At 34.3% G+C, this 120,651-nt stretch overlaps 5 protein-coding genes and 1 non-coding gene across 8 annotated transcripts; 4 read left to right on the top strand and 2 right to left on the bottom strand.

Annotated features, from left to right (window-relative positions):
* Window positions 1–275: 275 nt before the first annotated feature.
* LOC106713405 lies at window positions 276–9,737 on the top strand. Its single transcript, XM_045684852.1, has 11 exons — window positions 276–1,274; window positions 1,813–2,029; window positions 3,058–3,235; window positions 3,646–4,554; window positions 5,185–5,350; window positions 5,637–5,786; window positions 6,462–6,930; window positions 7,130–7,262; window positions 7,711–7,825; window positions 8,422–8,616; window positions 9,615–9,737. The coding sequence occupies exons 1-11, from the start codon at window positions 588–590 to the stop codon at window positions 9,735–9,737; spliced, it is 3,342 nt and encodes a 1,113-aa protein (XP_045540808.1). The 5' UTR covers window positions 276–587.
* Window positions 9,738–10,811: 1,074 nt separating this feature from the next.
* Window positions 10,812–23,131, bottom strand: LOC106709239 (UDP-glucosyltransferase 2). The gene is made up of 10 exons (XM_045684991.1): window positions 23,082–23,131; window positions 18,312–18,465; window positions 16,420–16,507; window positions 16,114–16,279; window positions 15,360–15,554; window positions 13,941–14,160; window positions 13,200–13,419; window positions 12,810–13,029; window positions 11,904–12,007; window positions 10,812–11,144 (listed from the first exon to the last, which is right to left on the bottom strand). The coding sequence occupies exons 2-10, from the start codon at window positions 18,456–18,458 to the stop codon at window positions 10,966–10,968; spliced, it is 1,539 nt and encodes a 512-aa protein (XP_045540947.1). The 5' UTR covers window positions 18,459–18,465; window positions 23,082–23,131; the 3' UTR covers window positions 10,812–10,965.
* Window positions 23,132–28,819: 5,688 nt separating this feature from the next.
* LOC106713408 lies at window positions 28,820–46,930 on the top strand. 2 transcript variants are annotated; one of them, XM_045684951.1, is made up of 26 exons: window positions 28,820–28,916; window positions 30,053–30,104; window positions 31,389–31,597; window positions 32,080–32,292; window positions 32,553–32,714; window positions 33,076–33,203; window positions 33,587–33,763; window positions 34,165–34,321; window positions 34,404–34,584; window positions 35,202–35,327; window positions 35,569–35,774; window positions 36,121–36,339; window positions 36,743–36,904; window positions 37,812–37,930; window positions 38,477–38,653; window positions 39,343–39,505; window positions 40,167–40,371; window positions 40,534–40,669; window positions 40,912–41,093; window positions 41,432–41,616; window positions 42,173–42,379; window positions 42,576–42,743; window positions 43,411–43,538; window positions 44,359–44,535; window positions 44,924–45,086; window positions 45,923–46,930. In XM_045684951.1, exons 1-26 carry the CDS (start codon window positions 28,886–28,888, stop codon window positions 46,123–46,125), a joined length of 4,236 nt encoding a protein of 1,411 aa, XP_045540907.1. In that variant the 5' UTR covers window positions 28,820–28,885; the 3' UTR covers window positions 46,126–46,930. The 2 variants fall into 2 exon arrangements, with proteins under 2 accessions (XP_045540907.1, XP_045540906.1); XM_045684950.1 differs by having other exon boundaries at window positions 34,404–34,593.
* Window positions 46,931–60,301: 13,371 nt separating this feature from the next.
* Window positions 60,302–107,837, top strand: LOC106709712. 2 transcript variants are annotated; one of them, XM_045685008.1, is made up of 6 exons: window positions 60,302–60,343; window positions 68,858–69,244; window positions 93,979–94,365; window positions 96,442–96,663; window positions 98,412–98,636; window positions 107,368–107,837. In XM_045685008.1, exons 2-6 carry the CDS (start codon window positions 68,865–68,867, stop codon window positions 107,558–107,560), a joined length of 1,407 nt encoding a protein of 468 aa, XP_045540964.1. In that variant the 5' UTR covers window positions 60,302–60,343; window positions 68,858–68,864; the 3' UTR covers window positions 107,561–107,837. The 2 variants fall into 2 exon arrangements, with proteins under 2 accessions (XP_045540964.1, XP_045540965.1); XM_045685009.1 differs by lacking the exon at window positions 96,442–96,663.
* Trnaa-cgc lies at window positions 69,438–69,509 on the top strand. The gene has a single exon. It is a non-coding gene; the product is annotated as a tRNA-Ala (tRNA).
* Window positions 107,838–110,831: 2,994 nt separating the features above from the next.
* On the bottom strand, window positions 110,832–115,598 carry LOC106709800 (serine hydrolase-like protein). The gene is made up of 6 exons (XM_014501688.2): window positions 115,465–115,598; window positions 114,748–114,909; window positions 113,348–113,455; window positions 113,062–113,206; window positions 111,503–111,637; window positions 110,832–111,205 (listed from the first exon to the last, which is right to left on the bottom strand). The coding sequence occupies exons 1-6, from the start codon at window positions 115,517–115,519 to the stop codon at window positions 110,899–110,901; spliced, it is 912 nt and encodes a 303-aa protein (XP_014357174.2). The 5' UTR covers window positions 115,520–115,598; the 3' UTR covers window positions 110,832–110,898.
* Window positions 115,599–120,651: the final 5,053 nt, after the last annotated feature.

The raw sequence follows: 120,651 nt of genomic DNA, 5'->3' as shown, positions 1-120,651 counted from the left end.
TTGCATTTGTGAAACACTGTTTATTGTGTAAATTAATAATTTTCTTTAATGTTTAATGTGTTACAATTATTGTGGTTCGTTTTATATTTTGGTAAGTAGGCGAGTTACTATTGAAGATTGGACTTAAAGTTTCACTTTTGTAATTGATGTATCTGTCGAAGGTGTTTTCCGTAAAGAAGTTCTTACTTAATTCCTAATTGTAGCAGTTGGTACCAACTTTAAGTGTATATAAACATGGTACCTTTCTTAATGAAATAATTTCTGATGATAGTTACACAATATTTTACGCACACTTCACAATCTATTACGCTACTTATAAGAGTGAGAGAGGGAAATACGATGTCGTCGTAAAATCACGGGAAAAATAAGGCTTAACTATATCGATATAACAATGTAGGTATAATGTTTTTTCCACTGGTCGTTTTACTCCAAAGCTACATCTAAAAGTGATAGTTGTAATCTGTACCTTTATCGGATCTTCACTTCCTTCTACAATAAACTTATTACAACGGACGGAGGGAATTGCAGAAACGATTACTTAATTTGAAATTAATGATTTCCAGATAAATAATAAAAAATAATTCGAAATGCAGACCCCTTCGAGGAGAAATATAGAGAAAATAAGGAGCAATGATAGGGTCAAAACGGATGGATCAGTAACAACACGTAAAACAGACGACGATAAACCTAAAAAGGTATCAACAACGCCCAGAAATTATTTACAGAATACATCCACATCTGATATTTATGGCAAAAAGAAAGCTGATGTTTCACAAGCCCCGAAAAAAGCTTTTTCATCAACGTTAAATACCGCTAGAAACATATCGCCTATGAAGGATTATTTGAAATCAACTTCAACGGTTAGCGTACGAAAAACTTCAACAAAGATGGCGGTCGAAAAAAAAGTTGAGACAAAAGTAAATTTACATTCAGCCAGAACGCCGCGTGTAGTAAAAGCTCAAGCACCAGCTAATGTTACTGTCAATTCACCAATATTAAGGAGGTCCGTGGAATTAAAAAAAGAAAAATCGAATTTAAGCACCGGTAGACCTAAGAATATAACTAATCAACCCAATAAAGTTGCTGATGGAAAATCCAATATGGCGGATATATTTCTCAGACAGCGTTCGAAAACTAGGACGTTAGATGAAAATGAGGTCAAGGTTTTAAAGGCTGATGTAGTTGACAACAACGTGGAAATGCAAAATTTGTCAAAAAAGCTTAGCGCGAAGCCGAAAGCTTTTTTCGTGGATTTGAACGGGGACGAGGCAAAGGTCAAAATCTTTTTTTTTACGTTTTACTTTTTTTAATTTAGTCAAACTAGCAATGAAAAAATATGCAAAACGATACAACTAGCTAGATTATGTCTATATTTGTCAATAAATGAGTTTGAAGGGAAATTTTAAGACTTTTTCCCCTATTTGACTAATAGTTTTTTGTAATAATTGGAACGGTCGCGACTGTCATAATAGGGCGCGTGACTAGTCGATTTGTGGGATAAGGGTCTAAATCACATGACCGGCAATATAAACAACCAACTGTCGCCCGCGTCTCTGTCCGCGCGTAATTAAAAAAAGACGTATTAAGTAACCTATGTGTTCTTCCAGACTATGTTCTACATTTGTGACAATTTTCATCAAGATCTGTTGAGTCGTTCTGGAGATACTTTCAAACAAACATCCATCTAAACATTCGCATTTATAATATTAGTAAGATTAATAGTAATTCAATTGAACTTGTAGCAGTAATGTGAACAGTCTTAGTCTTCTAGTAAATAAAAAAAATCTAAACTAATCAATAGCGGTAATGTAGGTAGAAAAAGAAAAATCAAGTGAAGAGGACATCAGTTATGAAGATGACTTCGAAAGTTACGAATCTGATTTTGATTCGTATCACAGCGAATCTAATAATGATGGAAATTCTACAACTGACAATGATCAAAATTCAGACAAAGAAGAGAGTGATGTTCATTTAATGGCAAAAGACGAAATCAACTGTAAAGAGAACGAAGAAAAGATGCTAGATTCAGGTGAGCAATATTTCGGTTTATATTTTTACCAAAAAGTATATATTTTTTTATTAAAAAACTATCGATTGAATTCTACATGATATAAGGTGGGGATGTGGTCGTATGTTATCTACAGTCGAGGACGTATATTTCCTACCCATTTTATTGAAGTGTTATTTGTCGTTCACAATTAGGTCAAAAATTGTTCGTACCAACACGTTGCTTAGACACAATACATTAATACAGATTGTCACCCTTTTCACTTCTTTTGACAAATCAGAGAGTACAATATATATTTTTGGAACGAAGTTCCTTATCGCGCGTTGTGAAAGGGGGCTAGACGGAAAAAATTCTTACGAAAAGTTGTCACGACACTTTTTGCTATTGTTATAGTTATATGTTAACGACGAATGAGCGCTACTTCACCATGGCAACGACGTGACAATATATAACGATAATTCATAGAAATAAAATGTACTTCTTGTGAAGACTTAAGTTTTTTATTCATAGAATAAACATTGATTCCTTCACTAATTAATCGAAAGGAACTTCGTTTCATCCGGGTGTCCCTTGACACCTCTCAAGTTTTTTTTTAATAAAAATAACTTTATTATTTTTTACCTATGGTCAGGGGACTGGTGTCCAAACTACTGTAACCTGTTTACGTTAATCACCAGGCCAAAAAATGACAACAAAACTATCAAAATAACATATTAAAATTATGTAAGTTGTGCCCATGGGTGACTCAAATAAAATTGATGACCTGCAGATCAACTTACGGTTCACATGAGTGAAGCAGTGAATCGGCTCGCAGCTCCACTCAATTAGTACCTGCATACGGATGAGTTGCGTTTTGACCTAGAACTGCGAGTCATCAGTCAACTTATCGCTTCACAGAGTTGTAGTAAATTGCGATGAGCTGAGCTGTATGTTTAGTTATTGATCCGCAGCTCAACGGTTCAAGTCTGTGTAATCTTGTGATCTGTTCAGATCTGATTCACAGACGTTTATTCGACACTAGCTGTGAACCAAATTTAATTCTTATATAGGTAATTTTGATCTACGGGACCCTCAGAGATCAGCACAGAAGAAAACTCCACTTGATTTCATAGACGAAGTTACAGAAGATTGTGACAAAAGAATATCGTTGACTGATGAAGGTTTCCAGGATATGTCAACTTCCAGCGTCTCCAGTATGAAGACTGTTCACGTTGATGTCTTAGACAGGTGAATGACTCGTATTTATTATTCACTAGCTTTTACCCGCGACTCCGTCCGCGCGGAATAAAAAAAATGCACACAAGATAAAAAAAAAGTTGCTATGTCCGTCTCCTAGTTCTAAGCTACATCCCCATCAATTTTCAGCTAAATCAGTTCGACCTTGAGTTATAAATAGTGTAACTAACACGACTTTCTTTTATATATATAGATTTATACAAGGTGACAAACGAGTAAGTGGTAACTAGATTTCGCTAAAATAGCAAATTGACTGCAGCAAATTTAGTAGATGCCTTGCCTACCTTTATAAGACAGAAGAGGGGACGTACAGCCCCTTTCCTTTAATATTGAAAATCATATTCTTACGTTAATCCATAATTTGTAGAACTTGCCTAAAAAAAATTCATGGTACCTTTCAGACCTCTATTTATAGACTTTGCAGTATCGAAAAGAAATAGAAAAAAACGGCGCGTATTTCAGCAACTTGAACAAAGAGCGAAAGATATTTTGAGTATGGTAACACTACACGAAATGACGTACACTTTGTTTGAAATGCAACCGATACCGTACGATTTGTATATGGCAACATTTGGTGGTAGAAACTCTACGCAGGTTGCTGTGCAGACATTTGAAGATGGTGTTACAGAAGAAGTGCAGACTGAAGAAATTTTATTTGAAAATAAATGGACTCAACATCCGATAGAGTTTTCAAAGCACATTCATGTAAAAGAGAAAGTTGTACAACGAAGTACAAGTAATGATTTTCTCAGTAAATTGTCATTACTTAAGCAAAATGATAAAACAGAGAAATACGATAATGAAGCTTATAATAATAATCAATTACGAATATTCTTAGAGCAAAAAGATGGAGTCGGTACTGATGAAATTCTGCCACACGAAATATATAAAAGTAAATTAAAAAAATGTGATTTCAATGTAAATAGATTGAAGAAGTTTTTAAAAAAGACGGAAAGTCGAATTAGTTATATTTTAAGTTTAAATGCTGGCAACACTGATATATTTAATTTGACAAAGAGCTCGAAATTTCCTTTCAGCACAGGTTATATTACAATTAATATTCAAAACAATGCAATATTTTATAAAGATTTGAAAGTTATAAATGTAATTATATCGGAAAATAAAGACAATTTACTTGTGACGGTACATGAAAAGTCTAGTAAAGATTTCCAGAAATGTATTCTTTGTTTGTGGGATTTATCTGGTGTTTTAAAGGAGCCTATAAAATTATTAATAGCTCCAGATAACGTTAGTATCGGTCAGTTCCGAGGAGGTGCTGATGGAATAATCGTCGCTGCATTGGAAGATGGGTAAGATTTTATACCTTCTTCCAATCCATAGACAAACTACATATTACGCTAAAACTCGTTAATGTCGGTTTTCGACGATGATTTTCCATCATCATAAGAACATCCGTTCAATGTCGATCCCACCGAGGAGCGAGGAGCTTAACCAAGTAAGGCGCGACTAGGCCATAGTCCAATCTGGTAATAATATTAAACTAACAGCCGGAGCCGAGGCTCCTAAGGTAGCCCTCGAGCCTAGTTACTCTTAAATGAGGTTTAGGCTAAGCGCCTCCTGCGCCCGGCCACCTCAAGCCCGATGAAACTGTAATTGTCTCTTCAAGGCAAACAGTGACTACTCAGTCACAAAAAAGTTTACTATAGTCAACCACACTGGCCCAGTGCGAGTTGGCTTCACACATATTTTTGAATTTCTTCGCCGATATGTGTAGGTTCATGATGTTTTCCTTCACCGTAAGTACGTCAGATAAATGTACCTATGAAATTCAAAAATCGAGAAACACATTTCACGGCGGGGTTCGAACCTGGACATTTAGATTTTGGTCCGGTCTGGTGAAAGATCAATATGCACCACCGACGCCTTTTTATCGAATAAATGTACCATAGAAAACAGAATTTATTATTAAATTCCTACAGATCTATACATTTATGGGATCTATCCGAAAAAGCTACTTGGATAAATGATACCAGCGACGAAAAAACTACCAATTCGGTAGAAATTGATACGACTCGAATGACACAAACTGAAATTGACAGAGAATGGAATTTAAAGAATATTACAATGAATAGTAAAAGTGAAAAGGTTAGTCTACAGATTATTATATAACTTTTTTTTTGGAAAATGTACAGTGAGCTTTGACTGTTAAGAGACAGGACCAAGCGTGCGTATTACTCTATCATATAATAATGTTTTTAAAGTGTGCTCGATTAGTGCTTTTAATTTTATAAATCAGTATGCGATGATGAAGACATTTGAATTTTACATAAGGCATCTTTACCTAATCCGAAGCAAAAAATGGCGGACATTAAGTAAAACGCCGGGTTTTCGTCTAGTCCGTTTTAGAATCAAGAAGGTGTATTTTTTTTAGATAATGTCACGTCCAATGCAAATTAGTGCTTATACTAGTAGTGGAATCAATATAATTGAGAAAGGTGTGAACGATTTCATTGTTGGTTTGGAGTTTATTGGGGAAACTTCGGTGACCAGACAAGATGAAGGCCGAAAAATTATAGCCCAGGTAAAAAAATATTCTAACTTTATATTGTACTAGCTGTCGCCCGCGACTCTGTCAGCGCGGAATTAAAAAAAAAAACGTAATAAGTAGCCTATGTGTTCTTCCAGACTATGTTTTTCAGCTGTGCGAAATTTGATCAAGATCCGTTGCGCCGTTCCTGAGATACCTTCAAACATCCATCCATCTAAACATTCGCATTTATAATATTAGTAAGATATTTTAATAGTGGTAAAGTCCGCAGTGTGGGAAGGGAACATGGAGCAAAATAAAGCCTCCGCAAACTAATGGGACGAAATGTGGTATTGCTTCCACTTGACTTCTGTATTCTTTGTGGTGGTGGTATCACCGGGTGAGACAGCACATTAGTGCACCCAACAATTGTTGTAACGGAATCTACCGATGTTAAAAATTCACATATCGATGGGTTCTATGTATAAGGCACTAAGCAAAATATTATATTTTATATATAAATGTTATTTTTTGCTGAAGTAAAAGGGCTTATGCGGTCTATTTTCCTATGTGGTTGAAACTGTGAGAGCCTCTCCTGTAAAGTTGTTAATTTGCACATTGGCCCTTATTCGTAGGAGCCATCGATATGAAGGCTGATAGAGATCTATGGAAGACATAACGTGTCAATAGTGGAAAAGGGCAGGATGATGACGATTTTTTTTGTTGTAGATATGTTCATTACAACGTGTTGGTATATTAACAATATACTCGTTAGTCCAAGAAAGATCTAGAAAGAAATATAATGACATAGGGAAAGCATTTTGGTCAAAAATGGCGTTAGAAAAAATACAAACCATACATTTAACAGAACATTTAGATGATATAAATATCGAATTAGAGAATATTAATAAAAGATTTAATTTAAACGCCGCTAAAAGAAGAATGTCAAATAAGAGGTTAGAAACAAAAGTGACATTGAGTTCCCGCCAATCAGTTGACAGGCGGAGTGTTGCCAGTGCTGGTAAAAAAGTTGTAAAAAATACGTCAAATATATGGGAAACAGGAATTGTGTGTTATGATATGAAAATAATAAAAATAGATAATACGGATAACTTTTTAATAGGTAAAAATTGTGGAGAAGTTTTACGTTGTATAAGATATATGGGTACTTTTAAAGTTTTAAGGTTATGTGTTGCCAGTAAGTATTTTGAAACGATTTTATTTTAATAGTGATGTTTATTTGGTTTAAATATAATAATTGAAATTTAACCTACTCCTTATAATTAGATAGATCGGAAATTTCGTACACATTTATGGTACTGCTCACAAAAAAAAATTTTTTTCGAAGAATTTGTTTTAAAGAACGTCTGAAACTAAAATAAATTCTGTTTCCACAGATGACACATGTTCTATAACACGTTTAGAGATATCCCAGAATGGGTTACTACTAATGCTAGCGGCGACTGACTCTGGGACGGTTAATTTGTGTTCTGTGATAGATTTTAGAGTTCTATTAATATTGGATTGCGGGTATTTATATTTTATTTAATATATTATTATCTTAAGAGCTATTATTTTATCAAATAAACTATCACACTAACAAGAAGTTAATGTTTATCGCGCGTTATTTTGTTTTAATATATGTGAACTTTGTAACCTTCTGTAGACTAAAAAACTGAACTGATTTTGACAGTTGAAGTGTTATTCGATCACTTTTCTTCCCCTGAGTGTCATACGGTATGGCCAGTCTGGTTAATTTGCTTTTTAATTACTTAATAGCACATAGACAATATATGCTATCATACTTAATAGACTTATATGTGGACAGGCTATAAAGCTTAGTATTTTGTGCTTATTTGATTTTCACCATTTTCGTCAGTAACAACTTCGTTAAGTCGGAATGAAACGAAAGTTATCATTCCCAAGAAATCGCCTATCCTTTTATAGAGATCAGTGCCTAAAAATGTTTCTTTTACAGTAATGTCAATTCGACAGCATCGGAAAAATACAAAACGGATTCCAAAGGTCGATATATCAGCAGTGTACAAACGGAAAATATAGCAAATTTGAATCCTATTGGCAAGGAAAGAAAGGTAAATGTCGATTGATGTCGAATTGTCAGTGTATGAGAGAAAGATAGTTACTTCTTTGGCCAAAAGTAACTATCTTTCTTTTTATCTTTTAAAAGTGTTTTAACAGTGGTAGATCCCGCAAAAACAATATTTTATGGGTGCAAGAATTGGCCGGGTCGACCGGTGCAATACCACGACCACACAGAAGACAGGCGTCAAGTGGAAGTAATTCCAAGTACAGTCTGATAAGTGTGGTTCCGGAGGACTAATTTTAGTCCTCTTTCCCTTCCCACCCTTTTCTCATTAGGAAGGGATGGGAAGGGGAAGTGGATTTGGCGGAAGAGGGGATGCACAGGAAGGAGAAATATCCTCTTTCTGTGCGTTCCCTTCTCCGTTGATTAAAGGTAGGCAACGCATCAGCATTTGCGGATGTCTATGGGCAACGGTCGCCTCGCTATTGTGGCAAATCCAGGTGGCCGTTTGCTCGTTTGCCACCTTATGATATAAAAAAAAAGTTAAAATGAAAATGCTCATTAACTGTAAATATTAAAGTAACAAGATCCTTGTCGTATCATATAAATTTTTCTGGAAACTATAGTCTGACTTTTTTGTTCCAGATGGCCATAAAATCTTTACTATGGCCACCTAGTAACCCATTCGATATGGTGGCTCTATTAGTTGACGGCACGGTGACCGCTTGGCGACTCACCAACAGTGATATAGCTGCAACAAGAGTCACTGATAGCAATCTTCTTGTTGCTAACGGACATACCATGGTAAGAAGAACGCGTACACAGACAATCAGGGAAAGGATACGGATCAAATGACTCACTTGATTACTATTCTAGGTCAAAATAGGTTCAGTAGTTTAGGTTCTAGGTCGTCACAATATCATTTACATACATACAAACGCACATACATAAAAAGAAACTTACATACGTTCCATACATTCTTGTCAGTCGAGTAAAAAGTGGCCACATGGCAACACAGAAGACTCTCCCATTCCCAAACATTTGTAATAAGGAAAGGATGGAAGAGGAAAGTGGATTTGTCAAGGGAACAGACGGCTAGGAAGGGAAAATATCTTCATCCTCACAATTCAGGTGGCTTAGTCGTTTAAAATACTATACAAAAAAAATGTGAGCCGTTATGGGACGCCTGGCAGATGTGAAACATCATGTGTGTACAATATGCATAAAATATTAAATATTATATAATATTATTATGTAATATATATATATGTATACCTCAGTATAGCATGGCGACCCGTCGCCACACCGTACACTCTACTACACATAAAATATATATATGTATACTTTAATATAATGTGGCGACCCGTCGCCACGGCAAGCGTCGCCACGCCAACAATTCGGTTTACAAGTGAGCCTATAGATGTTTCACAACAAAAAATATATTCGGATGATTGGGAATATTAAAAAGTATATTGGCCGCCATGTTTGAAATTTGACGTTTATATATTTATTAGACCGACGTTTATATATTTATATTTTATATCTGACTCGGTGTAAGTCAAACTAAATTGTGACAGTAGAACATCCTGTCTATATACAAATAGTCTCAAAATATCCTTTTCGTACTGCAGATGTCCATATTATTTCTTTTGTGAAATTTTCTATGGCCTTTTAGTACCAGTAACGGTTTTTACACGTAATTAGCCGACCTGTGGTCCTTTGGTCCAGCGCCCTGGGCGGTGGCTTTACACATCCCTATTCTAAATCCGGCCCTGGGTTTTACATATCTTCACTAGGGCCAGATATCTTTGCAATACAAGAACTCGGCATACATTTAGTTATTTTATATTATTTTTTCACAGGCTTTGGTAAGAAAAAATGAAGTTCAAACCTACAGGATATCTAATGAGAAACAAGAAGACAATTTGCAACTTTTCAAACGATATCTCGCACTTTTATAAAACTTTATTTTAAGAAAACTTCAATTATGTATAAATAAATTATTATAAAAGTGAAAAAATGTTTTCATTTCTAACATTGACGGCTGAAAATAACCATTTGGACTGACGTGACGTAATGACACATATCTTTAGGTCACTGTCAAAGAGACTGTTAAAGAGACGAGTGCTGTAAAAACCTCTGAAATGACTAAAATCGCCGAGTTTCAAAGATTTAAGCAGCCTTGTGTACGAAGGGCCTAAGAGATAAATATATATATATATATACTAGCTGCCGGCCGCGACTCCGTCCGCGCGCAGTTAAAAAAAAAACTAAATGGGGGGGGGGGTTATGAAAAATAGATGTTGGCCGATTCTTAGACCTACTGAATATGCTCACAAAATTTCATGAGAATCGGTGAAGCCGTTTCGGAGGAGTTCAAGTGACACGAGAATTTTATATATAAGATATATATTAGGGTGGCCCAAAAAAATAAAATTTTTGTTTTTTTCGATTCTCGTGTGAAAATATGTGAGTTTACTATGTTTTAAGAACCTCCACCAAAGGACAGGTTAAAAAAATTTCTTAAAAGGTGGCTCAGAATTTTTGAAAAATTCCAAAATTGCCGAAAATCAGATTTTTTTTGTTTTAATTTTTTTTTCTCGTCATGCCATCTTTTTAAGTGTAAAATAATATAAAGATTCTGAAAATTTGACGTCAAAATATTATTTTCTAAAGGTAGCTCCGAATTTTTATAATTTCTCTTTTAAAAAGATATAAAGTATTTACCTTGGAAATTTATAAAAATTCGGAGCGACCTTTAGAAAATAAAATTTTGACGTCAAATTTTCAGAATCCTATATATATATATATATATATATATATATATATATATATATATATATATATATTTATAATTTCTCTTTTAAAAAGATATAAAGTATTTACCTTGGAAATTTATAAAAATTCGGAGCGACCTTTAGAAAATAAAATTTTGACGTCAAATTTTCAGAATCCTATATATATATATATATATATATATATATATATATATCACTACTACTCAATAGAGTGTGGAGGTACACCGGTAGACATAGGAAGAGATGGATGGATTGCGTGAAAGATGACATGATCAAGGAATGGAGATGAAGGCAGACAGATTCATTTGGAGGAGGGAAACCTGGTGCACCGACCCTAGGTAGGTGAGACAAGGAGATGATGATGAATACAAATGTCACAAAACTTTTAAAATTATTTATTCTTCTTGCTCTTCTTTACTTCTTTAACATTCTTCTTGGTGAATACGCTAACAATCTTCTTTAGAAGTAAATATATAAAGAGTAAAGCGGTTACGACTACCGCTAGTTGGTCTAACATCCAGAGTTCGTACCATTTGTACAATTGACTCTTTGAACGAAGATGATATGCTCCTGAAAAAAATATTATATAAATAGATTATTTTCTTTTTATTATAATGAAAGACGAACAGAAGAAAAGTCACCACTGTACACTCAAATAATATAAGGACTAGCGGTCGCCCTTGGCTTTATTAGCGCGGAAGAAAAAAGTAGACTATAATAGGCCAGCGTCCATCAACTACTGTCCCGTCAATTTAGCCCAGCCGTTTCGGAGATTACTCTAAGCGCGGACTTGTGGGCACACAGACAAAAATTATTTTCGTTATAATGAAATAAAATATAGAATCAAAATAAAACTGTTAGTTTCTGTTAATCTCTGAAACGGCTGAACCGTCTTACACTTTAATATTACAGTGAAGATTTGTGTGTGAGAACAGAACTACGAGTATGAATGTGGAGAGAAAGAGTACATAGGTAAGAATAGGCCTAGGAAGAGATTGCGTGAAAGAGATATGATTATAAAGGGATTAACGACTGAAAGATAGATAAATCGAGAAGATTAAAACTTGTGCGCCTCATCCAATAATAGCTATGTTTTTTTTTTCATTTCAACGGGACATTTCTACGACGTCATCTTTTTTACCAGGCCTTTGAGGGGTTTAGGTAAATAGGGTTATTTCAGATTGTGTGATTCACATTCCTATGGCACCTTTCTTTCTAATGCCCTGGGCGGTCGCCTAACCACGCCCTAACCTAAAGCCGGCCCTGGACTTCACATAAAGTAGGATAAGAACATGAAAGAGATAATATTATTTATGACAAAATACTTACCTTTAGTATCTATAGCAAGCTCTATGTAGTGTTGGATGAGCTTTCTCTGTGTGACAGGCCGATTGTTGAACAACTTTGACAGCTCCTTAGCTTTTTTGTAATACCTGTAATTAACGAACATAAGAATTTTTATTATAAACTAGATTTTACCCGCGACTCCGTCCGCGCGTAATAAAAATTGAAAACGGGGTAAAAATTATCCTATGTCCTTTTCCTGGTTCTAAGCTACCTGCTCACCAATTTTCAGTCAAATCGATTCAGACGTTCTTGAGTTATAAATAGTGTAACTAACACGACTTTCTTTTATATATATAGATATATATATATAAGATTGATTCTTTTGCATTATACAATTGTTAAAAGCATAAACAAAATGTTGAGAAAGTAGAAAATAGAGTACTTCTTACGTATATCCTTTCTACAATCCTATAATTTCACGTTTGCGCTGACTAAAAATTAAAGTCGATCCTGACTTTCCCGACTAAAGTGTTAAAAGGGAAATATTTTGTCCGCTCTATAATTGGTTTAATTAAATCTGTATCAAGAGGTGTTTAGAAGAGTCTACTATCGCTGACTTTGTATGATACAAGCTGACAGACCGTCATTTCTCACCATATTGATAGTTGGCATTCCAAAACATCCGTATCGTCCTCAACTGTATTCCGAAACAGTTATAATTTGGATGCTTTAAGAAAAGATACCTAGATAAACCTAAAAGGCGATACATCTGCAGCTCCTCTAGTGTTTTGGATATCCATTTGCCCATATTACCAAACAGTTATGACTTGGGTCCTTTAAGAAAAGATCATGCTTTACCTAAAGGCAATGCATCTGCAGCTCCTGTAGTGTTGCGGATGTCCATATGCCCATTTTTCCTACGAATTAAAAAAAAACTGCAATACTTACGTATCATCAGCTAGCATATGTTTCAACTCCCTCTCCAATTCTGGTGCCATGTCTGGTGAGAAGGTGACCTTGCGCGCGTATCCTGACCGCATCGCTCGGATTGCGTTCCCGGGCTGGTCTCCGAATACCGGTATGGCAAGTAGCGGTACACCGTACCTCAATGCTTCTAATGTGCTCAGAAGACCTCCGTGTGTTATGAACACTTTTACATTTGGATGCGCTGCAGATAATGATAAAACTCTGTACATTTTTGCCTTCAAGAATATGGTGAATCTATTAAGCTAGTGCGCACATTCTTGTGGCCATATCACCACATAACGTCATAAGTGGCGCCATTAGATACTAGTCTTTTACTGCTTGTCTTACAACTATTTCAAAATCAATACTAACCTAAAATACTAGCTTGTGGCATCCAAGATCTGATGTGGACATTCTTAGGAAGCCCTTCTAATTGCTCTTCGAATTTCCAAAGCACCGTATAAGGAAGTGATCCCAGGACTCTTAACAGCTCCCGTTTAGTACTTTCTGGGAGTGCAGCGGACTTAAGAACAGATCCCATACTGAAGTAGACCACACCATTGCGAGAAGAATCTAGAAGATCTTGTAAATCCTAGAAAAAGGACATAAAACTCTAATTCTTGACGTTGACGTTTTCATTTATGACCTTATGACTATTTCTACTCCTAAGTCAGAATAGAAAAACAAAAGAAAAACGAAAGAAAATGAAAAATAATTTATTGCAATTCAAAAAATTAAGTTTAAGTTCACATTGAACAGTTAAGCTAAGAAACTTTATGGATACAAAAGGGTTGCTTTTATAAGTATCGATCAGTACCCTCGCACTAGGCGTAGCCTGTATCGCGAAGATCCTGCTCTTATGTTTTATCAAAGATTTATTAGACGACAACAAATTAACTAAAGAAAACCAAAAGTGCCATTTGTCTCAAAAGTAAAGTTAAAACATTAATTCAAAATAAATAGTAATAAACTCAATACACTATTTTAAGAATATCTTCGGTGTTCTCGTACGTTATTTTCAACAACCACGATTCTAACTTTATTTACTTACATATTTATTTACATTTACTCCTACATCGCTTACGTCTGCGCCTTAAACAGTTTCCTAAATACCTTTGGCAATGGCGGCGTTGTCTCCTCTATGTGATATCCGGCGATCTCAATCACATTGGGCGGCAGAGGCTGCGCGGGAGCAAAGGACGTGTGTGAGTTGACCAACATGATCGAGATGTTGTGACGTGAGATTGACAACGGTGGTAGGGACACACCGCGTGCCTTCGCGATTGACGAGAATTGCTTATCATAGTGCGCTTCTACGGCTGTACTGTCTTGCCTGGGAATTAAAATTATGGAATTATGGTACCACAATATCTCTGCAATCGATTCATCATCATCATTTCGTTGTCAGCTCCCCACCGAGGGGCTCCGAGCCTACCCCAAGTTAGGGGTGACTAGGCCATAGTCAACCACGCTGACCAAGTGCGGGTTGACTTCACACATATCATTGAATTTCTTCTCAGATATGTGCAGCATCACGATGTTTTCCTTCACTGTAATAACGTCGGATAAATGTACATATGTAAATCGAAAATCGAAAAACACATTGGTACATGGCGGGATTCGAACCCAGGACCTGCAGATTGCAAGTCAAGTGCTTAACTCCTGAACCACCGACGCTCTTGATTCGATCGATTATAAACCTTAATACGATCAATTAATTTCGGGCGAACTTTGAATATGCGTTAGCTAACATTGTAACCTTCTGTTGCGTAAACGACTGAACAGATTTCAACGAATGAGTTCTCATTTGATTCCTATTTTTCATCTGAGTGTCAGTCAGTTATTTTTTTTTTAGTTTTTATAAGAATTTTTGTGATGCAAATTACAATCCACTAGCAGGTTACTGTTTGAGCTGAAATTTTGCATACATGTGTAAATCGTGTGATCATAGTATATAATGATGACATTGTGCTAATCTAATGATGGAGATAGACGATGGCAACAGGAACTTGCAATGAAACGACACTCAACGTGTTTTGGCTCGTTTGAATCGTCTTGATTTTTTTTTATATTACAAGGTGGCAAACGAGCAAGCAACAAAATGAATTCGCCGAAATGGCGAAGCGACCGCTGCCCATAGACATTCGCAATTGATGTGTTGTCTACCCTCAATCGACGAAGGAGGAGACGCACAAAAAGAGAATATTTAACCTTCCTATGCATCTCCTCCTCCATCAAATCCACATCCCCTTCCCATCCTTTCCTTATAAGAAGAGGGTGGGAAGGGAAAGAGGACTAAAATTAGTCCTCCGGAACTGTACTTGGAATTACTTCCACTTGACGCCTGTCTTCTGTGTGGTCGTGGTATTTCACCGGACGAGCAGACCAATTCGTGCAACTGATGTTGTTGCTGGCGTAAAATTATATATGTGATTAGTGTTTTGACTTTACACAATAATAGCTTGTTTCTAAAAAAAAGTTTTTGCTTTTAATTTTTAAGAAGTAACAAACAGAAGATATAATAATACTAACCAAATGCCAAACATGAACATCCCAAAGCTGAAGGTATTGGAGAGTCGGTCCCAGAGGTTCATGGGCACGGGAAAATCGTTCATCATGAAGGGAGTGACAGGCAGCGTGCGGACCGAGTCCACTAAATATTCCATGTAAGGATGCATTACTACGCCACTCAACAAGATCCAAGGTATTTGCTGGACAGCCGCATATCTATTAAAAAAAAACATTAATGTCAGATATGTCTAGATATATATACCCTACGTTAGAGGTGACGATGCCGTAGTGAACCACGCTGGCAAGCCTTTGCTGACTTCACATATCTTTGAATTTGTTCGCAGATATATGCAATTAAATATATAGTGTAATGGTTTAAGTTATGGTGCAATCTTTTTTGTCTATCCTACTATCCTAGTCCAGACTAGCCTAGACTATCCTAGTTAAGTTCTTTTCAAATATCTTGGCGGCATAATAACGTCCGCGCTGCGCACACCTAAGTTTGTGTTCTGTGCAGTGACTCGCGCGAAGTTAAGAGCTGCCAAGATATTTGAATATTTTTACACAAATCTAGAAGACCTCAGTGGTGGTTTGAAGTAATATTCTTCTTCTTCTTCGTAGACTTCATTACTGAAGGTCGTGCTCGTCTTCATATGCCTTTACAGATGCATCGACCAGCTGCCTCTACAACGTTCTGTTTTCGGCTTGTCCGGAAGTAATCTGCTTCATATTTTATAGGTATTTATCTAATAAAAAAAATGCTAATATCCCTTACCCTGCTTCCAAGTCAGAGAAAAACCATTCAGTGACAACAGCGTCAAATTTTTCGTTGATCAGAACATTCCTTAGTTCGGGCGTCTCCAACGCAGCAATGGATATGTTTCTTGCGAACTCTCGCAACATAGACATACTCATACGTCCTTGATTCGTGGCGTCAATGTCTAGAAGAAATCCATTATATTAATACACGAAACGAAAACTTTGTACCCCATTTTAAGACGACCATATTCTAGTTAAAGTAATAAGAAATATTGATAGATGTCAAATTATCAGATAATGTTTTTAAAAAAAACTTACATACCTTTTATTATTTCCCTAGATTTAGGCAAATCAATCTGCCTTAAATTTTTATTAATAGATTTATCTGGGAACGCCGTCACCCATGTTACCTAAAATAATCAAATTGAATTAACAATCAATTATAAATGCGATTAAAGTTAACTTAAAGTTTTACTATTTATAATGTATTCTTACTTATTTTAATTTTTAGTGTATTTTTAGAAGTAATTTTAATGAAATTCCTTCCAAAGTAAGTTTGGCGACAGGCAGGCGGCCGGCCTTAAAAACTTAAGCCAAAACTTTAAGTTTTATAAAACCTTGTGTGAAAGGTCAGGTAAAAAGTGGGAATAGGTCAAGGAGATGATGATGATGATGATGAAACCTTGTTTTTGAGTTTGGATGGATGGATGGATATTTGTTTGAAAATATCTCACAATAGCACAACGGATTTTGATGAAATTTGGCACAGATATAGAAGACTCTGGAAGAACACACAGAGACGCTGTCCGCTATCCGTAAAATACATTGCTATTCACTTAACCGACTGCCATAAGAGTCATGTGGAACTATAATTGAGTTTGACATATGACCGTCGTGTTAGACAACTTTTTCGGTGTATAAAAAAAAAACAAAAAAAAAAACTTGAGAGGTGTCAAGGGACACCCGGATGGAACGAAGTTCCTTTCGATTAATTAGTGAAGGAACCAATGTTTATTCTATGAATAAAAAACTTAAGTCTACACAAGAAGTACATTTTATTTCTATAAATTTTCGTTATATATTGTCACGTCGTTGCCTTGGTGAAGTAGCGCTCATTCGTCGTTAACATACTTACTATAGCGAAAAGTGTCGTGACAACTTTTCGTAAGAATTTTTTCCGTCTAGCCCCCTTTCACAACGCGCGATAAAGAACTTCGTTCCAAAAGTGTCAACATGATAAGCACTGTGTAATGTTTACGTCACTCCTCCGCAAAAAGTGACAGATTTTTTTTATTACTACGACGGCTTTTTGCCTCGTCCGTTTCTTTCTAGTCAAATCACGTCCGTGAAAACTCACGGAAACATGTATTTAGTTATAGGTAGGCTATTTTATTAGTACACATTTGACACTACAACGTATAAGCATAAAATATAAATTATTTTTCCAAATTATAACTGCCCTATTGCTTACTTTTTTTACAAATTTCGATTACATATTTATTGTAATTTTTTTTTTAATTTATTGTACAAAAACAATTTAGAAACAATACAATTTATAACAGACAGCAGTACAAAAACCCACAGCTAATAACTAGCTGTAACGCGCGACTCCGTTCGCGCAGAATTAAAAAAAAAAAGTAACCTATGTGCCCTTCTAGACTATGTTCTACACCAGTTATCCCCAAACTATTTTGGACAAGTGATCCCCTTTTCCAAAATGAACCGTTTCCACAGACCCCCCATGGTCAAATTACCTACTTTTAAGATCAATTATTGTTATTATTATTATTATTAATTCTGACTTAGGTCAATAGAAGACAGAGTGAAAATTAGCAATGCTTTAAGTTCGATATCTACCCCTTTGAGAATCTCTGTTCCACACCTATGCAAAATTTCAGCGAGATCCATGCAAAAGATACCTTACATCTAAATTTTCGCATCTACATATATAAAAGAAAGTCGTGTTAGTTACACTATTTATAACTCAAGAACGGTTGAATCGATTTGACTGAAAATTGGTGGGCAGGTAGCTTAGAACCAGGAAACGGACATAGGATAATTTTTACCCCGTTTTCTATTTTTTATTCCGCGCGGACGGAGTCGCGGGTAAAAGCTAGTTTATAATATTAATAAAATATGTTACAAAAAAGACGAACGAAAAACATGGATATTTCATAAAAAACTGAATTCGATTTTAGATGTTTGAAGTAATACCTGATGTCCAGCTTCTAGTAAAGTATTAACAATGCCTCTACCAAGTGTGGCATGGCTGCGAGTTGGCGCTGGAGTTATGCAAAGAATCTTGTGAGCGGAGGTCGAATTTATAACTAGGACCATCACTAGAAGAACTGAAGTCCTCATCTTGATACTGAAATAAACAAAGATTAATAAATCTATTTGTTAATTAAATAAAAAACAAAAAAAAAAACAGACACTATTTTTTTACTCTCATTGTCATCTTGCTCGTAGAAATCGAGTCAGTCTTCTTTTATACTAAAGGTCATAACAGAATTACTGTCGAATTTTAATTTTATTTTATAAAAAAAATTATTAACAAATACAAATACAAATACAAATAGCGTTGCCAGGCGTCCGGATAAAGCCGGACATAGGTAGGCTTTTTGATTGCGTGTCCGGCCAAAATAAATGGCTTTTGTTAGGCTTTTTACATTTCCCAAACTTTTGACATTCCCTATTAATACTGAGACAAAATCTTAAATAATATAGGGTGTCCGACCTTTCTACCCAAATGTCCGGCCAAACTGGCTGGTCTGTCCGGCTAGTAGGTTTGGCGAACTGGTAACCCTAAATACAAATATACTTTATTGGGCACTATCATAGAGTTACAAAAAAAAAAGAAATTACATACAGCGATCTCTGACAGACAACCTTTGGGTAGAAATTAAGCTAAGTAAACCAAATCGTTAGGGTGCACACGAACAGTGAAAATAAATAAAAACCTTATAACCTTAGATCTAATTAAATATTGAATGAATAATTATTAATTATAATATACTAGCTTTTACCTGCGACTCCGTCCGCGCGGAATAGAAAAAATAAAAAACGGGGTAAAAATAATCCTATGTCCGTTTCCTGGTTCTAAGCTACCTGCCCACCAATTTTCAGTCAAATCGATTCAGCCGTTCTTGAGTTATAAATAGTGTAACTAACACAACTTTCTTTTATATGTGTAGATTTGTAAATCAATCGGATTGGTGTTATATTTTTAAATAATATTAATAAAAATAATTTAATGATAAGTGATATTTATCATCTCATAGTGATAAATTAAAATACGGTTAAAAGATGAATTGCAAAAAAAAAAAATGTGAAATCGCAGACATTCAAAAGGACCGTGAAAAGATAAAAAAATCATTTCGAAAATATATATTTGATAATGCATCGAAAAAAGAATTTCCAAAAAAAAAAAATTTTTTTTTTACACAATACCAGAAAATATCGACAAGGCTATATATTAGTGACAGTCGCCTTCTTATCATCATCGTCGATTATGTCAAAAATTAGTACGAGATATTTGGTGTCCCGATAGGAGGCGCTCTACAAATTTTATACAAATTTTGTCGATGACGACACAATGACGATTGTCAAAAATGTCGGTCCACTGTTCTCAAGCGAGTTGTTAAACAGCCTAAAATCTTAAAAAAAAAACTAATTACGCATTTACACCGTGACAAGCATCCGGCGCGGATTTTTGACAAATCATGGTTATTGTAACATTATTATGCGCAGACTAGCGAAATACGATTTAGATCAAGAAATAATGAAGTACGTATACCGAAAGCATTGTGGTGATATATATTTATGGTGAAATATATAACCACGTTGACGTCAATAATATTAATCAACGGCGGACAAAGGGTTAAAGCACGTGTTTAACTAAACTACATTACTCGTATTTATTTTTAATGACAATCTCGTGGCGTTGTGTGTCAGTTTTGATTTCGTATTTTTAGCCGACTTCAAAAAGAAGGAGGTTATCAATTCGACTGTATTTTTTTATTTTTTTTATGTGTGTTACCGCGAAACTCCGCCCCCGGTGGTCCGAATTTTAAAAAAATATTTTAATCGAAAGGAAGTGCTTGCAGATGGGTCCCATTTTTTTTGTTTTTTAAATAACTAGAAGACTAGTAGATTTTGAATTTAGCTTCAAAAGTAGCGAAAATCAGGAACATTTTTCTAGTCTCTTAAGTACTATTAAATAGTAGAATACCAAGAACAGTGATCGAGTGCTTAGTATATGTAATTGTTTTGTCAGTTTTTCCTTATTCAGAGATACAGTTTAATTATATCCTTATTGTTATTTAAAATGCAAATATTGCAAATTTTACTAATATTATAAATGTGAATGTTTAGATGGATGTTTGTTTGAAGGTATCTTTGGAACGGATCAACGGATCTTGACGAAATTTGGCACAGATGTAGAACATAGTCAGGAAGAACACATAGGCTACTTATTATATTTTTGTTAAATTCCGCGCGGAAGGAATCGAGGGCTACAACTATATATAATAATACAATACTAGCTGTCGCCCGCAACTCCGTCAGCGCGAAATTAAAAAAAAGTAACCTACTCGTATGTGTTCTTCCAGAGTATGTTCTACATCATCTATGTGCCAAATTTGATCAAGATCCGTTCGCATTTATAATATTAGCAAGATGTCATTAGGAAAATACCAATAACTTAAAAAAAAGATGGAAATCCGATTGTACTACTGTTATTAAATATATTAGATTTCTAATTCAATTGTCAAGTGGTAGAGTCCGTATCAGCACGTCAATGGGCTGATGAACGGATGCTTTAATACTGATACGTGATAGACGCTAACAACAACAACATCAGTTGCACGAATTGGCCGGCTCGCTCGAAATACCACGACCACACAGAAGACAGGCGTGAAGAGGAAGTAATTCCGCATTTCGTCTGATGGGTGTGGTGCCGGAGGCCCAATTATATCCTTCTTTCCCTTCCCGCCGAATTGATGGAGGAGGAGATGCATAGGAAGGGGAAACATTCCTTTTAGTGCGTCTCATTGTCAATTAAAGGTAGGCAACTTCTGCATTTGCGGATGTCTACGGACAGCGGTCGACCATTTCGGCGAAATCAAGTGGCCGATTTCTCGTTTGCAAACTTGTAATATATAAAAAAATACTGCGCTGAGTAAGTCGCGGACGACCGTTAGTTTTAATATAAGGCCCTTCGTACAGAAGGTATCGTAAATCTGCGATTTTAGTTGCTACGTGAGATACCGCATCTACCACGGGGAGTGCTCAGAAGAATTGTTTGGAACAATTCCTGCCGCCGAGTTCCGTCATAGGACGACATACGCCAAGTTCCATCCACACCATCTTGATGGCTTCTATCTCAATGCCTTTAGACGCAACCATACAATATTAGTTTCCATGATTTACATCGCCTTGTTTACGAAGGCCCTAAGAAAAGACACAAAATTCACCAATAAGTTATTTCGCGAACTACTGCTTGTAAATTACAATAAACATTGCGAGCCGGCATAAAGTTTTGATGGAATCATACACAACCAGTGGACTTTGGTTTTTAATATGGTTGTATAAAAAAACTGGGCACAAACCGGTTTTATCGGATGATGTATTCAAGTCGACGTACTATAATAACCTGTGATACAACTAACCAAATCTTATCTTCTATATATATAAAAGGAAGTCGTGTTAGTTACACTATTTATAACTCAAGATCGGTCGAACTGATTTAGCTGAAAATTGATGGGGAGGTAGCTTAGAACTAGGAGACGGACATAGGAACTTTTTTTATTTTGTGTGCATTTTTTTTTATTCCGCGTGGACGGAGTCGCAGGTAAAAGCTAGTCCTTTATAATTTTATACTTTGTTTGAATAGTATACCCACAATACTAATTGAACTTCTTATATTTACATATTTCGTTTATAACTCTTGTTAAAACACACACAAAAAACTATTATCATCTCGACTTATTACTTCTGAAAAATGGTTTTTGTATTTTAAAGAACACTCGTGGGTTTAACTGTCACTATTTGTATGCACCGTCAGTTTATAATTTGACTAAACTGTCAGCAACTTGTGAAACGAGGCAGTAGACGAAACGTGTCTAACTTCGTAAATTAAGTTCCCAATATGGTGTCATGAATTGAATAAATAAATATTTATCAAATGACAAACGTGGGTTAATAAATATAGATGATAGCAAATTTATTTTACGTCTATAGAACACAATGATTTGGCATATACTACTATACTAGTGGTCACCCTAGACTTCTTCAGTGCAGGATTAAAAAAAATAACCTATAATATGCTAGCGTGCATCAGCTACCTTCCCGTCAAAGTACCATAAAAATCAGTCCAGTCGTTCCGGAGACTATAATTTTACTAATATAATTTATAAACAAGTGACGCGAAAACTTCGTTACCCTTTTTGAAGAAATTACGCAAACGGATGAACGTGTAACTTAAAACAAGTTAATAGTGAAGTGCATTAAACTATTTTATACGAAACTATATAACAAAAATCTCTGATTGTACTATGACCGAATTTAGAACAATGCTCGACCACAAGTTTAACTATAGTTAAGATGTTGACCGTTTATAAGTAACAAGAGTATCTATGAATGTAAATATGAATTTAATTGTCAGTTGATCGTCAAGAATACCTAATTCAAACAATGACCTCGAACAGGAATAAATGTATACAATTACATCTAACAAGACGAACAAATAAATCTGATTCAATAGAAACGTCTAACAACGCTTTAAAAACTCGCATTTTGAATATCGAATAATTATTTAAAGAAATTATATTTTACGGCCAGTTATTTAAAAGTGACAGATTAAAAAAAACATTGTAAAAAAACCTAATATATTGCAGTTTCCGACCACACGATGAACAATAAAATACACATCAAAAAGATAAATTAATTAAAACATTAGAGAATATAATTTATAAAAATACTCACAGACTTATATTAACTCCTTAAAGTATAATCAATGTGTTTTTAATTTTTTTAAACTTTGTTTCCGAACGCACCTCGTTCTGTTACACGAGGGGGCCACACACTAAATGGTATTCTGAGATAAACTCAGTAGTAATGATGCAAGATGAAGTGATGCCAGTAAAAAAAAAATTGCCCACCTCATCGTTAAATTCAAGTGCCATTGCATTTGTATTGACACATGGTGTCTCTGTTTTCTTTTAAACAATATGAATTTCTAACTCTACGGTTAAAATTTGACATTGGACTATTTTTTTTATTTAATTTTTATTTTTAATCTATAAATGCTTAAAAAGAAAAACTTGTACAATAAAACTTCTTAATACGGCAATGGATAAAAGGACGAATAATAGCTAATACCATACAATATTTGGTAGTCGACAGCAACAATCACATCTGTTGTACTAATTGGCCGGCTCGCCCGGTGAAACACCACGACCGCACAGAAGACAGGCGTGAAATGAAAGCAACTCGTCGTTTCGTCTGACGAGTCTGCCAGAGGCCTAATTTTAGTCCTCTACACTCTTTTCTTATAAAGGAAAGATAGGAGGGGGAAGTGGATTTGATGGAGCAGCAGTAGCTTCACTACTTCGGCGATCTCAGGTGGTTCGCCCTTTTGCCACCTTATCATATAAAAAAAAATCAGTTACACAAACCAATCGATTTTGCGGTATAGACACTTTTATTTGCGGTCCCTTTGATATTTTTGTAAACAGTTTTGAAACAGCTTTGAATACAACGTTGTTTTAATTTTGCCTAAAATATCGGGAAAATCATCCGCTACTGGAAACACAGTAATGATCGGAATCAAACGCTGCTACTATGTGGGACAATTACACACAACTAATGTGACATAACACGAGTAATATATTTTAGTAGGTATATTTCTCTATACATTAATAGGTGATTCATTGAAAAGGAAAATTATTGTTGCATTTTTACAAATATGTATTAACATTTTAAGTTTTAAAAATTATGCCATATTTGAAAAAAAAAAATTGTTTGTGTAATATAGCTTTTGCCCGTGACTTCGTCAGTGTGTAACTAAAAAAAACTTAGTAACTTGTATGTTCTACCAGACTATGTTCTACATCTGTGCCAAATTTAATGATCCGTTCCAGAGATACGAGTATGTAGTAACGAACAGCTATACACCTTATCATTCTCATTTATAATATTAGTATGTATAAATATGATTATCAATGGCAGATAACGCAGTGTTATGTAAACGACAGACATAATGTTTTATCTATATATATTAATATCATAAATGTAAACGTATAAAAAAGTTATTTTTATTTAAGTGCACGAGATTAAATTAATAGAAATTTTGTATTTGGAGATTTTTAATATGTGCAAGGGTTCAATATGAACTTAGAATTTGAAGACAGCGCAACAACCACAACTTATAATACAGGCTGTTATTCAGGCAAACTTACAAACATAATATAAAGCTGACGAAGAAGCCGCAATCTAGAGGAAGACTACTATTCTAGGGAACGGCAAATCGGAAGACATTTGTAAATAATAAAAATTGGACAACATGAATTAAACTTTCCACTGGAAGACAATATAGAGAGAAATAACCGCAGACAGTACCAGTTACAGTGATGATCATGAATCTATTTTGACTTTAAGTTTGTGTCTACTGTTTGTTTTCTTATGATTTATGTTTTATAATTTATTTTAATAAGTAGGGTGCAAACCAAAACCAAACATGGCGGCCATTACGATATTTTACATTTTAATTTTTTTAAAGGTAAAAGTGAATTGATATTAATAAATAATTATATAAAATAACCCACTATATTATATAGTCAAATGGAAAAAAAATTGTTACACCGGTAATATTTGGGAATTTACGACCTAAAGTGCTTCAGTGTGTCTATGGTTAAGAATTATGATTGGTATAACGTGTATTTAGATAAATGTTGTATGCAGCATTTTCTGCCATATTAAACAGATACCAGCAACAACACGAATGGACTGCTTCCAACGTTCCAATACCACGACCTCATAGAGGGGTGTGAAGTTGAAGCAATTCCGCGTTTCGATCGATAAGTGTGCGTGCCGGAGGTGTACTTTTAGTCCTCTTTCCCACCCTTTTCTTTAATGACGGAGGAGGGTACACATAGAAAGGGGAAATATTATCTTTATCTGCGTACTTCCCTCGATTAAAGACAATGCATTTGCAATTGCGAATGTTAACAAGCAGCGATCGCTGCGTAATTTCGACGAATTCATGATGATCGCTTGCTCGATTATTAACAATATATATTATTATAATATTAAAAAAATATATATATATTATTATAATATTAAAAAAAAATATTGCGAGCCGTTATCAAGTTTGAATAACACTATACTTATGTGCTGGGAATTCCACAAATACGTTTCCCCACCACGTATAAATAGTGTTGTGCCATTTATATGCTTTATTATTATTAAATACTTTTAAGTTACTAACTTTAAATAAAATTCACTTTATTTCCGCTTTGACATTTGACACATCTTACTAATAAAGTGAAAGTTTGGATGAATGGATGGTTGTTTGTTTGAACGTATCTCCTGAATTTTTCAACGGATTTCGATGAAGTTTGGCACATATGTAGAGCATAGTCTGGAAGAATAAATAGGTTACTTATTAAGTATTTTCTTTAACACGTTAACTGCGGGTTGAGGCAGAACAGGCCCAAAGCGTGACTTCTCGCTGGTGCGGCAGTCAAAATCGGGTTGTTTCGCTCTGTGCGGGAGGCTACTAGATCAGTATTTCTATGAGTACGACAGAGTCAAATATATAGAAATGTTTCTCTTGCGATATCTAGCCCAATGGCGTAATTAGATAAAAATGAGGTCCTACAGGCCCCAAACGCACTGAAAAGAAATTAATTACGCCTAGTGCGGATTGAGGTCAAATCTATCTCAAAATTTGTAGGCCTCATGGCCGCACTGCACGAAGCGCGGGCGGCGCGGGCGCTGCGCATCCTAGCTTAGTGTTGTGGAAAGTTTCGATAACGTTTCGAGTTTCGAGGACGTTTTGGCAGGATTTATTAAAGATTGAGCGTAGAACTTTATTTTAAAATCCTTAACGTTTTAAACCAATAATACCAAATAAGTCAGATGAAGTACTCATCTGACTTATTTGAAAATGTTTATTGGAGTTATGAGAAACTATGTTGACCTCGGTAAAAATTTTACTTATACCATACAAAACCTAAATTACTGCAACTTTGAATTTTAAGGGGGTGGCCTGTGTCTATGATGAACCAAAAGTGCATAAATCGGACACAGAATGTATTTACGAGCCAGAAACACAACACTAATAGCCAAGCTACTATTAACTAATTCTACTTAAATAGCACGATTAATACGTCTTATACTTAATATAATATTCGCACGCACGCACGCACGTACATTCACCACTAACAATACTCAATTATCATCATTATTTTGTTTTGCACATGGGTGTTGCCTTAAAATGTGTGCTCAGTTGTGGATTATTCTTCACTGTTATTTTAAGCAAGTCACAGTTCCATTCGAAGTTTAGTTCATAGTGGCAATTTTTACCATTGTGTGCTGATCATCGTTTTTGTACAGAGAACGTTGAATGTTTTTGCTGATTATTCGCTGAGACGAGAGCAAAAGCTTGCTCTCGTCACACCATGACTAAAATCCAATATTTCAATAACAAAAATCCCCTTTGCAATTTTGCCCTTTTTTAAGTGTGGATTGTTTTGCTAATGCTGCAGCATGGGACTTGATGTACCTATTACTCATATATTTTAATGTTATATTTATATTTCTGGTTTACAATTCCAGATTCCTTAATAGTAGGAAGTCTTATCTTCTTTTGGAAAGTTCGAGTTGTTTCTTCGGTGGCCACGGCTGCTATACTGAAATTAGTAAGACTAGGTACATACATACATACACACAGATCCACACTCTCACATATGTACTACGCGGTAACGTAAACGCAAACAAGACATATATTAGTATGTTATGCTACTAGGTAGCAAAGTTGATTATTGCGTGCGAGGTGGCATTGTTCAAAGGCGACCTCTACAAGAAAACCGAGCGACCAACAATCATCATGCTCCCTCATACGATGTTTTTCAACACACTTGTGAGTAAAAAAAAAAAGAAGTAAACGCAAAAACACTTACGAAATCCAAAATAAACAACAAAACTCAAATTCAAAAAAAAAGGAAATTTCCTTTCCTTTCAGGTATAGTAAAATAACTAGGCGCTAGGGCATAATTTGTACCATATATGCCTAAAATCGATGAACGGATAAGTACACGCACAGACAAAGCCACGCACACACACACACAAACACACACGCAGACACACGCGCACGCACAAACACACACACACACACACACACACGCACGCACACACACACATAAGAGATCTAAAATATATATTTTATTTCAAGATTTCCTATCGGCAGATGTGCTGATAATTTGTTCCAAAGAGGTGGTCAAAGAAAGCGCTGCGTAGGTTGCTACGAAAAATTAAGATTGACATTGAATGGCACGCAAGCTGCTAAGAAAACTAAAAAAATTGTGACTTTTTGTGTCCAGTGTGACAAATCTTTTTGTTTACCATGTTTTAATGAAAAACATTTTCAGTGATTAATACTCAATAAACATTTATCGTAACTACAACTCTCTTTTAATCCCATCACTAGTCGAGGCATTAATTGACCTTCCTTTCAGTGCGATTTGAGGCAGAACCGATGACAAATTTTTAATTTTACTTTATTCATTAACGAAACGTCCTAACTCCAGGCGAAGCTAGATTCATATTATGCACATATTTAAGTTCATAAGAGTGAAGTTTCAAGCAAATATCGTCTAATTTGGACTTTTTAAAAATGTTTTTCGAAAACATAATTTTGTGAGGCAGGTGAGGCCTCAATAGCACTGGAAAAAAGTTCAACTTTGCCACGAACAGACCTCAAACGCACTGGCTGAAAGTTCCGCCAAAATGGCCTCGCAGCTAACGTGTTAAAAACCGCGCCGACGGAGTCACGGGCGAGAAATAATTTTTAAATATAAGGCGATAGACAAATCTGGTGTATATAACTACTATTATTAAAGCTAATTCTATCACAAAAATATACATAAAACGTATATCCGACAAGTATTTGTGGCACTTTTTGTCTGACTGAATGTCAGACAAAAAGTCTAATTAATTTGTCTAACGCATCGACGTTTCAGACTTTTTATATTGTTTTAATTTTGGCATTGCAACGCAAGTTTCATTTAATCTATATATATAAAAGAAATTCGTGTTAGTTACACTATTTATAACTCAAGAACGGCCGAATCGATTTGACTGAAAATTGGTGGGCAGATAGCTTAGAACCAGGAAACGGACATAGGATAATTTTTACCCCGTTTTCTATTTTTTATTCCGCGCGGACGGAGTCGGGGGGAAAAGCTAGTCTATATATATAAAAGAAAGTCGTGTTAGTTACACTATTTATAACTCAAGAACGGCTGAATCGATTTGACTGAAAATTGGTGGGCAGGTAGCTTAGAACCAGGAAACGGACATAGGATAATTTTTACCCCGTTTTCATTTTTATTCCGCGCGGACGGAGTCGTGGGTAATAGCTAGTTTATAATATTAGTAAGATGGATACATCACTAAAATGCGATTTATTTTTCATGCATCGAGCTTAGTCGCGAAATAATATCACCAATGACAGTCGCGTTTAAAGGTTAAAAGGTTAAAAACACTTTTTAAAGTGTTAAGTTAATATGTTTTATAAAATATTAGTGTTTATATTATGTGAGTATTAGATTGTTATCGTTCATTGTTCGAAATTTAAACATCATTATAACCAAAGATTTTATTTTTTATTTTTCACTACCCGTGACTCCGTCCGCGCGGAATTTAAAAAAAACTTAACAAATAGCCTATGTGTTCTATAGTCTGCTATGTTCTACATCTGTGACAAATTTCATCAAGATCCGTTTACCAGAGATACCTTCAAACAAACATCCATCTAAATATTCGCATTTATAATATTAGTAAGACTAGTAAGAAGTAAAGATTTTCTGGATTTAAATGACTTTTTCACAATATTACCTTTAACAGTTTCGTAATTCTACATACATCCGAACTTACAATCTTTATTTAGGATCGATTTATTGAAATAAAAAAAAATCTTTTAAAATCAGGATAACAGAAATAAGAATCCGAAAATATGGTTTTGTTCTTGTCTAATGTGGTTGTTTTTGTTTTTTTTTTAATCTAACTATAATTACAATGAACGAATATCTGGTTTGAACTTAGTTGTTGACCTCTGAGATACTGAGAACTTGTTTTAAGATACGATTTTTATATGTGTACGAGCCGTCGGGCGCGACTCCGTCTGCGCGGAATTAAATAAAACTTTATTACTAGCATATGTGTTCTTCCAGGCTATTTAAATGTATGACAAATTTAAAAAAAACATCCATCCATCTAAACTTTCGCATCATACTTACTAATATTACAAATGCGAATGTTTAGATGGATGGATGGATCGATGTTTATTTGAAGGTATGTCCAGAACGGCTCAATGATGACATTTGGCATAGATGTAGAACATAGTATAGAAGAACACATAGGCTACTTACTAAGTTTTTTTTATCCCGCGCGGACGGTGTCGTAGGCGACAGGTAGTTTATATTAGTAAGATAGTTGACGATTTCTTGGCACGTCAATATCATGGGTAGACTTGCGGGTGATGTGCCAACTCAAACGGTATAGTTAGTCTTCCTTTGTTTTTTGTATTAACTAGCTGTCGCCCGCGAAAACGTCCGCGCGGAATTAAAAAAAAACTTAATTAGTAGCACATGTGTTCTTCAAGTTTCTGTTCTACTCGAACTTTCGTTTTTTTTTTGGTTTTTATTTTCAATTTTTTTTTTGTTTTATTTCAGTTGCAAATCAAACTGCATGGTGTCAAATATCAACTAAAGAAAATGGATTAAGGTATTTTAAATAAATATTTATATATCACTAGCGGTCGCCCGTGACATCATACACCGAAGAAACAGAAGTTTAATATTTTTAAATATCTTGGTCGCTTAAGGATCCCTGCACACAGCGCATTGCCGACACCCCGCATCCCGCTATTCTGTTCTGCGCAGTATAAACTATTTTTTTTAAGAACGAATGGATTGTTGAGGGTAGTCTTACAAAAGGTATTATAAGGAAGCATACGCTGCTGCTCGAGGCAGTCTTTTTCCATCCGTCATTGCGGAACGTCTGACATTTTTGTTTACGTTCAATTTGAGTTTATATTATTGCGAGGATTATTTAGATGTAGAGTTAAATTCATTACTTCGCTGTTAGTTTATTTCTTTTAAAATACTTTTGGATCAAATGTCAAATACTGTTATAAACAGAAAACAGGAAGGAAAATAGATTTATATTGGACTGGAATGTTAACCGCAATACATTTTATAGTACTTTATAAGTATATAGTATATATTAATTAAATAACAACTAAATATAAGGCTATTATTATGATTTTTTACATAAAAGTAATACTACGTAAGCAAAGAATTAATAAAAGTAGTCAATAACATGCCCGAATGCATCAGCTACCTTCCCGTTAAGGTCCGATCAAAATCGGTAGAACCGTTCCGGAGATTACCCGGAACAAATGCGGACAGAAAAACAGAGAGACAAAAGTTTAAAAAGGAGCTTTCCGTTATCGTATATTCGATTACACATACAGACATTCCAATTTCATTAAATAAACCGAATTAAAAATATTCGACAAAGTGCCAAATATTTGGCAAATCTAAGTAATAAACTTCCGCGGACAACAAGCTTAACACTGCTGCTGCCTTTCTTAGGGGAAGACAGATAAATATCAGATGCATTGAAACAGGATATACGTGAGAAGTAAATTCAGATATCGACGCTGGAAAGCGTAAACGCTGTAACCCCGAAAGTATGAACTTTACAGGAGAGCCAAAAAATCATAACTCGTGAGCTGATACGCCTACAAGCATGCGGTATTTAGCAATGTTGTGTAGTTTGTGCTAACCTAAAATAAAATCATTATCGTTTGATAATGGTTAAAATTATTAACGTGTGAAAAACATATTCACGATTTCAAGGGTTACAGCGTTTATGCTTTCCAGCGTCGATATGATAGCTGATAGAGATGTACGGAAGAGTAGTATTCCAACACTACCCATGGAAAAGGGTATGACAGACAAGGGTTGCCCAAAAATTGCCTAATTGTTTTCTTTTTTTTTTCAGTAATAGAGAGGATCAGTTGAATTGTATACTCCCTGCCTACCCAAAAAACGGCGGGTATGTAGCACAGGGCAGGCCTGATGGTAAACCAGGCTCCGTCTATGATAGCATTTTTCTGAACGTCACTTGTGACCGAGGCCATGTCGCTAAAGGACCAACCTCTTTATTCTGCTTCCAAGGACATTGGTCCAGCTCTATGCCAGAATGCATTCGTAAGTATCATTATTTTTGGGTCAGATAACAAAAGAATCTCGGTTTGTTTCTTTCAAAATCGCGGGTCTCTCTTCGTCGCTATAGAGGGGGAAGTGGGTTAAATTCTCACTACTCTCTCATTCACTCTTTTTTTAATAGTATAAAGTGGTAGAGCAAGTGGCCACCTGAATTCATCAAGATGCGATGTGACCGCTTCCCATAGACATTTGCAGATGCGTTGCCTACCTTTAATGGATAGATGGCGCACAAAAAGTAGATATTTACCTTGCTAAGCTTCCCCTCCTCTGCAAATTTTGCCTCTCAATCCTTCTCTTACAAGAAAAGAGTTGGTATGGGAAGAGCACTATAATTAGGCCTCCAGTACAGACACTGTTCAGACTAAACGCGGAATTACTTCAATTTCACTCGTGTCTTGAAGGCCGCCGTTATTCTGACGAGAGAACTGACGCTGCCTTGTTTTAATCCTTTGTTCCAATTTTAGGTTACTGCAATCTTAATCCACATCCAAGTGTGACGTACTACTGTAAACAAGACGGTAAAGACGGTTTCGAGGGCACTGAATGCGACTCCCTAGTCCCGTCTGGAACTGTGGTGAGGGCGGAGTGTAGGAAACCAAACTACTACCATGCGGGCATTCATCCTTTCATGCGTTGCATTGACGGTGTTTTTGATTACATCGCGATATGTGAGATAGGTGAGTTTTCACAAGGAGTTAAAGATTGCCAGATTGTTGAGAAATTAAAATTTTATTGCGACTCTTGCTTAGTTTAAAGCATCTGGGTCAGCCCACTGCTGATGGAGGAAAGCATCCGAAGTCTCTTTATATCACGCCGATAACTATAATTATGTTGTACGTGCTAATGTGTGCAAATGAGACTCTACATTAATAACTACATAAATAAACAGCCATCCGTGTCTTAGTTCTTCTGACAATTTATCAATAATTTGAAACAGAATGTGGAATAATAACGCCGCAAGGTAACGAGCTGATATCGTACGCTCGTGATGCATTAAGAGCCGAGGTGCCGTGGCACGTCGGGGTCTACCGCAAGTTGAACAAAACCCCAAGTTATCAGTGCGGTGGTAGTCTAATAAGCACATCAGCAATAATATCAGGTATAGTTAAAGAATTCAGCTTCCCGCTTCCAACATCGTACAGTAAAATGTCACCATAAGAACTATTTACTTGCAGGGATTTTAAGGAAGTTTTTTGACTTTGACAGCCTATAAGTTTTTAGGGTTGCCAGTGATAAAAAATTTCCTTAACTCCTCCATGTTGCAACTCCAAGCAATTGTTTTCCTAGTAATTATTTACTACACAAAAACAAGCACATGAACAAATAAACCTACATAATGCATGATATTTTTGAGGAATTTCTAAAATATAAAAATGGCAACATTAAACCGTGTAGCTGCCGCTACTTAAAAACTTTACAAATTTCCAACAACACAATTACAACTGTTTATTTATTTTCAGTGGCTCACTGCTACTGGGATCCTATTGAAAAGAAAAAAAAGCCGGCTTCTAATTTCGTTGTCGCAGCGGGGAAGTTGTATTTTCCTTGGGACGACACCAGAGATGAATATAACGTCCAAAAACGCTCCGTAAGATCCCCCTTGATTGGGACAATTTTTTTTATATCATAAGGTGTCAACGCGCAAGCGGCTTCCGAAATACGCCGAAATAGTGAAGGGACTACTCTCCATAGACATCCGCAATTGCAGATGCGTTGCCGACATTGCGTTTGACTCCTGACCGTTAATTCTACAATATTATTATTTTGTTTGTTCCTTACCACCGCTACCTTCAGCGCCAAAATGGCGAAAATCAAATAGACACAAGATACCACGGCGTATAGCCTGTCCATGTAGGTCTGTGTAGCAAACGGATCGCACGACGCGTATCTTGATTCAATTTTGTTTCTTCTCCTGAATGCCGTACAAACAAGTTACTGGGGTTTATTTTTTTTTATCAACTATTTTTACAGGTAAAAAGTATAGACATACCATCAAGATTCCACGGACAAAACGCGAATTTTCAAGGGGACATAGCAATTTTAATTGTTGATAAGTTATTCGAACTTAAACCTTACTTGCGACCAGTCTGCTTGAATTTTGATTTCAATTTCAATAAAAGACAACTCAGGAATGGAAACTTGGGCAAGGTGAGTGTAAATAAAAAGCTTTGCCAAATCCAAAAAATCTTACAAATATTATAAATGCGAATGTTTGGATGCATGGATGTATGTTTGCTATGTATCTCCAGAACGGCAGCATGGATTTCAATGAAATGTGGTATAGATGTAGAATGTAATCTGGAAGAATACTTAGGCTATCTATGATCCCAGAAATGTCGAAGGTTCCTGTAGGATACGTTTCATTTACATATTTACTCAATAACTCCGAAATGGTACAAAACATCTTATTGACATTTGGCACAGATATAGTACATAGTCTCAAATAACACTTTTTTTAATTTCGCGCGGACAAAGTCGAGTCACTCCTGACTTAGGGTAGGCTCCAAGCCCCTCATTGGGGACTACTACTTACTTTATTTCGCTTTCAGTTCAGCGGTTGGGGTTACACGGAAGAAATGAAGCAGTCATTAGCTCTTCAGACTGTGGACTTGCCATACGTCGGAGTCAACGAATGCCTATCTCTCCTCCCGAAAAACTTTGAGGTTTTTGTCACTAGTGACAAGATCTGCGCGGGATACACAAATGGTAAGGATAACATTAGTTAAACTCATCTCACCTGGACTCTGCCACTAAAATATTATTATTTACAAGTTTCATCCATCCACAGGCACCGCAGTATGCAAAGGAGACTCTGGAGGTGGGATTTCATTCCCAGAGACAGAACGTGGCGTTGTGAGATATTATTTACGCGGTGTACTATCAGTTTCGCCGGCCAAGGAGAATGATTGCGACCTTAATAGTCTAGCAGTATACACTGAAGTCTTCAAACACCGAGACTTCATAGAAGAGAGCTTAGAGTAATGTACATCATATATTAATACCATCTAATATGACATATGGGATAGATCGATTTGGAGAATGAAATGAGCATCGGACCTCAGAAAGATTAGGGATATGGATATTTACTATTTACAGCACTCATTCAGAGGTCAAATGGGTCAATACACCTCGCTCGGTAAATGGGTCCGGCGTGGTTATGATCGAAAGAATTTATATTTTTACTAGTTGTCATCCGTGACTCCGTACGCGAGGAATTAAAAAAAAACATATTAAGTAGCATATGTATTCTTTCAGACTATGATCTACATCTATGGCAAATTTCATCGTGATCCGTTGAGCCGTTCTGGAGATACCTTCAAACAAACATCCATCCATCCATCTAAACATTCGCATTTATAATATTATTATTATTATTATATAATATTAAAGCACAGAGCACAGGGTGTAAGAAAGAAGGATATAACCCTTTCGTATAGTACATCTCCCCCCTTGCACCTTCATTTTAGAAAAGGGAACAGAAAGTTACAGAACGCCAATTACTACAATTGGTGTTCGGTAACTTCACATTGTCAAGTACTTTTCACAAAATAACAAAACTCTTTACTTAAATTTTGACGTCTTTTAGTAATTCCAAATGGTTATGTAATGACAACACATCGATTCAAATTGCATTGAGATGCAACGGTCAAGTTGACTGCCCCGACGGCAGTGACGAGGCTGCCGACATGTGTGTCTCAACACAGATTAACATGTAAGTCACGAATATTGCGGTAACACAACGTATACAGTCGAACCTGGATAAATGAAGAAAATATCGCGATTCTTTTGACTCTCGTTTATCCAGGTTCGGCTACATGTGTAACTTTAAAGTTCCGAACAACAGTTAATCCTAGGATTTACCAGTAAACTCATGTAATCTTTGATTCTTACGAGTATTTGAAAATGTCTTCATCGTACAAACTAATAAAAATTTACTCGATTTCTATCAACAGGACTCAAAATACGTTTCTTTGCGTTTTGCCCGAATATCCCGAGCACGGGACATATACGGTGGAAGGTATGCCGGACGCTAAAGCGAACATGAATGTGCTGTCTTTGCGGATGAAAGTCGAATGTGAACCGGGATTTTTGCTGCAGGGTTCAGAGACGGTTACATGCAACGCTGGCGAATGGTCATCGAAGATCCCACAATGCTCACGTAACTATCAAAAAATCTAATCTTGAACGGCTAGATTTGTGAATATACGTTTACCATTTGGTAAGCCAAAATGCATCCAATCATCTGATGTTCTTACGGTGAAGGAGGACATCGTTATGTGCACACACCTGCGTAGTGTGAAGTGAGCTAACGTGATTGACTATGGCCTATTTATAATTAACCTAGGATAGGCTCAAGCTTCTCAGTGGGGATGTACATCAAGGAACGATACACTTATTACGATGGCTCAGTGGCCCAAAGTGGGTCTTGGTCTTCGCCGTCTTCTCGTGAAAGCTCCAATATTTTTTTATGTATGATGACCTTTTATTGCTTGATATTTCAACAGGTGAGTGTACATTAAAACCATTGTTACAATCGCCGAGTGTGGAGTATTGGTGTGAAGCTCCAGACAGTGGGGAAAGGTCCGCCCCGTGTGAGGAGCGGCAACCGACTGGCTCGGTGGTGCGGCCGGCGTGTAAGGCGCCCTTTTACTACAGCCCTGTGTCGCTGCCTCTCATGCACTGTATCGATGGCAACTGGGACTACGTACCAAATTGTGTACAACGTAAGTCGATAAACTCACACACGTAATCCTAACACACCGCCGCTTTATATACGACTGATTCCGAAAAGGTTTGCATATACATTTTTTTGTGACCCTCTGTAGCCTTTACAACTGACCCGATTCGAACCGAGCTGAACCGAGTAAACGTCTGACTCGCTAAAATAGCAAAGTGACAGCACTAGATATTCCCAACATGGTATAAATATCAGATTGGTGGCCTACCCTACCTTAGTTTTATGGACAGAGGAGGTGACGTACAAGAAGAAGATATTTACCTAAACGAAATGTAACCGAATAACGAAGTACATTTACGCCACTCACTGTCCACACGCTGTCATATCCTACGATTTGACAATTCTCTATATTTGTACCCTTGTTCTAAAGTGTATTTATTATTTTCCAGAGTGTGGAATACTGGCACCGGAGAAAGAAAGAATATCATCGGTCCCATACAATGTCACTAAAGGCGATTTGCCATGGCATGCCACAATATATATAAAATGGAACAAATCCTATTCAGCTTTATGCGGTGGCACAATCGTAAGCCCTACTACAATTATATCAGGTAAATGGAAACAAAACAATATCTATTAAATACTATAATTCTCTAAAAGTGCTGACATCTCGTGAGCGATGTCTAAGTTTTGAAGTTAGCATTTCGTTATCTATTTAACTAGATGGCGTTACTATTGTTTTAGAACATGATAAAGACATTTTACGAAATTTAACAGAAATACTCAGATTAGATTTGCACGCGTATGTGTTTGGACGCGAATATATGATTCTTCTTGAACATTATTGATGTAACTTCTATTTTATAAAAATAATCGAAAACATGGTACATGTTATTTAATATTACCATCATTTTTAACCTCTGTTAGTGGTGATAAGGTTGCCAATAAATGGTACGCGATGGCTCGCTGTCTGGAAACATTCACCCTAATCTTGAAGATACTCAAATCATAATCCACTCTGGATCCGCTAAAGCAGATATCCAAATGTCAATCTTTATAAGCCCACTACAATCACTACAAGTTTTTTTTATATCATAAGGTGGCAAACGAGCAAACAGCCACCTGGATTCGCCGTAATAACGATGCGACCATTGCCCATAGACATCCGCAAATGCAGATGCGTTGCCTACCTTTAATTAACGGAGAAGGGGACGCACAGAAAGGGGATATTTCTCCTTCCTATGCGTCCCCTCTTCCGCCAAATCCACTTCCCCTTCCCATCCTTTCCTAATAAGAAAAGGGTGGGAAGGGAAAGAGGACTAAAATTAGGCCTCCAGTACCATACTCATCAGACGAAACACGGAATTGCTTCCACTTCACGCTTGTCTTCTGTGTGGTCGTGGTATTTCACTGAGCGAGGCCAATTCTTGCACCCAACAAATATTGTTGTTGCGGGATCTACCACTGGAATATAAACTTATCAATGTAAAGTTGATGTTACGCTTTCATTATTCACAGCTGCCCATTGCTTCTGGAGTGATATACAGACTTTGCCTAGTTCGGATTACGTGGTAGCGGTCGGGAAGCTGTACAGACCTTGGAATAATAAGAGGGACACAGACGCACAAAAGATACCTGTAAGTAGCCTTACTTCTTTCACTTCCCTTGTGTGCGAGAGAGAAATTAAATGACTTAAGATGACAGCAATGTATGTACATACTAGTTCCAAGCAGCTCATCGTACAAGGAAAGATCACAGGAAAGCAAAGTGTAGGTCGAAGACGAATTTCCTGGCTTAAGAACCTACGCCAGTAGTTTGGAAAGAGTACCCGTTCGCTTTTCAGAGCCGCGGTGTCAAGGGTACAAATTGCCTTAATGATCGCCGACCTTCGAAAGAAGATGGCACTATAAGAAGAAGAAGAAGAAGAACTAGTTCCAATTCAAACTGCACATTGACCGAAACTCGTAATTTCCTAAATATTTCTATTATAACACTTTTTCCATACAACACAAGCTACCTTTATTTTACAACTAGCTGTGCCCGCGACTTCGTCCATAGAGTAATGTCTTTGGATAGCATTTTGTATTGACTCTGTTAATGTTCTTTGGTTCTTCTGTTTACTTCAGTTCGGAGTTTGATCAAAATGATATGTATAAAATAATAATTTATATTATATTTTGCAGGTTAAAACCATAAAAATTCCTATAAGGTTTCGTGGTGCGGTAACCAACTACCAGGATGACATAGCTGTGGTAATACTTTCAGAACCTATCGTCTACACACGCAATGTCCTCCCCGTGTGCCTCGACTTTGATCTTAATTTTAACAGGCGTCAGTTGGAACCAGGATCATTGGGAAAGGTTTGAAATTAGATTTTATACATAAGTCCATAGCATCTCGATACACGAATTTAGATCGTTATAATATTTCAAATTTTACTCTTCTTCCCCTTCCTTAGTATGGATAAGAAAGGATAATAAGGAAAGGAGAAAGTAAGGATGGGAAAACAGAAATATCCTATATGCTAATTCTATACATTCTCTCCCCTGTTCACAATACTTAGTAGTACTTTTCAAATATCTTAGCGGCTCAAGGTCCTCAATGTCTTCTAAAATTGTGTTTTGCACATTGACTCGCGCCAAGTTTTGTTTTATAGCAAAACTTGATACATGACCAAACAGCCACCCAATCTGTAGACAGACATCCGCGCTTGCAGATACGTTGATCAACAGAAGAGGGACATAGCAAAATTATATTTCCGCTGCCTATATCACTTTCTACACAGACGAACCTACTTCCCCTTTCCATCGTTTCCATGTACGAAAAAGGTGGAAAGGGAAAAGGGAAGAGGACTTAAAATAGTCCTCCGGTACGCACACTGATCAGAATAAACGCGGAATTAATTTCACTTCATGCCTATCTTTTGCACAGGTGGAGTAGGCACATTCGTGCAAATAATGTTTTTACTAGCACTACTACTACTGGTAAATAAGTTTGGTTGGTTGAGTCATTGAAAAGGGGTATAGTAGCGTATTTCTTTATTTTTAAGGTTGGAGGTTTTGGTCTGGTAGACACGGGTGCCACTCGACCTCCACCTACCCTCAAATCAATCGATCTACCCTACATGGATATAACCCAGTGCATTAGTAATGCACCTACCCAATTTCGAGAGTATATTACATCGGATAAAATATGCGCTGGATATAGCAATGGTAGGTATTCATTATAAAAATTTATCATCAACGTCGCCTCGTCCCTACCAGTGGTCGGTATATACTACTCTTCCATACATATCTCAGACGTCATATCTGATTTCACTACCTTCTTACGCATATCCTCTATCAGAAAATGCATCCACACTTTTTTCGGTCTTCCTCTACCTATACCATCCACATTTAATCTCAATACTTTTTTTTATAAGTCGTTGATAACCTTTCAAACTTCCCCTAATATACACATTCCTAATTTTATCCCTTCTATTCACATTTCTAGTCAAACTTTGGACAACATTCAGATCACGACAGGTCTCACGATCGACTTACCGTTAGTTTCTAAGATCAAAATCTCTGTATATATAACATAGATAACAATATGTTTTTAAACGAGGATTTTGGTCTCGAAAGCCCACAGTTAGTCAGACGATGATGGCTTTAAGTATAAAAATTATACCACCAACAAATTGTTGTAAGCATTACTGAATAACTCAATCGATACATACTTTTACCCCGAGAATTATAAGGTTACAGTTAGACAGGTATTTTTTGATTTTCAATTAAATTGAGTTGGAAATCTTTCTTATCTTGTTACTGGTACTGTCCCAACAGATCGTAAGAGACCCGTTATTGAACCATGTTCTTACGTCTTCTATTCTAGGTACAGATGTATGCAAAGGCGATGGTGGCGGAGGACTGGTCTTCCCAGAGACAGAAAAACAAGTAACACGTTACTACCTACGTGGAGTACTTTCTACCTCGCCTGTGCCCGATCAATCGACTGGAGATAGATTTTGTCATAACATCGCAATCATTACTTTTACGGAGTTGATCAGACATGAACGCTTCATTAGAGAGAATATGGAGTAAGTCTAACTTTATTTCGATCTTCGTAGCTAGTTAGGACCTCTAGAGGTCCATTCTATTTTAATCGTATCTTGCCTTTTTTTCATTCATAGCGTCTTTTACATACATCTCTATCAGCCGTCATATTTATTTAGAAGTTATATTTATTATACAATTTTCAGGATCGCCATGCCTCAGTACAAAGATGATGACAATATTAAGAAACCAGATGGAGGAGATAGTACAGTTCTTTGCAAGGTCAATGAGTTCGGTTGTAAGTCAGGCGAGTGTATCAATGCCGCATCCATTTGCGATGGAGTAAGTTATTTATATAAGCTCTGATGTCTATAGACTTATGAGGATGTCTGACCCGGTGGGTATAAGTCAAGCTGACAGCTCACTAGATCCCTTAACTTAGGGTAGGCTCCGAGCCCCGCAGTATAGCTAAGTTAATATATTTTCTGTCAGAATTACAGCGCATCAACGGGTCAGATAAGATTTTTGCAGTATATTTGTTTCTGAACATATGTAAATGTTGACGAGTTAATAATTTATTTAAGAAAAGAGACTGCAACGACGGTTCTGATGAATCTGACGATGCTTGTTCTGGTGACAATCGAGCGCAGAAACCAACAACAACAACTAAAAGACCAACAACAACTAAAAGACCAACAACAACAACTGAAAGACCATCAACAACAATTGTAACACCTATCAGTAATGAAGTAGCAACGGTTGACAAGTTAGTAACTACTTAAATCAATTTTTTTTTAATATCTATATAAATTCACAAAATTAGATTGTCTGTATGTAATATTAAAAAAATCACATTTCGGACACACGGTGTACTTGTGTTGTTGATAAAGAAAAAAATTTAAAATTCTTCGTATGTCTGTCTGAACGGCTGGGCCGATTACGACATGGCTTTAACGAGGAGGTAGCAGATGAATACTGGAATATCGAATACCGAAGTCGCGTTTGCCTGCTACTAAAAAAAAATCTGCATTGTTAATATCCAGTGTCGCTTACTAGGCAAACTTTCTTCCTATCGGTGTCATTAGTATGTCGGTCCAATTTCAGATGCATTCTGCCTTCCCAACCTGAAAACGGCGTGTACCACGTCGTGGGGGGTAAGGTGGTAGATGGGGAGGCGACCTTCGTCCTACTCCAATACTCCTGCTATAAGAGATTCGCAATGCTGGAGGATCCTAAGGTCTTCTGCTCGGACGGCATTTGGTCAGGAAAGCGGCTCCCACAATGCTTGCGTAAGCACATTGCTTGCTATAAGAATGAACAAGTCTTTTATTTCCAGAGGGGAAATGTTTCAATGCATACTCCGCGCCCCGGGGGGGACGATAGGGAGTATATCCATTAAACCCCTCTGGTCCTCCTACGCATGGTGGTTACGAAGCCACGGGCACGCTTGCAATTTCGTCAGCGACTCCGCCTGTGTTAGCTGCTGAGGCAGCTCTCAACTACAGGGGAGGTCCAATCTTAACCTTAGGTGACGGATCTCCCCGTAAGCATGAACTAGTCTACCTGATGAGTGCACAGAGTGGAGAAATGTTTTACGGCAGATGGTCAAGAAAGGTGGCGAGCCACAGGAATGTAGATGTAGATGAACTATATACATAGAGAGTGGACCGATCACATTTCTTTAGAAAAAGTTTTAATTACCACTAAAGCTAATGTAACATGAAACAGTAATAACAAAAGCCTTGGATAAATTTAAAACGAATTGCTCTAGACCACTAGCTACATCAGGTAATTGTGAAACACACACGATACTTAATAAAGAGAAAAGTGATATTTTTTTTCTAGAGACCTGTTATTTGGATCGACATGAAAGTATGAACTATAACTGTATAATAGACGGGACGGAATCGACTAGACCATGCAAAGACTTCGAAGTAGAAGGAACCGTCATCCAGCCAACGTGCAAGGAGCCTAATTATTACACTCCGCTAGAGCTACCTTATATGGTCTGCAGACGAGGACAATGGAGCACCTTGCCTACGTGTGTCCCTGGTATATATATATTTAGATTTTTTTCTCTTAGTATCAACGAGGAAGCTGATTTTTCTAAAATTTTGAAGTGACTCTCACAAGATCAAAGTCAATCTGCTATTTATTAAGGTGGCCGCTTGCTCGCTTGTCTCCTTATAATATAAAAAAAAACATTAGTGTAGGATTGCTCCCTCTATCAATGTTAAAATATTGACAGAATGCGGTACACTGACTCCTAAGGGCGCGCCATTGGTGCTCGGCGGCGAGACGGCAAAGTTCGGTGACGTGCCGTGGCATGCTGGTATTTATCACAAGAACTTCGAGAATGGAACACATGATCAGATCTGCGGCGGCTCGCTCATCAGCAACTCCGTAATACTGTCAGGTATTAACATCTATTACATAGACAGGCAACAAAGCATGGTATTTTGTGCCTATATGATTTTCGCCATTTTGTCGCTGACAGTGGCGGTTGAAAGTGGATTCGAATTAAATGTTAACATCAACAAGCGCGCTTTCCAAGCAATAACCTATTCTGCGAGTTCTAAAAAGTATCAGTGGGTATTATTATAACTTTGTTATAGTACGATGAGCTTGAAATTTGATTTTGTAAAAATAAGCTTATATTTAAGTGTTTTGAAAATAGATGGCGCTAATTCTGATATCGTTCATTACAAAAAAGATACCTAGATGACGCTAGTAGTCTAATTTGTTCTTCAAAATACGTTATATTTGCTTTGTGCATTCACAACATCTGCTACAATAAATAACTCAATCTTATTGCGAATTCGAATGTTTGGGTCGGTAGTTACTAGAACATAGTCTGGAAGAATACATAGGTTATCTATGATTCCGGAAATGTTTAAAGTACCCGTAGGATAAATTTGATTTACATATTTACTCGATAACTCCGCAACGGTTCAACACATCTTATTGAAAAGCATATTTAGAACGTAGACTGGATATGTTTTAGCTTTTTTTTAATTCTGCGTAGACGAAATCGCCAGCAAAAGCTAGTTTTATAATAATAATAATAAATATATTTATTTTAGCTGCTCATTGCTTTTGGGACGAAAGAGAAAAACAGTTACACAGCGTTAAATGGTACGCAGTGGCGGTTGGGAAATTACACCGAGATTGGGACAACCCTGACGACGAGCCATTCGCACAGAAATCTGACGTGAGTACACTAACTGTTAAACGTGTGTAGATCAGCTCTGAATCAGTTCAAAAGTTCAGTTCATAGACTTGAACCGTTGAGCTGTGGCTCAACTACTAAATTGGTAGCTCACACCTGAACGCTATGTACTTTGCGAGACGAACGCAATTATAACTCTATGCAAGTACAAGGTGAGTTGATCTGCAGGTCATCGCTTTTAGTTGAATTACCAATAACAACTTACTGGCACAAACAAAAATATATGACCCGTTGAGAGAGGCGCTGCTGTCGCGGTTAATTCTGTAAGAAAATATATAAAACCTACATGGGCACAGACAATGGCATAAAAGTAAAAACAGGACACGACAGCTACAGTATACGAGGGCGCTAGTGAACTATCATAATTTAGTTTGACTTATGCCCACCGGATCACATATCCTGGTCGGTGTATAACGTGTATCAACTCTTATTGAATGAATGATTGAACGAATGAATGATTTATTGAATGTATGAATCATCATGAGCTCACTATACGTCCTCACCGCCCCTCGGTGCCTACCCCAAGTTAAGGGTGACTAGGCCATAGTCAACCACGCTGGCCAAGTGCGGGTTGGTTGACTTCACACATATCATTGTATTTCTTCTCAGATATGTGCAGGTTGCATCACGATGTTTTCCTTCACCGTAAGAACGTCGGATAAATGTACATATGTAAATCGATAATCAAAAAACACATGGCGGGATTTGAACCCAGGACCTGCAGATTGCAAGTCAAGTGCTTAACCCCTGAGCCATCGACGTCGACGAATGTATGAATGATTTATTTATATTTACTTTGCAGGTTAAAAAGATAGTTATATCGAATAACTACTTGGGTATCGACCTGAATTACCGGGACGACATCGCGATCGTAATAGTCTCGGGGCCTTTCCAATACCAGACGTATGTGCGCCCCGTCTGCCTCGACTTCAGACACGACTTCGCAGAGAGCCAGCTGCAGCCTGGCGTCGTTGGGAAGGTATTGCGGTTTTCTACTTACTTACTTACTAACATAATGCTCTGGGTTTCGATTCTACAGGATTCGACAGAATTCTAAACGTCACCGTATAAGGTCACATTCGAGTAAGCGACCACTGGCCATATTCATCTGTAAGATTTAATCAACAGAGGAAGGGATGGCTATCAAGTTTATTTGCCGATCCCCGTCTAATCCACATCTTTGTCATCACCTTTTCATATAGAAATCTCATCATCTTCAGTGTACCTAAACGAACACATTTTAATTGATCAATCCAACTGATCAGGTAAACTAAAAGGTGGCTACTAAAAGCAGCAGGCTTTAATTACAGCATACCTAGCTTCAACCAATATTTAGTAATTAGATACATGTATATTTCTTATATCAGGCGGCGGGTTGGGGCCTCACGACAGGTCTCAAAGGTTCTGAGTCTCGCGAACTGAAGGTAGTGGACATGCCTTACGTGTCGTATGGTGACTGCGTTCGTCAGACATCACCTGCGTTCAAACAGTACATCACACACGACAAGATCTGCGCTGGAGATAAAGATGGTATACTTCTTACTATTATTTTAAATGCGAAAGTTTAGACGGATGGATGATATTTTTTAGAAAAATATCTATAAATACAGTGAAACCTGGTTAAGTGAGACATCAAGGGACCTGCAATGTCGTTTCACTTATAGAGGTATTCCACTTACCCAGTGTCTCAGATATACAGGTATAAATAAATATCTGTCTCATTTACAGAGGGTTCCATTAACAGAGGTGAGAATACAGGTTATTTCAGTTATACAAGTGTGATCATTAAATAAAATAACGTGTTATGTATGTAAATGAGTTTTAATAAAAAAAAATAGTATGAACTTAAAGGTATGATAGTAAAGCGAAACTAAAACTGAAGGTAATTGAAGCTCAAAATTTGTACTTACGTACTTGGAATTACGTGTGGAATTTGTGGGTAGAATAAGAATGAGTAAACAAACAATGTTATCTCAGTTACAGAGGTTTATGCATATAAAATTTACTCGCTATCTCAGTTATAGAGGTAACTATGATGATAAATCGAAAGAACAAATCCCAGATATAGAGGTTTACTTCGTCCCACTAACAGAGGTAATTCAGTGCCAAAGTGTCGTGACCTCAGCATGAGTTCCAGTTATGGAGGTTTCTCACATATCCATGTCCCACTTAACCAAGTTTCACTGTATAACATTTCAATCCAACGCCTAAACATATGAAGATCAAATTACACACGCTAAAGCATACATTTGTCACTAATTTTGTGTGACATCTGAAAAAAATATAACAGAAAAATTTTAGAATATACAACTTTTAGCATACGTAGCCTTTTGTCTTCTTGATAACTTGAATATGTTATTTTCCAGGCATTGTGCTGTGCCGCGGTGACAGCGGCGGTGGTCTCGCGTTCCCTGAGACCGTGTTCAACACAGTACGATTTTACATCCGCGGCATCGCCTCAACAAGTCCACCGTCAACTGACAACAAATTGTGCAATATACATTCATTTACCGCGTTCACGGCCATTTCTACTTACCAGAACTTGATAAAGACGCATTGGCTCACATAGCCTACGTTGTGGTGAATAGGCTAATTTTAATAAATAGGTTGATTTTAAATGACTGAATAAGTGAATGCTAAATGAATTTGATAAAATGGGCTTAGCCATGTGTAAATTAGCTCTGAACCAGTTTTTAAGTTCAGATCTAAATAAACTTGAACCGTTGTGAAGCTCGCAGCTTATCGCGATGTTACTATAACATGTGAGTCGACTCGCAAGTCACAGCTCGAAACGCAAATCATAACACTATGCAGATACAAATTGAGCTAAGCTGTGAACCGGTTCAATGATCTGTTTCACACATGTGAGCCGATCTGATCTGTAGGTCATCAATATTTGTTGAGTTATCCATTTCTGTAGGCTATTATTGAATTAGTGTTTGGAAGTTCATTGCATTATGAGCGTTATAACGCCATCTATCGGATATAATAGTTAAAAACAAAATGTAAGCACTGAACTAGTGTATTGCTCAAATTGTTTAAATCTGTTCTGTGTTAAAATAATATGAGGAGGAAAATTAAAGTAAGAAAATACTTGCCATTGCCAGCGACTCCATTTTCGAGGAATTAAAAAAATAACTTAACTAGTAGCCTATGATCTACCTCTTTGCTGAATTTCATCGAAATACATGCAACTGTTCTGGAGATACCTTCAAACAAACATCCGTCCTTCATCCATCCATCTAAACATGCACATTTATAATATTAGTAAGATGGTTTTTACTTTTTATGGCGAAACTCAAATAACCCAAATCGTGCCATCTAGCGATGAAAAGTAAACAATTAAATATGTTTTTTTATCAAAAGTAATAAAAAAACACACGATTAAGTGACGTGATTTTTTTACGAAATAAATATTATCAATTAAAAATTCGTTTTCTTTACTTTTATTAATTTAAGTACATTTGAGGACTACTTAGATAACAAAAATTAAGTTTGCACTATTTTAAAACTCAGAGTTAGCAATAGATGGCGACACTAATTTCATTTTGAAATGTTTTAGCATTTAAACACGGGAGTATTATGTTTTTGCGCGTAATTTTTTAATATACGTAAGGACTTAAAATTCCCATTGTGACTGCTTGGAACTTAAACAACTTCAAGAAGCGAGCGTATCACCTTCTCAAGGCTGTCAACGCATTTGCGATTCCTCTGGTATTGCAAATGTCCATGGGCGTCGATGAACACCTTGGTGTTCCCGCTGCTCGTTTGCCCCTTTCTCTTATAAAAAAAAAAACTGAACTGATTTTGACGAGGGAGATGTAATTGTATTCCTTCCGTTACTCGGTATTTTTGTTTTTTTAATCATTTGTCCATATAACGGCCGAAGTCAATATACGATCCTTGACATTTTGTAATACTTCTGAGTATTCCCTTCCCCCCTCCTTCAGTCTCCCTTGTGCGGTGTCGCGCGCACGCCGATGCAATTGATTACGTCACGATGCATTCATCCAGGGCTGTCTCAGATTACTTTTTAAATAAAAACCAAAAAAATGAAATTTATCGCATAGTGTCGTTGGCTCACTGGATATATGTTCTGAACTTGTAATCTAATAATTTGGTTCGATCTTCGCTTTGTAATATGTTCTTACGTTGAAGAAAAACATCGTGATGTAGCCTACACATATTTGCAAAGATATTCAAAGAAATGTGTTAAGTCAATTCGCAATGGGCAAGCGTTCTGGTCTATGACCTAGTCACACCTAACCTAAAGTAGACTCCGAGCCCGTCAGTGAGGACGTATAGTGAGCTGATGATGTCATTGAATAGTCTTTCATTAGTAGGTATTCCATAAATATATGTATATAGTTTAAAAAAATATTTGTCATCCCTAGTGCGTGGATACAAGATTTTTTGGACGATTTGGCAGTTCTGCCATTGAGTACACATTACTGAGCAGTGCAAGGCATAAGCGAGAAGCGATTTAACACATTTATGAGGAGGGAGTCGCGGGCGACAGCTAGCATAGTATAAGGTGACAAACGAGCAAGCGGCCACCGTTATTCACCAAAATAACGAAGTGACTACCTTTAATCAACAGAGGAAGGGACGCACAGAAACAGCATATTTCCCCTAGAAAAATTAATATCCCTTGCCATCCTTCCGGTACACATACTTATCGGACAAAACGCGGAATTGCTTCTACTTCAAGCCTGTCTTCTGTGTGGTTGTGGCGTACCGGGCGTCCGTGCAAAGGATTATTGCGGGCACTAGCACTTTTAAAAATTCTATTTCTTAATGTGAGTGTTGGCTGCCGTAATATTTGTATTGATATATGTTGGTCTCTGTCTTATCAAATAGAATAAAAAGGGAGAACAAAAGAAGTTCTGTTTTAAGACCGTCTTTTATGACTTGGACCATAGTTAAACTATCGCTTGCAGTACTGTATGACATATCGTCTGCCACTTAAATACTCGAGAGTCACACCTATCGGATATTTACTGGCCCTCCCGACACATAAGTGTCTTAAAGATTTCTCTTTAAAGAAACTTTGGTTATTTTCAAGTGTTCTCGAACTCATGGTCTTTTAGGTGTTTACTCGGTTATTAAAATTGATGTAAAAGTAATATTATAAGTAAGATATCGCGATGCATTTTTTTCGACTTGCGGCGCCTCACTTTTAGCGAATGGCGGCGCCTCAAATATCCAATCAGTAGCGAGTATAAAATGTAATATCATCTAATTTTGTCTAATCTTGTTAGGCAAAGTAATATAAGACTGGACCCTACGGACCTTAGCCTGGATAACTGAGGCGCACGTCAGAAAAAATGAGGCGCACCAAGTCGCAAAATATGCATCGCCATGCCTTTTTAAAACGTTCACCAATGTCGTCAAAAACAAATGTTCAAAAACGCCAATCAATGTTTATTTAATAAATAAAAGTATTGGATGTTTAAAAATGTTAGTTGAGACACGATAAGGTCATAGTTACTACTAACAATATGTAATTTCGTACTATACGAATAAATTTCGTTGAATGTCCACTTGCGTCGACAATGCCAAGGTGCGGTAAATACGAAATTTTATTATGCAAAAAATCGGTAATGTTTAGTGATGCGAATGTATCAAGATATCGATATCGATAAATGAAGTGTCGAATGGATACGTTTGTTCTAATATTGAATTTTAAATGGCGTGACACTTACATACGTGGAGATTCGTAGTGGACACTCGACCATGTCCTATTTATTGCTTATAAAATTAAGTTAATATTTAATTATTTCAAAGTTAAATGTAATAACTTTAAAGCTAACTCTAAATAATCTGAAATTTACTTTTAAGCAATTTTTAAATACTAGTCTTGGGGTATTGTGAATCGTTCTTTGTCTGTTTGTTTTTAAAAATTCCAGCTGAAAATCGGAGCTCTCGCTGAGCATCGTTTGCCATATTAAATTTGCGCCACCATTGTACTTTATGCTTTTTTTAATGTATGATGTGAATGACAATAAATGTTTTTTCTTTATTTTTAATGTGAGTTACTAATCAACATTCAAGAATTAAATTGTATATTTTAAGTTAAATCGTTCTTTAGTGTGATGTAACAAAATTATCGATATTTCCAAAAATCCGACTGTAAGCATCACTAGCGGTGACGTCATATGGTCCGATATTTCGCGAGGCAATGAATATGCGCAAGCGCAATTCCGTACAGTCGAATACAATGTTGTTAAAAGTAAAAATTAATGTTTCCGTCTTCGCAACCCCACGGTTCGGCGCAGTGATTCAATCAGATATTTTATAACTGGCTGTGACTTTTAAGAGGCAAGATTTGTCAAGCACAAAATTCTGTCAAATAAAAATGACCAATAAGTCCTAAATTTGCTTGCTTGTATGCTTATTTTGTCTAAGCCGAGTGGAGTCTGTATGCGTTCATAAAGACGTTTCAATTTTACATGTCAGCATGACATGAAAATACCGCAAAGTGGCAGAATTTACTTGTACAAGTGATTCTTTGCCTAGTCCTTTTTTCTATAGTCAAAGATAACTTAAGAAGGCAATAAATTAATTTAATAGCATGTTATTCTTTATGGTATTCACTATACCTTTGATTTATCTTTTGAAGTCTAATTTGTGAGCTTGTTGTTAAGATTATAGAAAAAGACAATGTAAATGTTCCATATTAAAAATTTGCAATTATATGTTGATTTATTGGTTATGTTTTGTACCTTGTTTTGAAATGTACAAATGAAAAAGAAGCACAGGCCCTTCGTACACAAGATAACGTCTTCGGAACCCGCTGATTATAGTCGGTATGCAATACATTGTCGGAGGTTCGTACACAGCGCGCGTCGCCGATGTTGTCAACATCGTTGTGAGAAAAGTCGCTACCATTTCAAAGATGGCGGAGCAAATCTATGCAGTTGACGTGAGAAGATTCACGTCCACGATTCAACGCAAGCATACAATATTAGTTTCTATAGTAATAATGTGATTGTTTTCTTTTTAAAAGTCAATTGTTTTTTTAATCGTATGAAATGAATAAAAAAATTTTTGAACCGCTAACACTTGAGTTGCTGATTGTACTATTCATTGGTAATCAGTGCCACGTATTTTGCATTGGTTCTCGCCTTTCGAATAACTCGAAGTATCAAATTCTTAAACGTTTTTAAAGAGAATTAAGGGATTTTTTTAAATATCATAAGGTGGCAAACGAGCCAGCAGTCACTTGAATAAGCCTAAATAGTGAAGGGACCGCTAGAGCCGCCTATAGACATACGCAACTGCGTTCCCTACCTTTAATCTACAGAGAATATATCCTCTTCCTATGCGTCCCCTCCTCCGTCAAATACACTTTCCCTTCCCATCATTTTTTATAAGAAAAGGATGAGAAGGAAATGTGGACTAAAATTAGGCCTCCGGCACCACACTCATCAGTTTGTACGCGGAATTGCTTCCACTTGACGCCTGTCTTCTGTGTGGTCGTGGTATTTCACCGGTCGACCTGGTCCATTCGTGCACCCAACAAAAACTGTTATTGCGGGATCTATCACTGTATAATGTCTTGTCCATGTTTTTCCCGGTGATCATTGTAAAAGCAATTTAACATTTTACAACTAGATATTGTTCGATACTTCGTCAGCGTGGAATTAAAAGTTTTGTGAAACAAATTCGATTGGAGTAACTCTTGTAATTCATATAGTTGTCTCTGTTTTGTTAAAGAAAATATAAGGGATAACAATATACAAGTGGCCAATGGAACTCTACGGGTAGAGTAAATTCATTTATTACTAACTAGCTTTTACCCGCGACTCCGTCCGCGCGGAATAAAAAATAGAAAACGGGGTAAAAATTATCCTATGTCCTTTTCCTGGTTCTAAGCTACCTACCCACCAATTTTCAGTCAAATCGATTCAGCCGTTCTTGAGTTATAAATAGTGTAACTAACACGACTTTCTTTTATATATAGACTAGCTTTTACCCGCGACTCCGTCCGCGCGGAATAAAAAATAGAAAACGGGGTAAAAATTATTCTATGTCCGTTTCCTGGTTCTAAGCTACCTGCCCACCAATTTTCAGTCAAATCGATTCAGCCGTTCTTGAGTTATAAAATAGTGTAACTAACACGACTTTCTTTTATATATATAGATTCCTTGAACATTATATAGGTCACATGTTTACGTGTTATTTCTTTATTTTTGGCGCGTAACGTCACTGACGAATGACAGATTGTTAAAAATAACTTTTTTTTTCAATGATATTTTACACCGGCCAGTCAAGACAGCTTTTCGTTTTGAAGTGTAACCTTTTTTATATATTTCTCTTTAATTGTTAATCGTTTTATTCGTATATTTTTGTTACGATAAAAGGAACAATTTTCAAACCGAATTCTATTTTACGACATAACTTTTTTAATCGTTAATTTCTGTTATCAGATATCAAAGATTTTTTATATTTTTTTATTGACATCTGCAATATGGCGAATAAATAAGTAAGTTTATAACATACAATATAATGTTATCCGTTGTAGATAATGTAAGGACAAAGATACATTGTATAAAACAGTGTTTATTCAGTGGCTTTAATATTTTTTTTATACGAATGTATGAACCATTGTATGTTAACATAATTCTTTGTATAAGATATGATAACATACTAAGTAATAATTGCCTATTCGCCAAATCAGCCAATTCCATTAAAACCTTTTAGTGATGAAAGCGTAGGAAGTTGACTTTTTCTTACATCATCATCAGCTCACTATACGTCCCCACCGAGGTGTTCGGAGCCTACCAAAAAGTTAGGTGTGACTAGGTCATAGTCAACCATAGCCTAGTGCGGGTTGACTTCACACATATAATTGAATTTTTTCTCAGATATGTGCAGCATCACGATGTTTTCCTTCACCGTAAGAACGTTGAATAAATGTACATATGTAAATCTAAAATCGAAAAACACACTGATACATGGCGGGTTTCGAGTCCAGGACTTGCAGATTGCAAGTCAAGTGCTTAACCCACTGAGCCACCGACTCTCTTTCTTACATCATTGACCATTAAATAAAATCTATTATATATAGCCTATGTTACTCAGTGATAATGTAGCTTTGTAATAGCAAAAGAATTTTTGCAATCAGTCAAGTAGTTTTTGAGTTTATTTGTTACATACAAAAATACAAATCATTCCTTTTTATAATTAGTTTAGGTTAGTATTGACTAGTTGTCGCTCTCGACTTCATCCTCGTCGAAATAAACTGAATTTGATTGTATTATGTTCTAGATTTACGTGATAACAAATATTCCTAACAATATAATTTATTCATCCAAACTATGTCTATGGACAACTTAGTTATTTTAAGTTTTATCAGTTGCCCGTTTGTTTGTTAGTAATATTGAAAATGCTATAGTTTTGTAACTCCACAACGACTGAAAGATTCCGGATGAAAGTTATATAAATCGATTATTTGATATAGGTATTTAATTCCGCAGACAAAGTCGCAGACAGCTAGTTCTGCTATAAAAATTGAGTTACATACGATCGCTATATGATCATCAATTTTAATAAAACTACTCATTTATTATCTGTCTGGACAATCAACACCAATTGGAATGATTTTCTCAGTCTCGATTACGTTCGTCAATGTCTCGATTAAGGACAAAGACCATTGACAAAAATCTTTATTTATTTTAATAAAAAAACGACTGACTCTACCCCTCACTGATCTCTATAAAGGAATAGGTTGAAAATGATATTTCTGTTTCGTTCCAGTTAATTTTATCTTTTATCTACCAACAGCAACTGTCACTGTCAAAATCAAATCGGCACAGAGTATTACGGTTCTTAGCCTACCCATATATAGAAGTTGAATAAAAACTCAAACGAAAAAATCAATTCACCTTTGGTTTCTGATACCAAAAAAAGCTACAGGTGGACACAGTGAATTTAAATACACAAACGCACATACCTACCTATAGACATATTTTCCAGCCAAAATGTTTAGTCAGTGTCGTTAGGAAGTGTTTCAGACTCCGCCCGTTAGTTCTTTATTTCGGCGTTTTTTTTTATTTACTCGTTTATCCTTTATAAGCGAAACTGTTCCAGGTGGCTAGTATTTTATTGTTAGGTAAATATAAAATAGTATTTGAAATGTGTGGTTATGAATTTGAGGTATTTATTTAGGTCAGTATGTAGGAGGCAAACAGTGCGACCAAATTATAGAGCTACCTGGGCGGGCCCTTTGTTAATATACAGGATGTTGTAAAATACGATTTTTTTTTGTGTTATATGTCAACAATAATACATAGTGATATATAAATAAAAACAATAACTTGAATAATAGGTGTAGCGTACAGGGGAGCGGGGGTTAAATAAGTTAGGGTATTGCGCAGTGCGCAGTGACCTTGAGCCGTTTAAAATATTTAAACGGTCTGTACCATTTCCACTAGCGCGGCTTTTGGATATAAATGAAAGTGGTTATATGGCATATAGTGGAAATGGGGCCTTACAATGCACAAAAGCGCCGCAAAGGCATTACGTTCAAATTATAGACATTACGAATGAGATACGTACCTGAAGGTATTGTTATCGATTCTCGCTGGTAAATCACTGTTGTTACCAACCTCTGATTATAGAGAAATGGACTACGCAAAACGCCGGATGTGCTGAATAAATTCTGCCACTTTTACTGAAGTGATGGAATCATTTTGGTCTATTATATTATGCTGTCAAATACAAAATGAGCAAACACGAAAATATAGAGCTTATTGTTTATTTTAATTGGCCAGAATGCACGTTTAACAGGTCCTTTCTCTTAAAAGTCAAAATGGCAGCTCTAGTCACTATTTAGATGCGGCTTGCAGATGTAACTTACACCTAACTGTACTAAGTTAGGGTTGCCAACTATTTGAAATAAAAAATCGATATAAAGCTGTATTTTTCGTGTATGATGCGGGAAGAGGTACTGTGCAGCGCGCTGATGACCTTAAGCCACTAAAATATTTGAAAGGATTGATACCACATTTTTATTTATGCGGTAAGTGACTAAACGAGTAAGCTGTCATTCGATTTCGCAATTTCCGTCCACAAAAAATATTTTAAACAACGTTGCCTACCTTTTTTCGACGGAGGATGAGGACGGAGGACGCACAGAAAGAGGATATTTCTCCTACCTTTGCGTCCTCTTCTCTGTCAAATCAACTTCCCTTTCCCATCCTTTAGATAGAGAACTAACATTAGGCCTCCAGTAACTGTCCTGATTGACATTCAAATTAAAAAACTAATCATCTGTTTTTTTTTTCTTAGAATTGAAGAATGTCCTCAAGACAAGTTTTGTGGTCACCCTACAATAAGAGACAGTATGGTAAACTATGCTCTGTCTAGATCGTTTGCAACTCTCACCGCCAGAGGGCGGAATATTGCTAAGGGTCCGTTAAAATTGTCGATTTGACAATTTACAAATAATAAATATGCTATTCTAAATCTGAAAATAAACTTGACGGAGTCGCGGGTAAAAGCTAGTCTAATAATAAAATAATATTATAAATGCGAATGTTTGGATGGATGGATGTTTATTTGAAGGTATCTCCGGAACGGCTTTATCGGATCTTGATAAAATTAAAGCTTAGATGTAGAACATTGTCTGTAAGAACACATAGATCCCTTATTAAGTTCTTTTTAATTCTGCGCTGAATCGGTGGACGACAGCTAGTCATCATCATCAACCTGCTGGAGCAATCCTGAATCTCCGGAACGACTGGACCGATTTTGTTCGGACATTGACGGGAAAGAAGCTGATGCACGCGGGCATATTATAGCCTACTTTTTAAAACTCTGCGCTGATGAAGTCACGGGCGACAGCTAGTATGAATAATATATATAATATTAATTAATTTATTATTATAATACACATCCTGTATAACAAGTTAATAATTTGACCCAGTCATTTCGCCACCCTGTACAAAGCACTCATCGTGAGAAAAAGGTGTCAATTCTATAACATTACACCGCTTTTGAACTGGACGTCAAAAAAAAACTTATCGCTCACTGCGGGTATCGATTGATGAAGCACTTGTATCAAATATAATGTCATCCCTTACATTGTCTTTGAAAAGAGAGAGACGACATTATGTCTCAATACAAATGTTCCGTCCAAAAAAAGGTTCCGTACTTTAAATATTTTAATAATTTTAACAGTCGAAATGCGGAATTGCTTCCAATTCACGCTAGTCTTCTATGTGATTGTATTTCAGCGGTCGAGCTCTCATTCGTGCAACGGATATCGTTGATGTTAAAAGACGGAACCCTAATAATATCGTAGTTGAACACCAAGTTAAAAGACGCCGATCGAATTGAAAGCAAAAAAAAAAACATGGACGCAGTCGAGTGCGACACCATTGACTGCACCGAATGCCGATATTGTATCTCATCGCATGAACAACCTCTTTTATAACTGACAGATACAAATTTACTTTTTATTGTTATTATTTTTTTTCTTAATTTAATTCACAACCGATTTATGGCCAGTATGACTACTGGTTCAATTAAAAACAAATAGCCAAAGTTACTCCCCCATATGAAAGCTACCTTTACCCTTAACCTAGGCTATTCTAGCAGAAATTTACACAAGAAGAGTTACCAGAAATTATTTTAAACTAGCTTTTACCCGCGACTCCGTTCGCGCGGAATAAAAAATAGAAAACGGGGTAAAAATTATCCTATGTCCTTTTCCTGGTTCTAAACTACCTGCCCACCAATTTTCAGTCAAAACGATTCAGCCGTTCTTGAGTTATACATAGTGTAACTAACACGACTTTCTTTTATATATATAGAAGATATAAATTGCACATAATCTGCTAATCGTAATATTATAAATGTGTATATTTGTACGAATGGATATTTGTTAGAAAGTGACTCTACAACGGCTGCATGGATCTGGATGAAAGGTCTAGACTAGTAGTGTACTATGTAGGAACTATTTAATACTTTTTTTTAGTTCGGCGCGGACGCAGTTAGTATTTTAGACAATACTAGAGATCGCCCGTGACCTTGTCAGCGGGGAATTTAAATAAAATAGCCCGTGTGAATAAGCTTGCTTCCCGTTAAAGTCCCGTCCAAATCAATCCAGCCGTTCTGTACATTATTCTGAACAAATGCGGCATTGCGGTCAGACAGACAAAGTTTTATTTATATGTATAAGTGTATAGATAAAAAATATTGTAATAGATCTAGTAAAATATTGCAATTGGTCTAGTTCGTTTGAAATTGTAATGTTTACTTACCCTCTTAACGTAGTTATTCATAAAATTCTAAATTCAAATCTTCAAACTGCATTCTTAGAAAACGGTTATAACAACATTGCTGAAAGCGCGCGAAGAATATTTATTATCTGTGGCCAGTAACGCTTTTTTCTTTTTAATCTATTTTTAAAAACAAAAATATACAGTTTCATAGGTTTGAGTGCCAGTAATATTTCAATAGTAGTAAACCACTCTAGATACGCGTATTGACCAGTTTATAATCTCACTAGTTATATTATAAACGTACTAAAAAGTAAACTATTGTCATTCACAATACAAAATAGACTCAAGAAAGACTTTAAAAGACTCAATTAGTCAAACTTGTATGAACCATTACATCTCTAGATCTTTATGTCTATGTGGTTAGCATTTACTGGCTGTAATTAAAGTGCCCTGGTTAAGAAGAAACTTCAAATTGTTATCGCGAAAACAGCATTAATGTATTCCAAAGTAGAACTTAATAATGAGCCGTTAAAACAAATACATTCTCATATGTTGGATATAAAATTATCTATCGAAATAAATTGCTTCATCGATAACCTATAACATCACTAGCGGAAATACAATCGATACAGTGTTTTCGTGAGAGCACAGCACTAAAATTAATTGACACATATTATAGTGTGACCAATTTAACTGGCCCAGTGAGAGATGCTATCTCGGTTGGTTCTGACAGAAAACATGTAAACCCTAGATAGAAGAAAGTAGTAGTTATGTCATGTTTTTCTTTTGTACCATTTTCAACCGTTTCTTCTGTTTTTTTTTTAATATATCATAGGATGGCAAACAAGCGAGCGGTCACCTTAATTCACCAAAATAGCGAAGCGACCGCTGCCCATAGACATCCGCAATTTCAGATGCGTTGCCTTTAATCGACGGAGGACGAGGACGGAGGCACATAAATAGAATGTTTCTCCTTCCTATGTATTCTCTCCTCGGTTAAATCCACTTCCCCTTCCCATCCTCTCATTATAAGAAAAGGATGGGAAGGGAAAGATAACTAAAATTAAGCCCCCGGCACAATACTCATCAGTCGAAACGCGGAATTACTTCCACTTCACGCCAGTCTTCTGTATGGTCGTGGTATTTCAACGGTCAAGACAATTCCTTTAACAGATGTTGTTGCTGGCGTCTACCACTGTTAAAACATTGACTATATTGCAATTTCATGTTACCCATACCCACCGGGTCATATAAGTTCGTTACACTATAGTTTTATCAGAAATCGATGTTATCGGTAGGAATGAAATATTTATAATAATTAAAAAGTTATCACAGATTATCTATGGATCTTAATAACAAATAGAGAAAGCGGAAAATATATAGTAATATAGTAATAGTATAATTAAGATATTACGTTAATCTTTAAAAATAAATTATGAATTAAAACTTTCCTAAACCAAATTAACTAGTAATGAAAAAACTCAATAACTACATCACGAAATTTCATAATGTTTTCTAAGCAAACACATTATTATAAAAATCAAATTTCCTCACAAGAAGTCTCCTCATTTAAAAATAGAATTCATTAAAATGTTTTATTTCATTAAAAAAATGAAAAAATAGATTCTTGGAAAATTATCAGCCGTCATATAATCTAAAAAGACTCCCATCTTACATATATTCCCTTTAACAAAATATTTATTTTATGGTCTACCTCTACCTTGGTATTATGCAATCTTAATTCTAAGAAAATTTTCATTAACCTTAATCCAACGCCATCTTTCTTTGCCGTATAAACGAAAAGTGCACAATTGATTTTATTTATTTCACAAAATATAAAATTATTAACTATCTTATAGTTACCTAAACATTATTTTAAATTGATTTATTCACCGATTTTAAATGAAATCCAAATATTATTTTCATATTTAGTTTTTGAGAACTTTATAAAACTTATGATTAAAGACGGAACTGTTTGGAACTGTTTGATATTATCGTTTGTGACTGACAAAATTACTAGATAAGTACCGTTCTTTTTTTAAATATTTTCTGTGTTCCGTTTTATGCAAAAAATCACAGTACTAAAATTAAGTTTTTTTTATTATTACGCGCGGATTTAAAATCTATGATTAATAGTTTTGAATTGGAACTAGATATAAATATTTTCTTTTTATCTTTCTTATTTTATTTTCTTTTAAATCTTTTATACTTTCTCGTATTATCTTTTTCTCTTAATGTAAGATGAGAAAGCAGATTATGTGCACAAAACGTTCGTATACTTTGACATCCAAATTTCTATTAATTATTATTAATTATTAAATTATTATTAATTGCTATTTCATCTTTCTGAAAGAGAATGAAAGGGATAAATATTTTATTTGACAAAAGAAACCTAAAAAAAAAATCAATCTGCGGGCGCAAACTTCAAATTTGTTTAATGATTTAAGTTTTTTTTTAAATAAACTTTAACACGCGAGTCATATACCGATGTGTGCCAGAGGCCTAAATGTAGTCCTCTTTCCCTTCCATCCTTTACTTATAAGGAAAGGATGGGTAGGGGATGTGGATTTGATAAAGGAGTAGCAGCATAAGTATTCTAAAATATTATATATCTGCGTGTCTGTCTTTCAAAGACTAGCTGTCGCCCGCGACTCCGTCTGCGCAGAATTAAAAAACCTAATAAGTAACCTATGTGTTCTTCCAGACAACGTTACAACGTGATGTAGACATCAGTGCCAAATTTCATCAAGATCCGTTCAGACTTTCCGGAGATATCTTCAAACAAACATCCATCCATCTAAACATTCGCATTTATAATATTAGTAAGATATAGAAAGATTAGTAAAAAGTAAGATTTAAATACGACTTCAGTCGCTATAACCGATATCTTTTTAACCAATGGATTTCTACAGTAAATATAATCGAAAATATTTTAAAGATTGCATCACAACTTTTGTGAGAAATAATTTTTTTTAACACCAAAATACCTGGTGCGGGATATCTGTGCTGGAATTATTAACCTATGCAACGCGTGGTCTGATCTTTGTAAACTAATTTAAATTTAACAAAACACAAGCGAAATTAAACCTTACTACAACGAAATAAGTATTAAGTAGGTGTATATTTAAATTTGTCGTTACATATACCATTGACAATGTTTAATACGTATTTGTAAAGCAAAAATGATCTTTATTTCTTAAGAAATAAGGTTTGTTTTAAGCGCAAATAATTATTGGCAGTAACTCACCGGTCATTTCAATGCAAGTACAACTTCAGTATCGGGCAAAAGCCCATCTCGGACGGTTGTGTTTTTGAGTTGCCTCACTTTACGCTCCCGCCAAAAACTTACGAACAAGTTTGAACAGTTTTTTAAGATTAATTATGTTTTTTTTTAATTATTAAAAGTGAAAAAATTTTCAATTGATTGAATGTGAAGTTTTTTTTTGTGAAGTTTTTCGTTTTGCGACTATAATTTATAGATTTTTGAGTGATTTAAGAATTATAATATGCCCAGAAATTTTGCACCAAATTCAATTTAATTTGGACTCTGGAGAGGTAAGGTATTGTGTTTTATAATATTTTAATTTATTAATTATACCTTTCATAACATTTGAAATTTATTTTATCATTAAATAAGTAAAAAGTTAAGATTATTAAAATTTATTTTTGGGTTAGTAAAAATTTTAGAAATGCAAAAGTATAGTCGAATTCAATCGAAATGAGAAATTACAACAAACTTATCTAAACAATTTTACCTTTTTTCGGCATAGATGTAGAACATGGAATGGAAGAACAAATAAGCTACTTAATAAGTTTTTTTTTAATCACGCACAAATGGAGTCTGGCGACAGCTAGTTTTCGAAAAACTCGACTATTGAACTATGTACATGTATATATATATTATATATATATTATTCTTACAATTGTACAACCTTTATTGTATTTATACAGAACTTGACTAAAGAAACATGTTTTTTTTATTACATAACTAAACAAAATTATAACTACAAAATAATAATTTATAAAGATTTCATTTCATGTCATAGAAAACGTAAAAAAACATTACAGTAAAATTTAATTGAGGATTTTAGTTAGTTTTCCGCATTATATGAACGGAATAAGTAACTAAAGAAATAATCTTACTAATATTATAAATGCGAATGTTAAGATGGATGTTTGTTTGAAGGTATCTCCAGAACATCTCAATGTCTGGAAGAACACATAGGCTACTTATTATGTTTTTTTTAAAATCCCGACAGAGTCGCGGGCGACAGCTATTTAACAAATGTAACGTAAAAAGAGAGTCGGTGGCTCAGGGGTTAAGCACTTGAGTTGCAATCTGCAGGTCCTGGGTTCGAATCCCGCCATGTAACAATGTGTTTTTCGATTTACATATATACATTTATCCGACGTTCTTACAGTAAAGGAAAACATCGTGATGCAACCTGCACATATCTGAAAAGAAATTCAAAGATATGTGTGAAGTCAACCAACCCGCATTTAGCCAGCGTGGTTGACTATGGCCTAGTCACCCCTAACTTGGGGTAGGCTCCGAGCCCCTCAGTGGGGACGTATAGTGAGCTGATGATGATATTAATCAAATTCGAGTGTCTGTAGGTAATATGTACAACACTTATTTCATACACAAGATGATTTGTGTAACTGATAACGAAAAATCTTTTTTTTAAATTAATTTTGTATGCAAAGCCGCATTTTTCGTGGTAATCTCCGAAACGACTGGACCGATTTTGAAGAGACTGATGCACGCGGGCATGTTATAGACTACTTTTTTTTTAATTCTGCGCTAATAAAGTCGCTTGTGACAGCCAGTTTAAAAACATAACTTGTCATGTGTTATTTTGTTAATTTAACCTTCAAATTATGGTTTCAAGCAAATATTTTATTGTTATCATCCTTAATTAGCTTTATGATTTATTTATCCCTTTGGGTTTTCCACGTTACATGTTACAGGATAACTTGACAATATTTAACAATATAAAGGTTAGCCAGTAAGAGAGGCGTTGCTATAGCAACCAAAAATGATATGACAGATATAGTACGAAAAAACCTTGTGACTCTTTTTTGACAGTGACATGATGGACTTATGTCCACCTTGTTAAGATAACTATTATATAAGTTAGTTCTAAAGGTATATCTAAGTCGGTAAGAGAGGCGTTGTTATCGCTTTGACAACAAGGATATTTTTTTTCTATGACATTGGCAGTTAATAAGCACTGAGTCAGATAACTTTGTCCGTCTGTAATGTATTCGGAGAAAACTCTCCTTAATTTCATTGTGAAAACAAATAAATCATTTGTTAGTCTATGGTCTTACTAATTACTATATAAATAATCTGTGGGAATGCTATTACTGGCCACTTATAAAAAAAACAAACGTCAACCATTAGCGGGAGTTATAGGTTATGTAATTTTTTGTGATGCAATATTTTTGTTTTTATTGTAATTTAAAACTTTAGTTAGTGTTATTTTATAATTACTTTATTATGTATTACTAGTTTAATAAAAGTAACGATATTTATTTTAATAAATTCTAACGAAAGTTTTCAAACATGCAGGTAAAGCCTATTTTTAAAAACTTCCGCAAAATTAAAAAGTAAGAATAAATATTTCAACGCAGTACTCCGAGAATTAAAATGTTTATATAACGTAATCCTTAAATAGGTCTTGTTGAAAAGTTGCCTGCAGTGTGTAATCATAGAATTAAATTCCCTTCCCACTTAAGTTGAAATATTAGAACCGTCATTAGATGTATTCAACACGGTTATTATGTTATGACAAGTTTAAAATATGTTATAGGGCCGATTTAATAGATCACAGTTGACATTACATCAAAATTAAACAACGTAACCTTGTAACGGCGGACATATTTTTTTAAAGTTAAAACTACACAATCTCTTAACTTTTTTTCAAATTTCGAATACATATTTATTGTATGTTACGTAAGTGAACAACTTTTTCTTTTTAAATATTATCGATGTTACAAAATATCGTACTAAATAAATAAATATATGTTTTTTTGTAAATGAATTCAATTTGCATATGTTTTGAGTCCGTATCGATTCATTTACTTTAATCGATGTTTTTAAGCATGTCACCTCACTATTATTAAATTGACTCTACCATACATTTCCATACATCTGTACCAGTTGTCATATCTTAATACACTTCCTTACGCATTTCCTCTTTTGTAAAAACCTTTTTCACTACCGCATGCAATTAAAAACATAATATTAATTATCTGTATTGTTGCATCACGCTGTCAATGGCGCGAAATGTCAGATGCCGGTCGGATATGTCAAGTATTCACTTGACATTGAAATTAAAATAATTGGCGCCAATTTCGTTCCGTAAAAGCTGTCAGTGATTTGTATAGATAATAAATGAAGAGATTTATCGATGGTTTTATATTTAGCTGTGCCATAAAATTGTTTAAATAATTTGTAATATAGACCGTGAAAGTTATTTGACCCAGTGGGCATGAGTAACTTAAAAACATCGATTAAAGTTATAGAATCGATTCGGAATTCAAACATATGTGAATCGAATTCAGTTGTTATGAAATATTCATATTTTTCGTTCCATTTTTAAACATCCTTAATGTTCAAAAAGAAAGAGTTCACTGAGGTAACATTGTAACGAAGTTCGATTGACACGAGCACTATAAATATGTAATCGAAATTTAAAAAAAAATTATGCCCAATAACGTAGGTTACGTCATTGGGCATAATTTTTTTTAAACGGATCAGGTGTCAAATGCGATCTATTAAATTGGCCCATCTATGATTACCAAATTACTCGCAATTCGATTAAACACTAGTCTGGTACGAAAAAGCCTTAACCGCGATAGCAGCGCCTCTCACCAGACCAGATAAAGTTTGTCACACTATATAAATGTACCAAAAAATCTTAAATCTACTGGTGTTTAAATTATGATAAAATCACCCATAATTAGCAGAGTAAAGAGCTTGATTTAGTTTCCACGTGTTGAATGAAAATAAATTAACCTTAACCTATTTTATATAGATTGGGAAACTTGAATAAGAATGAACATATACAATAATGAAGTTTTGAAACAAATAGATAAATTATACGTATTTCTATTGACCCAGTTTTTGGCGTAGTACTTGTGGTTCTTATACTAACTGTCGCCTGCGACTTCTCAGCTCGGAATTTAAAAAAAAAGCTTAATCAGTAACCTATGTATTCTTCCAGTCTATGTTCCTGTATCCTATTGTATCCTTATTACCCGACTGTGGGTCTAGCAGGAATATTTGTCACAATCGTCTTCGTATTGTAATCGTTAATTAAGTCGAAATTGTACGAGATTTTTGTGAACTTTACGCCTCATAGGGAGTTCCTCATAGGAGATTGTCACATTATACGTGCTAGGCCCACGGTTTAACCACTTAAAAGTTTCTTTAATAATACTAATATTATAAATGTGAATGTTTAGATGGATGAATGTTTGTTTGAAGGTATCTCTGGAACGGCTCAACGGATCTTGATGTAATTTTACATAGTCTGGAAGGACACATAGGCTACTATTTAGGTTTATTTTATTCGGCGTGAACGGAGTCGCGGGCGATAGCTAGTAGGGTACATAATGGACATGAGAGAAATATTGCAAAAAAATTATAAAAAGAACGAGTTCAAATCTCACTCGCCATAACTTTTTTTTGGTTGCTAAATTTTTTTCCCAGTGTTTACATAGATGGCGCTATTTCATCTATTAAGAGCGAATTCAGTTGGATATTTATATTTTTTTAAATTAACGTTAATTTATGTTTCAAGATTACTTCAATTTATCACACAATTTTCACAAAATAGCTGAAGCGTAAAACGTTATGACCAAAATTTAAGTACGTTTGTATGTTTATAAAATTAACAATTGGTTCCTGAGACCGAAATCTCTTTATAACACACTAGCTTTTACCCGCGACTCCGTCCGCGCGGAATAAAAAATAGAAAACGGGGTAAAAATTATCCTATGTCCGTTTCCTGGTTCTAAGCTACCTGCCCAACAATTTTCAGTCAAATCGATTCAGCCGTTCTTGAGTTATAAATAGTGTAACTAACACAACTTTCTTTTATATATATATATATATATATAGATAAAGATGTAACAATATGTTTTAAATTGGATTTTTGTCTTAGAAACCAACAGTTAGGCGTACATATGATAGTTGGAGTTTTATTATTATGCCCTGTCAGTCGGGCAATACTTGCCCGGTTTCTTCTGATTCTGACTGCATCTTTAGGCGCCTAGAATCGGGGGCTCGATTTGTGGTACGATAACTTCACCTCTAAGTATACGATCACGCGGCGTGACGTCACAGAATAACGGTACATGTACAGTCAAGTACAAACGCAGTACACGTACACTTCTATACAAAAGTGTTTACGGATACGATTTGTTATAAAAATCATTGAGAATAAAGAAGTGTAAACTTGAAAAATTTTGTAAAATTTCGTAATTATTTAGTTTTGACGTCGAGTTACATTTCATTCTAATCTAATCTCGAAATGTTTCGACCATAAACTAAATGCTTATTTAACGTCAAGCATATAAATGTCAAAATAATTCTAATAAAAAACTTCACTATATCTCAAAAAAAAAATCACAATTAAAAAAAAATAACAATAACGTGTAAGTCAACGTACTTCTTCAATACTAATCTTTAATGCGAATGTTTGTATGTATGTATGGATATTTGTTAGATGGTATGTTCAGAACCGCTACATGGATTTCGCAGAAATTTGGCATAAATGGAGAAGATAGGCTACTAATTAAGATTTTTTTTTAATTCTTCACAGACGTGGGTGACAGTATTATTATAAATGCTAAAATTTTCATGGATGGATAGAAGTTTGGATGGATGGAAAACGGCTAAAGGGATCTGAATAAAATTTGACATTTAGATTACTGTCTGTAATATAAATAACGCATATATACTTATTATTTACCAAGTTTTTTTTTATAATTCCGTGTTGACAAAACCTCGGGCGAAAGCTAGTCCGGTCCAAAGCGCTTGTTCTCTGGCAGTGTACACACACCTTTAATATCAATTTCTTGTGTAGTGTGAAAACTATTTTATATTTGTAATTTAAATAGTAATAATTTAAAAGTCACGATAAAGGGCCTTATGTAGGTTTGAATACGGACTATATAGTGCAACCAATTTAAATGGCCCGTTGAGAAGAGCTATAACTTCATGGTAACTGTCATGTATAACTTAGGCACTGAAAATAAGCCAAGATGTGATAAGGGCTAGAGTTCTTTGGCGCTAACGGGTTATTACGTTCAAAGCCGATGACCTAGGCTAGATTTAAGGGGCTAGTAGTAGAAGTCCCGGTGCGTTCCTTTGGAGATCCCGGTACTCTTACCAGTTGCACTTGAGGATGGCCACCGAGGAGGTTTTACTGAGTTAAATCTCATACAACCCTGCCTTTCCCCCAGAAGACCGGGTATCTTTTGATGTTTCCCCCTCCTCCCAAAAAAGGGGACTACTTTTCAACTGGTGATCCAAGTTTATAATGAAACTGACAAGTAGTTTTTGAGTTATTTTATGTATATGGATTGTAAGCATTTAGTATTTCGAAGTACTTTATGTATTTGACATTTCTTTCATTTACCTAAGTGGGGCTTCGTTATTTCGGCGTATTCAGGTGGCCGCTCGCACGTTTCCCACCTCATGATATAATAAAGAAAGAAGTTAAAGTTTAAACCTTAATACATTCCAGAGTAGAATAAGTCTAATTTAAATTACTGTCTTGTTCTAGGTAATTTGTCATACAAGGCAATTAATTCTTAGAGTTTCTTGTACGCAATCGATTACATCAGCTTCCAAAACGGTACTGTTCGTAGAAATGCCTCATCTAATATAGTTGCACGCGATTCGCCGCTTCATTGGTGTGTTTGGGAAGCGTTGTTTATTGTCATATTGAGTCATGCGTTCCTGGTACTTTTTCGAATATAGTTGGTATTAAAATAGGATTTTTTTACCCTACTAACTAACAAAAAGGGTAATTTTATTGAGGTAAAATACCCTTAGCATTCGGGGTCTCAATCAGACGTCAAACTTTTATGAAACACTCCACCTATTTATATGTAACATTATATATGCAAATGCTTAGATGGATGGATATATGTTAGAAATTTGGAACAGATGTAGAACATAGTTTGGAAGAACACACAGGCTAATTTAAAAAAAAAATTAATCCCTCGCGGACGAAGTCGCTGGCGAAAGCTAATAAATTATATATTTGAGGTCAAATTAGTCATGCCTTAATTATCACAACAGGAAAATTGTTTTGAGAGAATAATGTTTTTCAATAAAACGTTTTGACATTGAACTATTGAACGATAAGGTGCATTGAAATTGCGCATCATAAACAAAATAATCAATTAAATATTAAACTTGTTATTAAATCTTACTAATATTATAAACTAGCTTTTACCCGCGACTTCGTCCGCGCGGAATAAAAAAAAGCACACGAGATAAAAAAGTTCCTATGTCCGTCTCCTAATTCTAAGCTACCTCCCCATCAATTTTCAGCCAAATCAGTTCGACCAATCTTGAGTTATAAATAGTGTAACTAACACGACTTTCTTTTATATATATATATATATATTAGATGTGAATGTTTGGATGGATGTTTGTTTGATATCTCCGTAACGGCTCAACGGACCTTGATGAAGTTTGACACAGATGTAGAACATATTCTGGAAAACATAAGCTACTTATTAAGTTATTTTTTTAATCCCGTGCAAAAGAATTCGCGGGTAAAAGCTAGTTTAATAAATTCACTAATTAACAAAAACAGAAGAAGATAAAATTCAATAGACGATTATGATGGTTAGTTGTTTTTCACATATTGCGTAAAAATTTTAAGATCAAGTGATATAAAAAACCTCTACAAGCGAGAGTCATTGTCCGGTCCCGATAGACAACCTCCATAAGCGACAAACTCTGGTAAGATATCTGTAAGCGAGAGAAAACGCGGTCTCTTGGATTCAAGCTTATCCAGGTTCAACTTTGTACCTAATGTTATAAAGTTACTAGCTATCGCCGGCGACTCCGTCCGTTCGGAATTTAAAAAAAAACTTAATATGTAGCTTATGTATTCTTCCAGACTTCTAAACATTCACATTTATAATGTTGGTATGATATCAGTAATAGTATTTTAACGAAATAATTATTTAAATAATTAAAAATGATTCACGTTCTATTATTAGGTTAAATCGTGAGGTACTTTCGTTGTTTTTTTAAATTAACTTTCTAACTTTTTTCATAAGGCAACTAATAGGCAAAGGTGTTCTAGATTGTTCCATGAAAAAAATATATAGAATTCTCTTACGTATATATATAAATTAGGTCCTAAAATTCACCTTGAAGCATCCATCATATTAGTTTACATAGATAACAGATTCACGCTTTGTTGAATTAGGGCAATATGTGCAATGTACGCCAATTCACACCTAAACAATATAGGAATAAGTGATATAATTGCTTGCAAAATTATATTATCATTTAATTTCTATATTTTAATTTCTTTAGTTAGTTTCATATTTTCCGTAGGTTTCTGAGACAAAAATGACAGGGATGTCGATATGTTTTACACAGATATTATGGTCTCGGAAACCCGACGGTTAATTGTATGTAGAGTTTTAGTTCATGGAATTTTTTATACAAGTGATGAAATCCGACTTCGCATGTCATTTTGTCTTATTTTTAATTACGATTTGTATAAAAATTATCATGTTTCAAGTCAATTTACGCTCAACTTTTTGACTGATGTAAACTTTTCTTAACGTCAGTTTCTGAGACCAAAATGTCCGTTTAAAACATATTCTTATCTCTATTTTGTCAAAGATAATGACAAGGATGACGATGTTTTATACAGAGTTTTGAACTCAGAAATCATCCTTAAATGAATTCGTTTATTTTTCTCTCCAAATAAGATTACTCAATCTATAAGTTTATTTTCATTCAATGTGTTAATTTTTTTTATCTATTATAAGTAATTGACATAATCTTTCTTTCCACAGATTAAAAATGGAGTTGAAATCACCCAAAGCGAAGAAAAAGACGTCTAAAATATCATGGAAGAAATTATTTCGATCTCCGATCCTCTTGCTTCTCCTACTCGGCACCTCAAGCTGTGACAATGACGTAGTGACAAGTGACATTGACGGAGATGTCAAATTTGACAGCTCGAATAGTACGAACGGTTTGAGGATAAGGCATATGCACATTCAGCCAGCTAATGTAACTTTTAATAAACAAGTTTTAAGTGATATTAAATATTTAAGACGGCATTTGAACCGAGAAACTATTAATTTTATTATGAAAGACTATTTAGTGGATGGTGAAGTGGAGGTACGGGTACATTATAATGGAATAACTGCGAAGGAGACATCGGTTGGTGTTAATGGGTGAGTATTTTTATTTTTCAGCGCCATCTCTTGCTGAAAATTGGAAATTTATATCTTTATCTAAAATTTTTACGTCATATTTCTTGTGAAACGGACATTAATATCTAAAAAAAGTTAACCAAATACATGGAAATAAAATATTTTTGTATGATTGATTTAAAATGCGGTCACTTAATTCGCAATATTAAACACCGGGGGTGTAACTCAGCGGTAGAGTGTCTGCTTCGCATGCTGAAAGTCCTGGGTTCAAATCCCAGCACCTCCATATTTACTTTTTTATCTAAAACATTTTTAGCCAGTGTGAAATAATATTTTTATAAATAAATTTATGATAATTTTATTATTTTTTATTACTTTAGGTTATCCTATTATGAAATAATTGTTGGCATTCAATTAAAAACATTCAAATGCAATTAAGGTAGTCACATGTAATACGAATGTATCTAAAAAACAAAACCCACCCCCCTAACCCAGTGGTATAGGCAGAGACCACAGAATTCTATTTGGCGTGATCGCGTAGCATACATGCAAGTCGGTTTCGGATGCTCTTAATACTGCCCTTATTGAGTATTCCACCATAAGATAGATAATCTTAAATCTTACTAGCTGTCTAGCCTATGTGTTCTCCCAGACTATGTTCTATATCTATGCCAAATTTCATCAAGTTCCGTTGATCCGTTCTGGAGATACCTTCAAACAAACGTCCACCCATACATCCAACTAAACTTTCGGATTTATATACTGTTCGTAAGAAACGGGATTCTTACCACGATTAGGCTGTTTGAGGCAATATATGTATTAGTAAAAACCACGAAAGTTTGAAGTTATATTTCGGATTTATAATATTAGTAAGATAAGATATAAATAAGATTAATATTATAAATGCCAATGTTTAGATGGATGGATGTTTGAAGTTATCTACGGAACGGCTCAGCGGATCTTGATGAAATTTGGCACCAATTTAGAACATAGTCTGATAAATCTGCCCTTGATATGTAAATTAGTTTTAGTAATACCTTTATACACTTTTTTACAGTAATAAGAGTTAATAAACAAAATAAATAGTATGGAAGAACACATAGGCTACTTATTTAGTTTATTTTTAATTCCGCGCGTACGGAGTCGCGGGCTTCAGTAAAATAAACATTAAATTAATTAATTTCTACAAATTCTAATTTAGTAAAAAATAAAAATCAATTATAAATGTCACCTGTACCACTTATTTCTTTTAAGTGAATTGCCTCACGTTCCTAAATTAAATCTATTCCCGCGTGAACCCGTTATCTGTCAATTAACATCGAGGGACGCCATCTTGTAAACAAAGAGTCAAGTCCCTGAGGTAAATTGATGTTAGATCACTCAAACTGGTTGACTAAAGACAGAACACAACACAACTCACCTAGCCTGTAAACCTAGAGGGGTAGGCAGAGATCATGAACCTCCATTTGAAAGATCATTAGAATATAGGTACTATATATTGCCAGTGACATTATCCGTATTCAATAAAAAAACAAGGACTATTTAGGATTCAGAATCTTTACGTATCAATATGCCATTTTTATAAAGAAACTTGATTTTCGTAATCAGCAACTCAAATACATTACGAAAACAAGTTTTTTTTTTAACTCTAGTTTTATTTATGTTTCTATTGTCAAAAAACTTCTGATTATGATTGTCATCTCTTTATATTCTCTTAAAAAACAGAGATAGCAATATGTAACAATACACATTATACATAAAAGATAAATTTGAATCTAGTTAACCAAAGATGGCCGACTTTGAAATGTCAACGCGCATTTTGTACCGATTCGCTTCTTGAATATAGACAATCAATTCGCAATTTAAAATTAACTATCCCAAAAACAACATAACACGATCTTGGCAGAGCGGCGGCGAATGTATGCTTCTTTTATAGTCTGTGCATTTCAAAATATTCATTTAAATAGAACCTTATTGTTATACAAATAAGTGCTAAACTCAATGCAAATCTTGTCAAATGACAGCGCTTGTCTTTTGGTTTTTTAATTCGAAAATAATACGTGTTTATTAGAATTTATGGTTATCGACGAATATAGATCAAAGTCAAATTGTGTTCGCGCCAAAATGTTAATTGTATTAAATATTTTGACAGCTGAGATAGGTTTTTGTTTACGTTTATTTTATCACTTTAACTCCAAAACCGCTGTTGATTTATATAAAACTAGCTTTTACCCGCGACTTCGTCCGCGCGGAATTAAAAAAAAATGCACACAAGATAAAAAAGTTTCGTATGTCCGTCTCCTAGTTCTAAGCTACCTCCCCATCAATTTTCAGCTAAATCAGTTCCACCGATCTTGAGTTATAAATAGTGTAACTAACACGACTTTTTTTTATATAGATGTTAAATATAGATTACAGCCTGGAATAATACATAGGCTACATTTTATCCCGAAAGTGTAAAGTCCCGCGCGAAATTAATTTTTTTTTTATTCGAAAACGAAGTCGTTTGATACAGCAATTTACATATTTTGAACACTCAGGCCTAAAATAAGTGTCTTTATTAACACTAGCTTCTGCACGCAATTTCGTTTGCGCGGAATTAAAAATAATTCTAGTAATAAATAAAGCCTATGTTACTCAGTGATAATGTAGCTTTCTAATGGCAAAAGAATTTTTGAAATCGTTCCAGTAGGAATCTATCCTTTTTTATAATATTAGGATAATAGGTTAAATAGTCATATTTTCCGTCAAAGAATCCCACTTATTAAAAAAGACAGTTTTCAACATTATTACTTCTAAGCCTTATTTGTATTAAGTTATCCATAAAAATTTAGTTAAAAACGATAACAATAAACGGTATTAAAACGTAATTTTACATGTCAGTGTTACCAGATTTATTTGTTGTACCGAAATAAATTTTAAAGATGCGTTACGTTGATATAACTTTTGATCTAGTTATAAATAACGGTTATTACTCGTTTTACGCATAGTTTATGACTCACAGACGCTTTCTTATACGTAATTATAATGAAAGTATATTCACTATGATAGTTACGTGTAACGGAAACAATTATCTGTAGAAATGCCTTCATGTTAGTTGAAGAATTAAATTTGCTACCTGCATAAGATCAAAAATTGACACATAGGCTACTAATTATTTTTTTTTGTCATTCCGCGTGGACGGAGTTGTAGGCGACAGCTAATCTATATATATATATCTATATATATAAAAGAAAGTCGTGTTAGTTACACTATTTATAACTCAAGAACGGCTGAATCGATTTGACTGAAAATTGGTGGGCAGGTAGCTTAGAACCAGGAAACGGACATAGGATAATTTTTACCCCGTTTTCTTTTTTTTTTATTCCGCGCGGACGGAGTCGCGGGTAAAAGCTAGTTGTATATATTTACGAGTTTGCATTATATTATATTACAATGTATTTGATATATTGTATAGAACATAACGAGTGTACGCGAATAACTCTTTTTTCCACGTAATGCGTGAGGGTAGTTGTCACCCTTGTTAGACACATGCAAAGAATTTCGTCTCCCCCTGTATCTTTTCCGGTGTCTGCCCTTCGAACCTCTGATTTTGGATCTACATTCATACCTACGTAGGAATAGATTATGCATACTTTTAGATATGTCACCGAACAATCGTGGACTCGGACAGTTTGTAAAAAGACTAAGTACGCAATTTTTAGGCGGAGAACCGCGTACTGGAAGGCATTGGGAAAGGGGACCCAACAGTGGGCAGATAAAGTCTGTTGATGATGATGTTGACAATTTTTGACAAGTTGACAAGTTTGACAGTTTTGGAAAGTTTTAAGGTGTTTTATAAGGTTTTTTTTTTTTTTATTAAACTGTAGGATAGCTTGCAAATAAGTACAAAAATAAGTACTATACGATTTAGAATAATGTGGACTTTTGGTCAAAGTGAAACTTTAAAATTAAAAAAATATATATTCTAAGCCATAGTCAAATTCGTGAATTGTCATCTTCAACAATGCTTTGAAGTTTTGCGAAATTACTCGTTTGAAATTTTAATGAGACCATGTCACTATTTACATTCAATACAGCTACTGCTACTAGATTTAGGTGTTGTGATTTTTTAAATGGACTACTTGTAGTGTAGAATAGTAATTACTAAATTTAAATCCATACAATTTATCACAGAGATTCTCAACCTTTTAAAAATATTACTAATTTCCGGAATTGAACTGATGCTAAATTTTTTCACAACTTTTGTGTCGAAACCACAATTTTATTTCCCCGTCATCGTACAGCTTGGTCTAGCGTGGATAGAGTCCATGTGGACCAATTTAGGAATCACAAGCTTCTGGTTTATTTGGAGGCGACAAGAAATATCAATGAATTTTAAAAGTAACTGGTTTTAAAAAAAAAAAAACTTGAAACAAAAGAAATGTCTCAAATATTTCGATTTTTTTTTGTTTTTTTTTTTGTTAATAAAAAAAAAGATTCTGGTTTATTTGGAAGCGACAAGAAATATAAATGAATTAAAAAAATAACTGGTTTTTTTAAAAATCTTGAAACAAAAAAAAGTCTCCAATATTTCGATTATTTTTTTTTTGTTAATTAAAAAAAAAGATAATATCAAATTGAAGGGAATTATTTTCCCACTTTGTGAGTTTGAATGAATATAAAATGTCTGCATAATCTATGCTCTATAAATACTCTTCCGTGAAAACGTACGTGCAATACATTCGACTGTTCAAAGTGCAACGTTTATGCTTTCGTGTTTATATTTATTTAATTTGATTAACCGCCGTTCGGAATTGTTCATAACAAGTCTGTCAGTTGTATGCGAATGGTTTACTTTGTATATATTTTATTTTCTAAGTAAGGTTAATAAATAACTTTTTTTATGTTTAATTACTTCCGGTAGCATTTAGATTTATGAGAACGTTGGTGATCAATCTTTTCCGTTTTTTTTTGTCTATAAAGAAAATAAGTAATAAAAGAAATACCTATATTATTACAAAGCGTGAACAACAATATGAGATGAATATATTCTTCCAGCTACAAAACTATACATATATTGGTTATGAAACAGTTCACGTTCTCAAATATAGTAGCTAGTAGTACTATTTCGTCAAGTTTCCATTTTTTTTATATATATACCATAAGGTGGAAAACGGGCGAGCGGCTACCTGAATTCGCCGTAATAGCGAAATGACCGCCGCCCCCATACGCAATTGCTGAAGCGTTGCCTACCTTTAATCAACGGAGGAAGGGACGCACAAAATGAAAATATTTCCCATTCCTATGCATCGCCTATTCCGACAAATCCGCTTCCCTTCCCATCCTTTCCTTATAAGAAAAGGGTGGGGAGGGAAAGAGGACTAAAATTAGGTATCCGGCACTACACTCATCAGGCGAAACGCGAAATTTCTTCCACTTCACGCCTGTCTTCTGTGTGGTCGTGGTATTGCACTGAGCGAGGCCAGTTTTATATATACATCGTGCGAGATCTATTCCCGCTATATTCCCTTTATTGTTCAGAAATATAACAAATGCATCATCACTGTGCACATTTTTTCATCGAATGTATTTTAATTATTAGTAATGTGACCTTGTGGCAGTGGCGAGAATTCGTCCCGTACAATTTTAGATCAGCAACAGCTGATATTTTTAATACATTGAAAAGAACTTCGAAAATAGTTGAAGAGTGTTTTGTTATTTTTTACGTAACATCATATTTAAAAGAAAGAAAACATTTTTTTCCACGTAAAAAATTATTAGGTCATACTTTTTCTAAAACAAAACTAAAAAAATGCAAATAGCAAAATCTTCAAAAATCTATTAACTTTGTAACTAGGTACAAGTATAATTTATTATTAAAAAAAAACTTTATTTCCTTAATAATAATTTCTCATTCACTAGATTTTACCCGCGACTCCGTGCGCTCGGAATAAAAATAAATGCACACAGGATAAAAAAGTTCCTATGTCCGTCTCCTAGTTCTAAGCTTAGTTTAAGTTATAAATAGTGTAACTAACACGACTTTCTTTTATATATATAGACTAGCTTTTACCCGCGACTCCGTCCACGCGGAATAAAAAATAGAAAAAGGAGTAAAAATTTCCGTTTCCTGGTTCTAAGCTACCTGCCCACCAATTTTCAGTCAAATCGATTCAGCCGTTCTTGAGTTATAAATAGTGTAACTAACACGACTTTCTTTTATAATATAAAGATAAGATGCGATTGTGAAGATGGATGGATGTTTGTTTGAAGGTATCTCCTAAACGGCTCAACGGATCTTGATGAAATTTGACACAGATGTAGAAGATAGTCTTTAAGAACACATAGACTACTAATTAAGTATTTTTTAATTAGTCCCGTACACAATTAACAGAATAAAAAAATTAGAATTGTCACGCTCAAATAATATATCAAGATGGATTAAAAACTGACTAATTTCACTATGTACATGTGACGTATACTGTTTTCATGTACTAAACCAATTCTAGTCATAACATCCTCAGACAAATCACTGTTTAGGTCATTAGGTTATAAACGGCGAGTAAACAACTTCCAATTTTAGACGAATGAATTTCCAAAGTAAACAGAGCATAAATAAAACAGAAATAATCTTACTAATATTATAAATGCGAATGTTTGGATGGATGGATGTTTGTTTGAAGATATCTCCTAAACGGCTCAACAGATCTCGATGACGATGAATACTTATTTTGTTTTTTTTTTAATTCCACGCGAACGGAGTCGCGGGCGACAGTCAGTATTAAATAAATTAATATTCAAATTGTATTATGTTTTATTTCTGTAAAGTTATCATCGTCATTCTGCACTTTTCCCTACTTAGCATCGGGACAAAAATTCTTTCACACATCTCTATCAGCCGTCATATTTAAATTCACTCTCTTCTTACATATATCCTCAACACAATCCATACAAACTTTCTTCGCTCATCCTCCACTTTTATAAACATTACTAGCTTTTATCCGCGACTCCGTCCGCGCGGAATAAAAAAAATGCACACAAGATAAAAAAAGTTCCTATGTCCGTCTCCTAGTTCTAAGCTACCTCCCCATCAATTTTCAGTTAAATCAGTTCGACCGATCTTGAGTTATAAATAGTGTAACTAACACGACTTTCTTTTATATATATAGATAGATAAGATTTTAAATTAAATAAAAAAAACAACAAATAACTATGATTTTAGAACAGTAAATCCGAATGCTTCGGGCTCCAATGAATTAGCGATATCTATTGGCTGCATTTTAAAACAAAGATTTTAAAAATTTTAATTCAATTAACTTTCTTTAGTGCAGAATTAAAAAAGCTACCTTCCCGTCTAAATTCCTTGAAAATCGGTTTACCGGAGTTTACCCGGGACAGACAAAAATAAAAAAATGGATTTATTTATTTTTCGCTATTACAAACAGACACTCTAATTTGATTAACATGTATAGATATACTCGAAAACATCTAATCTTAAGATGATAATTCCTTCGAATGTCTCACGCGACGCTTGAAGTTTGCGCTTTACATCGCTTTGCGCTTTTTGGGTCGCTGCAGTCAAAAGGTTGAGCAACGCAAACTTACTGCATCGCGACATTAAACGATATGCAAGAACATTTGAATACCTGAAGGGTACATATAGTTAGAATTATATGGATATTCCAAAAGTTCTTATGAAAAACTTGATACCCTAGAATTTCTCTGGGATACATTGACAATATGTCTCTTTCATCATCTTTAAAAAAACAGAGACAGCAATATAAATACAAGTCTTGCTGAAGTGGGACATATTATTATGTCCTATAATTTTAATTAAATATCTACGAGTATTTTTGTATATTTTTATATCATTTAAAGAACATTAGAGATATTTATTATTTTAAAACTAAATATATATTATCATTTTGTTTTTTTTTATAGTTTGCATATAATCCAGCTTAGATTATGTATTATTAAGTTTTGGAACGAAGTTCCTTATCGCGCGTTGTGAAAGGGGGCTAGACGGAAAAAATTCTTACGAAAAGTTGTCACGACACTTTTTGCTATAGTGAGTATGTTAACGACGAATGAGCGCTACTTCACCATGGCAACGACGTGACAATATATAACGAAAATTCATAGAAATAAAATGTACTTCTTGTGAAGACTTAAGTTTTTTATTCATAGAATAAACATTGGTTCCTTCACTAATTATTCGAAAGGAACTTCGTTCCATCCGGGTGTCGCTTGACACCTCTCAAGTTTTTTTTTTATAATTTGCATATAATCCAGTTTCAGATAATGTATTATTAAGTTTTTATTAAATAAAAATATTAAACTAAAAAAGGTATGTCCATATGTTTCTTCATGTAACAATACACTCTCGCAAGCCGGTCAGAGATTCGCACAGAGAAATGAATTAACAGAGACTTCCTAGTAGATATAATAAAATAATAGTTATTTAAAAAATTAATTACTAATGTAACTGAATCGTATAAGCAAAAGCAAAAATGTTGATACTTTAAAAGTGCAATTAGTTCCGTGCACTTTTCGATTTAAAAAAACTGTTAATTTTGTATTTATCAAGTGACAGGTCCTCGTCATATCTTCTTTTATGTCAGCATTTGACGTCTATTATCACAAAATTTAAATAAAGAATATAAAAAACAAAAGACATTCCACTTGAATCAGTCTTTAAATTATGCGAAAATAATCAAAACAAAAACATAATATTGTAAAATAAACAGGCGACTGTTCCTTCACCTGTCGTGTTCCTAATCTGCCGCCATTGTTTTTGTCCAGCGGCGCGTCTCACTGGCGGGAACAAAACGCGCGCAAAACGACAGCTCAGCGAGTTTTAAAACGCCCGCGTAATAAATTATCAGAGAAAGTGACAGACGAAGGGAGCGGTGGAGACGAAGTGGGAGGGGTGTTTACGCGAGAATTTGCGATACATTTTTTTTTAGTAAAAAAGGCAAAGGTAGGTTACATTCTGCCATTTTTAAATAATTGACTATAAACAGGAAACTTGACGTAAGAAACTGCGCAAAAGACCTTTGTCATTTTGATTATAAATTTTGTTTTAAAAGGCAAAGGATATTGATTTTCTGCTAACCTTAAGTACAATTACGAGAAAAATGTCATTATACTATTTTTTTTTGTAAGGCTAAAGTAAACACAAACTTTTTTAAACTTTCAATGGAATCAATTACAAAGGAAAAGGTTGAAAAATATTAGCTCGTTACTTAAATACGATTGGAAGAATAAAAAAAAATCTCTACCACACTAAGGTTTTATAGAGTCTTGTTCTCGAATATAACCAATGCCTTATAATGTATTTGATGTAAAAAACATATCGTCTAAGAATTTATGATTGTTATTAATACAAATAATTAGCAGTAATATACGATATAGATCTAAGACCTGGTTTCATTGCCATAAATCTCTTGAACATTTATAGATCATTGATAGTAGATCTTACCATATAAGGATTACGTTACCATATTTATTGACACATTTCATCTGAGATATATCAAAAGAATTCATTAAAAAACTTTGCAACGTATCTTCAAGGTATTTTATACAATCATATAATGCAACCAAAAAAAAGAAATGATAGTTCTAAGAAATTTGTTTTTTTTTCTTAAAATCTTATTATAAAAAAAATAATAATGTAGGCTAACATTAATTAAATATCGTCATAATATATTTAAAAAGTAAGTAAAAGTAAAGGCGTATTTAATCTTCAACAAAGCATCACTAACAAAAGGTAACAACTAAATTAAAAAGTTAAAATTAATTCGTGGCTCTATTGCATTAAACGCGTTGCTTCTATTCATTAAAAAAGTAAAAAAAAACAACCAACGCCATTAGAGGTGCGTGTCGATCCGGAAGATCGGCGTCGAGAGCGGGCTCAATTGATTCTCTATTTATTAGGGATCTATGAAATCGTTACAACACTAATCTTTACTGCGTAGTTTCTACGTAAATTATATTCTATAAAAGAGTCAATTTATTTTGATCCAACACTGTTTGGTAGCGGATAATTTTTAAATATTAAGATAAAAAAATATATATGTTTAGTTAAACCCGTGTTTGAACTCTTTGATTTGATTAAAAAAAACTAAATAAGTAGCCTCTGTGTTATTCCAGACTATGTTCTACATCTGTGCCAAATTTCATCAAGATCCGTTGAGCCGTTTCGGAAATATCTTCAAACATCTATTCATCCATCTAAACATTCGCATTTATAATATTAGTAAGATTGATAACCTAAAATGTGACATTTCGATGACATTTCATTAACGCGCCAAAACTTACGGAACCCTAGACGAGTTTGACGTTTTACTTTGAACATTTAACTGAGTTCTCTCTAGAAAGTCGTCAGTAAATAGCACCGTGACTCAGCTCAGTCCTATTACGATGTTTTGCTTTACAATTTTAATGTTGCCATTAATTAAGATACTGCAGCAATAATTTTGAGATCTGTGGCACTGTCTTTGCTTTTTGATTTCTCAATACGTAAAACTACTTTCTGTCTTAAAAACAATCGAAAAGACAAAGACACTTTACAAGATCTGTAAATCGCAAATATTTAGTAAAGTCAATTAAAATTGTGTTTTTTTTTTCTAAAAGTCAAAGAGGATTTTGGTATGAATTGATGGAAAAAATATAATAAAAAAAAATACTTAATAGAGAAAACCACATGACATGAGTAAGAAAACACCTATTATCATCCTACTAATATTACTAATTACTATTATTATAAATGCGAATGTTTAGATGGATGGATGGATGGATGGATTTATGTGTGAAGGTATCTCTGGAACGGCTCAACGGATCTTGATGAAATTTGGCACAGATGTAGAACATAGTCTGGAAGAACAAATAGGCTACTTATTAAGTTTTTTTTTGATAACGCGCGGACGGAGTCGTGGGCAACAGAATAGAATTGAATATATTCCACATTACAATAAATAGCCACGACCAGTTTTGTCACTGATCTCCATAAACGGATAGGCGTTTGCTTGGTAATGACAACTTTTGCTTCGTTCCGATTTAAAAGCGCCTGTTTGATGTTACCGTGATAGTTATTTCTATCTACCTATATAATATTATTTGTTCGAATTCACACCACCGCTACAAATCGTTATCATCAGCGCCAAAATCACCAAAATCAAATAGGCACAAAATACTACGTCTTTTAGCCTGTCCATTTATAGACGTCAGTGATTTCTCAGTTCAAAGTGAATGCATGACTAATTATTTACTACTCAATAGATGGCGGCACATTGCGTTGTATTTTGAACATGGAATTGTATTGAAAACCGTTACACGACCTAAAATAACTGACGCCCAATTACGCCATATCTTAAATTAAAACATGTCAAGAACAGCACGTAACTTAATAAAGTGGTTCCGTATGTTTTAAAGAAAACAATAAAAGAAATTGCTTGTAAGAGGAGGTAATGAATGAACAAAAATTATGTTCATAATTTGTTCTAACCTCAGAAATTATAAAAAAAATCACGCATTCAAATAAAACCGTTAAAAAATTGATGGTTGACAATTTCGTAAGTAGCGGTGATAAATAATTAAAATTAAATATTTCTTATGATATATTATCAGACAGAGACATAAATAATTATTTTAATTATCCAATTAACATTAACGTCAAAAATTTAACAATATTCGTTCTAGTGCTTGAATAAAAAAAAACTTAACAAGGATCTCTGAACCAATCGGAAACGACGAATGATACATTGGTTCCAAATTCGAAATTGAAAAAGAATGACAGGTCCAATAATTGTTCCATTGAGAAAGGGTGACCTTTTCAAAAGTAGCGGTTTTAAAGTGTTTATTTTTAATGTACAGAATTTAATATTTTATGCCATTTAAATAAGAAATTTCAATTCGTAGCTGCAATATCGCTTTTTTATCTAGACAGTCTTTAAAAAAATTAAAACTTGTCTATGATACGATTAAAATTCCTCACAAACTTATTCCTTCCGAGTAAATTAATTAAATTAATTCTGCAAAATAATCATTGAATATTATAATTTCAACAAACAAACCTTAATTATCATAATAAACAAAAACAAATGAATTGCAGATTTCGTAAAAAGATAACAAAAAAAAAAATCAAAACATACAGGCCGTAAAGAAAGCATAATGAAAAACACCGCTATAAAGTTAGCATATAAAATTACACACAGATAAAAAAGTCGACGAGTTTCGTAATCGAATGGTACAAAAAAGAATAAGTAAAAGTATTTTTTTTAAAACCTGCTTACAACCTATTGGTGGTCATTTAAAAATAAAAACTTTACAATCTACAAATCTAGAGCATTCAAGCAAAAATTGTGGTAATTTATTGTAATCTATATATATAAAAGAAAGTCGTGTTAGTTACACCATTTATAACTCAAGAACGGCTGAATCGATTTGACTGAAAATTGGTGGGCAGTTAGCTTAGAACCAGGAAAAGGACATAGAATAAGTTTTACCCCGTTTTCTATTTTTTTTTATTCCGCGCGGACGGAGTCGCGGGTAAAAGCTAGTTAAAAATAAAACTCTGTTACACTATTTATAACTCAAGAACGGCTGAATCGATTTGACTGAAAATTGGTGGGCAGGTAGCTTAGAACCAGGAAACGGACATAGGATATATTTTACCCCGTTTTCTATTTTTTATTCTGCGCGGACGGAGTCTCGGGTAAAAGCTAGTATTTATATATAAAAGAAAGTTGTGTTAGTTACACTATTTATAAATCAAGATCGGTCGAACTGATTTAGCTGAAAATTGATGGGGAGGTAGCTTAGAACTAGGAGACGGACATAGGAATTTTTTTATCTTGGGTGCATTTTTTTTATTCCGCACGGACAGAGTCGCGGATAAAAGCTAGTTTTTAATAAAAAATAAAAGAAGTTCAACTGAGTCAAATGAGGCGTCATGTTTTGGCACGAGACATTCAATTGATGTCAATCAAGACAGCCATATGCTTGGCAATGAAAATCTGTTGCTAACCAATTCAGATAATTTTTTCAATGATACTAGCTATCGCCGGAAACTACGTCCGCGTGGAATTAAAAATCTAAATGCTCATTTCATTGCCACATATTACGTGAAAAAGAGAAACAAAGCTACATCACACGGGATTTGCTTATGCGTTAGTATAGATTGTAACTTAATTCTTACTGTGGTAGATCCCGCAACAACAATTTTTTTGGGTGCACGAATGGGCCTCGTTCAGTGAAATACCACGACCTCACAGAAAATAGTCGTAAAATGGAAGCAATTCCGCGTTTCGTCTGATGAGTGTAGTGCCTGAGTCCTAAATTTAGTCCTCTTTCTCTTCCCACCCTTTTCTTATTAGGAAAGGATAGGAAGGGAAAGTGGATTTGGCAGAAGAGGGGACGCATAGGAAGGACAAATATTCTCTTTTTGTGCGTCGCCTTCTTCATTGATTAAAGGTAGGCAACACATCTGCATTTGCGGATGTCTATGGGCAACGGTCGCCACGCTATTTCGGCGAATTCAGGTGGCCGTTTGCTTGTTTGCCACCTTTTGATATAAAAAAAAACTATTTCGGTTCCAAATTTCAAACGACGCCGCATATTGGAAAGAATAAGAACAAACAAAAAATTCCAAATAACACGATCAAGAAATAAGAATACGAACATAATGACATCTCACTATTAAAAATTTAATACTCTTTTTAGACTACAGGCTAAAAAGACTAGTATCCAATGCCTCATACATTATCAAACAAGGTAAACACGGTAATTGATATTGCTTCAACTTGCGTCATTATACTCAAACAAGGATACCTTGAAGAAGTACCCTGTAAGTTTTGACCCCCTTGCTAGTGTCAAAAATTTGCAAAAATATGCGGCATAGACGGTTGTAAATCAGCGCAGGGACAGTTTAGTCTGTCCCTGCTTCGCTGAGCTGGCTCCCTTTTGCCACACTATTGTAGCAAGTTTGTACCTTTGTGTGTGTGTGTTTTTTTGTTTTATATTCTTTGTGTGGCAATATTTTTTTTCTTTCTGTATCTTTTGATTACGTTGGCGTTCTTGTGGAAAAGTGTCTTGATAGACTGACAGACGGACGGACAATAAACTGATCTTATAAGGATTCCGTTTTATCCTTTCGAAGTACGGAGCTATAAATACGCTAGTAAGCTGTCATAACTTATGCCCACCGGGTCAGATGTCCTTATCGGTCTAAAATCATAGTTAGTTAAGCCAGACTTATAAGACAAGCTACGGTACGACAAAGATATTGTTACACTTCTTTGACATTATACTTTTATATCAACATAACAAAGGAATAGACAACAAAGTACAAACCACCTGACAAAAGGCACGACTGCAACTCGTAGAAACTCTTCAACAAGATTAGCGGCGGACTCCATTTGCGGCCTCCATTTTGGCTTAAATGTCAAACTTGCAAAATGGATTCGCGCGCCGCCGTTGGGAATTTAGAATTGTCCACTATTGTTTAAGTTTATTACTACACAATTTATTGTATTATATTATTTACTTTATTAAAAACCAAAAAGGTGTTTATTACTAGGCCTTAATCACCAAGCTTGTCCAGCTTTGAATTTACTTGAATATATGTGCAGGTTGCCTTTTAGACTCTAAAACGTGGTATCAATTTTGAAAAAAAAAAATGAACGAAAGTTGTAATTTCTTTAATAAAAAATAGTGCGATTGGTCACATTCGAGTTTAAAATCAAATTCCAGAACCGCTGGACCGTTACACAAAAAAGCGCAACAAAAAAGTCTGGGAGCGATCGAACTCCAAGAAAATGAGAGTTTAAAATGACGCTTCGTAAATTATTTTATTTATTAAAAACTCTGAGGTGCATGACGTACTAAAAGTGAACACCGTCCAGCAGGAGCTCAAGGTGATTGCTGAGCGCTATAAAGCAAGAATTGCAAACCACTATAATCCCCTGGTTGCAACCTTACCTAAATGTGACCACAGAAGGAGGCTTAAAAGGGCCACTATTATGTAACAAACAAGACTCACTAAGGTTAAAAGAAGAAGTTTCTTGATGGAGAAATAATTCTGAAAAATTACTCGTTCCTCATATCTGCTTAAAGTTTTAAATACTGACTGCAAATGCAGCTTAGAAAAAAAATTATTTATTAATTTTTTTTGCTAAGCAGAGATTTGTTACAATATAAGCAATTTTACTATTTTGGTTAAAATAATAGCAGAATTACTAACCATTTAACTGCATAGCACTTTTTATTTATTCTTATAACAGTGTTCCTTATTACTATACTAGATGTCGCCCGCGAGTCCGTCCGCGCGGAATTAAATAAAAACTTTATTAGTAGCCTATGTGTTCTTCCAGACTAGGCTCTACAACTGTGCCAAAAATACCTTCAAACAAACATCCATCCATCGAAACATTCGTATTTATAATACTAGTAAGATGTTAACTGTATATGTGTACTTAATTTAAAATAACAGTTCTATAGCAACATTTTAGGGCTCACTAAAGTATATTGTATAAGTATTGTTTTTTTACAATAAGCAATGAGTCAACTGACTTCAGTTATAAAATGGCGATGACATAACTGTTCAGAAATACATTTAAAAAGATTAAAAAAAAATCACAGACATATTTGAGAATCAAGTATGATTTTTAACTAATATAGCAGTTCCAAAACGCCTAATTGTTTACTTCTAGAATTCGTAACGATATCTTTTCTATAACGATAATACAGGTAGAAACGAAATTTTTGCCAACTAATTTTATACAATTATACGCATCTAAGGTCCTTCGTAGATAGGGTTGCCAGGCCTACTAGCCGGACAGACCAGCCAGTTTGGCCGGACATTTGGGTAGAAAGGTCGGACATCATATATTATTTAGAATTTTGTCTCAGTATTAATAGGTACACTCTCGTTTGGGAAATGTAAAAAGCCTAACAAAAGCCGGAAAACCGTTTATTTTCGCCGCACACGCAATCAAAAAGTCTACCTATGTCCGGCTTTATCCGGACGCCTGGCAACGCTATTCGTAGACAATGTTGTCTTGTGTTCGAAAAGCTTCAAAACCCGACGATTTAATCGCTAAGTGACTTACGTAATACAATGTCCTATTTTAAGCTGTAACACTGAAATTTGTCACAGATGTAGAACATAGTCTGAAAGAACACATAGGCTACTAATGGAGATGTCCATGGGCGTCGATGAACACCTTGGTGTTCCCGCTGCTCGTTTGCCCCCTTCTCTTATAAAAAAAAAAATAATTAAGTATTTTTGAACTCCGTAAGGACGGAGCCGCGGGCAATACCTAGTTTTTTATAAGGACTACACCATCGTCGACTGTTTTAACACAGTTTCATACAGTTGGTAATTTGATATGGTGTTAAATTAGACTCAAGGTTTCTTAACAAAACCTTCACTTACAATCATTAGCAAATTGACAATCACTATGTAACTTAAGCCGTAACTAATATAGTGTTAAGTGATCAAGTTTAATTCATCTAGTTGAACTTATAATAGATTAAGGTGACATATTAACATTGTAGAGGCTGAAATAACATCTGTTGCATGAATGGGCCGAATCGACTCGTGCAATATCACAACCACACAGAAGACAGACGTCAAGTGGAAGTAATTCCGCGTACAATCTGATGAGTGTGGGTGTAGTAGGAACAGATTTTCGGCTTAAATGTGACATACTATTTGCTTTTATAGCAAAAATAAAGTATTTTCGCCATAGACAAACTGCGAATTTATCTCTGAACCGTTGTAATTACTAAAAACCAGTCGGATAAAAACAAATGAAAATTTGCCTATAATTTAAAGGCCTATCGTTAACGATGCAAAGTCAAAGATATTTTCTCCGGCTATAGATAATAGAGCTGTTAACAAGTTTCCGAACGCTCCCATCACGTAGGAACTAGTCAAATCATCGCGCCCACTTAGCACTTGCAGCCACTTATTGCGCGCTCGAGGCAACACGGATTAAGTAGGAACAATGAATTATAAATCTAGATGTGACATAAAAATTATTATTTACTTTTTTTTTTATTTTTTTTTTTATAAGAGAAGGTGGCAAACGAGCAGCGGGAACACCAAAGTGTTCATCGACGCCCATGGACATCTGCAATACCAGAGGAATCGCAGATGCGTTGCCGGCCTTTGAGAAGGTGATACGCTCGCTTCTTGAAGGAACCTAAGTCGTAGCGGTTTGGAAATACCGCCGAGGACAGACCATTCCACAACGCGGCGGTACGCGGTAGAAAGCTACGCGAAAACCGCACGGTTGTGGATTGCCAGCCATCGAGGTGGTGTGGATGGAACTTGGCGGTCTGTCGGGTCGTCCGATGACGGAACTCGGCGGCAGGAATTGTTCCAAACAACTCTTCTTATAGTTAGAATTATAAAAGGTTAACGGAAATCTTAGGATAATACATTTTCCTACAAAACTGTATGCAAACAGTTTGATTGTGGAATGTTGGAAGCAGATTGTTTAATTAAATCTTTTGTAATCGGAAATGTATTTAAAGGTTATAATTTTGTATCGCCAGTTTTAATTATAAATATTTTTTTTTTTAATTTAGTGTACAGTTGCATCAAAAATAGACTATCTTCAAATACTAATTATTTACAATAAAAAAACAAATATTAAAAAGATTTCTAAGGAGCGTGTGCACAGTTTTAAATATAAAAAATTGCTCTGTCTACAAGTTCCAAATAATAGTTACTATAATGTCAAATGTCTTTAAAAAGTGACAGATCGGTCGCATAGATTAAAAAAATCTCGCGCAACCATAGATAATAGTGCGAGGGATAACTAGACGCCATCTCACGAACTTATAGCGCGTTCAATCATTTATACTAAGCATTTTCCAACGTAACTCAATAGCGTCTCGCATCCATTACAAGTTAAAAGATTTATTACCAACTTCATTTATTGTAGACAAATTTTATTCGAATCGTTTCTAAACGCAAAAGTCAAAGCGAAACAGATCTATATGCCATAGAGAATAAAAAACAAATTTTTATTTTCCGAACGCATCCGAACGCGTCGATGTATCATATCATTTTATTTCAAAATTCGAACGCTTTTTTTTTCTTTTTTATATCGTTGCGTCGATATGTTTATGGCATTTTGAATTTAGGCTCTAAGGACGACTACACTATGAAGTTAAAATCCTTTTTAGCATATTTTATTGAAATAATTATTTTCGCCTATTAAATACTATTCACAATTCCAACTTAATTAAAAATTAAAAATTCTATACACATTTCTTCTTATCTGACTTAGATAAAAAAATCGAATTGAAATTTTAAAAGATTATAACACATTTTCATTTATAATTTTTATTAACAGTTCGTTGTCCGTCTGTATGAAGCCTTATAGCTTGAAACGCGTTGCATCTCGATAACGGGTCTAATGATGGGCACAGATGATAAATCACCGCAGCATCAAACAATATTCAGGAATAATTAATCGGGTGAAGAAAACTAATTGATATAAAGAAATGGTGTAGATTATAATGAATAAAAAACATACAGACGAATGACCTTCTCCGTTTAGAAGTCATTTAATAAAAAAAACACAATTACACTCATAGTTAGTGTCTATGATGTTTGGGAATTTCTTACTAATATTATAAATGCGAATGTTGACATAAATGGCTGAATGGATGTTTGAAGTTATCTCCAGAACGCTTCAACGGATCTGAATGAAATTTGGCATGGATATAAAACATAGTATTTCGCGGTAAGAGAAGTTATTACAATAAAGTAAAACTACTAGCGCCATCTATTGTCACAAAAAAAATCACAATGAAATTCAACCTTATTTATTAAGAGTACACTTTAAAATGAAGCATTAAAAGTTTCGTTTTAAAAGATCCGAAAAATCCTTTCGAACATAGCAATGCACTTTGTTAATTTGCGCTTCTGACCAGATGTTACTCTTTCGACCACAATCAGCCAACGGACTTGTGGAGACAAATACAGATTAACTCGAATGCGAAATAAGTGCTTTCGAATCCGGACAGATACGCTATTACAAATCAAACGCCTAAACTTTGGACTACTTTACACTTTTAGAACTTTGTTAACACCAAAATGGTGGGGGAGGGGATGTAGTAAATATTTAATTCCCTTCCTTATTCCATTATAATACAGGCAACGGATTGGCAAACTTTTCAAAAAAACGGATTAAAAAAAAAACGGATAAATAATGTTACGAATAAAACAAATTTTTAGCCGACTACAAAAAGAAAGAGGTTATCAATTCGACTGTTTTTTTTAATGTGTGTTACCGTGAAACTCCGTCCCTGGTGGTCCGATTTTGATAAAAATTATTTTAATCGAAACGAAGTAGTGCTTTCAGAACGAATAAGTGCTTGCAGATGGGTCCCATTCTTTTTTTGAAATAACTAGAAGACAAGTAGATTTTGAATTTAGCTGCAAAATGTGTTGCGAAAATTATGGACATTTTTGCTTTCAGCGCTTACGTAGGCTAAACTATATGTTCAATATTTTTATGTTCTTCCAGAATATGTTCTACATCTATGCCAAATTTCATCAAGATCTGTTGAGCCGTTCCGGAGTTACCTTTAAACAAACATCCATACATTCGCATTTATAATATTAGTAAGAAGTAAAATAACACTCGCACTCGTTACAATTTCAAAGCAACATGTACGCCTCAATGTGTTACTGACCTATCTACTTTTAGTTCGATTTAGGCCGTCCCTATTTTGTAAAGAGCACTTCTCCCTTTAATTACAATACATTAAACAATTTGTTAGAACACTTGAATAACACTCTGGGGGATTTGTTAATGTTTTTAAATCGAATGTACTGTCAAAGCAAAAAGTGTTATTGATGCATTTACATTTGAAATAGAACGTACAGTCAAGTGAATAAATCGGTTAGATACATTGATGTATTTGTTTTGTTTTTTTAATTTTTACGTAATGACATAAAGATAAATTGCATCTAAAAGTAATTTTAGATTTAGAAATAACTAGAAAGAGATTGCTTAATTTATATTTGTATTTCAAAGTAGTTGTTGCCTCCATCTTCGTCAGAGCAAATAAAAATCTTAGTTACTCTGGCACACATAAGCTACCTTTTAGTTAAAGTCCCTTCAAAATAGGTTCAGCTGTTTCTGAGGAGCCGTTTTTTGTGTCATTTCCTAAACAAAAGAAAAACCATTACAAGACAGTACGATAATGATTTAAAATTTTGATATGCGCTAGTGAGCACCTACAACAATATTCCCATCCATTTTACTATTAAAAAAATAATACTGTTCTATAGATGTGCTATAACATTTATCAACGCTAAGATCTCTCAAATAGTTGAATCAAATAATATCTTAATATATATAAATCTCGTGTCACAATGTTTGTCCTCAATGGACTCCTAAACCACTTAACCGATTATAATAAAATTCGCACACCATGTGCAGTTCGATCCAACTTGAGAGATAGGATAGTTTAAATCTCAAATTATAGTCGCAATTTTAATTTATTGCTAATTATTTGTCTGTTATTATTTGACAGTCACAATTATCTGTTAACTCCAAATGATTCTAACAGATGTCGATACCTTTCGACTGGGTTGAGTAAGTAATCAATAGATGGCCCTGCTATGGTAAATCTACGAACGTGTCATATAAGCTTATTAACTGCGCGCGGACGGAGTCGCGGGCGACAGCTAGTAATATAATAATATTTTTTGTAACACTTTCGTGTATGACTGTACTTATCCAAACACTTGTCGATACGGGAACTGCTCAGCGACCAATTCGCGTCTGTTTAACGAGCCGTGATTGAGCCGGAGTGACTTGTGGTCGTGGTGAGTCGAGGGGTTGAGGTAAATTTATGAACATCTACTTGATGGTACACGCGTGCGAGCATTACTGTCTACTGTTATTAGAATAAATTGGCTATTTGTACATTTTATATCTATTTATATGTTGTATTAACTAACTTATCGTATATTTAGGAATACTCACTGTTGTACAACCTCAATAATATATCTTGTACTTTATTTAACACTAGATGTCGCGACTCTGTCTGCGCGGTATTAAAAAAAACTTAATAAGTACCCTATATCGACGCTGGAAAGCATAAACGCTGTAACCCTTGAAATCGCGAATATGTTTTTCACACGTTAATAATTTCAACTATCAAAGGATAATGATTTTATTATAGGTTAGCACAAACTACACAACATTGCTAAATACCGCACGCTTGTAGGCGTATCAGCTCACGAGTTATCATTTTTTGGCTCTCCTGTAAAGTTCATACTTTCGGGGTTACAGCGTTTACGCTTTCTAGCGTCGATATGTTCTTCCAGATTATGTTCTACATCAGTGCCTAATTTCATTAAGATCCGTTAAGACGTTCCGGAGATACATTCAAACAAACATCCATCCATCTAAACATTCGCATTAGTAAGACTAGGCGTTCTCCGCTGTTTAATTATTCGGAATTAAAAAAAAATAAGTAGCCTACATGTTCTTCCAGGCTATGTTCAATATCTATGCTAAAACATCGAGATCCTTTGAACCGTTTTCGAGATACTTTGTTTTTATATCATATGGCAAACGAGCAAACGACCACCTGGATTCGCCGCAATAGCAAGACGAACGTTGCCCATAGACATCCGCAAATGCAGATGCGTTGCCTACCTTTAATCAACGGAAAACGGGACGCACAGAAAGAGGATAATTTTCCTTCCTATGCGTCCCCTCTTCCGCCGAATCCACTTACCCTTCCTATCCTTTCCTAATAAGAAAAGGGTGGGAAGGGAAAGACGACTAAAATTAGTCCTCCGTCACCACACTCATCAGACTGTACTTGGAATTACTTCCACCTGACGCCTGTCTTCTGTGAGGTCGTGGTATTTCACTGAGGGAGGCCAATTCGTGCACCCAACAAATATTGTTGTTGCGGGATCTACCACTGTTTAACATACTTTCGCATTTATAATAGTAAGATCTCTTAAATTTGTTTTCCTCTCTTCGGTACCGCTTTCCTTGAATACGAGTAGCAATACATAGTTAAATATTACAGTCCATTACAAACAATACAAATTGGATTAGAGGTCAGTAGGGATAGAGAAGTATCTATTAGTTTGTGCCCTGAGAATTGCAGTTAGTGAGGGGAAGTTTGGATGATATTATACAAGAGGTGATCATTTTTAAAATTAATTATTTTCTATAAAAATTTTGTATGGAAGCTTTACGAAAAAAAAATACTATAACTTAAATATGTTTTCTCAAAAATTAAACACAATTAAAAGAAAAAAAAACGAAATTTATCTATTTTATTACAGTAGAAAGTATTTTTTTTTACTTTTTAAAAACCCAAGCAGTGTAATAATTTCTCAATATTAAAACTAATGACATTATCACTTTCCCTACATACATCTCTATGAGCTGATCCATACATACTTCAGTCTTCCTATATCTTTGTTTTATATATCACTAGCTGTCGCCTGCGACTCCGTCCGCATGGAATTAAAAAAGAACTTAATTTGTAGCCCATTTGTTCTTCCATACTATGTTCTACATCCATGCCAAATTCGATCCAGATCCGTTGAGATGTTCTGGAGATACCTTCAAACAAACATCCATCTAAACATTCGCATTTATAATATTAGTTAAATTATTGCGATTAAAAAAATTGCACCATAACAATATTATCATCATCATCAGCTCACTATACGTCCCCACTAATGGGCTCAAAGCCTACCCTAAGTTAGGAGTGACTGGCCATAGTCAACCATGCTGGCTAAGTGCAGGTTGACTTCACACATTTGAATTTCTTTCCTTCAACGTAAGAACGTCGGATAAATGTACATATGTAAAACGAGAATTGAAACACATTGGTACATCGCGGGATTCGAACCGAGGATCTGAAAATTACAAGTCAAGTGAGCCAGCGACGCTCTTACGAAAAATTGTCGCAATTTAATACTGCTTCTTTTTACATAACAACGACCAATGTTAACTAAATCAAAAGTGCCATCATGGGGTGGATTTGTAACCGATATGTTTATTGCTTGTCACATTGACACCCAATTGAATGTGTCAGTTTGACAGTTGGGGACTCAATGAAGGGAAGCGCTGTCAAATTTGACATTTTAATGGCGTTTTTCATTAAATAATAACTAATAAATTTTATGTTATAGACCTACTTAACTGACCCGGTGCCACAAGTCTCTTGTATTGTAGATGCATTTTCTATGCTAAAGTAGGGTTTTATAATTTTCTGACAGACCTAACCACGATACGCCTCTTTCATCGGCTCACGGATAAACCACAGTCAACTTGTTTCTTGATGTATCGCTTGATGACAGCAACCGCTGCCCATAGATATCCGCATTTGCAGATGCGTTGCCTACCTATAATCGAAAGAGGAGACGCACAGAAAGATAATATTTCCCCTTCTTATACGTCCCCTACTCCGTCAAATCCACTTCTTCTTTCCATCATTTTCTTTTAAGAAAAGGGTGGGAAGTGAAAGAAGAATAAAATTAGTCGTCTGTAAAGCAAACTCACCAGAATAAATGCGAAATGATTTCTACTTGACGCCTGTCTTCTGTGTGGTCGTGGTATTTCACCGAGCGATCAGCCTATTCGTGCAACAGGTGTTGTTGTTGGCGACTACCATTTTATGTATGTAACTGACCTCTATTAATTAAATGCAAAATATAGTTTTTGTGCCTATTTGATGTCCGCCATTTTGGCGCTGATAATATACTCGTAGATAGAATTAATTGTCACGTAACTTCAACAGGCCTGTTTAAATCGGAAAGAAGCAAAAGATGTCGTTTCCAAGCAATCGCATAACCATTTATAGAGATCAGTTATTTACGTTGATATAAATAAAAAATTATAAGACATCAGTTATTACGATCAAGCTTACGTAATCAACACAGCGCCCTTTCCCGCGAAGAAAGTTAACTGACTAAATTACTTTTACCATTGACAAATACGAAGATAATATATTTGTATGCAAAATTTAAAAAGCAATGTATGATTAATTCAATAATATTTTTAAGAAAAATAAAATAAAAATGTGAATTTTGTGATTTCATAAATCGATTCTAAAATCTCGCAAAAATACGATGACCTGTCATGGCGTCTTCAGTGACGTCACGCCATGTTGTACTATGGAATGGTATCTGTGTAGGGTTGCCAGGTCGCCAAACCTACTAGACGGACAGATCAGTCAGTTTGGCCGGACATTTTGGTACAAAGGTCGGACACCCTATATTATTTAGGATTTTGTGTCAGTATTAATAGGTACACTCTCGTTTGAGAAATGTAAAAAGCCTAACAAAAGCCGGAAAACCGTTTATTTTGGCCGGCTACCTATGTCTGCTTTATCCGGACGCCTGGCGACACTATATCTGTGCATGTTGTTGTGATACTGAATTCGCAATTTTTGTACAGAACTGAAATTAATCAAAATGCCAAAGGCGTCGTCCACGTGACGTCATGCTTTCTTATAGTGTTTCCTGTCACGTTACAGAATGTCTAATTTGTACGATTTAGATTTCTAAAAATTGTAATAATCTTGATTTATTGTAATAAAAGTTATTGCTTTTTGTTATCTCTGTAGCATAGAGAATCATCAGAAAATCAATTTCATCCAAATTACTAGGTGAATGTACACAAGCTAGTTCTTATTATAACTAGTATTCAAATAAACTGGTGATATTTTTTATTCATTTTATAGCGTTCTTTCTATTGTTACAGAAGAGGGATAAAACTACGTCAGCTGACCGACGGTCGCCATCTTGTTCAAGTAATTTACACACCAGATGGCGTAATACAAGATTGCGAATATCTTGCCGATAGCAAAACTACTAGAAACTTCCTAAAAACATTAAGAAAAGAATTAAAATTAGCACTAGAGGAGCAAACTTATAAAATTTTAGAGAAAAACGACAATGAAGACGAAAGATTTTACCGCCATTTTGGAAATGTCACTTTGAGGTTATTAAAGGACAATGAAAAATTACCGCCAGATATCGCCAACTGGTTAAATTATGACAGATTAAAAATGGAATGTTTGGAAAGACATGAAGAATTGACTTATATGATGTCAAATAAAAATAAAATTGGAGAAGAAGTATTAACAAGGTAACTATTTATTTAGAAAAAAAACATTAAGAAGTTATACGCTTTTTATTAGTTTTTTAATTACAAGAAAAAGGTTGTTCAAAAATCGGAGTAATTGTGTTGCCCAATGTTAAAATAAAATAAAATGAAATAGGTAGTTTTAGAATTGGCTTTGCCATATGACTTTATTTTGTTATTAAAGCGTGTAACTTTGAAAATGTATTGTGCGACAAACTTATCTGGCCATTTGCGTATAAGATTTCTAAGTCTTTTGTAAGTATTTTCTAACAGAATGAATCGCGGTAACAGCGCCACTCCGGGCCAAATAATTTTAATGCACTTTATGTACATAGAATAATAAATGCACCGTTTTATTATCTGTGGTCTATTTATATCATAGGTTACATCACTCTGATCTTTACAATTTCTTTACGACAATGCAAGGACTTCTTTTTTCATCGACACTATTTTTTTTTTTCCTTTTTATCAGTCATTCTGTGACTAACCAGCAATATTGGGAAAATTACCTTTCTTTATATTTAATTTATTGTAAAATATTATATGTTCTTGGTTTCTAACAATTATATTCTTCACACTCAATTTTTGAAATAAAATATAATTTATAATATAGTCGAACCTGGATAAGGGGGAATCCAACGAAATATTTCTCTCGCTTATAGAGGTTTCCACTAACCCGAGGTTCTCGCTTCTAGCAGTCTTCCGTCAGGACAGGACAATGACTCTCGCTTGTAAAAGTTTCTCGCTTCCTCAGGTTAGACTGTATTTATTTTACGTTTTATTTCTGTTAAAAATACGATACCGATGAAATGGCTGGAATAAAAACAAAACTTCAAAATGCTTTACATCATAATATGCAATGATTTTCGTTAAACAATTAAGTAAAACTAGCTGTCACCCGCAACTCCGTCCGCGCGGAATTTAAAAAAAAAAACTTAATTAGTAGCCTATGTGTTCTTCCAGATTATGTTCTACATCTGTGACAAATTTCAGCGAGATCAATGCAGCTGTTCTGGAGATAACTTGTAACAAACATCCATCCATCTAAACATTCACATCTATATATATAAAAGAAAGTTGTGTTAGTTACACTATTTATAACTCAAGATCGGTCGAACTGATTTATCTGAAAATTGATGGGGAGGTAGCTTAGAACTAGGAGACGGACATAGGAACTTTTTTATCTTGTGTGCATTTTTTCATTCCACGCGGACGGAGTCACGGGTAAAAGCTAGTTTATAATATTACCAGCTGTAGTCCGGAACTCCGTCCGTGCGGAATTAAAAAAAAACTTAATTAGTAGCCTATGTGTTCTTCTAGACTATTTTCATCTATATAAATTTCATCCAGATCCGTTAAGCCTCTCCTGTGATACCTTCTAACAAACATCCATACATATAAAAATTATCATTTATAATATTAGTAAGATACTTGATTTACTAACGAATAATCTTTCAATATCATGGTGTTAAAACTATTTTTTCTTACACTGTAAATATGCTTTGGAAAATGTTTTTCACTTCTGCCATAAATTTGTTAGCTGGAACCTCGCAGCTGAAAAAGTCTCTTAGTCTTTCCTTCACGATCACAATATCTCGTCTCCTTCATATTCATCGTCCTAACAGATTTTGTGAATTGGGTGTAACAACAACGAAGATAATAAATTAGTAAAAATGAACTCTATTTTTTAACTTTAAAGTGAGAGTGCTAGACGTTTTTGAATGTGGATTATAGGTTATGCTAAAAATTAACCAAACTACCTAGGTCGATTTCGAAAATGTCATTGTCTCTGTGCTCAATTTGATTCATTTTACATTTCATAAGATTACGTATTTGCGTGAATGGTAACATTTTATCTACCAAGCATTACTAATAAAGCAATAAAGAATGTATTTAAAATCTACCAATAAGATAAGTTTTTTCTAAAATGACAACACTGGAAGTTTTCTTTAACACCGCGCTGTAGAAACCAACCAACATCATTTAATTTCATAACTTCTAACATCCATCGCATGCTTTAACAATCATACGATTTAAAATCCTACCAAAAATAATTAACTAACATGTAACCAATAACAGGTCTAGAAGATCGTTCAGGGAGAATTTTATAATGCCCGGAACGAAATGGTGCGGAGCCGGTCAATTAGCGGAAAGGTACAACGAACTAGGCGACGATAGTAATGAAGATATGTGCTGTAGGGCCCACGACAATTGCAGGGCCAACATCGGCGCCTTCAGAAAGCGTTTCGCCTATTTTAACTATAGGCCGTATACGATCTCGCATTGCCGTTGCGATAGGAGGTTTGTTTCTTTTTGTTTTTTTTTTTGTTGAAAAAATCTACCGATTTGGTAGTTGTTTTTTGGATTGAGTTTTGGTGGTGGTCATGCTTTGGATAGGTTCTGATTATTTTTAATGAATGAATTTAAATATTATGCTTTGATTAGAAATTGTTTGTCTCTTTTTTAAAAGGAAATAAAAGATATCAATTTAGTAGTTTTGGAGTTTGAAATTACAATAATTTCTCTTTGTTGAATGATTGATTCAGTCATTTTAGAAATTTATTTTATTTTAATTTCTAAACCTTATTACTTGTCACACAAATACCCTACGCATTTGAGTGATAAAATTTGCATTTTTATTTACTTTTTACGTTATGAATATATCTGAACTTGTCCAAGGCGATATTATTTTTACTAGCAACCCCATCTTGCTACAAAAAACGTCATCAACGGCTTTTAACATTTTGGCGGGATTAAGGAAAATTACACCATTGTTTTTGGTTTTGGTAACAAAATGTTTTATTTTGATTTGTCTAGATTTAAATAAGTTTGTTGCTTTTTATAAAAAACAATCTTATTTCTTACTAATATTATAAATGCGAATGTTTAGATGGATGGATGGATGGATAAACATTTGTTATTACGTATCTCCAGAACAGCTAGACGGATCTCGCTGAAATTTGGCATAGATGTAAAATATAGTCTTAAAGAACACATACTAATTTTCTTTTAATTCCTCGCGGATGGAGTCGCGGGCGACAGCTAATTGGACATAATTTCAGACTTCCTATAATCTTACTAATATTATAAATGCAAATGTTTAGATGAATGGATGGATGTTTGTTTGAAGGTATCTCCGGAACGGCTGAATTGATCTTAATGAAATTTGGCATACATGTAGAGAACATCTGGAAGAACACATAGGCTACTAATAAAGTTTATTTTTACACTGTTACTATCTCTGTTTTTCTAAGAAAATGAGTGAGATAGTAATACACTTGTTACCATAGTGTCAATTTAAAAACCTAAAAGTAAAACACCATAAAGTCAGTAAGGATCTATTCCATTAAATAAATCTAAATTTATTTAACCTTAGGTTCCCGGTAAAGATGGTCATTAGAGATAAACTGGGCGCCTTTATTGTGGTACTAAATCATAAACTTTTAATGTCCAATCAACGTCACAGACTAAAAATCTTCCCACGAACTATCTTTTAATAATACAATCCTGAGTTTCAAATGTCGTGGCAGTTGGGACACATTTTGTCTCTGTTTTTTCAAAGACAATTTGAGAGATGACATTATGTGTCACTGCAGTCATATGAACAAAGTAAACTGTTCTAAAAGTACGTAAACGTATAACATAAATTACAGTACTTGTGAAAATCGTTAAAATATTATTGTAACATAAATTTAACATCGACTTGATCCCTTATATTAAAGTAATATCTACTTTCACATCGACCGCGATATAAAGATATCAGATCTCCGTAGTTGGTAATTAGCGGTGCCATAGACAACTTTTATTTATTTTCCCTCCCTAAGTGCGCAATAAAGTAATAAAATCCAGTGATCTATGGTACGTTTGTTGACGCGTCGATTTTATAGCTCAATCCGATTCTATGACCAATAAGGATTATTGTTTACTACCATAAAATGACGGTGGTCTTAATACTGGCAACATTTACAACGAAGTCTTTGCATTGTCGTTCGAAAATTAAAAAAAATGTTTTTAAAAATACTGGCCGCAATAAAAAATAAACTCGACAGAAAAAAGCGGGACGCTATGGAGTTACTACGAGTGCCTGGTACAAAATGGTGCGGCAAAGGATTCTCTGCGACACATTATTCCCAACTTGGAGGTTATACACGTACTGACAGATGCTGCCGAGTTCACGACTTAAGGTGCCCATTTTGGATCGGCGGTATGGAGAAGAAATATGGACTTTACAACTGGCGAGTGAATACACTAATGCATTGCCGATGCGACGAAAGGTTCGTACAGATAAAAAAAATACAAACTGCAACTAACAGAAGCATGAATGTAATATTGGTTTGAAGCACTTTAGCCCTCAAATTGTTCAGATCGTTAAACTATTGCAAGTTACGACAAGTTGTTGGTTAGTTGAAATCGTTAGAGTTGAAATTGTTGTAACAATTCGAGTATTGTTAGTAGATTTTTAGATTTCACAACTTGCAACATTCGATGTTCAATTGTCTATTGTTATTTTAGATAGTACCGCCAATAGAATAATAGAATTAAATTTATTTTTTATTTAAACATTAATGTTATTGTTTATTTCCTGCCATTATTTATTTTATCTACATTGCTTCTTATTACGTGTGGCTTTTGTTGTTGTAAACGTATTGATGTAAAACATTTTTGAAATACGAATAGCAATTATTTTATTCGTTTTTTTTTCTAAAATCAATTATCAGGCGCTTGATATCTACCGGTGGCGAAAATGACGTTTAGAAGACAGAGTCTGTCTTGATTGTGTAATTAAATTCTTGTATTGAAATGTAAGTTATCAATACAACCTGACACACCTTCGTCTAAGCTCTGGAGACATTATAGAAGGTGTGCCAGGATAATTTATGAGCACCAATTAGTTCGATCTGATACCATCGGATTTTTTTGTAATTGTCTTCTTTGGAACAACGGAAGGTGTGGAGTAAATAGCTGTATAATTATTTTTCAATTGATTAATTGTCACTTACAACAGTTTTAGTAGTGTTTAATGATTTACTTTATTGAAATACATAAACCCTGATTTAATCAAATTTAATGATGACAGATAAATAACTTCATAACAATGTTCATTTGAACTCTTTCGCTAAATGGTTATATCGCGGGTTTTTCTAATGCCTTTTTTTTGGAATATTCCGAATCTGAACATTCCAAAGTTAGTAGTAATAAGTTTATTTGAGACAAACTCTCACCAACTACATAAGTTCACTTTTGCATTATAGATTTATCTTGTTAGTATTTTCTTCTTTTATACATATAACCCAAACGAGAAAAGTATTATATCAATATAAGTTATATAATAGCTTCTCGTCAGCTTATAGCTTTTATAATATTTATTTAATGTTTTGGTAAATATCATATTCTTTTTGCATTTAAAAGAAGTGTGAACTTTTAAGAAAATAAAACTAATTACAAAGCCACTCCACAACTGACTATGTTCTAAATAATTCATATCTTTTCCGACGACAGGGTTGTACTTTTTTTTTACATTTATTTTACTACTTTTTTTTTTCAACAACGTATAGACGACTGAGGTATGTCTCAATTAATGTGCCATGGTGATTACGAGAAACATTTGGGTCCATTTTAAGAGATATATTGTAGTGATTTGTGCCGCTAATCTCTTGTAGATTGTGGACGTAAAACGCTATCAAAGTGTTGACTACAGAAAAGGTGGATTTATAATTATTAATCGTAATATTCTATCCAATAGGAATTCTTTTTATTTAGTGCTCTGCTAGAGTCTTTTGTTGTTCTGAGAGTTGTTTGAAAAATGTTTCTTCTAAATAAGATTGTTATAATCCTGAAATGAACATTTAAATATCTTAAACTATAATATTTCAAGTAGAATACAGAATTAAAATAAAATAATTACTTATATGTCAGTAAAGGATCTAAGGATCGAAGGAAGTAATCTTGTCAAATATACATACACACACATACATATACACATGTGCGCGCTCGCGGACACATACAAGCATACTGTAGAAATAAGTACCTATTTAAGACTTCGATTATATATATATAAGAGAAGGCACTACCTCCTGTAACACAGGTACATACCACAGAAGAGTCCTAAGAAATTGTAAAATTTTGTGGAACAATATTTTTTTTTTTCAAATATCTTGGCGGTTCAAGGTCTTCGGCGCGATATGCAGTGACCTCCCCCCACATCACGCTACGCCGCGCGACGTATCCTATGCGATTCGCGAGTAGGGTTGCCAGGTCGCCAAACCTACTAGCCGGACAGACCAGCCAGTATGACCGGACATTTGTGTAGAAAGTTCGGAGACCCTATATTATTTAGAATTTTGTCTCAGTATTAATAGGTACACTCTCGTTTGGGAAATGTAAAAATCCTAACAAAAGCCAGAAAACCGTTTATTTTGGCCGGACAAGCAATCAAAAACGCTGGACGCCTGGCAACGCTACTCGCGAGAAATAAAGAGCCTCTAAGATATCTGAAAGCTATATTAATGATATAGCTTTACTGAAAAATGCACTTTTTATCATATAGGACCCATTTTCAATCTGTTAAAATTACTATTGTAACTACTAATATTGTAACTACGAATGTTTAGATCAGGGATCCCCAAACTATATTGGACAAGTGACCCCCTTTTCCAAAATGAACTGTTACCTCAGACCCCAAGGCCAAATTACCTACTTTTAAGATCAATTATTATTATTATTAATTCTGACTTAGGTCAATAGAAGACAGAGTGAGAATTAGCAATGCTTTAAGTAAAATATCGACCACTTTGAGAATCCCTGCTTTAGATAGATCGATGAGTGTTTGTTTGAATGTATCTCCGGAACGGCTCAACGGATATTGATGAAATTTAGCACTGATGTAGAACATAATCCGAAAGAACACATAGGCTACTTATTAAGTTTTTTAATTCCGCGTAGACATAGTCCCGGGCAACAGCTAGTATAGGTATAATTATAAAACTAATCGAATTCAAATAAGCCATTAAAACTATTAACACAAAAAGGGATCAAGTCGTAGATTTTAAATAAATGATAGTGATAGACTAAGAAAAAAAAACACTCGAATTGTAGAGTCTATCATACGAACCCATCTTTGATTTTATCTATGGTTTGGAGATGCTAAGAATCCTTATAGCTGTCAATGTATAAAAAAGTCAGGCATTCATATAATGCGTTGAAACATCTAGTTAGTTTTATAAGGCTTTAATTGACCTTTTTACAGCAAAATCACATTTTTTTGTTTAACTAAAAATTATTTCTTAAGAAACGTAGGTTATATAGTTTTTAGACTTTAGATTGCAACAAAGAACGAAAAAGTATATCGTTTTTCGCGCGTAAAAATTTTCTAACCTCAAAACTAATTTTTACTTTTGTAATACTAAAATGTGACATATTTATCTTATTTTTTCTTACTAATATTATAAATGTGAATGGTTTATGTATAGATTGATGTTTGTTCTCGCTGAAATTTAGTATAGATGTAGAACATAGTCTGGAAGAACACATAGGTTATTTATTTAGTTTTTTTTAATACCGCGCGGAAGGAGTCGCACGCAACATCTACCATCCACACATCCAAACATTCTGATTTATAATATTAGTAAAAAAAACTTGAAAGGTGTCAAGGGACACCCGGATGGAACGAAGTTCCTTTCGATTAATTAGTGAAGGAACCAATGTTTATTCTATGAATAAAAAACTTAAGTCTTCACAAGTACATTTTATTTCTATGAATTTTCGTTATATATTGTCACGTCGTTGCCATGGTGAAGTAGCGCTCATTCGTCGTTAACATACTTACTATAGCAAAAAGTGTCGTGACAACTTTTCGTAAGAATTTTTTCCGTCTAGCCCCCTTTCACAACGCGCGATAAGGAACTTCGTTCCAATAAAATAAACTTGTAACTGTATACTTGTATGGTATCGTTAATAATACCAGATAAATCCACCCTAACAAAATTCATCGTTTAACAACAGAAAAGAACCTTTCCGTTTCGATTAACAAAGGTAATAGTTATCTCCAATAAACGACAAAGAAACCATCTCCTCCCTACACCTTTCCACCCTTATTTGACGTTCATAATTTATGTATTGTCACACAATGTAGTTAACCTCCAAAGTCGTATTATTCACACATTATAAATCCTACGAAGCGTGCTGATAAGTGGAAAGAAAAGATGGCGGACGCCCCGCCTATTGACAGATCGATGACAGCGTTATGGCGCGGTTTTTACATATTTTAATTTTTAAATTATATTTTATACAAGATGTAAATTAATTTGGCGAAAGATAAATAGTTAAACAATATGATATGCAAAAACTTAAGCCATAAATCCGTATGCGTGTGAACAAATTGAGACGTGCCTTCAAATTATTTAAAAAAAAAATTGAGTTCGATCTGTCTGATCTATTTAACAGGTATATTAAATTATTATTTATTTCTAAGTTGATATTTCAAGTTTAAAAATATGAGTTAAAACTTTTCTTTAGTTTTTTACAGACCAAGGTTATTGACATATTTTTATTCGAAGCCTCCGAGAATATTTTTGTGAAACTTCATACTTAAAAACCAAAGTACAGTTAATAAAATCCTTGAAGACATACAAGTCGAGTACACCTGTTTATTCTGTGCTTTCCGCGTCATTACGCGCCCATTCAGCCGCGCGCGATTTTCGAATTTCGAACGTCTTTCAAGATGGCAGCGGTGCTGTAGAATTGACGCTTTTTTTAAACGAATTTGATAAGAGAATATTTTATTTTATACTGGAGTCGAAAAATGAAACAGTTCGGTAAAAACTTGCGGTTACATTTTCAACTAGTGATCATTTAACGGTATAATTATTTTCTTTAAAGTATAAAAAAACGAAGTTGTCAATGGTTTCACAGCGAAAATAATACCGAAAAATGTCTTTTAGAAGTATCATTAAAAAAATTTGCCACAAAAAAAAACACAAAGAACATATCGTAAAATTTAATCGCAATCAAACCGTCAAAATCAAAGAACCAACTAACCGTCTACAATTATTTTTCTTTACTTCAAAGAACGATAAAGGCATACGGGCTGAAACAAAACTACAACTTCACAACCTCCTTGGAATAAAAATACTCCTTGCTGACCGGCGCTTTCGGTTAACGAGTAAAAAAAAACAAAAGTCGTTCTGCCATTTTTGTATTTTCACTAATTCTTTTTCGGCGGTAATCCCCGCTTTTGTTCTGAGGGCCCGCATCGAGTCGATGTTTGCCACTTGCTACTGTAACTAAGCCACTTATGGTAACACAGCCGATAGAATGTTGTTACATTAATATATCGATATCGATATTAATTTTTTTTTTACATTGGTATTCTTTTGCCCAAAATTCTGTTCTCGAAACTTATAAAATTTAGACTGTTATTATTAATTTGATATATTGAAATCGATTTAAATTTTCAATCATCGTCAGAGCACTTATGTAGTTTGTAGGCGTCGCATAATTTCATTTTGAATTAAACTGCGGATCTTTAACAGTGATAGATTTCGCAACAACAATTTTTGTTGGGTGCACGAATGGGCGGGGTCGACCGGTGAAATACCATAACCACACAGAAGACAGGCGTGAAGTGGAAGCAATTCCGCGTTTCGTCTGATAGGTATGCGTGCCGAAGGCCTAATTTTAACCCACGTTCCTTTCCTACTCTTTTCTTATAAGGAAAAGATGGAATGGGGAAATGAATTTGATATAAAATCTTTCTGTGCGTCTCCTCCTTTGTCGTTTAAACGGCAACGCATCTGAAGTTGCGGATGTCTATCAGGGCAGCAGTCCCTTCGCATTATAGGCGTATTCAGGTGGTCGCTTGCTCGTTTGTCACCTTATGAAATAAAAAAAAATCTTTAAGAAAATTTTGAATCCGTTGTTTTCGATGGGCGTGTTGCTAAGAGACGAATACGGTAACAGTGATAAAAATAAAACGGATTACCAAATGGTCAATACAAAACTATTGTTAATCTATCGATATAACGTTTTGCACATCACTAAAAAAGCTTGACCAGAACTTTGCCAAATGAAGCGAAAGAGCGGGCGACAATCCCGTCTCGGAATCACAGAGTAATGCGAACATAGAGATATTTTTTTTATTTAAACAGCGGTCCATTTTGAATATCACTTTATTCATTTCTATTATGAAAATAATGTGTTTGTAATGGCGGAAGAGATCTTTTTAATTTATACTACCTTTTTTTATTAACATTTTTTTTCTTATCATTTACGATATTTAATAATAAACTTTTGCTGAAAGACATACTTGTTTATCTAAGATAAGAATAGCGAGTCTTAAAAGAATTACTACAACTATATTATTTTCTAACTTATTCATAAATTAATAAAACTATAATTGTCAAAATTAATTATGAACAATTATAATTCTCAATAAACTGTTAAAAAAGAATAACTTGCGATTTCGTCCACAGTCCCCTCTATTCGTACATTACTCTATGACAACATACGTCAAAGAGTATAAACCGCTATAAGGCGTCTCGTTAAGTGCTAGAGGCTTTGTCAGCCGTCGGTAATCCGCAAGCCTCTCCCAAAAGCTGGGAAAATAACGTAATTGACGTTCTAAAAGTCAAGAACCGAAAAAATAGTTGGGTCATTATTGTGTATTAATTCTTCTGTTATTGGTATAGACCTCCAAGGATATCTGACCCGGTGGACATAAGTTATATAAAAGTACCACAGATCACTAGCGCTACTATCATCAGCTCACTATACGTCCTCACCGAGGGGCTCGGAGCCTACCCCAAGTTAGGGGTGACTAGGCCATAGTCAACCACGCTGGCCAAGTACAGGTCGGTTGACTTCACACATATCATTGAATTTCTTCTCAGATATGTGCAGGTGCATCACGATGTTTTCCTTCACAGTAAGAACGTCGGATAAATGTACATATGTAAATCGAAAAACACATTGGTACATGGCGGGATTCGAACCCTGGAACTGCAGATTGCAAGTCAAGTGCTTAACCCTGAGCCACCGACGCTCGCTACTATATCAATGTCAAATAAATGTCATAAGATCTTTGTACTGTAGCTGTCTTGTATTTATTCTTTCATCAGATGAAAGGCAAAATGTCTTCCAATTGACGGCTGTTTTCTGTGGTCGTGGTTTTTCACAGTTCCACCTGACCCTTTTTGTGCAATAAATTTTGCACGAAATGTCTCTACCACTGTTTAATATTACTTAAAAGACTTAAAACACTATTGTTATATTTATAAAATAATAATTTATCAGTAAAATAATAGTGGAGTGCACATAATAGCGTTGTATATCAGGTGATGCACTGTAAGCACCCTCTGCGCTTCTCAACGCTGCGTTTGACAGCACACCATTGAAGTTATAGATTCGGCATTTATTTGCCAACCAGTGCTATTTTACGTTCACACCAACGATTTTGTTATCGTTGTAAATTTTATATCTATAATAATCTAGATTTATTTTCTATCCTAAAAATTCATATTAGATTTTGTTTCTTAACCAAACCATAAACCAATAATATATGTACAATTTTCTATATATGTAATGTTTGGATGAATGGATGTTTGGTAGTAAGGTATCTCCAGAATGGCTGATCTCGTTGAAATTTCGCATAGATGTAGAACATAGTCTGAAAGAATACATACTGATTAAGTTTTATTTTATATCCATGCGGACGTAGTCCACAACTAGTAATCTATATATTAAGAGATAATATTTTATTTTAAATTTTATTTAACACTTGATGTCGCCTGTGACTCTGTCCGCACGGCAATAAAAAAAACTTAAAAACTATGCCTATGTGTTCTTCCAAACTATGTTCTACATCTGTGCCAAATTTCATCAAGATCCATTGAGCCGTTCCGGAGATACCTTCAAACAAACATCCATCTAAACATTCGCATTTATAATATTAGTAAGATTATAGTTTAAATAATCTATGAACTCTAATTGATTACGATCAAACACACACAATAAACGTCATTTGAGAGGGCAATTCGCGCCAATTTATGATCTAAACGTCATAAAATGGCGGGAAACGATGACAGCCGGCGCCGGCAGTAAAAATGGACATTTGAATGACAAAATTTAATATTTCTTTGGCTATTAGTTATTTTATATAATCTTGTAAGATATAACCACAAAAAGTTAAAGACGACAAGGACATAATTGCGATTCTATAAGATTTTACAAGTCCGTTGTGAGTTTCTGTATTTTTTTCATATCTACGAATATTTTTAATAATAAAAAGTTTAATGAATACGTAACAAAAATCAAAATAGTAAGAACAATGTTTTAAATATTATTTATTATTATTATAGGATTTTTTTGTATCAAACATATACGTAATCTGGTTTCATTTTATCATACAAATTATCGCAACAGTTTTTCTTTTTTTTTTTTTTGTAAAAATTGTTGCGAACAATGTTCTTTCTTTTCGGCTAATAAAATTTGCTTCAAAAAATTTTATAAAATTAATAATACAACACACATAATAAAGTTACCCAAAAACTTAATTTCCTTTATGAAAATCAATTTTTTACGATGTTTTAGCACTTTTTAATTTTTTTTCTGGCAACCCTAAAAACTGTCGCATCGGCTTTTCACAGAGTAGCATGAAGTCAGATAAGACAGATTATATTAATACCTATTGGTCAAGTATCATTTGGCTTTTATTTTATCGTATCGTTTTATTAAAGCTTTAAAATAATGATAGCCTTTTTAGTTGGCTCGCACGTTTTATATCGTCCATTTTATTGTGCTTTTTATCGTATATTTGTCAGCTTTTTTTCTATTTTAGTACAGAATTAGAATATATTAGAATGATGTTATATTTTCTTTACCACCACCCCAGTGTTAAAAAATATAGAGAAGTTTTAACTTGTAGATAAAAAATGACAGTCCAAGTTTATAGACTACTACTATTAATAAATGTATCAAATAATTATTTGTTAAATGTATTTTTTATTCCAGATTCCGGGCTTGTCTAAAACTCGCCGATACTTCGGTATCCAATATGGTTGGCAAATTATTCTTCAATGTAGTACAAACAAAATGTTTCATTCTTAAACCTGTCAAAATGTGCACTCAACGGTCCTGGTGGGGGAAATGTTTGAGAAAAGGTTACCAAAAGCAAGCATTCTTAAGAGATAACCTGCCGTATTAAATACAAAAAGCGACCAAGTAATCTGACACTGTCAGAGAGGCGCTGCTATCGCTGCTAATCAAACTTTTTAACGGAGAATATGTAAAACTTAGACGTACAAAATGCCACAAGACAGCTACAGTACTACGAGAATCTTGTGGCTTTGTCAGAGGGCGCAAATGGGCTATTGTAATTTACTTTCAATTACCACCGGGTCATTTTTTATGAGTCTATACTTAAACCTTTTTACAGCCGCATTACACCATGTTGATCTGTGGTTTTGGGCTATGGTGTTACTTACTTACTTACTTACTCCGCTGGCGCAGCGACCCAAAGTGGGTCTTTGCCTCCGACACAAGAGATCGCCAGAGTCGTCTGTCCTGTGCCTTCTCCTGCCAGTCCATCGCTTGTAGCTCCAGCAGGTCTAGCTCTACAGCGTCACGCCAGCGGTATCTATGGTGGGCTATGGTGTTGCTATAAGAAAAACTAATGCAGTTTTTAGTGTAATGTGAACATAGTGTTCACTGTATTGATGTATTAATAAATATTGTTGTTTCTGTTTTGTAATTTAGAATATAAGGGATGGCAATATTGAATAAGTGTCGATGCAGTGGAGTACGAGTGCGTATTGTTTTGTGATTTATTTCGTATTAAGTATATTTATTTATTAATTTTTGTTTTTTTTACAATTATCACTGCCAGTGTTTGGCATTTTATTATTTACTATTTTATTTACAAAATAATACATATAGATATTATGTACATAATTAAAAAAATAATTAACCTGCAATTTATTTATTTTTATTATATTTTAAATGAACTTTCTCCGTATTTATTATATTTACCTCGTAAATAAATTATGTAAAATGTTTATTTTTAAACAATTTTTTTTTTATTATATATGTTTTTTTATTTATAAATGTGAAATATCAGTTTGTAAATATTGTATTATATAAAAAATTCAAACTTGTGTAGTAAATTGTGTTACTAACAATGTGTTCGTTATACCTCAAGATTAACTTCAAAACATGTTTTGTTCTGTCTGTTCTGTCCGATATATAATCTATAGATGTAGTGTGTCATATAAGTTTGACATCTTAACTACAGTAGATTATCCAAAAGTAATTTTTGTAATTTTTTCTTCTAGTAATCAATGAAAAATCGTGGTTAATATGTAAAAAATATATAAAAATAGAATTACGTAGTTTACTTGTGACTATCTTTCTTATAGTGAAAATAATATTGTAAATAATAATAAACTTTCTCGGTATTAGTTTCACTTATAGTGCGACAATGCTTTATATGGACGTGGCGAAAAAAGGAACTAACGCCGCCATCTTAAGAAATGCAATTTTTGACAGCTCTCCCTTTGAGTCGTTGTTCTCATCTGTTTGTGGTTTGTTTTACTAAATTATTAAGTAATTAATTATAGAAATGTTAATACCCAAATAATCAGTCGAAATATTAACAAAAAAATATTTATTTCATGCACTTTACTGGTATAAAAATATGCAAAGAAAAACTTGACAAATTCTTATTTAATCCCAAAAATAAGGATTATATTGCTATGGCAACATTAAAGCAACTGCAGCGCCCCCGCCCACGTTCATTTAAATTGTCGCACTGTACAGTGGACCTAGCTAGAATATTTGTGACAATCGTGTCGTCGTCGACAAAATTATTAAGGTACTATCGAGCGGAAAGTACACCAAAAATCTCATTCTAATATTGACATAATTGACGATGTCACTCTAACAAAAAATATGTAAAATATACCTCGGTATAGGAAAAGACGTAAAAGAAAAAATTCATGACAAGGATCTTGTGACACTTTTACAACTTAAATAGGATGTCGCTAGTGAGCTGCTATAATTTAGTCTGACTTATGTCCGCCGGGTCAGATAATTTTGTCAGTACAGATGTAGAAAATAATAAACTAGGTAAGACTTTAGTTTCACTAGTAAAGAGCCAGATAGGTTATCGAATTGCAGTAAAAAAATCTTATATAAAAAACAAGAATATAAAAATCTGTCATGAGGGCGCTTCAATCGGCTTACATTTTATTTTTCTTTCTTTATATTACTTTCTAATCTGCATAAGTTTCATATTTATCCGTAAAATGACGAGGGTTTTATATTCTTGGTCAGATTTTTATTAGTTTATAAACTACAAAAAAAAATTTCTATGGCATAATGTATTTAGTCTGTAACACGAAGTTCCTGTTTTTGACAATATTCGTAGGACGTAAAATAATTGTCTATTCTATTTATAAAATAAGTACTTACTAGTTTTTAGATAAATTGTAAAAAACTTATTTTTAATGATTTTTGTAGTATTTCTGTAGATTTATATCAAATTCAAATGAACAGATGTTATATAAAATTAATGAATTAACCTCAGTTTTTTATAAATATTTCGTTATCTGGGTTTATGTTTTTTTTAAAGTTAATCCGTAATTTTTTTTTGTTTCGATAAAATATACCGTAAAACTCATTTTGTAATTTAATAATTTAATTTTCTTGTACATATTTTAATTCATACAAACCTTTTTATATAATTAAATATATTAAAAAATTGTATTTAATAAATATTTAAAAGCAATAATATTTGATTGGTTGTGTTTTGTGATAAATATATAAATATTTTTTAACTGTAAACAAAATTTTCCCGCTAAATGTAACGTTTAAGAACAAAGTAAAAAAAAGTTAATGTCAAAACTTTTTCCAATTTATATTCTGTGTAGGTTTTCGAAATTTGAATGTTTCTGTAATTTAGATTTTGAATGTAGTAAATTAAATTGATGTTAAAACATATTTAATACTTCAATGAATTTCTTAAAATATTAGATATTTATGTGAATAGACGTCTGTAAAAATTGTTCGCTTCATTACAATATCTACAAATGATGAATAAAAATATAATATGTCCTTTTTCTTTTTCTTCTTTTTCCATTGAAAATGTTTCCTTCTTTTTCTCCTAACTTTTTTTTTCCAAAAATTCACCTTTTAAAGGTCTTTGAGTGAGCCATTGCCATCTAGTGTTCGTATTCCTAAATGTAGTTTTAAAAATTTACCGAAAATATTTCTTCTAGTGCCATCTAGCGTTGATTTTTTTAATTAGAAGGTAAAAATTTTTTATGACCTACACATTTGTTCTAATAGAGGGCGCTGTACTACAAAATGGAACGTGAAATCATTTCTTTTTTAAAAATAAAAAACTTTTTGAATGTCACTAAAATGAAAAAATCAACAAATTTGTACATAATTGTTTAATAAACTCGTTAAAAACTTACAAAATACAGTAACCCAACAATAACATTGCAATAAAATACCTACACCTTATAGTTAAATTTCAAAACATCAAAGTTTTGCTTTAACTCTTTCCGTTTCATCCAAAAATTCTAAAATATGTTGTGATAACCTCTCAGGATTTGTAAAATGTACGTCATGACCGCCATCTACTGTCACAACTTTGAAATAAGTCATATTCTTGCTAAGATCTGATATTAATTGATTCACTAAATCTTTAGCTTCAGTGTATCCTCCATCAGACTGGTTTGCAGAAATAAAAAGGGTCGGAGGACAATTTTGCGAGAAAAGACCATAATAGTAATCTATAGAACCGAAAGGAGGTGCCAAAATCTTCTCTCTTTTGTCCCAAGAAAGCCTGAAAATAAATAAAGTAAATTTTAAAAACAAACAACATGTGAAGCTTTTCGTAATAAATATTAATTTGAAGTTTCAAAACTTTTTAACAGCGCCATCTATCATCGAGTAGTTGAATCACTACGAATCTATAATCGCGCCATCTATTATTAAATGACAAAAACAATATTACAAAGGTGACTTCTGTTACTGTTTTACCTAAAATTAGTCGAATTTTTGTCGTTAATTTTAAAACAATCATAAATATTAAAATAACACTTTAAAATGATTTCTTTGTTAAGTTTTTTTTTTCTCTTACTTGTATTTATCTTCACCTATTTTCTTTAAATTTCTCGACAGAATCAACTCCGCCTGTTGTTTTGTCATTTTTCTCGCTTTCATGACAGCTTTCAGCGCTGATTCTTTGCTGAATATACGATCATCATTATTTATACTGGAAAATAACACGAATTGTTAATTAAAAAAACAAAAAAAATAACTCCCACAAATAAAAAAATGCAATGAAATAGAATTATATTGAGACAAACTTTACTGACCCGATGAGAACCAGAAAATTATATAAAAAAAAAATTCATTACAATTACAGTAAAAAGAATCATGTGATTTTTTTAAATATTAATTAGAGGGCGCTAGTGTGCTGACATAATTTACTGACTATATCCTTGTCACATATGACATGACAAACGGTTTTGCCTTCATAAATGAAATTAAAGTACAAAAATTTTTAAGACCCATAGTTATATAACCAACAAATACATAATCGTGAAAAGAGTGTCGGTGGCTCAGATGTTAAGTACTTGACTTGCAATCTGCAGGTCCTGGGTTCGAATCCCGCCATGTACCAATGTGTTTTTCGATTTATATATGTACACTAGCTGTCGCCCGCGATTCCGTCCGCGCGTAATTAAAAAAAAAAATGAAAAATAGATGTTGGTCGATTCTCAGACCTACTGAATATGCTCACAAAATTTCATGAGAATCGGTCAAGCCGTTTCGGAGGAGTACGGGAACGAAAACTGTGACACGAGAATTTTATATATTAGATTTATCCGACGTTCTTACGGTGAAGGAAAACATCGTGATGCTGCACATATCTGAGAAGAAATTCAATGATATGTGTGAAGTCAACCCGCACTTGGCCAGCGTGGTTGACTATGTCCTAGTCACCTCTAACTTGGGATAGGCTCCGAGCCCCTCAGTGGTGACGTATAGTGAGCTGATAATGAAATACCTGATCATGTACACAAAAGTGACAAGAAAAAAGTCCTCCGCAGCCAATATTTGTGGTAAATTCCTACAGTGTCATAGTACAAAATATCATTTGGAAAGCCAAATCTAAATTTAACATCAAATTTGTATAAAACACTCCATCTATATGTTGCAATCAAAAGAAATCAACTTTAATAAATTAAAATTACAACACGAGCTGCATTCAAAGAGACTTCTTGTACGATACGAGTCTGAAATTAGTAATTCTGGAAATATGGATCTTAGAAAAAGCATTGTTTATTGTACACTAGCTTTTACCCGCGACTCCGTCCGCGCGGAATAAAAAAAAGCACACGAGATAAAAAAGTTCCTATATCCGTCTCCTAGTTCTAAGCTACCTCACCATCAATTTTCAGCTAAATCAGTTCGACCGATCTTGAGTTATAAATAGTGTAACTAACACGACTTTCTTTTATATATATAGATGAGCCTATAAATCAACTAGAACCTGTTGAGAAATGATAAGTGTATTCCTTGAATCCAATATTACCTACAAGTGATCTCAATAAATAATAATTCCGATGCCACCCCGGCTGTTATCAGGTCAGTTAAGTTTGTCGCAGTACTAAAAAAAAAAATACTATATACCTTTCATAATTATCATAATAGTATATATAATGCGTTTTGAAATATATAGAAAAATCAGTTATTAATATTCTACATAAAGCCGGACCTCCGTCTAAATAAATACATCTTTTAACTCTACCGGGAAAGACAGAGTTGTAAAACAAACCTGAAATATACATCAAAAATAAATTATTACAAAGGTCATCTTACTAATATTATAAATGCGAATGTTTAGATGTATGTTTGTTTGAAGTTATCTCCGTAACGTTTCACTGTAAAAAAAAAAAGCAAATTTGAAAACACTTACCTATTTCAGTTCCCATAGAATGTCCGATATATGTAAATTTATCCCATTTCAAATGTTCCACAACTAATTGTACCACAGATACAGGAAATATTCTTGTCAGCATCACACCTAAAAGAAAACTTTAAAATAATAAAACTCCACGGCAATAACGGCAATTACAGATAATAATAAAAAGGCAGTTATTTTAGAAAAAGGCAGTTATTTTAGAAACCGCGCGCATAGTGAGGAGGTTCCTGTCTCTGTAGCCCTCACCACTGGTTGTTTGAGTAATGGGATTCCGCAGCCGGTGGTATACTATTTTTTATATAATATATTTTGATAATTTTTTTTTATAAAATGTATTATATATATATTATATAATAAGAGAATAAATGAATAATAATATAATAATAATAATAAATTTTATTTATTTCAAAACACAATTATTACAAACAAATTTTAGGTTGAGGCACCCTTTTAAGTAAGTACATACTTGTGTCAGGATGCCCCGTTCTTCCATAACATATGAAATTTTATACATTTTTATTCTGTTACATTTCGTTATGACTTAGACTAATACATTGCAAGTGTGTTTGCTTTTAAGTGTTAATGCGCGCGTGTTTGTTGTGTTGTGTTGTGTGCGTTTAAACTGCAAGTGCATGAAAGTGTAAGCGTGGAACTAGAACAGATGCATTGCTTACTTTTAATCGATCGAGGCGGGGACGCATAGGAAGAGGATATATCCACTTTCTGTATGTCCCCTAATCTGTCAAATCTACTTCGCCTTTCCACCCTTTTCTTTTTGGGAAATGTGGACTAAAATTAGGGCTTATAAAATGAGTCCAAGGGACTGATATTTTTCTCGCTTTTAGATGTTTCTCGGTGTCGAGGAAGTACTGTTTGATCATTAAGACTCATGTCTTCTCTAGTACAAACTTTGTTTAAAATGAATATTTTTTTTACTATGATTAATATAGTTTATTTAAGTCATTTAGGATTTAAGTGGGTTCTAATAGTGAAAAGAGAAATGTAGCTAAATTTCACTGCACCGGTAAAGTATTGAAAAAGATTCTATTGGAAACTTTATTTATAGTTTTCTTATATTAATCATATAAAATGATTTTTATAGACCAAAGTAGGAACCTTTACATAAAAAATATATAAAAGAAAGTCGTGTTAGTTACACTATTTATAACTCAAGAACGGCTGAATCGATTTGACTGAAAATTGGTGGGCAGGTAGCTTAGAACCAGGAAACGGACATAGGATAATTTTTACCCCATGTTCTATATTTTATTTCGCGCGGACGGAGTCGAGGGTAAAAGCTAGTAAAAAATAAACTAATAAAGACTATGTTTGTTATATTTATGTGTAAATTTTTATACTAAGCTGTTGTTTTTTTTTTCTTAATAAATAAATACCTTTAGGTAATGGATCTGATAGACCATTCCCGGGCATATCCACTCCGACATAATAATATTTATCAGGAAGTAATTCTAGAAGAGGGATAAATGTTGCCGCACTGTCCTGTCTCCCATGTATCAATAACACTGGCTCACCTTTTGGATTACCCCATGATATTACTGGAAAAATATAAATTGTTCTGAAATTTCAGTTATAACATTTGCTATCTTGCTATTATTAAAAATGCAAAAGTTTAGATGGATGTATGGATGTTACTTAAAAGGTATCTCCAGAACAGCTCAATGGTTCTTGAAGAAATTTGGCAAAGATGAAGAACATAGTGTGGAAGAACACATAGGCTACTATGATATAACTACTAGTAAAACTTAATATATATTATATTAAGTTAACTAAATTAATAAATAATTAATATTATTAATAGAATGTAAATTAATAACTAAATTAATAAATTAATAAATTAGTTAAAACTTAATATATATTATATTAAGTTTTATTTTTAGTTACGCGCAGACGGAGTCGCGGACGACAGCTACGACGATATTATAAATGCGAAAGTTTGGATGGATGGGTGGATGTTAGAAGGTATCTTTGGAACGTCTCAATGGATCTTGATGAAATTTGGCACAGATGAAGAATATTTTTTTAATTCTGCGCGGACGATGTTGCGGGCGACGGCTAGAAACATTTATAAATTAATTCAAAAATATACTTACAAGCTACTTTTCCCCATGGAGCGTTTAAAAACCATTCTTTTAATATTTTCTTCATTTGTTTAAATAAAAAGTACTTAAATCTAATTAACGTGACAAATGATTTTTTTTATCTGCAACAAAGGTGCAATGTTCACTATTCTAATACATTAAATGCGAATCATCTGAGATTATTTAAGTTTTTGTTAATATTATTCAATTATTCAACACCCGATATTCATATATTATCTTATAAAAACCGGTTTGTAGATTTAACTTTGTATTTACTAAATATAATTTTAATTAAATTTAATTTGAACAAGAATTAACTGCAATCTATTTAGAACGTAAAAAACTCAAAACATCAAATTTTGGTACGGTATTGTCAAATGTCAAAATGACATGACAATTAGTGATGCGACACTTTATCGTAAACATATATCGATTTTTTTACTTAATATCATCCTTCAAAAAACGTAAAAGTACGGTTCACCTGATTGTTACTTGAAGTTGCAGTAGAAAGAATTTCCATGTTACTTAAATCTTATTGTGATACATAAATGAGGTGCTATGGAATAATTTGTGAATTCTTTCTGATAAATTGGATGTTTACATTTCATTGTTGCAAATCACGTATGTAACTAGAAGTGTTAACAGCTATTAATCAATGTTTCATGATCATGCAATTAATTTATGACGCAATACCGATGTTTATACATAGGTAAGATGAATATCAATGTTATCACATATTTTAGTTTATTAAATTTTATTTGTTTAAATTAATTCCAAATATTTTATCATAAAGTTGACTTTTTAGTACATTTTATGCGTGTTAAAGAATAAATACTTTTTAATTCGCCATTACTTACATTCGCCAACACTAGATGTCGTTAATTCAAGGAATGTTAATTCAAATTGTTACAAATACTGTATTTTGTACCTAGTGAAATAAAAGGAAGGAAGGAAGGAAGGAATCAGGAAGGGTTTCTTTTGATAAAATGTAATTACTTAAACGAATGCAGCTAACTATTGTTAGAGACAAAAATCAACACTGTGCCGGTGTATCAGCGCAGCACTAGACATGTCAAATATCAACGCTTACGTCGCCTCACTACAGCTATCTGAGACTTGGTTTTTGGTAACTTTGGCGCGCAATTCGCTCGAGATGATCTTGACTTATAATTCTCTAAAACTATAAAGTTTGATTATTTTAATTAGTAGAAAAAAACAAATAAATAAATCTGTAAACAACTTAAAAGGGTTAAAAAAAACAAAATGTTTTTAAAGGTCACAAGACACTTCCGCCTTGAAAATGAACCGATATTATCTTTCTTTTGTACGTTTGTTCTTGTATACTTTAAGTAAATATTAAATTGTGAGTCGAAAATTTTTGAAAGTACTTTTTGTTTGAATATGACTTTTGTGAAAAATTACAACATTTGAATAAAAGTCTTACATTTTATTAAGGTTATTTGAAGGTTAAACTTGAGTTTTAAAAGTAACGGAACAGAGACATACTAAATAACACCGTATAAAATTAAAAACAAAAAATGAATATAAAATAATATATTTACAAATTACCATCATTAATTATAAATCTACAAAAATTTCTACAGAAGAATTACGAGTTAAAATAAAATATCAGTTTTGATGACAGGAACCATAGATTCTGACTTAAAACCTTAGAAACCGTAAAATATCGCTTTTAAAAACTTTCGGTTTCTACGTTGACGATACCTATGATGTTATTGTAACTGGTTTAAATAGTGATTATGTGCCAAATATTAGGTCCTTACATATGAAATTGGCGTTTTGTATGGGAGGAACAAAAAGTCGAATATTTTTTAATATAATATATTTAATTAATCAAAGTATGAACCATTATTTTCTATGCACTTTTGCCATCTCATAGGTAGTTCATTGATCCCCAGAGCTGGGCATTAACTCGTTAATCCGTTAATCGTTAATTAACGAAGTTAACATTTTGCTTAACGGATTAACTTTTAAGTTAACTTCAAAAAGTGTTAACGCTTTTGTTAACTTCCGTTAAACTCAACTTCCGTTAATAAAAGTCCGTTAATCGTTAAATTAGAAACTTGGAGACGTGCTGTCATTTTGTTTAAATTACGCGCCATGCCACGCTCATAAGTTCAGCTATGTTGGGCGACTGTCGGCGACTCGAATTGGTGAACGAACGAATTGATAATTGATATATGTGAAGTTCGCGTGCAAGTGTGATGCATCAGCGTCCGGGAAATACGTGACCAACAGAAAAAGAAGGTTCGAAATAGTATATTTCATTACGAGTATATAAAAGCAAGAGTATGTAATAGCCCACATTCCGAACGCTCTTTGTCCCTGCAATACGCCACTTTTTGAGCAACTGTGTTAAAACACTTTTTTACTCGTGCTTTTTCTTTAGCTTTTCCAAACTCGGGCGTTCTCTTTCCCAACCGTCAAAATAATGTTTATTAAAAAGAAAAAAACAACCGCGAAGTTTTAAAAAAAAAATATCATTGAAGTTTTTATGATTCATGCAAATTTGATTTTTTTGATTCAATGAATTAGGTTAGGTTTCATTTTATTTAATCTCATTAAATTTAATTTTCATTTCATATTAATAAAAATAATCTACTGAAGACTTGGCCGTTTGGGCATAGTTCCCTTTGCCTTCCCAGAATGGGTGAAGAAAACAAAAAAAAAATCTCTGTTTGTATTCTTTTACGGTTGGCGCCATTTTTCAAACATTTTAGTTAGTTGAAATTATTGTGTTTTTATTATTCTATTAAATTGTTTCATTTTTCGCAACTATATTAAAAATAGTTGTTTAGTACACGTGCGGAACTGTCATTACAACTTGTTCCAACTGTCAACCCTCACCTTCGGCTGCGCCTCGGCTCGGGTAGACATTTGTCGGAACTCTTTGCAATGACAGGCTTTCCGCACTCGTAATGAAATCCTTACTAATCCTTACTAATATTATAAATGCGAAAGTAACTCTGTCTGTCTGTCTGTCTGTCTGTCTGTCTCGCTTTCACGCAAAAACTACTGAACCGATTTAAATGAAATTTTGTACACAGATAGTCTAGAGCCTGAGGATGGACATAGGCTACAATTTAACGTGAAAAAGGGGTTGTAAGGGGTTGAAAGTGGGGGTGAAAGTTTGTATGGAATTATCGTCATGTTTACAGGTAGAAGGTTGAAACTTACTTTCAAGGCTAATTTGATAAAGATAAATATGACTTTAAATTTTTGGAAAAATTTTACCCCCAAGGGTGCTAAATAACAATAGGGGATGAAATTTTGTTTGGCAATATATTCGGTTTTGGTGAATGTTTTGTTTAATATGCTTTGCTGTAACCCTTACCAATATTTAGTCTAGAGCCTGAGGAAAGACATAGGCTACATTTTAACGCGAAAAAGGGGTTTGAAGGGGTTGAAAGTGGGGGTGAAAGTTTGTATGGAATTATCGCCATTTTTACAGGTAGAAGGTTGAAACTTATTTTCAAGGCTGCTAATTTGATAATGATAAATATGAAGTTAAATTTTTGGAAAATTTTACCCCCAAGGGTGCTAAATAACAATAGGGGATGAAATTTTGTTTGGCAATATGTGAGGTTTTGTTGAATGTTTTCTTTAATATGTTTTGCTATTACCCTTACCAATATTTAGTCTAGAGCCTGAGGAAGGACATAGGGCACATTTTAATGCGAAAAAGGGTTTGCAAGGGGTTGAACGTGGGGGTGTAAGTTTGTATGGAATTATCGTCATTTTTACAGTTGGAAGCTTGAAACTTATTTTTGAGGTTGCTAATTCTATATAAATAAATATGAAATTATTTTTTTTTAATTTACGCCCAAGGGTGGTAAATAACAATAGGGGATGAAATTTTGAATGACAATATGCTCAGTTTTGGTGAATGTTTTGTTTAATATGTTTTGCTGTTATCCTTGCCAATATTTAGTCTAGAGCCTGAGGAAAGACGTAGGCTACATTTTAACGCGAAAAGGGGGTTGTAAGGGATTGAAAGAGGGGGTGGAATATTGTATGGAAGTATCGTCTTTTTTTACAGTTAGAAGCTTGAAACTTATTTTTGAGGCTGCTAATTTAATATAAAGAAATTAATATTCAATATTTGAAAAAAGTTTACTCTTAAGGGTGCTAAATAACAATTAGGGATGAAATTTTGTTTTGGAATATTTTAGATTTGTTTGGGAATATTTTAGATTTTGTTGAATGTTTTGTTCAATATGTTTTGCTGTTACCGTTACAAATATTTAGTTTAGAGCCTCAGGAAGGATAAAGACTACTTTACAACGCGAAAAAGGGTTTGTAAGGGGTTGAAATTTAGGGTGGAAATTTGTATGAAAGTATCGTCATTTTTACAGTTAGAAGCTTGAAACTTATTTTTGAGGTTACTAATTCTATATAAATAAATAGGAAATTAAATTTTTATAAAAATTTTGCCCCCAAGAGTGCTAAATAACAATAGGGGATGAAATTTTGTTAGGCAATATGTAAGGTTTTGGTGAATGTTTTGTTTAATATGTTTTGATGTTACCCTTACCAATATTTAGTCTAGAGCCTGAGGAAGGACAAAGCCTACTTTTTAACGCGAAAAAAGTGTTATAAGAGGCTGAAAGTGAGGGTGGAAATTTGTATGGAAGTATCGTCATTTTTACAGATAGAAGCTTTAAACTTATTTTTTAGGCTGCTGGTTTGATATAAATAAATATGACATTTTAAATTTGTAAAACTTTTACCCTCAAGGTTGCAATGTAACAAAACGGAATAGGGGATGAATGTTTGTATGGGAAGATGTTTATGTGAATATTTTGTAAGTTTAATATTTTTTGGCATTTTTTATAAGTTTAAGTAAAAACCACAACAACAACATAATTCACGACCCGTAACCCAGAGGGGTAGGCAGAGACCCAGGACCTACATTTGGCGCGGTCCGGGCACACCTCTTTCTATGTTCTTCTACATACATCAAAGCATAGCACATTGGTTAAATAAAATAATTAGCCCAAAAAAAATGCTACCCAAAATAGTATTTCACGCGGACGAAGTCGCGGGCACAGCTAGTATACTATAATGCATTCATACTTGTCTCTAATACTAATGTGTTATAGAATGTATAGTCAAATTACTATTTTAAACAAGTGTCGCCACAATAAGTGTGAAATTAGTATGTACAATTTTGGTATG

The sequence above is a fragment of the Papilio machaon genome, chromosome 28 (genome assembly GCF_912999745.1).
Source record: "Papilio machaon chromosome 28, ilPapMach1.1, whole genome shotgun sequence".
In the NCBI taxonomy this organism is placed as follows: Eukaryota; Metazoa; Arthropoda; class Insecta; order Lepidoptera; family Papilionidae; genus Papilio; species Papilio machaon.
Note: the sequence above shows the minus strand (reverse complement) of the source record. Positions and strands in the feature narration are given on the sequence as shown.

Excerpts from the sequence above, each read along its gene's own strand:
- LOC106713405 (XM_045684852.1), top strand. The coding sequence starts at position 588 with ATGCAGACCCCTTCGAGGAGAAATATAGAGAAAATAAGGAGCAATGAT. Across the intron at positions 5,787-6,461 it reads GCCGAAAAATTATAGCCCAG|ATATGTTCATTACAACGTGT; the intron begins GTAAAAAAATAT and ends TTTTTGTTGTAG. Across the intron at positions 8,617-9,614 it reads CACAGACAATCAGGGAAAGG|TTATTTTATATTATTTTTTC; the intron begins ATACGGATCAAA and ends GCATACATTTAG.
- LOC106709239 (XM_045684991.1), bottom strand. The coding sequence starts at position 18,458 with ATGAGGACTTCAGTTCTTCTAGTGATGGTCCTAGTTATAAATTCGACC. Across the intron at positions 13,420-13,940 it reads CAACGCCGCCATTGCCAAAG|GATTTACAAGATCTTCTAGA; the intron begins GTATTTAGGAAA and ends TCCTTTTTCTAG. Across the intron at positions 11,145-11,903 it reads GCTTGCTATAGATACTAAAG|GAGCATATCATCTTCGTTCA; the intron begins GTAAGTATTTTG and ends TATTTTTTTCAG.
- LOC106713408 (XM_045684950.1), top strand. The coding sequence starts at position 28,886 with ATGTTTTATAAAATATTAGTGTTTATATTAT. Across the intron at positions 34,322-34,403 it reads CTGCGCGGGATACACAAATG|GCACCGCAGTATGCAAAGGA; the intron begins GTAAGGATAACA and ends ATCCATCCACAG. Across the intron at positions 35,328-35,568 it reads GTCTCAACACAGATTAACAT|GACTCAAAATACGTTTCTTT; the intron begins GTAAGTCACGAA and ends TTCTATCAACAG.
- LOC106709712 (XM_045685008.1), top strand. The coding sequence starts at position 68,865 with ATGGAGTTGAAATCACCCAAAGCGAAGAAAAAGACGTCTAAAATATCA. Across the intron at positions 94,366-96,441 it reads GGAGAAGAAGTATTAACAAG|GTCTAGAAGATCGTTCAGGG; the intron begins GTAACTATTTAT and ends AACCAATAACAG. Across the intron at positions 98,637-107,367 it reads CATTGCCGATGCGACGAAAG|ATTCCGGGCTTGTCTAAAAC; the intron begins GTTCGTACAGAT and ends TTTTTATTCCAG.
- LOC106709800 (XM_014501688.2), bottom strand. The coding sequence starts at position 115,519 with ATGAAGAAAATATTAAAAGAATGGTTTTTAAACGCTCCATGGGGAAAA. Across the intron at positions 113,456-114,747 it reads ATCAGATCCATTACCTAAAG|GTGTGATGCTGACAAGAATA; the intron begins GTATTTATTTAT and ends GTTTTCTTTTAG. Across the intron at positions 111,638-113,061 it reads TATTATGATAATTATGAAAG|TATAAATAATGATGATCGTA; the intron begins GTATATAGTATT and ends GTTATTTTCCAG.